Source organism: Heptranchias perlo, chromosome 1 (genome assembly GCF_035084215.1).
Source record: "Heptranchias perlo isolate sHepPer1 chromosome 1, sHepPer1.hap1, whole genome shotgun sequence".
In the NCBI taxonomy this organism is placed as follows: Eukaryota; Metazoa; Chordata; class Chondrichthyes; order Hexanchiformes; family Hexanchidae; genus Heptranchias; species Heptranchias perlo.
Genome location: NC_090325.1, coordinates 56485631 through 56608372, shown reverse-complemented (window position 1 = coordinate 56608372; position 122742 = coordinate 56485631). Strand labels below are relative to the sequence as shown.

Sequence of the window (122742 nt, the reverse complement as noted above, 5' to 3'; positions counted from 1 at the left end):
CATTTTGGGACTGAACGCTCAACTCACGCACAGTCTTAACCCCGACCATTTGAACGCGTCTTAGCTTGCCTGGAGGACCCCCACCAGCACTATTTAAAGGGACCATACAGGGTTTACAGATTAGTGGCTGGATTATTTCTTCCGGTTGCCAAGACATTGTAACTTCTATACTTGAATACTAGGACTAGGGGACATAGCCTAACATTTAGATCCAGGACGTGCAGGAGTGAAGTTAGGTCATGCTTCTACATGCAAAGGGTGTGAGAAGTTTGGAACACTTTTCTGCAAATGGCAGTTGATGCTAGCTCAATTGTGAATTCTAAATCTGAGATTGATAGATTTCTGGGAACCAAGGGTATTAAGGGATATGGGGCTAAGGCGGGTATATGGAGTTAGGTCACAGGTCCACCATGATCTCATTGAATGGTGGAACAGGCTTGAGGGCTAAATGCCACTGCCACTTGCTGCCTCCTGATATACACCACCTTCTCCGGCAAGAAAGCGGGACGTGTGTCTGGATGATGTGCCTGTCATGGTTGAATAGCTGCCAGTGTGTGTGGCCTGTGAGTTGTGGGTGGGCGGCTTGCAACAATGGTAATGTGTAAGGGTGAGAGGAAGCATCTGGTTGGAAGAGTTGAGTACTGATGGAGTTTGTTGGTATGTGGGTGATGGGGGTGCAGTTGGTAGGAGACGCCACTTGACAGTTGACCTCACTCATCTTGACCATTCATGTCAGAGCATTGAACTTCTTCCTGCATTGCATCAATGTTCATGATGCTGTGAGCCTGGCATTGACTTTGTCCCCTGCTGCCTCCCACTGCCTTTTGGATATATGTCTGGAGGGCCTCTTGCCCCCGCCCCCGCCCTGCGGATATAGGATGTCCCTCCTTCTGTCCACCTCTTGCACCAAAGTCTCTAGTGCATCAGCAGAGAACCTTGGTGCATGCACTCTCGCAGGCCTGGTATAAACTCAGATCGGCAGATTGGTGAGATCTGGCATGCAGATTGGAGGATGTGAGATTTAGTAGTGCGCAGCCTTTATGCAATGTTTTAACATAATTCATCAGTGTGTAAACGTAGGGATGGGTCCAGCATCTGTGTTTTACGTGTGCAATGTCTGATCTCTGTTCAGACTTCGTGCAGACAGTAGACTGTTATTTTCAGCAAATAACAGGTACCAGCTACCTTTAAGAGATTTCTAAGAATCATCCTCCTTTTAAGACATTGGGCTCCCTCTGCTGGTTGAAAGTGTGAATTGCATTGATTCCATGTGCTAGGCCCGGAAAGGAATGCTGATTTCAGGTTAATACTCAGGCCGGCCGAAACTTGCGTCCTGCCTGCACAGGGGCATTGGGTGCGGGGTAATAGCGCATCACGCTACCCGTGCCCAAAAATAGCCCTTATCCAATTTTTTTTCCCCTCAATGTCTCTATTTATAAAGCCAAGGATCCTGCATGCCGTTTTAACAGCCTTCTCAACTTGTCCTGTCACCTTCAAAGATTTGTGTATGTACAGCCCCAGGTCTCTCTGTTCCTGCACCCCCTTTAAAATTATACCATTTAGTTTATATTGCCTCTCTTCATTCTTCCTACCAAAATGTATTACTTCACACTTCTCAGCGTTAAATTTCATCTGCCATGTGTATGCTCATTTCACCAGTCCATGTTCTCCTGAAGTCTGTTGCTATCCTCCTCACTTTCTCCTACAATTCCGAGTTTAGTGTCACCTGCAAACTTTGAAAATATGCCCTGTATACCTGAGTCCAGATCATTAATATATATCAAGATGAGCAATGGTCCTAATACTGATCCCTGGGGAACACCACTGTATACTTCCCACCAGACTGAAAAACAACCGTTCACCACTGCTCTCTGCTTTCTGTCCCTTAGCCAATTTCATATCCACAAAGCCACTGCCCTTTTAATCCCATGGGCTAAATTTTTCTAACAAGTTTATTATGTGGTACTTTATCAAATGCTTTTTGAAAATCCACATACACAAAATCAACTGCACTACCCTCATCAACCTTCTCATTTACTTGATCAATTAACTCAATCAAGTTTTTTTTTATTCGTTCATGGGATGTGGGCGTTGCTCGCGAGGCCAGCATTTATCGCCCATCCCTAATTGCCCTTGAGAAGGTGGTGGTGAGCCGCCTTCTTGAACCGCTGCAGTCCGTGTGGTGAAGGTTCTCCCGCAGTGCTGTTAGGAAGGGAGTTCCAGGATTTTGACCCAGCGACAATGAAGGAACGGCGATATATTTCCAAGTCGGGATGGTGTGTGACTTGGAGGGGAACGTGCAGGTGGTGTTGTTCCCATGTGCCTGCTGCCCTTGTCCTTCTAGGTGGTAGAGGTCGCGGGTTTGTGAGGTGCTGTTGAAGAAGCCTTGGTGAGTTGCTGCAGTGCATCCTGTGGATGGTACACACTGCAGCCACTGTGCGCCGGTGGTGAAGGGAGTGAATGTTTAGGGTGGTGGATGGGGTGCCAATCAAGTGGGCTGCTTTGTCCTGGATGGTGTCGAGCTTCTTGAGTGTTGGAGCTTCACTCATCCAGGCAAGTGGAGAGTATTCCATCACACTCCTGATTTGTGCCTTGTAGATGGTGGAAAGGCTTTGGGGAGTCAGGAGGTGAGTCACTCGCTGCAGAATACCCAGCCTCTGACCTGCTCTTGTAGCCACAGTATTTATGTGGCTGCCCCAGTTAAGTTTCTGGTCAATGGTGACCCCCAGGATGTTGATGGAGGCGGATTCGGCGATGGTAATGCCGTTGAATTTCAAGGGGAGGTTGTTAGACTTTCTCTTGTTGGAGATGGTTATTGCCTGGCACTTGTCTGGCGTGAATGTTACTTGCCACTTATCAGCCCAAGCCTGGATGTTGTCCAGGTCTTGCTGCACGCGGGCATGGACTGCTTCTTTATCTGAGGAGTTGCGAATGGAACTGAACACTGTGCAATCATCAGCGAACATCCTCATTTCTGACCTTATGATGGAGGGAAGGTCATTGATGAAGCAGCTGAAGATGGTTGGGCCTAGGACACTGCTTTGAGGAACTTCTGCAGCAATGCCCTGGGGCTGAGATGATTGGCCTCCAACAACCACTACCATTTTCCTTCGTGCTAGGTATGACTCCAGTCACTGGAGAGTTTTCCCGCTGATTCCCATTGACTTCAATTTTATTAGGGCTCCTTGGTGCCACACTCGGTCAAATGCTGCCTTAATGTCAAGGGCAGTCACTCTCACCTCACCTCTGGAATTCAGCTCTTTTGTCCATGTTTGGACCAAGGCTGTAATGAGGTCTGGAGCCAAGTGGTCCTGGCGGAACCCAAACTGAGCATCGGTGAGCAGGTTATTGGTGAGTAAGTGCCGCTTGATAGCACTGTCGACGACACCTTCCATCACTTTGCTGATGATTGAGAGTTGGCTGATGGAGCGGTAATTGGCCGGATTGGATTTGTTCTGCTTTTTGTGGACAGGACATACCTGGGCAATTTTCCACATTGTCGGGTAGATGCCAGTATTGTAGCTGTACTGGAACAGTTTGGCTGGAGGCACGGCTAGTTCTGGAGCAAACACGAAGTCAAACACAATTTGCCTTTAATCAGTCTGTGCTGACTTTCATTTATTAATCCATATTTTTCCAAGTGCCAATTAATTTTGTCCCGGTTTATTGTCTCTAAAAGTGCCCCCACCACCGATGTTAGGCTGACTGGCCTGTAACTGTTGGGTTTATCCCTCTTCCCTTTTTTGAATAGATGTGGAGATGCCGGTGATGGACTGGGGTTGACAATTGTAAACAATTTTACAACACCAAGTTATAGTCCAGCAATTTTATTTTAAATTCACAAGCTTTCGGAGGCTTCCTCCTTCGTCAGGTGAACGATGTGACATCGTTCACCTGACGAAGGAGGAAGCCTCCGAAAGCTTGTGAATTTAAAATAAAATTGCTGGACTATAACTTGGTGTTGTAAAATTGTTTACTTTTTTGAATAGGGATGTAACATGTGCAATTCTCCAGTCCTCTGGCACCACTCCCGTATCTAAGGAAGATTGGAAGATTGTGGCCAGAGTCTCTGTAATTTCCACTCTTACTTTCCTCAGCAACCTAGGATGCATCCCATCCCGACAGGATTTTGAAAATCCATATACCCAACATTCACTGTATTTCCTTTACTACTTTTAAAGTTTTATCATTTAGTGTATATTTCCTCTCATTATTCTTTCCAAAATGTATCATATAGAATTACATAGAATCAGGCGCAGAAGCAGGCCATTCGGCCCAACAGGTCCATGCCGGTGTTTATGCTCCACGTGAGTCTCCTCCCACCCTTCCTCAGCTAACCCCATCAACATATCCTTCTATTCCTTTCTTCCTCACGTGTTTTTCTAGCTTCCCCTGAAATGCATCTATGCTAGTTGCCTCAACTATTCCTTGTGAATCGAGTTACACATTCTGACCACTCTCTGGTTAAAGAAGTTTCTCCTGAATTCCCTACTGAATTTATTAGTGACTATCTTATATTTATGGCTTCTTGTCCTGGTCTGCGAGTGGAAACATCTTCTCTATGTCTACCCTATCAAACCCTTTCATAATCTTAAAGACCACTATCAGATCACTCCTCAGTCTTATCTTTTCTAGAGAAAAGAGCCCCAACCTGTTCAATCTTTCCTGATAGGTATAACCTATTAGTTCTGATACCATCTTAGTAAATCTTTTGTGCACCTTCTCCAGTGCCTCAATATCCTTTTTATAATATGGAGACCAGAACTGTTCACAGTACTCCAAATGTTATCTAACCAAGTTCTATACAAGTTTAACATAACATCCCTGCTTTTCAATTCCAACCTGCTAGAAATGAACCCCAGTGCTTTGTTTACTTTTCTCATGGCCTTATTAACCTGCATCGTTACTTTTAATGATTTGTGTATCTGTACCTCCAGATCCCTCTGCTTCTCTACCCCATTTAGACTCTTATTTTCCAAGGAGTATGTGGCCTCACACTTATCTATCTTGAAATTCATTTGCTAGCTACACGCCCATTCTTCAAGTTTATTAATGTCTTCCTGTTATTTGTCACAGTTCTCCTCAGTATTAACTATACCCCCCCAATTTGGTGTCTTCTGCAAATGTTGAAATTGTACTTCTGATTCCCGTGTCCAAATCGTTTATGTAAATGGTGAACAACAGTGGTCCCAGCACTGATCCTCATGGAATATCACTTCCCATCTCTTGCCAGTCTGAATAGCTACCTTTAACTCCTACTCTCTGTTTTCTGTTTTGTAGCCAGCTTGCTATCCATTCTGCTACTTGTCTTTTGATTCCATATGCTCTGACCTTAGTCATGAGTCTACTATGCGGTACCTTATTGAAGGCCTTTTGAAAATCCAAATATATTACATCTACTGCATTACCCTTATTGACCCTCTCTGTTACTTCTTCAAAGAATTCAATAAGGCTGGTCAAGCATGACCTTTCCTTTGGAAATTCGTGCAATTTTTTATTATATTTTCGGTTTCTAGATGATTTCCTATTACATCTTTGAGTAAGGATTCCATTATCTTTCCGACCACCAACTTTGAGCTAATTGGTCGATAGTTTCCTGGACTTATTCTACCTTCTTTTTAAATATAGGAATCACATTGTCAGTCCTCTGGCCCGATTCCCTTTTCTAATGAATTTTTATATAGATGTAATAGTGCCTCTGCTATCTCCTCTCTAACTTTTTTTAATATGCATGGTTGCAATCCATCCGGACCAGGGGTTTTATCCTAACTTTGATTAGTTTATCAATTATCTCCCCCCTTTCTATCTTAAATGTCTTTATATCTTTTTCAATCTCTTCTTCTAATGTCATGCCCACCACGTTAGTCTCCCAGGTAAATACTGAGGCAAAGTAATTATTTAATTTTCCTGTCATTTCGCTGTCATTACCTGTGAGTTTATCGTGTGTATCCCTTAGTGGCCCTATCCCTATCTTGATTTTCCTTTTGTTATTTATGTGTCTGTAGAATACTTTACTCTTTCTTTCTATATTCCTTGATAATTTAATTTCGTTGTTTCTTTTTGCCTCCCTAATTGTTTTTTTGACTTCTTTCCTGACCTTTTCATTTTCCCTTTCGTCATCCTCTCCTCTGTTGTCTACGTACTTAGTGCATGTCTTTTTCTTTAATTTCAATTTTGCCCTTATTTCTTTATTCATCCATGGTGTGTCATTACTGGCTAGCTTTTTAGTGGGATGTATTTTTCTTGGACTCTATTGATCACCATTTTAAATGTTTCCTATTGCTGTTCTATTTCTTTGTCAGTACTTTTCCAGTTTATTTTCCCTAGTTCCTTTCTCATCCCCTTAAAATCAGCTTTTTTCCAATTTATTACCTCATATTTCTCAGCATTAAATTTCATCAAACATTTATCTGTACAGTCAACTAACCTGCCTATGTCCCCCTGAAGTTACTTATAGCCTTCTTCATAGTTAACCATGCTTCCTATTTTTTGTGGTGTCTGCAAATCGTGGCATTGTGTCCACCAAGTGCAGAGTATACATATATTACTGAGATCAACAATGGTCTCATTGACCCCTGGAGGACACCATTGTTTACATTCCTCCAATCTGAAATACATGCATTAACCACTACTCTCTGCTTTCTGTCCTTTAACCAATTTCATATCCATGCTGCCACCTACCCTTTAACACGTCATGCCTTAATTTTATCAAGCCTTCTGCGCAGCACTTTATCAAATGTTTTTTGAAAATCCACATACACAACATTCACCGTATTTCCATCATCAGTTTATTATTAACTCCTCAAAGAACTCTAGTAATTTTGTCAGACTTGCCTTTTACAAATCCATACTGGTTGTCCTTCATTTACCCATGTCCTTCGAAGTGAGATTGGAAGGTTGGGCTAAGAAATGGCAAATAAAGTCCAATGTCAGTGGGGGTGATTTTGACTTGTTACGCCTGGCCTTAACGGGGCAGTTAACAGCCTTAAAATGGGGTCGGTATCAGATATAACCGTTACCATTTTTAAGAAAGAGCTGGACAGGCATTTGCTGAGAAAATCAATTGAGGGTCATAGGTAATGAACTGTGTATTGTTTTAGAACTCTGGCACCAGCCAAATGGACCAAAGTGTTCTTTTCCAGTCCTGTAACTTCCCATGTTCCCTCCTCCAGGTGGATCCTGTCTCTGGATTTAGGCTGCAGTTATGTATTGCTGCAGCATGAGCATAAAGCGAAACCATTTCACACCAACATTAGAGTTGTGCTGTATATGGACCATAATGCAACAAAAATTGCAATGTACAATTTGGGCACCCCGTTATATGAGGGATACAAAATTAACGGGTAAGGTGTGGCATAGATGCACTAGGATGGTACTGTCATGCTTACTTGAACATATATTGACATTCCTTCATTGTTGCTAGGTCAAAATCCTGTAATTCTCTTCCTAATACCATTGTGGGTACATCAGTAGCACAAGAACTGCAGCAGTTCAAGGAAAAGACTCATCAGCACCTTTTCATAGCAACTACGTATGTCACCCACATCCCGAGAACAAATAAAAAAAAAGGGGTTATTTTATACTATGACTATGATACTATATTGGATAACTCTTTCAAAGAGTTGGCATAGGCATGATGGGCTGAATGGCCTCCTATGCTGTACCATACTATGACCATGACTATGACTACTATGGTTATGAAGAGAGACTTGAGAATTTGGGGCCTTTTTATTGTAGTTGAGAAGGTTATGGTGTGACCTGGTAGAGTTTTTCAAGGTTTTGAAGAGTTGTGATAGGGTAAATGGTGACAGCTAGTTTCCACTAGTTGGTAAGATGGTAGCAAGAGGGCAAACATTTAAGATTATCACAAAAAAAATAAAGGGGAGGTTAGAAAAAATATCTTTACATAGAGTGGTTTGAATTTTTATTTATTGATGCACTTTGCACCTCTATGATGGATTTTGCACAGAACACCCATTTCGAAAATATAGTCTTATTACAAACCTCGTTAAAACACTAAGATTATGTAAATTAATCTTACCACTTCTTGTAAGAATTGGTTTAATGCATTTGTAATGGAATCTTTATGAAACCAACAGTCTAAGGGATGATAAACTGTAGAGAGGTCAGCAGCCAGAGAGTTAATCATCTTAAGTTACTGTAACTGAAATGATGCCTCAAATATTCATACTCAACAATCTGTCTCCTATATCTAAGGTATCCAAGACAAAACTTACTCTGTGTTCCCAGTGGGGAAGCTACACTGGAAGGAAGCATAGGTTGGATTTAGATGCTAAGAGGCTTGGCTAGAGAGTCTAGAACTAGGTGGCATAGTCGCAGGATAAGGGGTCAGCCATTTAAGACTGAGATGAGGAGGAATTTCTTCACTCAGAGGGTTGTGAATCTTTTGAATTGGATGCTGAGTCATTGAGTATATTCAAGGCTGAGATAGATAGATTTTTAGACTCTAGGGGAATCAAGGGATACGGGGATCGGGCAGGAAAGTGGAGTTGAGGTTGAAGATCAGCCATGATCTGATTGAATGGCGGAGCAGGCTCAAGGGGCTGTATGGCCTACTGCTGCTCCTATTTCTTATGTTCTTAGGGCTACAACATTGTAGCTCCGATTCTCTGATTTGTGCTCTGTGTGTGTGCGACTCCCCATCGGGAAAGTGGAATTAACTCTAACAAGTTAACTTTATTGCTGTAAATTACCTGCAGATACATTTTTGGCATTTGAGAATGTTGTCCGTGCTGTGTAGTACTGATAAATAGACTGAATCATGTGAATGCACAATGTTATCTGACTACCCAGACATTGTGGAAATAAACATTGTTCTAATAAGGTCTCTAATCACCCGGAAAGTACAATTTGACTATTGTTTCCAGTAAAGGTATACATATAATCCACTTTTTGTGTTACAGAGATGATAGTGAAATTTGCTGCGAAACAATAAGTACAGTTTTACTCATAATTAAAGATATATTACAATTGTAACAAGGAATTTCAAAATATCAAGTTAACCAAATTATCATTTGTAATTGTAACAATCACCAGTAACAAGTACAAAACCATCATTAAATAAATGCAAAGAAAATGCCAATTAATGTGACAATGTAAGAAATGCTCAAATGAAAGTGTTCATTCTTCCAATATGTATGCTTTAGTTCAGCAATTGTTTTTCACTACTACACTTGTACCAGGATCAGCTTGGGCACTGACATTACTGAGAAAGACAAAAAGAGCATTATGTGCCATGATCGTTAAGCTGATAGCATAATAATGAGGCTTTGAGAGTATCAGCAATGAATTCCTTCCTGATGATTTACACAATGGGAGATAAGAGGGAGGAACAAAATAATTTGAAGCATCTTTTTGGTAAAACTAATTAAAATCTAGCAATTATAGTTCCTAATATATATCTGTTTGGTTGAATAAGTCTTTGAAAGTGATTGAAGTAGTTGAATTTTTCACTATGATTGGTCAGGTAACTTGAATTATTTAGTCAAACAATGTTCATGAAATCAATTTTAGAAGGGATTAGAAGGCTCAAGGTATTTGAAAGTTGAAAGTTAAAGATTGTAAAATTAGAAGGTAAAGTTGTTTTAGATCATAGTAGAAGTGGAGAATATAAAGTATATTTCAACAATTAATTCAACAGCATAAGCTTCAAAGCAAAAAAAAAAGATGTAACAGTTAACAGAGAAAATACAGTACGTGCAAGATTAGCTGAAGTCAAACAATGACCATCTGCAAATATAACCCAGAGGTGGAATCAAGGCAACACAGAGGGAGGCAGAACTACCCAATGCTGCAGCTAGCCTGCTACCCAAGGCAAGAGATTGTATGATGTTATGGTCACAGCACCTAAGGGGCAACCCTATCACTTAAGAACATAAGAACATAAGAAATAGGAGCAGGAGTAGGCCAATCGGCCCCTCGAGCCTGCTCCGCCATTCAATAAGATCATGGCTGATCTGATCCTAACCTCAAATCTAAAGAACACAAGAAGTAGGAGCAGGACCCGGCCACTCAGCCCCTGGGCCCGCTCCGCCACCCATAGGGCCTTGACCGATCCGAACTCAGCTTCATGTCCAATTTCCTGCCCGCTCCCCATAACCCCTAATTCCCTTTACTTCCAGGAAACTGTCTATTTCTGTTTTAAATTTATTTTTATTTAATGATGTAGCTTGAAGCCCATCAGTGATACATTGAATATAGACTGTGAATTTAACTTTGCTATTTCCATACTACAATGTACATTGCGTGTGACTTTGTTATACTGCAATTAAGTGAAACCCAGGTAATGCTGATATTATAATACACAGATTATGCTTATTGCTTTCCTTATTATGATTGAGATTGTTGACTGATATTAAGCTTCAGTTTTCTTTTGCTATAATCAATGATACAGAATCATGTGATGGTGCCAATCATATTATCATAGATGTAGCCAAATCAAATAATGTTAATAAGACATTTCTGTGTCTAACTCAGTCCTTGATGCATCTGAACAGTAAGAGTTACGTTGCACTTCACTCAGTGTGGAACTGTGACCCTGCTGTTGATAGGCCTGGTTTCAAAGAAAGCTAATTTAGACATCATATTCGAACCCTAGACATTAACAGTGAATTCTGATGTAATTTCTGAGTTATGTGTGTTAAAGGCAGGAAAGATCAGCGAGTATCATTCCATTAATTTAGGTTACGTATTGGGATTTTTCAATACAGTCAGATTGTAGCATTGTGGAGCATATAGCATTCATATTTCTACAAATTCACATCATAACATTATAAGTTTACATTTAATAAGTAGAAGTTGTATCAAAGGAAAGCATACAATATACAAAATATAAATCAAATAGCTTAGGTGAATGATATTGACCTATTAGTCATGGCAATATTTGTGTAGGACATAAGCAGTGTAATACAGTCAAAAATTCAAAACCGGTTAAACGCATCCAATCGTATTACACATGAATAAGACTAATAATTAGGCAAGAATAAAAAGTTTATAGTATTTATGTTTGTGTCTCTTTTACATAGAAAACTAATATCCTATTTTTGATGGTAGGGCTGCTTAAATTCTGAATTCACCTCATTTACACCAACAGCAGATTTCAAGCACTAGCACTGGAACAACTGTGCATGCACCTGATTTGAGCATAAACTGTTACATATGTACATACAAACATACGAATTAAGAGCAGGAGTAGGCCATTCGGCCCCTTGAGCCTGCTCTGCCATTTGATAAGATCAAGGCTGATCTAATTGTGACCTCAATTGTGAACTCCCTTCCCCATACAGCGGTGGAGGCAGGGTCATTGAATATTTTTAAGGCTGTGTTAGATAGGTTCCTGATTAACGAGGGAGTCAAAGGTTATAGTAAGTAGACAGGAAAGTAGGGTTGAGGTCGCAATCAGATCAGCCATGATCTTATCAAATGGCAGAGCAGGTTTGAGGGACTGAATGGCCTAGTCCTGCTCTTAATTCGTATGTATGTTCGTTTGTATGTTCGTTAAGTAACCCTACTTTCCCTTCTATCTACTATAACCTTTGACTCGTTTGTTAATCAGGAATCTATCTAACTCAGCCGTAAAAAAATTCAGTGACCCTGCCTCCACCGCTCTCTGGGGAAGGGAGTTCCACACGACCCTCTGAGAGAAAAAAATTCTCATCTCCATCTTAAATGGGAGACCCCTTATTTTTAAACTGTTATCCCTAGTTCTAGTCTCTCCCACAAGAGGAAACATCCTCTCAGCATCTACCCCTTACAGTCCCCTCAGGGTCTTGTTCAAAAAGACACAAATGCGTGGCAGTGGGCACGACTATGGGCTAATCACACGGCAATGAGATGGTGCGCTCTGCCCTACGACAGCGTGTGTGACTCAGAGTTTGTGTTTTCACGTTTTATGAATTGGTATATTGAAAATCAGTGTATGATTTAATTATTAATGTATAATTTATTACAGGTTCAGGTTTATGAACAAAAGTTTTTTTCCTCTAATTTTTCCTCCTTCCTCTCTTGAAGCCACTGACTTATCTTGAAGGTTGGCTCCATGCCTGACCACAGCCCTCTGATGTCTTATCCAATTGGCATTTTTTCATGTGTGAGCTCAGACAGTGAATGCTGGCAAACTATTTGACTATGGACAGCAACACAACCTATATCAAACCTATCCTCCCCAATATCCACAAAAGCAAATTTTTCCAGTGGTGGGCACTGGATAGAGATCAGGGGTGTAAATCCTGTCTGATTTTTCTTTCCTCACCTTGAGGCACTGAAGCCAACAGTCATGCCCTAACTGCTACTCTGGCTGAGATGAACTAACTAAGCACATACAAGGAATTGAACCTGGGAACTGCCAGGTTTGTGTGGCTCATTCCCACACCAGGGTTTGCATTTATCCACTGAGGCATTGGGGATGTTATTTAAAAAGTGGCTTTTTAAATTTATTGATGAGTTTTGAAACTTGGAGATGGATTTGGCATAGAACATAGAACAGGTATTGCAAAATACATTCTTAATAAAATCTTACTCTAAAAATACAGTTTGTGTCAGTTAATCATAACTTTTTATAACATATGGTTTAATGCAGTTGTAGTGGAATCTTCATAAAAGCAGTCAGCCCAGGGCGATTAAATATTGTGCAGAAGTCAGCAGTCAAAGAGTTAATAATTACATTAATAACGTAAATGAAATGGTGCCTCAGAAACTCAAAATCAACAATCAATCTTCATGTATCTAAAGTATCCAAAATACACTAGGTGTAATGCCTGGGACATTTGAACAGCCAACGGGTTAACTTTATTCCTGATACATTTTTGGCATCTGAGAATGTTATGGTGGTTATAGTGTGATATTTATTGGGGAATGCGCTGTGGTATTTATGGGGAATGTGCTGGGATATTATTGGGGGATGTGTTGTGTTATTTATGGAGGATGCGCTGTGCTATTTGTGGGGGATTGCTGTGATGTTTATGGATGTGCTTGTAATTTATGAGGTGGTGCTGTGATATTTATTGGGATTTGCTGCAGGTATATTTATGGACAACATGCTGGAACATTTATGGGGATTGTGCTATGTTATTTATGGAGAATGTGCTGTGATATTTGTGGGGGATTGTTGTGATGGTTATGGGGTGTTGGGATATTTATAAGTTTGTGTTGTGATATTTATGGGATGTGTGTTGCGATATTATGGTGGATGTGCTACATAATTTATTGGGGTTTGTACTGACATATTTATGGGGGATTTTCTGGGATACTTATGAAGGATATGCTGTAATAATTATTGGGATCTGTGCTGTGATATTTATGGAAGATATGCCGGGATATTTATGGGATCTGTGTAGGTTTAATTATTGGAGTTTGTGCTGATATTTATGGTGTATGTGCTGGGATATTTATGGGATCTGTGCAGGTTTAATTATTGGAGTTTGTGCTGATATTTATGGTGGATGTGCTGGGATATTTATGGGGATGTGCTGTGATATTTATGAGTATTAAGTATATGAGGGTATGCAGTAATATAATGGGGAATGTGGTCTGAATTTTGTAGCCATGATGTGGAGATGCCGGTGATGGACTGGGGTGGACAAATGTAAGGAATCTTACAACACCAGGTTATAGTCCAACAAATTTATTTTAAAATCACAAGCTTTCGGAGATTATCTCCTTCGTCAGATGATTGACGAAGGAGATAATCTCCGAAAGCTTGTGATTTTAAAATAAATTTGTTGGACTATAACCTGGTGTTGTAAGATTCCTTGAATTTTGTACAGAATGCGCTGGCATGTTTATTGGTCTTTGTGCTGTGATATTGAACGGCAGTGTGCTGTGATATTTTTGGGGTTGGCGCTGTGATATTTATGGAATTTGAACTGTGCTATTTATGGAGGAGGTGGTGGTGGTGAATGTGATGATATCTTTGGATGGCACAAGCTGTAATATTCCCCTTTACAGGCCTCCATGTAAATAACTTCAATAAAAATGAACAGATTTACGGCCAACTTTTGAAGCACATACTTCCAGTGGCAGCACATATCAGGGAATTACGGGCTCACTGATCATGGTTTTCCGTCCATTTATAGTAATTTTACCACACAGTAGGAGGCCATTAGGCCCATCACTCCTGTGCTGGCTCGCTGAAAGAGCTATCCACTTTGTTCTAATCCTCTCCCTTTCACCATACCTTTTTAAATTTTTATTTTCAAAATGTTTATCTATTTCCCTTTTAAAAGTTATTATTGATTCTGCTTCAACTATTATATCATAGAATCATAGAATAGAATGATTGCAGCACAGGAGTCCATTCGGCCCATCGAGCCCATGCCAGCTCTTTGTAAGAGCAATCCAGTTAGTCCCATTCCCTCACTCTTTCCCTGCAGCTCTGCAAATGTATTCCCTCCAAGTATTTATCCAATTCCTTTTTGAAAGCCACGACTGAATCTGCTTTCACCACTCTTTCAGGCAGCGTGTTCCAGATCATAACTACTCGCTGCTTAAAAACGTTGTTCCTCATGTCACCTTTCGTTCCTTTGTCAATTACCTTAAATCTGTGTCCTCTGGTTCTCGACCCTTCCGCCAATGGGAACAGTTTCTCTTTATTTACTTCATCTAAACCCGTCATGATTTTGAACACTTCCATCAAACCTCCTCTCAACCTCCTCTGCTGTAAGGAGCACAATCCCAGTTTCTCCAGTCTATCCACATAATTGAAGTCCCTCATCCCTGGAACCATTCTAGTAAATCTTTTCTGCACCCTCTCCAAGGCCTTCACATCCTTCCGAAAGTGCGATGCCCAGAATTGGACACAATACTCCAGTTGTGGCCGAACCAATGTTTTATGAAGGTTCATCATAACTTCCTTGCTTTTGTACTCTATGCCTCTATTTATAAAGCCCAGTATGCAGTAGGGATTTCTGATTGGGCAATCTATGTCCTGGTGATCTTTCATCCTTAAACCTTCTAACCTCCCCCTTCATTCTTTTGGTGATGATATTTATTTTAATGGATGGAAAATCCTGCACAATTTCCCGATATGTAAGCCCCCTCCACCAGCACGACAACCTTAGAAAATTGCCCCTAGTTAAGGCACAAATTATTAAATTTCGTCTGAACAGCACATCACAAATTATTTTTTATTGAGGCGCTAATGTAATAAACTACTTCTACAACACCAGTACCTTTAGCACCATATTAAATATATGTTATTCTGGCATATAAATCTCAAACTAAGAATAGGTGAGCAAGGCTATTCCCATTTGTAGCTCATCCTTCAATAGAGACAATCCAACCCTCGTCACAGCATCCAAGTGCCTCTTGAATCATTTCAAAGTTTCTGCCTCCACTACCCTACCCAGAAGACCATTCATATGCAGGAGAGTATTAATCACTCTTTGCATGAAGAAGTGCTTTCTGACATTAGTCCTAAAGTTGCCAATTACCAGTTTGTACGTCTGTCTCGTTGACATGCAGTTGTGGGTTAACTTGAAAATTAACCCGAAAACTGTTGCAAGTTTGTATATTTTTGATATTCAAAAATAAAAAACTTCTAACTTTTACTATTAACATGTCAGGTACTACTGAATGACAAGGTAAGCATTTTTACTATATTCACCCATAAATAGAGACATATATTTATGCACAGGTCCAAGCAAAGACTTTTCATTAAGATTTTTACACCATGTTCCTATTCATTCATATTGTTCATGTTTCTGCATTTCCTTATAAATCCTTCTGTTCTCCTCAGGGTAGGTCACTTTATTGAGTGGCAATTTATAAATGGCTTTGTTGTTACTGGTCATCAGCAGAAACATAGTTGTACAAAGGCAGAAAGGCCAAGTGCAGGCAGGTAATCCAACCTAGAAAATAACACAAAATGAAACAGTTACACAGCAACATCAGGCAGCAGCTTGCTGTTCCTTGACTGCCACCCTCAGTTGCTCCGCCTTACTTTTAATGGGTGTTTCACCCAATGGTGCTCCCTTCTTAAACTCGCTATTTGAATGCCCAGCTGTGACGAAAGATCATCGACCTGAAACACTGTTTCTCTCTCCTCAGATGCTGCCTGACCTGCTGAATATTTCCAGCATTTTCTGTTTTTATTACACAGCAACATCAGTTCAGTTCCAGCAAAAGCAGCTGACGTCCGTACATATTACAAATCAGCAGCCAATTTTGTGCATTGCCAAGTCCCCCAAAACGGCAGTGAGAGAAATGACCAGTTAATGCCTTTTGATGGTGTTGATTAAAGGGCAAATATTCATTAGGTCAACTCCCTGTAAAGTGCCATGGGATCTTTTATGTCCACTCGGACAGACAGCGGGCCTTGGTTTAACATCTGACCTTAAAGACAGAATTTCCGATAATGCAGCCCTCCTTCACATTCATGCTGCATTGGAATAGACTCACAAAACGGTGAGTGTGGACAGGCCACAGAGGTGGCTGTCTGACAGCTCTGCCAACTTCTAATATCTGGATGTCTTGGAATACAATTCCACCAGCAGGGATCCTCTAAATTTTCAGGGGCTGAACAGATTTGAGAACATTTTTGGTCTGGAGTCTGTGGAAGAAGTCGGGGAGGGAGGATCTGGAGGCATACTTCCCCCGCACAGCAAACATCCTCCTTTGCACAATAGTTACATGGCACACAATATATTGGAATCTTACCTCAATTAGAAGGCATTCCATCCTGAATTTTTGTAACACATTCTTTTCTCTTCCTCTTGAGTCTTCCCAAGATGAGGCAGCATTATCTGTTGGCTGGCAGCCAGGACCTGAGCACCTCACAGCAGGTCCCATCATACTATGGGCTCGATTTTGAAAGGGCGGCGGGATGGCAGCAGTGGAGGGGTCAATGGGCGTGTGTATAACCCGACTAATAAAATCTTACCATTTCCCACGCGAACGCGAGTTAATTGATGGCCCTTAACGTGGCTTCCGGGTTTGTCGCCTGAAAGCTGTGCAGTGGGCAGACTGCGCACCTACATGACAGGCTATCAGCTGGACGAGCTCTATTTAAAGGGCCATTGCTCCAAAGGCTTTTGCTGCAGCAAACACCAAAAAACACAATGGAGCAGCAAAGGGGCAAGGCTGCTCCAAGATTTAGCGATGCTTCACTGCAGCAGCAACTGGCCGGGGTGAGAAGGAGGGAAGTGTTTTACCCCACGAACGGAAGGAAGTTCCCTGCCTCTGCCACCAAGAAGGCCTGGCTCGAGGTGGCAGAGGAGGTCACCAGCAGCAGCAACATCTCCTGCACCTGGGTCCAGTGCAGGAAGCGCTTCAATGACCTAACTAGGTCAGAAAAAGTGAGTACACTTATTGATTCTCCTGCATTCCATGATCCATATCACCCCTCCCCCCAACTCATTCTGCACTGCCAAGACTACTCCATCACATCACTCCTCACGCCCACTTAAGGCTCATCCTCAACTTACCTGCACTTCCTCAGCACTTCCTCACCTCCCCATTAGTCACCCGATCACTATCACTCAACCCAATCCCCATCCAATGTGATAGCTCTGTCTCATATTCACCCTCGGATGCATCTCTTTCATGGTCAGCATTCATCAGTTGGCCACTTCACCATCACTCACTCACCAGGTGCCAACCCAACTAACTTTTACTATTCCCCTTCTAGGAAAAGAAAGCGCAAAATGCACACGAGAGGGCGAGGACCGGAGAGGGGCCACAACAAATATTGCCATCACAGACGTGGAAGAGGAGGCCCTGGAGATCAGCCGCACCCTCGAGTGCCTGTCGGTCAGGGACACCGAGACTGGCACCCCACAAACATCTGGTGACACAACTTTAACATTCATCACACACAATATGGATGTTAAAGTTGCTTGCCATGTTGAACAGGAAGTTCTGTGATGGAGAGAAGGCTAACCTCCGTTGAACTTCAAGCACGGCTCACAAATGTGTTCATTCAGGCCCTGACAACGGCCGTTCGGACTCAGGATGAACAACATTCTGCCCCCTTAAACAGGCTGACAGATATTTTAGAAGTAGCCTTCCAAAGCATCATACATGTCCTCCAAACTGTTGTCCACCAGGGTGGTGGGAGTGATGTGGGCCCGGCCCAGAAGAGGGATGATGGTGAAAGGGGACATGGAAGTGTGCAGGTGGTGCAGTCTTTGGAGGGGCCCTCACGGGCTCCAAAACCCAGAGGGCATAGGCCAAAAGGATCTAAGCAGTCAGGGCATGAACATGAGCAACCTGCCACTACCTCTGCTGCAGCCACAGGAGATGCACCATGTAGAAGTAGTAGGAATAGAAAGGCCAAGGTTTTGAGATCACAAAGGGGATGCACAAGGGCATCTGACAGACTGTCATGTTTTTCATTTATATTTGTTTTTTGTTATATTCACATTAAATGTTATCATTCTCACCACTACTGCCACGCCTTGCCCATTCTTGACTGGCTTTTGTGATAGCGCCCTTTCATGAGCTTCACCATGAACGACGACACTTGATGCCACCCATTGGGTCACTTTACGGTGGGTGTATGTGTAGTTGCAGGACTGTTTTGTGCAGGGAAGGATGGGGGGCTGGTGTGGGCGCTGCTCTTTCCAGGTGGTCTGAGGACTGGACTCTTGACATTTTTTGATGTTAGTAGAACCGTTCACATATCAGTAACTCCCTGGCCTCACGAGCAGCCAGGTGAGCCGCTGCTCTGGCCATGGGTTCATGCTCCTCCTCCACCTCCACCTCCACCTCCTCCTCAATTGGATGGCAGATGTGGATGGGGCCTCCTCAACCAGCACCCCTCTCTTTTGTGCCACATTGAGCAGGACACAACATACTACTATAATGCGTCCCATTCTGTCTGGTGCGTATTGAAGCACTCCCCCAGAATGATCAAGGCACTTAAATCGCATCTTGAGTGGCCCTATAGCATGCTCAATTGTAGACCTGGTGGCGATGTGGCTGTCGTTGTATCGACGCTGTTGCTCGGTGATGGGGTTCCTCAGAGGTGTCGTGAGCCACGTGTGCAGGGGGTATCCCTTGTCCCCGAGAAGCCAGGGTGTTTGTTGTGTGGAAGAGTCCTGGGACGTTGGATTCCCTCAGAATGAAGGAATCGTGGCAGCTGCCAGGGAATCTGGCGCACACGTGAAGGAATCTTTTACAGTGGTCACAAACGAGCTGTGCGCTGATGGAGTGATACTCCTTTCTGTTGATGAACAGTCTTGTCTCGTGTGGAGGAGCTCGTATTGCTATATGGGTGAAATCGATTACACCCTGTACCTGTGGGAAGCCAGCCACAGAGTGGAATTCCACTGCACTCTCCGTCTGGCTGAGGTAATCGACTTGGGGAAGTTGATGTATTGCGAGGCACTGTGAAACAAGCCGTCAGTGACCTGCCTAATGCACTTATGTGCAGATGACTTAGAGACCCGGCAATGTCCCCAGTGGCACCATGGAATGATCCAGAGGCAAAGAAGTTGAGGGCAGTGGTGACTTTAACAGTGATAGGTAATGAGATGCTCCCAGGCCCAGAGAGGTCCAAGTAGCTGAGCCTCAGTCTGTAGACCCTCTGGTGAGGGTAGTGCCTCCTGAGATGGCGCTCCCTCTGTTGTTGCCTTCTGTGCTCTTGTGCAAGTCCCTGTGGCGCAGCACTATGTTGTGGAGCTCCAAGTGGCAGAATTGCACGCTGTACCTGGCAAGGATGGTTGCTCGTCCTTGGATGTAGTGGCGAATGTAGCCATCGCGCCCCCCCCATCCTGATGGTGTCAGTTTGAGAGGGTCCAAAAAGTTGGTGAATATGCGTAAACAGAAGAATTCTGAGTGTAAACCAACAATTTTCATTCTAAACACAAAGACCTCCCAGCCAAAAGTTTGTCTGAGACACCTGAGTGCCCTGCTGCAATAACTTATCTTTTATCCCCATCTGTCAAAAAGGCATTTAAATGTCCAACTGACTGCTGCCTGAAACACTTCTCCTTGAACATGGAGTGTTTCCCACAACACGGGAAATACGCCGAGGCTGAATTAAAATCGCACCCCTGCCTCAATCTCCACAGAATGAATGACTTAAACAAGATCAATGATGTCAATAAGTGGTTTAACTATTGTCCTGCCGGCTTTAATTGCTGGCGGGACTTCCGGATTCGTGAAGCGTGGGCACACAGGTGGGTCTGTGGCAACCCCGGAAATCGCCGGCTTCCGAACCCGCTCGGGATTTTCCCAATTTTCGCAGCCCACCCGCCCCCAATGCACCCACAATTCCATTTTAAAATTGGCCCCTATGTGTTGCAAGCACCATCACAGCTAGGCATTCAAATAGCGAATTTAAGAAGGGAGGACCATTGGGTGATGCACCCATCAGAAATAAGGTGGAGCAACTGAAGGTGGCAATCAAGGAACAGCAAGCTCCAGGTATACAAAATGCTGAGAGGGATGGATGATATAGCAAGCTATTTAACGTGGACTGTGATTGCAGAACTGGCGGACAAAGGTTCAAACTTTAAAACCATCCAGTGAGATTAGAGTTTAGCAGATCTTTTCCCCACAAGCTAGTAGGAATGTGGAACAGAGTCCTGGCAAATGCAGTTGATGCAGTGTTGATTAACTCCTTCAAAAAAGAACCATGTAAATATCTGGTTGGGAATGAAATTGATGCTTATAAGGGTAAAAGTATAGATTGAGATGATTAAATAATCCATGAAACATAAATATACTGGGACCAGTGAGGATAATATGAGATTATCTGCAGAGGGTAGCAAGGCAGAATTGAATAGCAGAGACTGAACATGAATAAATATTCTGGAGTTTAGGTATACAGAACTATCTCTAAATTTTCTGTACAGCTCAACCTCAACAATCTGTTCAGGCTGTTAAAACACCACTATGATCAATAACTTCCTTAATCCACTCCACCAGCGATATCATCAATATCCAGTGATTCAACAAAAGTAATAATATATTAATAACAAAATTAACTGACATGACAGTAAAGATCAAACGCGTGTCAAAGTTTATCCTCGATTTTCTTTTAACTAGTAAGTTATTAAAATAGATCCTCAAAGTGGGCTCCATCCTTACACAATGTACTTTGATTTGCCACTGCATTTAAGAGAACAATATTTACATATGCATACAGGCAAAGTAAATTCCAATTTGTGGTTAGTTATTTTAATTTTTTTGACTGAAAATACTAGACTAAGATTAAAGTGAAAAAGTTAGCAAACAAATTATTAGCAGACAATAACTTGAATATGCATTTTGGAGCTAAAAACTAGGCATACAATTCAAAGGTGCTTAAGCACAGATCAATGTTATGGGAAACACTGCTTTTTTAAAGTGCATCAGAGTCTTCAACTTACCACAGACATCACGTTCATCAGCGCTTCTCCTAAGTAAGCACAGAAAATTGCTATTGGGGGAAATAGGAAAACATTGTTTCATAATTATGAGAGACGATAGCTAGTTTTTTATATTTGGAGTTAAATCATTGGATCCCATTAAAGATTTGTTCAATACCTAATAATCTTTATTTTGAAACAACTTATGATGCAGTTGATGCCTTCAAGGTAAGAAAAATCATGGTCAAAGTCTTGTGGCCCTAATCACATTGGCAATAAGGAAGCTGAATTATTGTAATTTTTAAGCTGACAACACAATTTAATAATTTGCTGCTAAACTAAAAATCAATTGGATACATTATTTTATATTGGGTACAAATCAGGCGACGACCATTCATGGTAAATCCTGTAATTAAAATGCCAAGATAATGATTTGATTTAATTCACTTGTGTAAAATCGCTATATAATTTGCAGTATAATTCTTCAGGTCCAATACATGGGTTATTAGCTACAAGAAACTGGCTGAGCGATGAGCTGTTTATCTTTACCAAACATTGTTAAAAAGTAGTCAGAGACTTTTTTAAACTAGCAAATCTCCTGTGGCTTTGTTATTGTGAGTTAGAAGATACACTGTTTTATAACAATAGCGATGTATCTGCCATGTAGGCAATAACATCAGGGTCACTGATTCATTGTGGCTCAATAAGTCAAATTTCATTTTTAAATGGTAGTCTGCGATTTTGGACTAATGTTATCAGGCTCGAATTCCACAACTCTGCCCACCATTCTGTGAAAGCCATAAATAATTGGACAGTCTCCCCTCATGTCCTCTCCAAGCTCATCTTGATTGAATTCCAACTAAACTGCTGACCACTCAACTTCCCTTCCAGGTCCCCATGCTAGCTGTGTTATAAATAGTTCCCCTCTGCTCAGGTACTGTTGCTCTCCATTTCAAAACTGCCGTCATAACCCCCTCCTCAAAAAAACCCACTCTCCAACACTCTGTGTTTGCAAACTACCGCTCCATCTCCAACCTCCTTTTCCTCTCTAAACTTCTTGAACGTGTTGTCATCCTCACATCCATGCTTATCTTTCTGACAAATCCAGGCTGATAGGAACAGGGCAGGCAGGTGATTAAATTAGTGGTAGAATACTTACTGCTGTGTTCCCGACACATTCCCGCCCTCCACCATCTTAACCGTGCACTTTTTTGAGTTGGCCAAGACCTTGTGAATACATGTCAATTGGGGTCCTATGATGCGAATTAGGACCGCAATGTCATTTTAACATAAAATTTCTGAAGTCCTGCCCATTGAATTTATTATTTTGATGAAAACCTTATTTTGAACATAGAAATTTAATTTGCTGAGAAAAAAATGATGATTTTTTTTTCTCAAAAGATTCAATTGGTTTATCAAAAGATCATGATAGCAAAACGTTTCCATGTGGTGCTTGTAGACCGGAAGTATGCACCACACACAAGACTTTTAGTAATATATAGATACTTACCGCACATTATTGCCAAGAGGTGAGTCTGCCAAGTCAGGGCATAGAACATTCCTCCCACTGCACTACAGGCAAGAACACAGTTGTAGCTCCATAATCCATCATAGATTTTCTTGAATGGTGAAGCCAGGGATAATCCTAAAAGACAAATCAATTAACAAAGTAAAATAAATAACTGCTCAGCCCCTTACTGGAAGCTATTTTCATTCTGCTTCTGTACAAGTATGTCTTTTGTATAATTACTATAGTAAAATAACAAGGCAATGGATATCTTATATTTCATATTCTACTTTGTCCTTTGTATGCATACACAAAGTTTAGAGTTTTAAGTATCTGACAGAAACTATAGTAAATATTTGGGCCTCGAAAATTTATTGGGCTTATTTCCCAATGCATGTGCCAGAATGTGCCGCCTGCGATACTGTCACTAACCCCAGTGAAGGACCAGGAGAAGTGGGCCATTGGTGATGCCAGGGCATATCTGTGGTGCACCCCCTGAAAAAATTGGAAACATTGGCAGTGGCTGGCTAGAGAAAAATTTGGAAGTCCCTGAAACTTCCGTACAGCCCTTTACCCAGAAATATTCTGGTCCTCTCATCTTTGGGGATCCAAGCCCTGATCCTGTTCTGTTCCCCAAGTAGGCCCCACTTTTGATCTTTTGGCTTGGGAAGCCTGGGGAGACCAGGTGTTCCTGCATTGATCAAACACTGTGACCTGACTTAATGCCTAGAAGTGGGAACTCCCAACTTAGGGAGTCCTTGCCCCTGGTTCTACCGCCTTACGATGATGCTTTATGGGGCAGGCGGAGGGAGGGTCCACCCCTACAGGCCATCCTAACATAAAAACATAAGAATTAGGAGCAGGAGTAGGCCATACGGCCCCTTAAGTCTGCTCCAACATTCAATAAGATCATGGCTGATCTTCTACTGGAACTCTTAGAATGATTAACTGGAGGAAGGCAAATTTCAGTAAGTTAAAAAGGGATCTTATCCAGGTGGATTGAAATCAAAAATTGGCAGGCAAAACTGTAATTGAACAATGGGAGGCCTTCAAGGAGGAGTTGGCTTTGGTACAGAGTAGATACATTCCTATGAGGGGGAAAGGAAGGGCATGCAAAGCTAGAACTCCCTGGATGACTAAAGATATAGAGATTAAAATGAAACTTAAAAAGGAGACTTATGACAAATGTAAGATTCATAATACAGTAGAGAGTACAGAAAGTACAGAGGAGATCTAAAAAAAGGAATAAGAGGGGCAAAGAGCGGCTTGGAGAATAGATTAGCGGCTAACATAAAAGGGAACCCAAAAGTCTTATATAAACATATAAATAGTAAAAGAGTTGTCAAAAGGATGGGACCGATTAGGGACATAGAAGGAGAGCTTCTTGTTGAGGCAGAGGGCATGGCTGAGGCACTAAACGAATACTTTGCATTCAGTAGAGAAGAGGATGCTGCTATTGTATCAGTAAAGGAGGTAGTAGTGATACTGGATAGGATAAAAACAGATAAAGAGGAGGCACTTAAAAGATTGGCAGTACTCAAAGTAGAAAAGTCACCCGGTCCAGATGGGATGCATCCTGGGTTACTGAGGGAAATAGGGTGGAAATAGTGGAGGCTCTGGTCACAATCTTCCACTCCTCCTATGATATGGGGGCGGTGCCAGAGAACTGGAGGATTGCAAATGTTACACTCATGTTCAAAAAAGGGGAGAGGGATGAAACCGACAATTACAGGCCAGTCAGCCTAACGTTGGTGGTGGGGAAACTTTTAGAGACAATAATCTGGGACATAATTAATTGGCACTTGCAAAAGTATGGGCTAATAAATGAAAGTCAGAACGGATTTGTTTTAAGGGCAAACCATGTTTGACTAACTTGATTGAGTTCTTTGATGAAGTAGCAGAGTGGGTTGAAGAGGGTTGTGTATATGGACTTTCAAAAGGCATTTGATAAAGTACCACATAGTAGACTTGTTAGCCAAAATTAAAGCCCATGGGATTAAAGGGACAATGGCAGCATGGATAGAAAATTGGCTAGGTGACAGAAAGCAGAGACTAGTGGTGATCGGCTGTTTTTCAGACAGGAGGGAAGTATGCAATGGTGTTCCCCAGGGGTCAGTATTGGGACCACTGTTCTTTTTTGATATATATTAACGACCTGGACTTGGGTGTGGAGGGTATAATTTCAAAGTTTGCAGATGACACAAAACTTGGAAATGTAGTGAACAATGTGGAGGATAGTAACAGACTTCAAGAGGACATAGACAGACTGGTGAAATGGGAAGAGACATGTCAGATGAAATTTAATGCAGAGAAGTGTGAAGTGATGCATTTTGGTAGGAAGAATGAGGAGAGGCAATATAAACTAAATGGTACAATTTTAAAGGGGCTGCAGGAACAGAGAGACCTGGAGGTGCACATACACAAATCTTTGAAGGTGGCAGGACAAGTTGAGAAGGCTGTTAAAAAAGCATATGGGAACTTGGGCTTTATCAAGAGGCATAGAGTACAAATGCAAGAAAGTTATGCTAAACCTTTATAAAACACTGGTTAAGCCTCAGCTGAAATATTGTGTTCAATTCTGGGCACCACACTTTAGGAAGGATGTCAAGGCCTTGGAGAGGGTGCAGAAGAGATTTACCAGAATGGTGCCAGGGATGAGGGACTTCAGTTACTTTTGACAGAGTAAATAAGGAGAAACTGTTTCCAGTCGCAGAAGGGTTGCTAACCAGAGGACACAGATTTAAGGTGATCGGCAAAAGAGCCAGAGGCGACATGAGGAAACATTTTTTTAAGCAGCGAGTTGTAACGATCTGGAATGCACTGCCTGAAAGGGCGGTGGAAGCAGCTTCAATAGTAACATTCAAAAGAGAATTGGATAAATACTTGAAGGGGAAAAATTTACAGGGCTATGGGGAAAGAGCAGGGGAATAGGTCTAGTTGGATAGCTTTTTCAAAGAGCCAGCACAGGCACGATGGGCTGAATGGCCTCCTCCTGTGCTGTACCTACTATCATAGTGTGAACTCCACTTTCCCACCCTATCCCAATATCCCTTGATTCCCTTAGTGTCCAAAAATCTATCGATCTCAGTTTTGAATATACTCAACGACGGATCATCCACAGGCCTCTGGGGAAGAGAATTCCAAAGATGCACAACCCCCATCTCATCATAAATGGCCGACTCCTTATCCTGAGACTATGACCCCTAGTTCTAGGCTTTCCCGCCAGGGGAAATAGCCTCTCAGCATCTACCCTATCCAGCCCTCCAAGAATTTTATATGTTTCAAAGAGATCCCCTCTCATTCTTCTAAACTCCAGAAAATATAGGTCCATTCTACTCAATCCTGAAAATATCGAGACAAGGCTGGGACTCATGTAGCTGGGTTGAGGCCAAGTTTGCAGCACTTTGACAGACTCCCAACTGCACTTACGGTGGTAGGAAGTTCGTGCTGGGTTTGGGTAGCGATTGTGGGATGGTGGGGGCACAGTACCCGAGAGAGGAGGAATGAGAGCTGGCGTAACCCTGTGACAGGAAGGGAAAGACACAGAGGAGAAGAGCCCAAGGGAAGAAAAAGGGCAGTAGAAGTCATAGGTCTGGAGTGGCAGCTAAAATATGCTGGCGAATGGATAGAGGAAATTCAGGTTATATAAGCAGGCAAGGTTTAGGAGAGTCGTGTCCTGGTCGAAAACAGAAAACAGAGCGGAGACAATATGAGAGAGTTCAAAGTTGAAGTCTGAGGATCTGTGGTGGGATGAGGTTGACTTGTAGACAGGATGGAGTTAGCTACTGCCTATTGCAGATGATAAATAAATGAATGCGTTCTCCTCACATGCCAGTTATATAAATAAATAATTATTTGCACGCAACTGCTGTTGTTGCATAAATAAACCATCCCTTGAATATAGTTACATGGGGGTAATTTTGACTTTGTGCGATAGTGTAAAATGAGTGATAGCGAATCGGCAGCCCATTTTACATCTCTCGATATTTATTTCCATTGAAGTCAATTGCTGCCTATTCGCTATCACCCATTTTACACTATTGCACTGAGTTAAAATCTACTGCATTGTTTTTCCTATCAAAACCATCTCAAAACTTACGTTTATTATTTAGATTGTTTTGATATTTTTATTGATCAAAACAAATTCATAGTTATCTCTTGGCTCTCAGTTCTGTCATTCATCATGCTCTGTGAATGGCAAGTCTTACAGCCAATCATAAAAATACCCCTAGCTCCAAAATGCACTGCCTCTCTAATATAACATTTAGTCAACCAGAAATTTTAATAAAGAACTTTTAAATAATGATTCAAGAAGTGGGGTGCTACAGATTTACATCTGGAAAATTATAGGATTTTATCACAACAGCAGATCTGATTTATATGCTCTAAAATGCATTATAACATCATGTCACTTCTTCACAGTATATAATTATGTTGTAGTTACTAATTGGCTTGTCCCAGTGAAATCTGAATTGTTTCTTTTACAAGATAATTTTAATGGAGCAAAACTCATCCATAAAAAAATAAATAAACTGCAAGTCAATTAGTTTCCAATAAACAGGGAACTGTGAAGTCTGCATGAACCTACGTTAATAAAAATCACACTGTCTCAGGAACAAATCCCATGGTGATGATGAATTTAACATACTCACAATGATGATGTGTATGCTTTGGCTGCCATCCCACAAGGTACAGGCACTGGCTATAGCATTACTAGCATGATTAGTCTAGTTTGATCTAGACAAATCTTGTGATTATGTGTCAGCCTGGCTCAGTGGTTTCAATGTCAGAAGGTATTCAAGTTCCACTCCAGGACCTCAGCACATAATTTTGGCTGGCACTTCAGTGCAGAACTGAAGGAGTGTTGTATTGTTGGATGAGATGTTAAACCCAGGTCCCACCCGCTTGTTCAAGTGGATATAATAAATCACATGGCACTATCTGAAGAAAAGCAGGGCGTTCTCCTGGTGTCGGGTTAACACTCACCCCTCAACCAAAAATAGATTATTTGGTCATTCATCTCATTTGTTGTTCGTGGACACTTGCTATGTGCAAATTGGTTGACATTTTTGTCTACAAAACAATTGATTGCATTTAATAAAAAGTAATTCATCAGCTTTGAAGTGCTTTAGAACATTTTGAGGATGCTTTGTATTTGAGTGCAATCAAAGAAATAAATAAAATGTTGCAACTGGAAGGGTCAAGAACCAGAGGACATAGATTTAAGGTGATTGGCAAAAAAATCCAAAGGTGACATGAGGAAAACCTTTTTACACAGCGAGTGGTTAGGATCTGGAATGCACTGCTCGAGGGGGTGGTGGAGGCAGATTCAATCATGGCCTTCAAAAGGGAACTGGATAAGTACTTGAAAGGAAAAAAATTACAGGGCTACGGGGATAAGGAGGGGGAGTGGGACTAGCTGGATTGCTCTTGCATAGAGCCGGCATGGACTTGACAGGCCAAATGGCCTCCTTCTGTGCTGTAACCTTTCTATGATTCTATGATTCTAATTTCAACCAATCATATTGTTGGATTTTTTTTTGAAGTGGTTCCAGCTGTCATTTTTATTTGTGACCGAGCTGAACAAACAGCGATATAAATAATATTTAGAAGATAACAAACCGATAAAAAAAATATAATTCCTGTAAAATCATTAAAGTTACCTTATATGGTATTCCATATTGTTACACTACTGTTTCTTTCTAGAGGTCTAACGATGACTCTGGGGCTTGGGACTCATTTTTTCACCTTGTTTTCACCTTTATTTCTTCCACTGACCTTTGTTATCCATTTCTTTAAGTAGAGCCCTACACTGGGCACCTTATTGAATGCTCCAGACCCACAGCAATGTGGTTGATTCTTAATTGCCCTCTGAAATGGCCGAGCAAGCCACTCAGTTGTACAATCTCGCTAAAAAAAGTCATAATAAGAATAAAACCGGATGGACCACCCGGCATCGGAACAAAAGGCACCAGACACGACAAAGGCAAATCAAGCCCAGTCGAGCCTGCAAAGATGTGACCAGTGGAGTCCCGAAGGGATCTGTCTTGGGGCCTCAATTATTCACAATATTTATTAATGACTTAGATGAAGGCATAGAAAGTCTCATATCTAAATTTGCTGATGACACAAAGATTGGTGGCATTGTAAGCAGTGTAGATGAAAACATAAAATTACAAGGGGATATTGATAGATTAGGTGAATGGGCAAAACTGTGGCAAATGGAATTCAATGTAGACAAATGTGAAGTCATCCACTTTGGATCAAAAAAGGATAGAACAGGTACTTTCTAAATGGTAAAAAGTTAAAAACAGTGGATGTCCAAAGGGACTTAGGGGTTCAGGTACATAAATCATTGAAGTGTCATGAACAGGTGCAGAAAATAATCAATAAGGCTAATGGAATGCTGGCCTTTATATCTAGAGGACTGGAGTACAAGGGGGCAGAAGTTATGCTGCAGCTGTACAAAACCCTGGTTAGTCCGCACCTGGAGTACTGTGAGCAGTTCCAGGTACCTCACCTTCGGAAGAACATATTGGCCTTGGAGGGAGTGCAGCGTAGGTTTACTAAAATGATACCCGGACTTCAAGGGTTAAGTTACGTGGAGAGATTACACAAATTGGGGTTGTATTCTCTGGAGTTTCGAAGGTTAAGGGGTGATCTGATCGAAGTTTATAAGATATTAAGGGGAACAGATAGGGTGGATAGAAATAAACTATTTCCGCTGGTTGGGGATTCTAGGAGCAGGGGGCACAGTCTAAAAATTAGAGCCAGACCTTTCAGGAGTGAGATTAGAAAACATTTCTACACACAAAGGGTGGTAGAAGTTTGGAACTCTCTTCCACAAACAGCAATTAATACTAGCTCAATTGCTAAATTTAAATGTGAGATAGATAGCTTTTGGGCAACCAAAGGTATTAAGGGATATGGGCCAAAGGCAGGTATATGGAGTTAGATCACAGATCAGCCATGATCTTATCAAATGGCAGAGTAGGCACGAGGGGCTGAATGGCCTACTCCTGTCCCTGTGTTCCTATGTCCTCCTCACTAACATCTGGGACTTGTGCCAAAATTGGGAGAGCTGTCACACAGACTAGTCAAGCAACAGCCTGACATAGCCATACTCACAGAATCATACCTTTCAGCCAACGTCCCAGACTCTTCCATCACTATCCCTGGGTATGTCCTGTCCCACCGGCAGGACAGACTGACCAGAGGTGGCAGTAAAGTGATATACAGTCAGGAGGGAGTGGTCCTGGGAGTCCTCAACATTGACTCCAGACCCCATGAAATCTCATGGCATCAGGTCAAACATGGGCAAGGAAATCTCCTGCTGATTACCACCTACCGCCCGCCCACAGCTGATGAATCAGTCCTCCTTCATGTTGAACACCACTTGGAGGAAGCACTGAAGTTAGCAAGGGCACAGAATGTACTCTGAGTGGGGGACTTCAATGTTCATCACCAAGAGTGGCTCGGTAGCACCATTACTGACTGAGCTGGCCGAGTCCTGAAGGATATAGCCACCAGACTGGGCCTGCGGCAGGTGGTGAGTGAACCAACACAAGGGAAAAACTTCCTTGACCTCGTCCTCACCAATCTACCTGTCGCAAATGCATCTGTCCATGACAGTATTGGTAGGAGTGACCACTGCACAGTCCTCATGGAGATGAAGTCCCGTCTTCGCACTGAGGACACCATCCAACGTGTTGTGTGGCACTATCACCGTGCGAAATGGGATAGATTCAGAACAGATCTAGCAGCTCAAAACTGGGCATCCATGAGGCGCTGTGGGCCACCAGCAGAATCAGAATTGTACTCCAGCACAATCTGTAACCTCATGGGCTGGCATATTCCTCACTCTACCATTACCGACATGCCAGGGGAGCAACCCTGGTTCAATGAGGAGTGTAGAAGAGCATGCCAGGAGCAGCACCAGGCGTACTTAAAAATGAAGTGCCAACCTGGTGAAGCTACAACTCAGGACTACATACATGCTAAACAGCAGAAGCAACATGCTATAGACAGAGATAAGTGATTCCACAACCAGCGGAACAAATCAAAGCTCTGCAATCCAGCCACACCCAGTCATGAATGGTGGTGGACAATTAAACAACTAACGGGAGGAGGAGGCTCTATAAACATCCCCATCCTCAATGATGGTGGAGTCCAGCACGTGAGTGCAAAAGACAAGGCTGAAGCATTTGCAACCATCTTCAGCCAGAAGTGCTGAGTGGATGATCCATCTCAGCCACTTCCCGATATCCCCACCATCACAGAAGCCAGTCTTCAGCCAATTCGATTCACTCCACGTGATATCAAGAAACAGCTGAGTGTACTGGCTATAGCAAATGCTATGGGCCCCGACAACATCCTAGCTGTAGTGCTGAAGCCTTGTGCTCCAGAACTAGCTGCGCCTCTAGCCAAGCTGTTCCAGTACAGCTACAACACTGGCATCTACCAGACAATGTGGAAAATTGCCCAGGTATGTCCTGTCCACAAAAAGCAGGACAAATCCAATCCGGCCAATTACCGCCACATCAGTCTACTCTCAATCATCAGCAAAGTGATGGAAGGTGTCATCGACAGTGCTATCAAGCGGCACTTACTTACCAATAACCTGCTCACCGATGCTCAGTTTGGGTTCCGCCAGGACCACTCAGCTCCAGACCTCTTCACAGCCTTGGTCCAATCATGGACAAAAGAGCTGAATTCCAGAGATGAGGTGAGAGTTACTGCCCCTGATATCAAGGCAGCATTTGACCGAGTGTGGCACCAAGGAGCCCTCGTAAAATTGAAGTCAATGGGAATCAGGGGGAAAACTCTCCAGTGGCTGGAGTCATACCTAGCACAAAGGAAGATGGTAGTGGTTGTTGGAGGCCAATCATCTCAGTCCCAGGACATTGCTGCAGGAGTTCCTCAGGGCAGTGTCCTAGGCCCAACCATCTTCAGCTGCTTCATCAATGACCTTCCCTCCATCATAAGGTCAGAAATGGGGATGTTCGCTGATGATTGCACAGTGTTCAGTTCCATTCGCAACCCCTCAGATAATGAAGCAGTCCGTGCACGCATGCAGCAAGACCTGGACAACATCCAGGCTTGGGCTCATAAGTGGCAAGTAAAATTTGCGCCAGATAAGTGCCAGGCAATGACCATCTCCAACAAGAAAGAGTCTAACCACCTCCCTTTGACGTTCAACGGCATTACCATCGCCGAATCCCCCACCATCAACATTCTGGAGGTCACCATTGACCAGAAACTTAACTGGACCAGCCATATAAAGAGCAAGTCAGAGGCTGGGTATTCTGCAGCGAATGACTCACCTCCTGACTCCCCAAAGCCTTTCCACCATCTACAAGGCACAAGTCAGAAGTGTGATGGAATACTCTCCACTTGCCTGGATGAGTGCAGCTCCAACAACACTCAAGAAGCTTGACACCATCCAGGACAAAGTAGCCCACAGTGGCTGCAGTGTGTACCATCCACAGGATGCACTGCAGCAGCTCGCCAAGGCTTCTTCGACAGCACCTCCCAAACCCACGACCTCTACCACCGAGAAGGACCAGAGTAGCAGGCACATGGGAACAACACCACCTGCGTGTTCCCCTCCAAGTCACACACCATCCCGACTTGGAAATATATCGCCGTTCCTTCATTGTCGCTGGGTAAAAATCCTGGAACTCCCTTCCTAACAGCACTGTGGGAGAACCTTCTCCACACGGACTGCAGTGGTTCAAGAAGGCGGCTCACCATCACCTTCTCAAGGGCAATTAGGGATGGGCAATAAATGCCGGCCTTGCCAGCGACGCCCACATCCCATGAACGAATAAAAAAAAATGCTTGCCAGTATTATTTTTAAAAATTTGTAACTTTGATTTTCTCCTTGTCTGTGTTTTTCCTGTCATTGTTCTCATCTGCATACCATTTTCCGATTTGTTTTCCTGTCGCACTTTTAAATCAGTCCTTTCGGTGTATGTGCACTCGCAAAAAACATGGCTTACGACGGAACGGAATGACACAGCAAATAGAAGAGACAAGGCATAATATAAGAGCTAGCAAAAGAAAAAACTTGCAAGTGGCAAGAACTGAAACAGAGAACCTTATGTACAACATATATTCACAGAAAATGGATAATGTAACACCCTTATTTAAAAAGGGTAGTAGACAGAAGGCTGGAAATTATAGACTAGTTAGCCTAACATCTGTGGTGGGTAAAATTTTGGAGTCTATTATTAAGGAGACAGTCGCAGAACATTTGGACAAACATAATTTAATAGGACAAAGTCAGCATGGCTTTACGAAGGGGAAGTCATGTCTGACAAATTTGCTTGAGTTCTTTGAGGACATAACGTAGAGGGTGGATAAAGGGGAAGCAGTGGACGTAGTGTATTTAGACTTCCAGAAGGCATTCGAGAAGGTGCCACATAAAAGATTATTGCTCAAGATAAAGAATCACTGGATTGGGGGTAATATTCTGGCATGGGTGGAGGATTGGTTATCTAACAGGAAGCAGAGAGTTGGTATAAATGGTTCATTCTCGGGCTGGCAACCAGTAGCCAGTGGTGTTCCGCAGGGGTCGGTGCTGGGTCCCCAACTCTTTACGATCTATATTAACGATTTGGAGGAGGGGACCGAGTGCAACATATCGAAGTTTGCAGATGATACAAAGATGGGAGGGAAAGTAGAGAGTGAGGAGGACATAAAAAACCTGCAGGGGGATATAGACAGGCTGGGTGAGTGGGCGGAGATTTGGCAGATGAAATACAATATTGGAAAATGTGAGGTTATGCACTTTGGCAGGAAAAACCAGAGAGCAAGTTATTTTCTTGATGGCAAGAGACTGGAAAGTACTGCAGTACAAAGGGATCTGGGGGTCCTAGTGCAAGAAAATCAAAACATTAGTATGCAGGTGCAGCAGGTGATCAAGAAGGCCAATGGAATGTTGGCGTTTATCGCTAGGGGGATAGAATATAAAAACAGGGAGGTATTGCTGCAGTTATATAAGGTATTGGTGAGACCGCACCTGGAATACTGCATACAGTTTTGGTCTCCATACTTAAGAAAAGACATACTTGCTCTCGAGGTAGTACAAAGAAGGTTCACTTGGTTAATTCCGGGGATGAGGGGGCGGACATATGAGGAGAGGTTGAGTAGATTGGGACTCTACTCATTGGAGTTCAGAAGAATGAGAGGCGATCTTATTGAAACATATAAGATTGTGAAGGGGCTTGATTGGGTGGATGCGGTGAGGATGTTCCCAAGGTTGGGTGAAACTAGAACTAGGGGGCATAATCTTAGAATAAGGGGCTGCTCTTTCAAAACTGAGATGAGGAGAAACTTCTTCACTCGGAGGGTAGTAGGTCTGTGGAATTTGCTGCCCCAGGAAGCTGTGGAAGCTACATCATTGAATAAATTCAAAGCAGAAATAGACAGTTTCCTAGAAGTGAAGGGAATTAGGGGTTACGGGGAGCGGGCAGGAAATTGGACATGAATTTAGATTTGAGGTTAGGATCAGATCAGCCATGATCTTAGTAAATGGCGGAGCAGGCTCGAAGGGCCGATTGGCCTACTCCTGCTCCCATTTCTTATGTTCTTATGTTCTTATACAGAGACAAGACACACATTGGAGTGCTATGAGAAATCTACTAGTGTATGTCTAGAATAATAATTATTATCAATAACTGAGATTAAGTTATTTATTTTTAATTTCCAGTCTGTGATATAGAATGTAAGTTATGTGATGAATGACAGATTTCTTCTGTGAGATGTAGCAAGTTGACATGAACTGGGTCTCTAACATAAAGAAAATTAACCTGCATTGAGAGGACCATAAAGTTACAAATCTTTCTCACTTTAACAGACTAGTTCTACTACACATTTTCCATTGATACAAAGGAAGTGATGGAGGGAAGAAAATTGTACGGAGTACTAGGGGAGGGGGGTGAAGGTCTACTGCCATGTGTACTGGAGAGAGAGAGGGATAAATGAAGAGCAGTACTCACCCTTGCTACTCTACTGAGGTCACTGAAGCACTTCATGCACTGTAACCATGTCCTGGGGGTGACACTCTGCAATCTCTCAATCTCTCTCCATGGAGGAGAACTGCTTGGGAACAGGAGTTCCCTTCTCATCCTCATCCAGAAGCACATTCAGGGATGCTTCTAAGAACCTTGGCATCTGCCTCCTACTCATTTCAGAGAAAATTCTTCTTCCACCATCTTGCAAACAAGAGAATGCCACCTCGCTTTAAGAGGGACATTCCCGCTTTCAATAAAGCTCTGACTGACCCGTCAGATAGAGAGCCCTGGAAGTGGGTGGTCTTCCAATCAGGTCTGCCAATTCAATGGGAAACCAGCCAGTCACATTATAGTGAGGCCCGAGAGTTAAAATACCCTGGGCCTATTCTCAGCAGCAGTGAGTGAGTTTTAAACTTACCTTGCTACTGACTTGCCCAAAACCGTCTGGAGTTAAAATGGGGCCAATGATTCAGGCAGGAACAAAGGAACATTAGGAAAAGGAGTAGGCCATTCAGCCCCTCGACCCTGCTTCGCCATTGAATTAGATCATGGCTGATCTGCACCTTAACTTCATTTCCCCGTCTTTGCTCCATACCCTTATCTAACAAAAATCTATCCATATTTTGAAAGCTCCAATTGTTCCAGCATCCACTGTCATTTGTGAATGTTCCAGATTTCTACTATTCATTCTGTGAAAAATGCTTCCTGGTTTTGCTCCTGAATGGCCTTGCTCTAATTTTAAGTTATGTCCTCTTGTTTTTGCTTCCCCCACCAGTGGAAATAGTTTCTCCGTATCTACCCTATCCTTTTAACATCTTAAACATCTTGATGTGAGCTTGTTTGACTAAAAAGCAGTGCAGAGCTGGCACTGTAACTTGGCTCTGCTAGCACCAATTGCTCAAACTGACAATGATAATATAATCATACAATAACATCATACATTATTAATTTAAGATTATGTTCAAAGTGTCACAACATCATGACTGTGGATTGACTCGTTGATGTGGAACTGTGGATTTATAAATATCTGACGTCTCACCTAAGAAATCTATCATCATCACACTTAAATGACCTCTGTTCAATGTTTTGCAGTCTGGAACTGGCTGAATTCTATGCCCCATAAGGAAAGTGTGAACTCATTTCTAATCTAAAATTAGATGTAGAAACTAATTAAACTCTTTTTGTGTTTCCACAACTAAAGCTTCATACTCCTGGCAGCTAGAAGGAAAGGGTTTATCTCATCCAGTTCTTATCTCAAAGATTTGTCAGAATGTGAACTAATCAGAACTCTCCTCTTTAAAAAAAATCAAGCATCAGAGAACAGCTTCTGCCACTGTGTGAAAAAAAAACACTTATAAAATACAACCTGCAATAGACAATATCAACTGAGGGTTTCAAAAGTACATTACAACCATTCCAGTGCCTGTTCAGGTTTCAGCAATAACTGGGTGAGGTGGTATCAATGCTCCTCGAAACTGAATCTAAAACAAAGTGCTCTGTAACTGGTAGTAATAGCAAGCTTGTATAAGTAGGATGAAATTTACTACGTAATGGCTCCAACTTTTAATTGTATTGAGCCGTGAAAATGCAACTTGTCTTCCAATGTGTGCACATAATTAATGGAGTTTGTAAGATAGGGAATTGAAATATCTGTGACTAGTGTGTAGGACTATAATTGATTGCAATACATAAAGTGTATAGTTTAATATTTTGTGCAATAAGCTCCAAGGAAAAGCAGATGAAATTTTACATATTTTATGTTCGATGCAGTCAGATGGGTGGAAGTAATAAGAAGCAGTAAATTAAGGCATACAGCAAGAGATGGGACACAGTGTATGATGGAGCACAAAGTAGTGCTCAATGAGAAAATAGAGGGAGGTGGAAAAAGAAATCTAACATCTGATCAGAAGGTGAAGCTGTTCTTTTTATCAGCTTTATTAAAAGACCAACATTTGCACTACCCTTTGTGTCTCAAAGCACTTCACTTAGAATCAATTACTTGGAAATTGAATGAATATTATGTAGGCAATTGCAGCAGTTATTTTTCATTCAGCAATGAGGTGAAGCAATCAGCTAATATGTTCTAAATAGCATTGGTTGAGAGTGGAATGTTGGCTAGGACACTGGGAGAACTCCTGCTCTTCAACTAGTGCAAACACCAGTTCCCACTGCTCCGGAGTGTCACTCTAGCATTTCAGCTAAATTCCTTGACTGTGGCTTGAATCTTCAACCATCTAACTCAGAGGCAAGAGTGCTATCAGCTAAGCCATGCTAAAACACAGGCTGAAGTGCTAACTTTGATGTGAACAAAATAGAAAATAGAAACTTTGAGGATTTAGAAATACAATATAAAAAGATAAAATCGGAAAACACATGGAAAAGAAAATAGGAAATCTACTGAAATATGCTACATGGAATAAAGAACTGTCTTTCATGAAATATAAAGTCAAAGGAAAGCAAAAAACAATCTGAGATGTTATTGATGTTGCTCAGTGAGTACATTTCATCTCAAAACTGCTTGCTACATAAATTTTCTATATTTTACAAAATCCAACCAGAAGTCTCCTCTGACATTTTATGATTTAAGGATGTACTCGCCAACAAGTTATATAATCTGCTCTTCCATTCAATGGATGATCTTCGACCTCAACTCCACTTTCCCGCCCGATCCCCATATCCCTTGATTCCCTTCGAGTCCAAAAATCTATCGATCTCAGTCTTAAATATATTCAACGACTGAACATCCACAGCCCTCTGGGGTAGAGCATTCCAAATATTCACATCCCTCTGAGTCCTAAATGTACTCATCTCAGTCCTAAATGTCCGACCCATTATCCTGAGACTATGTCCCCTAGTTCTAGATTATCCAGCCAGGAGAAACATCCTATAAGCATCTACACTGTCGAGCCCTCTTAGAATCTTATATGTTCCAATTAGATCACCTCTCATTCTTCTAAACTCCAGAGAGTATAGGCCCATTCTACTCAATTTTTCCTCATTGGACAACCCTCTCATCCCAGGTATCAATCTAGTGAACCTTTGTTGCACTGCCTCTAAGGCAAGTATATTCTTCCTTGGGTAAGGAGACCAAAATTGTACACAATACTCCAGGTGTGGTCTCACCAAAGCCCTGTACAATTGTAGCAAGACTTCTTTACTGTTGTACTCCAACCCCCTTGCAATAAAGGCCAACATACCATTTGCCTTCCTAATTGCTTGCTGTATCTGCATGTTAACTTTCTGTGTTTCATGTACAAGGACACCCAAATCCCTCTGAACACCAACATTTAATAGTTCCTCAACATTTAAAAAATATTCAGTTTTTCTATTTTTTTCTACCAAAGTGAATAACCTCACATTTCCCCACATTATAATCCATCTGCCACCTTCTTGCATACTCACTTAACCTGTCATTATCCCTTTTCAGACTCTTTGTGTCCTCCTCACAGCTTACTTTCACACCTAGCTTTGTATCGTCAGCAAACTTGGATACATTACACTCGGTACCTTCATCTAAGTCATTAGATTGATTCCTGGGATGAGAGAGTTGTCCTATGAGGAGAGGTTGAATAGAATGGGCATATACTCTCTGGAGTTTAGAAGAATGAGAGGTGATCTCATTGAAACATGTAAGGTTCTGAGAGGGCTTGACAGGGTAGACGCTGAGAGGCTGTTTCCCCTGGCTAGAGAGTCTAGAACTAGGGGGCATAGTCTCAGGATAAGGGGTCGTACATTTAGGACTGAGGAGGAATTTCTTCACTCAGAGGGTTGTGAATCTTTGGAATTCTCTACCCCAGAGGGCTGTGGATGCTCAGTCGTTGAGTATATTCAAGAATGAGATTAAAAGATTTTTGTACACTAACGGAATCAAGTGATATGGGGATTGGGCAGGAGGTGAAGTTGAGGTTGAAGATCAGCCATGATCTTATTGAATGACGGAACAGGCTCGAGGGGATGTATGGCCTACTGCTGCTCCTATTTCTTATCTTCTTATGTGCAGTCGATAATGGTGGAGCGCCGGAAGTGGGCGATGCAGAAGAACCCGGATTTGAACAAATGCAGAATTCTCAAAGGGTTGAGAGCAACACAGCAAAAGCACAAAACAAGAGGGTTGTGGAATGGGCAATGTACTCTATACGGGTAGCTTTAAACTTGTAGCTTAAACTTGTAGTTTTGCCTAAAATGCACTCACCAATAGGCCCAGGTGAGCTTAAGCAGTGGAAAGAGGAGATTGGGTGGAAATGTGCAAAGAATGTCATAATGGATGGCCATGGATAGAGTTGCAAAGGAGAGATCAATTAAAGAGCTGCCAGCCCAAGAGCCAACTTGAGAGTCCACATTTACAAATTAAAGACAACAAAAGAAATAGGAAATGCAGGAGGAACTTTTCTACTAAAAGGGTGGTAAATATGAGGTGGCATGCGTGGTGGAACAAGAAACCTTAATGGGTTTCAAGAAGAACTAGACAGGTTTGTGTCAATAAATGTGATTCAGGGTTATTAGAACTTCACTGTGAATAGGTGGGCTAGATGGACCAAAGGCCTAAACCTGCCTGAAACTGTTAATATAGGCCCAATTTTAGGTCCGGCCAGTTTTCGGTAGGTGCGCTGTAGTGTGAATTAGAAACTCACCCGCTGCTCCAGAAATGAGGCCTGGGATATTTTAACTGAAGGGCCTCATTTAAATCCTACTGTCTGACTTCCCATCTATTCCAGACGAGAAGTCGACGGGAAGCAGCAGAGAATTGCATGGCCCAGAGGTCGCCTGACCAGAACAGGATCGGCTGCCAGGGCTGTCCCGCAGAGATCTCACTATTGGAGGTTGGGGGGGTAGGGGGGGGGGGGGGTTGAGTCCATGGCAGGAGAGGCCTATGCTTTCACTCTTGATCCTCCTGGCCCCATAAGGAAAGTTAATAAAAAGATTCTAAAAAAACCTTATCTTTTTGGGCCTCTTCTGGCCCTGATCCCCTTCCCCACAATCTTCACCTAGCAGGAAATGCATTACAGCTTCCCATTTAGGCTGCTGAGTTAAAATTGCAGTCAGGTCCCGATGACATCATCGGGACCGATTATGCATATCAAAAAAAGGACCCCACCAGCTTTGGACAGGTGTCTTTGCTGCCTACTCAGCTAAGCAGATTAAAATCGAGAAACGCCAGCTCCTGGCATCTCCTGGGCAGGTTAGAAACCTGCATGATTTTAACTGCCCACCTGTCTGGTTTCCCCTGGATGGGAGGGGTTAAAATCAACCCCTATGTTGCGATGTTACTAAGACTTTTCTTTGTTGAGATACTGGCAGCTGTGCTAGATTGACCAAGACAATTCTCATTTTTCTATCAAAACCAAAGGCCCTTCAATATACTTTATGCCACAGACACTGTTTCCAGAATCTTCTGTATGAACAGGGATATAATCTTACCTGCCAGTATACCAAGACAGGATCCAATTGCAGCATGCAGACATATGACTGGAGATGAGATAACTAATGCAACAAGGAAAATGCCACCAGTCCAGGGATTGTCGCAGCCATATACCTGTCCAACTCCCACTGGGATAGCTCTCAGAAGCTGAATAAAAATTAAGCAGTAAGTCATTATTTGATTTGTGTAAACTTAAAAGTTCAAAGGTCGTGGAAGCTGCTGACATGAAACCACAACAGTGGTTTATGGGTTTCATTTACCACTTCCAGAACTAAACAATTTTCCCCTATGGCACTGTTTTACTGTATAGTTTACCTCAGAATTGTCTTTGTTTCGATCCCTTCACATTTCTTTAGCTTCCTTTATTTTTTTTTTGTAATTTGTTTGACTTGAAGCTTCCTCTCTCAAAGTCCATCAGAGTCTTTGCCATTTCTCTCACAGTTTGTCTCTGATTACACTCACTCGCTCTGAAGTCACTCGGGAGAGATGTAAAATGGGCTGCCGACTTGCTACCACCCGTTTTACACATTTGCACAAAGTCAAGATCTACCCCAAGGTGTACAGATAAGGCCTCTGCTGCCACTTCCTAGAGCCTACAAGCACTTTCCACATGGTGGCTCTGGAAAGTGGTTGTACATTGAGCAGACAGGCGGGAAATCCTCAGGGACCTTACCCCATCCCCATCACCATTGTATGCAGGGAAAGAGTGGCCAATGGCAGTCCCAGTAGGGGCGGGAAGGAAAATCCCAATCAGGTTGGTGGTGCAGCAGTAGGCTTCAATGGCCAAAGTTTCCCTCATTCCCCGGCACCATCCTGCCTGAAATTGTGCAGAATCATGGATGAGAATTCCCCCCTATAAGTCCAGTTAACCTGGTTAGTGATGCAAGTTTGATTCACCCCTTTCTAGGGTTGGTAGACTGGTGACAGTAATAAAGTTAATGTACGTGTGGCTGGGAGAGGAAGATGTACACATTGAGTGCTCCTGTATCATCTGAAACCCAAAGCGTACTGTCATGTTTTGGTATATTTTGGACATTTTTCGACAGAAATGTTTTGGAAAAAAGTAGTTATCTTTAAATATTGGGATAAATTTTGGGGTGGTAATTTGATGAATTGGATTGTCTGCCCATTGTAGAATTTACCTGGTTTTCCTTCTATTGGCGTTGATGGAATCGTCCAGGTCATAAGTTGATACTATTGTTACACCCTCTAGTTATGCTATCATATAAATAGTTATAAGGCAGTGCGAGTCAATTCCCATAAAAATAAGACACTTAGTCTGCATACAGTCATTGATGCCATTGAACCTGAGAAGGTATCTACATCAGACCTGTATTAGTAACATATTCATAGAGTAACACACCAGTTGCAAATGAGGCAGCATTTCAATGTCACTTCACAATCTAGAGTGAATGTTATTATACTGCTCTTGCACTACAACAGCAGCACAAAGTAACCTTACTGGGAGTAACATAAATGATTAACATAGAGTGGAAACCTAGACATTATACTGGTTTCTAGTAACTGAAGAGATCACCCAGTGTTACAGAAATGCTGTCCCAACCAGGCAGATGGTGCACCACAAGCAATGTTACAGCCTTGAAATAATGATGCATTTAATCTAAATATTTTGAGATGGGAGCTAGAGGTGAAGTACTGTAACCGAAGGAATAGTACAGTGAAAAAGTTTTAGCCTGTGAGAAAAATATCAACATACTTCAGACATGGATTAATAACTTTCACTTACTGTATTTAAACAGCACAATCATAATACAGACTAACATTAAAATCTCAAATTATGTCATGTAAACATAGAAGAGGATTTAAAATTAAACAGTTTTGCATATTTTGCTGCCACTATCTAATGCTGCTGAACTAGTTTATGTACTTTTCCTGAAAGCAATTAATGATTCCACAATGATAGATAAGATTCTGCAGTGTAATTTTACTTACCATTGGAACACTGAGATCTGGCCATGTTATGTTTAGTGGTGCAGTCATGGGTTGAATAAGAACCTGGGGAAAGTGTTGGTTGTTGTATCCTGTTGCAGCCATATACACACATACAGCAATATTAAAAGGCAGTGTGAAAACAGGCAGATCCCATCTTTCCATCACAGAGGCCAAGGCACTTGAAAGCACAGGGCTGTAAAAAGAAATTATTTTCAATGCAAATATAAGCTGCCTACCAGGTTCATTTGTGAAATAAGTGCTTTCTTTTTAAAGTTGGGAAACAGAAGATTCTTTGGAGATTCTTCATTCTGAGCATGTTCCTCTGCACACAACAACAACTTGCATTTATGCAGCACCTTTAACATAGTAAAATGCCCTAAGGCGCTTCACAGGAGCGTTATCAAATAAAAATTTGACACCGAGCCACAAAAAGAGTTATTGGGACAGGAGACCAAAAGCTTGGTTAATGAAGTAGGTTTTAAGGAGTGTCTTAAAGGAGGAGAGAGAAGTAGAGAGGTTAAGGGATAGAATTCCAGAACTTGGGGCCTAGGAAGCTGAAAGCACAGCCGCCAATGATGGGGCAATGGAAATCAGGGCTGTGCAAGAGGCCAGAATTGGAGTAGCACAGAGATCTCAGAGGGTTGTAGAGATGGAGGAGGTTACAGAGATAGGGAGGGGCGAGGTGATGGAGGGATTTGAAAACAAGGATGAGAATTTTAAATTCGAGGCGTTGCCAGATGGGGGGCCAATGTCGTTCAGCGAGTAAAGGGCTGATGGGTGAATGGGACTTGGTGCGAGTTAGGAATCGGGCAGCAGAGTCTTGGATGAGTTGAAGTTTATAGAGGGTGGAAGGTAGGAGGCCGGCCAAGAGAGCATTGGAATAGTCGAGTCTGGAGATAACAAAGGCATGGATGAGGGTTTCAGCAGCCGATGGGCTGGTGCAGGGGCGGAGACGGGTGATATTACAGAGGTGGAAGTAGGCGGTCTTGGTGATGGAACGGATATGGGGTTGGAAGCTCAGCTCAGAGTCAAGTGGGATGCTGAGGTCGCGAAAAGTCTGGTTCAGCCTCAGACAGTGCACAGAGAGGGGGATGGAGTCCAGTGGCTAGAGAACAAAGATTGTGGCAGGGACCGAAGATAATGGCTTCGGCCTTCCCAAAATTTCTGCTGATCTAATACTGGATGTCGGACAAACAGTGTGACAAATCACAGGCAGTGGAGGAGTCGAGAGAGGTGGTGGTGAGGTGTCATAGAATCATACAATGGTTACAGCACGGAAGGAAGCCATTCAGCCCATCGAGTCCGTGCCGGCTCTTCGCAAGAGCAATCTATCTAGTCCCGCTCCTCCGCCCTTTCTCCGTAGCCCTGCAAAATTTTTTCCTTCAAGTACTTATCCAATTCCATTTTGAAAGCCATGATTGAATCTGTTTCCACCATCCTTTCAGGCAGTGCATTCCAGATCATAATCACTCACTGTGTAAAAAAGCTTTTCCTCATGTCACCTTTGGTTCTTTTGCCAATCACCTTCTTGATCCTTCCGCCAATGGGAAGAGTTTCTCTCTATCTACTCTGCCTAGACCCTTCATGATTTTGAACACTTCTAGCAAATCTCCTCGCAACCTTCTCTGCTCTAAGGAGAACAAACCCAGCTTCTCCAGTCTATCCATGTAACTGAAGTCCTTCATCCCTGGAATCATTCTAGTAAAACTCTTCTGCACCCTCTCTAAGGCCTTCACATCCTTCCTAAAGTGCAGTGCCCAGAATTGGACCCAATACTCCAGTTGTAGCCGAACCAGTGTTTTATAAAGGTTCATCATAACCTCCTTACTTTTGTTCTCTTTGCCTCTATTTATAAAGCCCAGGATCCCATATGCTTTTTTAACCGCTTTCTCAACCAGGTAGAGCTGGGTGTCATCAGCGTACACGTGGAATCTGACGTGTTTTCGAATGATGTCGCTGAGGGACAGCATGCAGATGAGAAATAGGAGGGGGGTCAAGGATAGATCCTTGGGGGACTCCAGAGGTAACGGTGCAGGAGTGGGAAGAGAACCCATTGAAGGAGATTATCTGGCTACGACTGGAATCGTATTAAAATATTAATGCTATTAATAATAAGAATGTGTCAACCATCAGTGGTAGATAAAACTTAGGAACCATCATTTCCTGAGGCAAACAAACTGCAAAAGTAGTTTATGACAAAAACCTCTGGTGTGATCTTAGGACCCCCCTCAGCCACCCTCCAAATAATACAGAATGGAACAACAATCGATGTGTGAACTTACTGCTCTCTGTGCAGAGATAGGACGTGATCACTTTCAAAGGGAAGAAATTATGGGCATTTTTATATTCCAGATATCATGCTCAGACCAGGACCTGTATAGAGTCATGACACCCACATTTCTCTCTGTGCAGGGATAACAGAACACATATTGCAGAGCTCCAATGTATTCAAACACATTTTTGTGTAGGTAGGAGCAATTGCTCCCTGATAACATTAAAAATATTAAAATTTAAATTTTAAAACAAGGCTTTACTCTGGTTTTACTGCTTGCACTAAATTGACAATTTCTCCAAGAGATGCCACAGGCTGACAGGTGTGGGAAATGATTGAGTAGGAAGTGATCTGCTGAGGTTCCATTTGCTGGGGTAGAGGGAGATTAACTCAGCATCTAGCTGTGCTATGCCTGATCTGGGTGTGCTTGAAGCTGACACTGCATGGCCCAAATGGAAAGATCTCGACTTCTCAGCATTAACATCCTCTCATTTTGATGAGCATAAAATTCACCAAAACAAAAGTCACAATAATGTTTGGTGCCAGTAGTGCTTTGCTCTTAGCAGCCAGAAACTATAACAGGTGATGTTCCCTGTGTCCGGAGCCATGTACACATTTATATTACAGGCAATTCAATCCATTCAGTTCCCAAGGCCCACAATTTCCAAATATCATAGAATCATAGAATGATACAGCACAGAGGGGGCCATTTGGCCCATCGTGTCTGTGCTGGCTCTTTGAAAGAGCTATCCAATTAGTTCCACTTCCCTGCTCTTTCCCTATAGCCCTGCAAATTTTTCCCCTTCAAGTATTTATCCAATTCCCTTTTGAAAGTTATTACTGAATCTGCTTCCACCACCCGGCGTTTGCAACTATCTTCAGCCAGAAGTGCCGAGTGGATGATCCATCTCGGCCTCCTCCCGATATCCCCACCATCACAGAAGCCAGTCTTCAGCCAATTCGATTCACTCCACGTGATATCAAGAAACGGCTGAGTGCACTGGATACAGCAAAGGCCATGGGCCCTGACAACATCCCGGCTGTAGTGCTGAAGACTTGTGCTCCAGAACTAGCTGCGCCTCTAGCCAAGCTGTTCCAGTACAGCTACAACACTGGCATCTACCCGACAATGTGGAAAATTGCCCAGGTATGTCCTGTCCACAAAAAGCAGGACAAATCCAATCCGGCCAATTACCGCCCCATCAGTCTACTCTCCATCATCAGCAAAGTGATGGAAGGTGTCGTTGACAGTGCTATCAAGCGGCACTTACTCACCAATAACCTGCTCACCGATGCTCAGTTTGGGTTCCTCCAGGACCACTCGGCGCCAGACCTCATTACAGCCTTGGTCCAAACATGGACAAAAGAGCTGAATTCCAGAGGTGAGGTGAGAGTGACTGCCCTTGACATCAAGGCAGCATTTGACCGAGTGTGGCACCAAGGAGCCCTCGTAAAATTGAAGTCAATGGGAATCAGGGGGAAAACTCTCCAGTGGCTGGAGTCATACATAGCACAAAGGAAGATGGTAGTGGTTGTTGGAGGCCAATCATCTAAGCCCCAGGGCATTGCTGCAGGAGTTCCTCAGGGCAGTGTCCTAGGCCCAACCATCTTCAGCTGCTTCATCAATGACCTTCCCTCCATCATAAGGTCAGAAATGGGGATGTTCGCTGATGATTGCACAGTGTTCAGTTCCATTCGCAACCCCTCAGATAATGAAGCAGTCCGAGCCCGCATGCAGCAAGACCTGGACAACATCCAGGCTTGGGCTGATAAGTGGCAAGTAACATTCGCGCCAGACAAGTGCCAGGCAATGACCATCTCCAACAAGACAGAATCTAACCACCTCCCCTTGACATTCAACGGCATTACCATCGCCAAATCCCCCACCATCAACATCCTGGGGGTCACCATTGACCAGAAACTTAACTGGACCAGCCATATAAATATTGTGGCTACAAGAGCAGGTCAGAGGCTGGGTATTCTGCGGTGAGTGACTCACCTTCTAACTCCCCAAAGCCTTTCCACCGTCTACAAGGCACAAGTCAGGAGTGTGATGGAATACTCTCCACTTGCCTGGATGAGTGCAGCTCCAACAACACTCAAGAAGCTCGACACCATCCAGGACAAAGCAGCCTGCTTGATTGGCACCCCATCCACCACACTAAACATTCACTCCCTTCACCACTAGTGCACTGTGGCTGCAGTGTGTACCATCCACAGGATGCACTGCAGCAACTCACCAAGGCTTCTTCGACAGCACCTCCCAAACCCGCGACCTCTACCACCTAGAAGGACAAGAGCAGCAGGCACATGGGAACAACATCACCTGCATGTTCCCCTCCAAGTCACAAACCATCCCGACTTGGAAATATATCGCCGTTCCTTCATCGTCGCTGGGTCAAAATCCTGGAACTCCCTTCCTAACAGCACTGTGGGAGAACCGTCATCACACGGACTGCAGCGGTTCAAGGCGGCGGCTCACCACCACCTTCTCAAGGGCAATTAGGGATGGGCAATAAATGCCGGCCTCGCCAGCGACGCCCACATCCCATGAACGAATAATTAAAAAAAACCCTTTCAGGCAGCGCATTCCAGATCATAACAATTCGCTGCATTAAAAAAAATTCTACTCATCTCGCCTCTGGTTCTTTTGCCAATTATCTTAAATCTGTGTCCTCTGTTTACCGACCTGTCTGCCAGTGGAAACAGTTTATCCTTATTTACTCTATTGAAACCGTTCATGATTTTGAACACTTCTATTAAATCTCCCCTTAACCTTCTCTGATCTAAGGAAAACAACCCCAGCTTCTCTAGTCTCTCTATGTCATTTAAGTCCTGCAACCCTGGTAGCATTCTAGTAAATCTCCTCTGCATCCTCTCTAAGGCCTTGACATCCTTCCTAAAGTGTAGTGCCCAGAATTGGACACAATACTCTGGCTGGGGCCTAACCAGTGTTTTATAAAGATTTACGCTAACTTACTTGCTTTTGCACTCTTTTGTACTAATGGAAAAGGAGGGGGTGTAGCCCTAATAATAAAGGAGGACATAAGGACAGTGGTGAGAAAGGATCTTGGCTCGGAAGATCAGAAAGTAGAATCAGTATAGGTGGAAATAAGAAATAACAAGGGGCAGAAAACACTGGTGGGAGTAGTCTACAGGCCTCCTAATAGTAGCTATACCATTGGACAGAGTATTAATCATGAAATAATAGGAACTTGTAATAAAGGTAATGCACTAATTGTGGGTGACTTTAATCCTCATATAGACTGGACAAATCAAATTGGCAAAGGTAGTCTGGAGGATGAGTTCATGGAATGCATTCAGGTCAATTTCCTAGAACAATACGTTATGGAACCAACCAGGTAACAGGCTATTTTAGATTATGTATTGGGTAATGAGACAGGGTTAATTAGTAATCTCACGCTAAAGGATCCTATTGGGAAGAGTGATCATAATATGATAGAATTTCACATTGAGTTTGAGAGTAATGTACTTAAGTCAGAAACTAGAGTCTTAAATTTAAATAAAGCCAATTGCATAGGTATGAGGAGTGAGTTGGCTAATCTGGGAAATTAGATTAAAGGGTATGACGGTAGATAAGCAAAGGCAAACATTTAAAGAAATATTTCAATATTCTCAATGAATATACATTCCATTGAGAAATGAAAACTTCACAGGAAAAGTGATTCATCCATGGCTAACTAAAGAAGTTAAGAATAGTATTAGATTAAAAGAAGAGGCCTATAGTGTTGCCAAGAAGAGTAGTAAGCCTGAGGATTGGGAGAGTTTTAGAAACCAGCAAAGGACTACCAAAAAATTGATAAAAAGGGAAAAATTAGAATATGAATGTGAACTAGCAAGAAATAAAAAAACGGATTGTAAGAGCTTCTGTCAGTATGTAAAAAGAGAGTAGCAAAAGTAAATATTGGTCCCTTAGAGACTGAGATGAGACAGGAGAAATTATAATGGGGAATAAGGAAATGGCAGAGAAGTTAAACAAATATTTTGTATCTATCTTCAAAGTAGAAGCATACCAGAAATAGTGGGGAATCAAGGGTCTAATGAGAGTGAGGAACTTAAAGTGATTAATATCAGTTAATTAATATCAGTAGAGAAAAAGCACTTAAGAAACTAATGGGACTAAAAGCGATAAATCCCCTGGACCTGATGGCCTACATCCGAGGATTCTAAAAGAGGTGCGTAGCAGAGATAGTGGATGCATTGATTGTGATCTTCCAAAATTCCCTAGATTCTAGAATGGTCCCAGCGGATTGGAAGGTAGCAAATGTGACCCCGCTATTCAAGAAAGGAGGAAGACAGGGAACTACAGGCCAGTTAGCCTGACATCAGTATCGGGAAAATGCTGGAATCCATTATTAAGGATGTGGTCACAGGGCACTTAGAACATCATAATATGATTAGGCAGAGTCAACGTGCTTTCATGAAAGGGAAATTGTGTTTGGCAAATCTATTAGAGTTTTTTGAGGGTGTAACTAGCAGGGTAGATAAAGGGGAACCAGTGGATGTAGTATATTTGGATTTTCAAAAGGCATTCAATAAGGCGTCACATAAAAGGTTGTTACGCAAGATAAGGGCTCATGGGATTGGGGGTAACATATTAGCATGGATAGAGGATTGGTTAATGGCAGAAAATAGAGAGTAGGAATAAAGGGGTCATTTTCAGGTTGGCAGGCTGTAACTAGTGGGGTGCCGCAAGGATTGGTGCTTGGGCCTCAGCTATTTACAATTTATATCAATGACTTAGATGAAGGGACCGAGCGTAATGTATTCATGTTTGCTTAAAATACAAAGCTAGGTGGGAAAGTAAGGTGAGGTGGACATAAAGAGTCTGCAAGGGGATATAGACAGATTAAGTGAGTGGGCAAAAAGGTGGCAGATGGGAATATAGTGTGAGGAAATGTGAAGTTATTCACTTTGGTAGGGTGAATAGAAAAACAGAAGATTTTTTAAATGGTGAGAAACTATTAAATGTTGGTGTTCAGAGAGATTTGGGTGTCCTCGTACAAGAAACAAAAAATTAGCATGCAGATACAGCAAGCAATTAGGAAGGCAAATGGCATGTTGGCCTTTATTGCAAAGGGGTTGGAGTATAAGAGGAAGGAAGTCTCACTACAATTGTACAGGGCTTTGGTGAGACCTCACCTGGACTGCTCTGTACAGTTTTAGTCTCCTTATCTAAGGAAGAATATACTAGTTTTAGAGGCAGTGCAATGAAGGTTCACTAGATTAATTCCTGGGATGAGAGGACTGTCCTAAGAGGAGAGGTTGAGTAGAATGGGCCTATACTCTGAGGAGTTTAGAAGAATATCAGGTGATCTCATTGAACCATATAAGATTCTGAGGGGGCTTGACAGGGTAGGTGCTGAGAGGTGGTTTCCCCGGCTGGAGAGTCTAGAACTATGGGGCATAGTCGCAGGATAGGGGGTAGGCCATTTAAGATTGAGATGAGGAGGAATTTCTTCACTCAGGGGGTTGTGAATCTTTGGAATTCTCTATCGCAGAGGGCTGTGGATGCTGAGTCGTTGAACATGTTCAAGGCTGAGATCGATAGATTTTTGGATTCTAGGGGAATCAAGGGATATGGGGATAGGGCAGGAAAGTGGAGTTGAGGTCGATGATCAGCCATAATCTTCTTGAATGGCAGAGCAGGCCTTATGGCCTACTCCTGCTCCTATTTCTTATGTCTCTATTTTAAAGCCAAGGATCCCATATGCTTTTTTTAACAGCTTTCTCAACTTGTCCTGCCACCTTCAAAGATTTGTGTATGTGCACCCCCAGGTCTCTCTGTTCCTGTATCCCCCTTAAATTTGTACCATTTAGTTTATATTGCCTCCCCTCATTCTTCCTACCAAAATGTATCACTTCACACTTCTCTGTGTTAAATTGCATCTGCCATGTGTCTGCCCATTTCACCAATCTGTCTATGTCCTCGTGAAGTCTGTTACTATCCTCCTCACTGTTAACTACATTTCTGAGTTTCGTGTCATCTGCAAACTTTGAAATTATGCCCTTTATACCAAAGGCAAAGTCATTAATATATATCAAAAAGAGCAGTGGTCCTAATACTGAACCTTGGGGAACACCACTGTATACTTTTCTCCAGTCCCTAAAACAACTGTTCAACACTAGTCTCCGCTCTCTGTCCCTTAGCTAATTTCGTATCCATGCTGCCTCTGCCCCTTTAATGCTATGGGCTTCAATTTTGCTAATAAGTCTATTGTGTGTTGCTTTATCAAACGCCTTTTGAAAGTCCACATACACATCAGCCGCACTACCCTCATCAATTCTCTCCATTACTTCATCAAAGAACTCAATCAAATTAGTCAAACACGATTTTCCTTTAAGAAATTTGTGCTGGCTGTCATTTATTAACTCATATTTTTTCTAAGTGTCAATTAATTTTGTCTCAGATTATTGTCTCTAAAAGTTTCCCCATCACTGACTTTAGGCTGACTGGCTGGATTTATCCATTTCTCCTTTAAAAAAAATTCACTCCTTCTTTGGCTGCTCCAGGGGCCGCTGGCCATGGTATTGTTTTTATAAAATACTAACCTGAGCCTCCTGTGGCCTTGATCCTTGCTGCTGCCAGCTTGCAGAGTGGAGACTGTGCGGGCCTTAGTCGGGCCCATGGTTGAAATGGTATGTGCGTCCCGATGAAGTAATCGGGATGTGACACTGATCTTGCGGGGGTGACAGATTCCCCACCAATTCTGACTCCTGGCCATCAGCAGTCACTTCGTTCCCGCCGACTTTGGGCAGGTGTCAGATTTGGGACATGCAAATAAGGCCCAGTAGTTAAAATCTCCAGGGCCCCACGCTCCGGGGGGAGGGCAGATGGTTTGCTGTCCACTTTGGCCCCCGCATCCTTGATTCCCGTCCTGAGTTAAATTCAGTCCTAAAGATTCTTCAAACGTTGCTCAGTGTCATTCAAAGAAAACCTGTACAGCCATGTGTCTAATAGGATCCAAGGTGAGACACATTAAGGACAGGGTAGGTCATCTCTTCAAGCTAGAAAGAAGCATGATATTTGCTCATGTTGGAATAAAGGATACACACAATAGGTGATATGACATATTAAGGAAGAAGGGAAGAACTTACGTTTGTACAGCATCTTTCATATCCTCAGGACATCTCAAAGTGCTTCACAGCCAATAAATTACAGTTTAACTGTAATCACTGTTGTTTTGTAGACAAGTGTCTACAAAAGGCCTTCGATAAGGTACTACATAGTACATTCATGAGTAAGGTCAGAGCATGTGCAGTCAGGGGACAAGTAGCAGAATGGATAGCAAGCTGGCTACAAAACGGAAAAGAGAGTAGGATTAAAGGTAGTTACTCAGACTGGCAAAAGGTGGGAATTGGTGTTCCACTAGGAACGGTGCTGTGACCACTGGTGTTCATCATTTACATAAATGATTTGGACTCGGGAATCAGAAGTACAATTTCAAAATTTGCGGACAACAAATTGCGGGTGTAGTTAATACTGAGGAGGACTGCGCCAAAATATAGGAAGACATTAGTAAACTTGCAGAATGGACGTGTAATTGACAAATTAATTTCAATGTAGATAAGTGTGAGGTGGTACATTTTGGTAGGAAGAATAAGGAGGCCACATACTGCTCGGAAAATAAGAGTCTAAATGGGGTACAGGAGCAGAGGGATCTGGGGGTACAGATACACAAATCATTAAAAGTAGCGACACAGGTTAATAAGGCCATAAAAAAGGCAAACCAAGTACTGGGGTTCATTTCCAGAAGGATAGAATTGAAAAGCAAAGAAGTTATGTTAAACTTGTATAGAACCTTGGTTGGATCACTCTAGTTCTGGTCTCCATATTATAAAAAGGATATAGAGGCACTGGAGAAGGTACAAAAAAGATTTACTAGGATGATAACCAGAACTGAGAGGTTATACCTATCAGGAAAGGTTGAACATGCTGGGGCTCTTTTCTCTAGAAAAGGGAAGACTGAGGGGTGACCTGATAGAGGTCTTTAAGATTATGAACGGGTTTGATAGGGTAGACATAGAGTAGACGTTTCCACTTGCGGGGCAGACCAGGACTAGGGGCCATAAAAATAAGATAGTCACTAATAAATCAAATAGGAATTCAGGGGAAACTTCTTTACCCAGAGAGTGGTTAGAATGTGGAACTCACTACCACAAGGAGTAGTTGAGGCGACTAGGATAGATGCATTTAAAGGTAAGCTAAATAAACACATGAGGGAGAAAGGAATAGAAGGATTTGTTGATAGGGTTAGTTGAAGGAGGGTGGGAGGAGGCTCGTGTGGAGCATAACCATCGACTTGGACCTGTTGGGCCGAATGGCCTGTTTTTGTGCTGTACATTCTATGTAATTCTATGTAAATGTGGTAGCCAAATTGGATACCGGAAGGTCCCACAGATAGCAACGAGATACATGATCAGTCAATTTGTGTTGGAGATGTTGACTAAAGCATAAATGTTGATCAAAACTCTATGAGAACTCCCCAGCTCTTTGAATGGTGCAAAAGAATCCCCAGTCAGACCAGGCCTCGGTTTAATGTCTCATGCAAAAGTCAACACCTCCTAAAATATAGCACTGCAGTATCAGCCTAGATTATATGTTCAAGTCTCTGGAGTGGGGCTTGAACCCACAACCTTCTGACTCAATGTTACCACTGGGTCAAGCTGACACATAAAGGAAAAAACTGAAATACAAGAAAATAGTTTGGAGATTGCTTGCAAAGTGTGTTACCTGGGATACTTGCAGTGATGGTGTAAAACAATGGGGTTGAATTTCCACGGGGATTCTCCCGATTGTTCACCGTAACTTCGGCAGAAACCCTGGAGAAACGGCATAACCAGTTGTTTATGCTGTTGATCTGGGGTTTCAGCCAAAATTAACGTGGACAATCGGGAGAACCCCCATGGAAAATACTCGTGACTGTTTTTTATACTTGTCTATGTGGGGTTTCCCCTGAAAATATTGACACAGTACCACTCCCTCAATTTCTACCCAAAGGAAAATGATGCCATCGTTGAAGATTATTTTTTAATATACAACAATAGAAACAACTTGTTAGTAAATAATGGGTAGAAGAGACAGGTCCCAAAGTTTGAAGGTTATGAGTGCAATGAGCAGCTTGCCTAAAAGAGATAGTTAAAATAACACGATTGGTATTAATATCATATATCTAGGTAAAAACATTTTGGGGTTTAATTCCCCCTGTGCACTCTTTTAACAGAGTTGTTAATACATTTATTTTGAATGGGTTTTGGACTACTAAATTAAAGGACAGAGGAAGTTGAGACAAACCCCTTAAGCACGACACTAAAAATAATAGAGAACATTAAATACCTAGAAGATTAGAAGAAAAACTTGGGTGGGGGGGGGGAAGATAAGTCAAAACAATTTGAGAAGAGATTTTATACATCTCAATTCATGGAGAAAATAGGGATTAGTAATGGAAAAAATGAAAAAAACTTGAGTGATTAAATTTTTAATAAACCAATTAGACCAGATGGAATGCTTTTGAAGAAAACTTGACAAAATGAAGGCAGCAGAAGGAAGAACTATGGTTGAAATGTGTTGTTGCTCATTAAATACAGGAAAAACACCAGAGGATTAGAAAATATTTTTTTTAAAGAAGGTCAGATACATAATCCTGTGAATTATAAGTCAGCTAGCATGACATGGAAAAACACTGAAGTCAATTACAAAGGAAGCAATTCAAGCATATTGAGCAAGAATAAAGGGAATAACCCCAAGCCAACATGGGGATTATGAAAGGTAGGTCATGCCTAACAAATTTATTGCTAAGGCATTAGTTCTTCTGGAAAATCCAGACTGATGCTACACTATAAAGCCACATTACGCATACAAGGAGCTCACCAATAGATCCAAACAGTGGAAATGTATTTTAAACATTCCAAATGTTCTTTCTGTCACTAACTTTGTGCTTTATTAGCCTTACTGTAGCTACGCTCTGCAGGACTTTGTGGGCTGTGTAATGGAGTTATCAGCGATGACATAACCATGATCTCTTAGAATCCATCCATTCAGTCTGTCATATCTCTTGAACATTCTGGGCAGAGTGGAATGGGACAGAGTGAAGGAGTCAAGTGTTGACCCTGAGTAGTTGGCATATACATGGGTTATGACATTTTGTTCATTACAAACCACCTGCATGCTCATATTTTTCCACAGTAATAACACATCCATAATGAATAATCACACAATGACTAAATCATCAGTTATGCCAATTATTAAGAGTCAGACTAAAATAAGCCAAACTACAAAATTGTTTTTTTTCTATTTACATAGACATGTGTAGATGTACCTACTTCTTCATATGTATAGCTGACTGAACTCGTAACCATAGAGATACTTTAACCTTTTGTGATGGTGTAGTCAACTGTACATATGTCAGCTCTTTTCTAGAGTAATCTGAAACTAATTCCACTGTCCTATTTATCTCTTCCCTTAAAAGATGCAATATCCTCAACCTCAACTCTGGCAAAGCATTCCAGGCTCTGATAATTCTGTGCACAAAGAAATTTCTCCTAACCTCTCTTTTCTTAAATCTCTTAATGCCAATTTTAAGTTAATGACTTCTCGTCATTGATCAACCAGAGAAAATAGTTATTCCTATTCACCCCATCAAAACTCTTCATAATTTTAAAACATCTCCTTAGTCTTCTCTGTTCCAGTGGAAATAGTCCCAAGACTCATGTCTCTCCTTGAATCTATAATTTCTCATCCCTAATATTAATGGTTATGGGATAAAGCCTTTATTGAGTAGCTATCTGTTGCTCTTCAACTTCAGAGATGCAGAAGTACTAAGAAGCACTCATCAACAGTGCACCTGTGACCTCTTGATATGTAACAAGAAAATGAGGTCTTATGGTGTGGGGGGAGAAATAGGAAGATGGATTAAAAATTGACTAAGAGACTATAAACATTAAATGTAGAAAGAACCAATGGTGTTCAGCAATGGGGTGATCTTCACATCTACTGGTAATGCAGTTACAACGAAGAAGGTGATTCCAGGACTACTTGCAACTGATCAATATAGCCCCTACTTTCCTCATGGACTCCTGCTTTAACTCTGGAACCCACCAGAAATCAGCAAGGTCCTGCTGTTTCCAGGGGCCTTGTAAGAGACAGAGCTTCCACTGCTTCTTACAAGGCAAATCAGGTTGGGTTGGCAGACATGGGGACTCCTTACTTCCCCGGCTCAGTTCGGATTCGACGTCGGACTGGAGGTTGATATGCAAGTGAGATGAGGCGTTCCTACCCCCAAATGGGCAGCAGTGGACCCCATCGGGAGTGGGGTCCAAGCCAGAGAAGCATCCTGGACTTTTGAAAAAAAGGCAATTATATTTTTATATTAAATAAGTTTGGATTTGTCCTTTTGAATGGGGTACAGATTCACAAATCATTAGAAGTAGCAACACAGGTTAACGACGCCATAAAAAAGGCAAACAAAGCACTGGGGATTATTTTTAGAGGAATAGAATTGAAAAGCATCGAAGTTATGTCAAATTTCTATAGAACCTTGATTAGACCACACTTGGAGTACTGTGCACAGTTCTGGTCTCCATGTTACAAAAAGTATATAGATGCACTGGAGAAGGTGCAAAAAAATTTACAAGGGTGATACCAAAACTGAGGGATTCTAACTATCAGGAAAGACTGAACAGGCTAGGGATTTTTTCACTATAAAAGAGAATTCTGAGGGGTGACCTAACAGGTCTTTAAAATTATGAAGGGGTCTGATAGGGTAGATGTAGAGAAGATGTTTCCATTTGTGGGGGAGTCCAAAACTATGGGTCATAAATATAAGATAGTCACTAATAAACCCAATAAGGAATTCAGGAGAAACTTCTTTATCCAGAGAGCGATTAGAATGTGGAATTTGCTACCACATGGAGTACTTCAGGCAAATAGCATAGATGCATTTAAGGGGAAGCTAGATAAGTACACGAGGGAGAAAGGAATAGGAGTTTATGCTGATAGGGTTAGATGAAGGAGGGTAGGAGGAGGCTCGTGTGGAGCATCAACACCCGCATAGACCAGTTGGACTGGTAGAACTTACAGCACAGAAACAGTCAATGTACAACGAATGGAGGGTGGACCCATTGGGTCTGGGGGCTGAGGCCTGGATAACCCTCATTCCCCAAAAGGCCTGTGCACAGTACTCCAAATACTAATTAAGTGCCCTCCCACCGTCTCTACAAACTCCAGTGGGGTCAGCACTGGAGAGCACCAGTGGAAACAACCAATGTAACAGCCAGGATTGTAGCCCATAAATGTCGCGGCTTAAGTCACTGCTAAGGCAAAAATGATGTACACGTGGGTTGCAAAATTCCTTGGAGGTTTGCTGCTATCACTTTATCCGGAGGCTGATGGAACCCATAGGAAAATGGCAGAGATCCAGTTTCTAAGAGTTTCTTGGTTTGCCACATAAGCTAGGTGTTCCCAATCCTGGGGCTGACAAGAGACCCAATGGCCCCGATATTTGCGGGAGGGCGGGGAGTGATCGGGGGCGCGTTTCTGCGGCCGTGAAAACCCAGAAATACCGGGACGGCAGAGTTCCTGCCAATTTTAATGAGAGGACCTCCTTAGAATTTTTTTACTCCGTTTCCCGCCCGGCAGCAGGCCAGATTGAGAGGCTGGTCAGCTGCCTGGCAGGAAAGCCTGCTGTAGAAGACATCAGCCGGTGACCGCTGGTGACGATCCCCGCAATCGAGAAAATCGGGGGTTGGTGGGGCTCGTACTGCGGCAGCGAGGAGGGAGGGAGGGAGGGAAGAGATTGTGGGAGGGAGCAATCAAGATCGTGGGGGGAGGTCGGCAGATCGCGGGGGGGAGGTCGGCAGATCGCGGGGGGGAGGTCGGCAGATCGCGGGGGGGGAGGTCGGCAGATCGCGGGGGGGGGAGGTCGGCAGATCGCGGGGGGGGAGGTCGGCAGATCGCGGGGGGGCGGGTCGGCAGATCGCGGGGGGCGGGTCGGCAGATCGCGGGGGGGGGGGGGGTCGCAGCAGAAGGGCCGGGTGGAAGCACTCCTGCTCCTTCTGGCCCCCATGCAGTTTTGGAAAAGCACTTACCTGCTGGATCCGGCAGTTCCCGCCTCCCTTCAGCTGCCGGGTTTCCTGAGCCATGGAAAACCCGGCCCACAGCCGTTAAATTCAAATGGGTGCCAAAATCTGAGGAACACAGCTCATTTAAATATTAAAATCACTGACCTGCCTCTCCAGAGCAGGTTACTCGGCTGCCCCCAAACCTGCTGCGGTAAAACCAGAATGAAGACACATTCGTGGCAGGATTCACATTTTAAACGCTAATTCCCAATGTTTCTGTGACGGCTGCTTCACCAAGTGAGTGGAGGTGTGCCACCAAGGGTGTATATGGGCCCCACCAGTGAGCTCCAGGCCAGGCATATTTTATGTTCTATTTTGCCAGATCAGCCGAGGGGAACACAGCTTGGTTTCAAGGGGCTTGGCTAACTAGGGGTAGGCAAATGGTATAGTTTCTGTTGGTTGTAGAAGTTTGGAACTCTCTTCCGCAAACGGCAATTGATACTAGCTCAATTGCTAAATTTAAATCTGAGATAGATAGCTTTTTGGCAACCAAAGGTATTAAGGGATATGGGCCAAAGGCAGGTATATGGAGTTAGATCACAGATCAGCCTTGATCTTATCAAATGGCGCAGCAGGCACGAGGGGCTGAATGGCCTACTCCTGTTCCTATGTTCCTATGTATGAGGCAGACAGGTGGGTGCCAGTCATGCCCAAAGTGTCGCAGGCACCCATCTACCCCATGCTATTGAGGTGCCCTCCCAATGATCCTGCAAACTCTGGAGGACACCACCAGGCGCAATTTGGTACAACTACTGGGATAGTGTCCCATGGATTTTCGGCCCCTTGGTACTTCTCGTAATGTACTGGGTTGTATTAACAAAGGGTTAGAATGTAAATCACAAGAGGCAAAGCTAGATTTTTATTGATAAATTCTCTTAAAACATAATGATTCACTCCCCAGATCTTCATTCTCTTTGGATCTACTGGAGAGTTTCTATCAAGTGAGACATTGCTGCAACTCATTCATGTGGCAAACTGCACCTGTCAGTTCAAATAATATTGTAGCGTACTTCAACTGTGACATCGCGTGCATGGATTAAGCTGGGACTTTGTGTGAAAAATTGTAGGTTACAAACAGAGGAAATTTTGGGATTAGAAAAAGGTAATTTTGGTAAATGAACCTCCCTCTTTTTTGTTCATTGCAGCCCTTCTCACCATATTTCTCTATCTTTGGATACAAATCTAGCTGTCTGTTGAATTCACTGACACTATTTGTTTGAATGACATTCTCTGTAACTTATCCCATATATTTATTACCCTTTCGGTGTCAGCGTTGCCTCAGTAGTAGCACTCTCGCCTCCGAGTTCAAGTCCCACTCCATAGACTTGAGCACAAAATCTAGTCTGACTCTTCAGTGAAGAACTGACGGAGTGTTGCACTGTTGGAAGTGCTGTCTTTCGAATGAGATGTTAAACCGAGGCCCCGTCTGACCTCTCAGGTAGATATGAAAGATCCGATGGCACTATTTCCAAGAAGAGCAGTGGAGTATTCCCCGGCGCCCTGGCCAATATTTATCCCTCAACCAACGTTACTAAAAAATAGATTATCTGGTCATTGCTGTTTGAGGGATCTTGCTGTGCGCAAATTGGCTGCCACATTTCCTCCACTGCAACAGTGAGGCATTTCAAAAATACTTCATTGGCTGTAAAGCGCTTTGGAACATCCTGAGGTTGTGAAAGCTATTATATAAATGCAAGTCATTGAGGCGAATAGCATAGGTGCTTTTAAAGGGAAGCTAGATAAGTACATGAGGGAGAAAGGAATAGAAGGATATGTTGATAGGGTGAGATGAAGTAAATAGAATGGGAGGAGGCTCGTGAGGAGCATAAACACCAACCGAATGGCCTGTTTCTCTGCTGTAAATTCTATGTAAGTGCTTTCTTTCTTTGAGTGAAATTGATTTCCCCAAATTTATTCCTAATTTTCAAATGATGTCACCCTGAGTTTGAATTATTAATCGGTATGTACAATAGGGGTGATCAGTGGAAACCGGGTAGGTGGGCAGTTAAAATCTACTGTGGGAGTCAACTGCTGATGTTCCACACTGATCCCGTAGGCCATGATTTTAACGTGCAGGTGAGAGGGACACCCACTGAAAACCAGTGGGGTCCTTCCGTAAATATGCAAATTGGGCTTCGATTAGGATTCAGGCCGTGATGACAAAATCATATTTTAACTATGAACCTGAGCAGGAAGAGCAGTTGGGGCCAGAAGAGGATCAAAAAGGTAAGTCTTTTAAATTTAAAAAAAAACTTTTCTGTTCTTCCAAGCCCCACAAGGAAAATTGAGACAACCCCTGTTTTGGGCTTCCTCCTCCGATTGACTTAACTGAGTGCCAGGAACCGTTCCTTTGATCCTAAGCAGCTCGATGCTTCCACCTTCGGCGGGAGACTGGCCGGGGGCAAGCAGATGAGGCCTGGGAGTTACAATCGCCCAATAAATAGGCTGCCGAGGTCAGGATGGTTTGCTACACGTCTTGGCCCCCACCCACCTGATTTCCACTCTGAGCTAAAATGTGGGACTAATTTGCCTGGATCAACTTTATCAATCCCCTTAAAGATTTTGGTCATCTTGAAGTTTCCCCTCTTCCAACAACAACTGGACAAATCCAAATTTATTAACCTATTCTCACAACTTAGATTCCTCAGATCTCCTCAGACCTGGGGGAAGACTTTTGGTTTGGCACCGAACTGGCAAAATATAGGTGATGCGTCTGCGGTGTCCTCCCAGTGTGGCAGTCGGGAGGCCCGAACAATTTGTTGGCAAGATACGGGCACCGAATGATTCCCAGGGCAGAAAATTGATCAGCTGTAGCAAGTAGCCGTTCGGCAGCGAGGGGGGGGGTGGGTGGGGTAGCCAATGCCGAGTGGAAGTGGGGGGGAGGGGAGGGAGAATGGGAGCTGGAAGAATGGGCTGGAAGATTCTCGTGGGGCCCGGGGCAGCACTCTTGTTTCTCCTGGCCCCACAAGAACCTTAAAGACAAACGCTCAAAAAACGTACCTTTTTGGAGAAGCCACCAGTAAGGGTCTTTAAGGATCGTTGGTTAAGCCTCTCGACGCGTGGATGAAATGGGACTGACATGCGCCATGCATGTTCAGCCCATTTCTCTTTGAAAGTTGCAGTAGGGGGGTCATACAATGGGCTTAGGACTCTGACTGCGTAGCTAAATAGCCTCCCGCCTGTTTTGGGTAGGAGTGATCAAAAGTTGAGTCAGGGACAAATGGGTGCATAAGGTCCCTACCAGACTTTAAACTGCCATTCGTCTGTTTTGCAGGTGAGAAACATGTGACGACCAGTTGAAAATCTTTCATTGGTGCCTTATGCTACACCTTCTTAAGGCCATTGGGATTAATTTTCCTGGCCCACCCCCAGCTCAATTTGGTGGGCTGGGCCATTAACACGACCTGGTTGCATCTCGGTGCAGGGCCATCTCTGTCAAGTGCCAGGAAAAGAGGAATACAGTTGCTGGACTGCCTACCAGCGTCAGATCGTTCTGGCTGCTAGTGGAGAACAGCAGGTAATAGGCCCCAAGGCCTGACGATCTGGTGGGTCACCGTCAAAAACGATGTCCATTTACCTTTAAAGTCCTCTTCAGTTTGTTGCCGGGCCCTTTCAGACTCTCTGATCTGATGAGGGTCTTGGTGCAAGAGTGACTGACAGCTTCTTGGGGCACCCCTTCATGTGGGAGCCTCTGGGATGCAATGGAGGGAAAATAAGGCAGGAAGACCAGAAACATCCCCCTTCCTGATCATTTAAATAAGTAAGTTGGGTCTGCACCCACTGTAGAAGAAGGCCCTGATCCACCCCTTAGTAGTCCCAGAAATTTTCAGTCAACGTAAAGTGCTTGAAGCAAAAGTCAAGTAAAACGAGCCCATAATATCCTTGTGTTACGGTGACCAATTCTGCACATTGTACTCCAAATGGGCTCTAACTAGTACTAACAATAACAATATCAGCTCTTTTCATTTGTACTCTGTGGGGACATGGAAACTATTAGTTTGGGAGTTTCCTCCCTTGACCATGCCTCCCTGAAAAAGGTGACCATGACTGGGTGGACAGAGGGTCCAGCAAATCAGGGTTTTGGCTTAATTTCTGGCTCTTCCACCTCACTCCTTTTGGACATACAGCAGTTGTGTGCCAGGAGGGCTGTGGATTTTCAGCCCCTTTGAGTTCTTAACCACTTTGAATTCTCAATTCATGCAACTTTAAAAACATGTATATTTATTAATAAGCAGTAACACAGAACAATTAATTAAGATATTTTAGTTTCAAATACTGGAAGATATACGAATGCTGAATATAGATTATGTGCTTCAACTATTCGGAATGTAAAAATAGATTGTTCCACATACCACACTATTGACATGACAATCACAGGTAGGAGCAGCCACCAATACCAATCTCCTTTGTTAGAAAACACAGCCATCAGAAGGCCGACCAAGATGCCATTGTAACCATGAAGTCCTGCTGCAATTTCAGATCTGAAAAGAATACAGCAACATAATTTATGCTAACATTTCGTAACCCAACAATTTTCTAACTATAATAAAAACAGGAAATGCTGGAAATACTCAGCAAGTCAGGCAGCATCTGTGGAGAAAGAAACAGAGTTAACATTTCAGGTCAATGACCCTTCGTCAGAACTGGAAGAAGTTGAAGATTAAGTAGTTTTTAAGCAAGTACAGAGCCAGGGAAAGTGCAGGGGGAGGGGGAAGGGGAGGGGAGGGGAGGAAAGAACAAAAGGGAAGGTCTCTGATAGGGGTGGAGGGCAGGAGTGATTAAATGACAAAAGAGATGATGGTGCAAGGCAAGGAGGGTGGCCTAAAGGAGCTGTAAATGGCCACAGCAGAACCATTACCAGCACCTGATGACTGAAAAAATGGGAGCAGTGGTTATGATCTGAAATTATTGAAATCAGTGTTGAGTCCAGAAGGTTGTAAAGTGCCTAAACGAAAGATGAGGTGCTGTTCCTCGAGCTTCCATTGAGCTTCACTGGAACAGTGTAAAAGGTCGAGGACAGAGAGGTCAGAGTGGGAGTGGGAATTAAAATGGCAAGCGACCGGCAGGTCAGGGTCACGCTTGCGGACTGAGCGGAGGTGTTCAGCAAAGCAATCACCCAATCTGCGTTTGGTCTCCCCATTGTAGTGGAGACCACATCGTGAGCAGTGAATACAGTATACTAAATTGAAACCGCTGTTTCACCTGGAAGGAGTGTTTGGGGCCCGGGACGGTGGGAAGGGAGGAGGTGAAAGGGCAGGTGTTACATCTCCTGCGCTTGCACGGGAAAGTGCTGTGGGGAGGAAAGAGTGTGTTGGGGGTGATGGAAGAGTGGACCAGGGTGTCCCGGAGGGAGCAGTCCCTTCGGAATGCTGAAAGGAGAGGGGAGGGGAAGATGTGTTTGGTGGTGGGATCGCTGGAGGTGGCGGAAATGGTGGAGGATCATACATTGAATGTGGAGGCTGGTGGGGTGGAAGGTGAGGACAAGGGGGACCCTACCATGGTTCTGGGAGGGAGGAGAAGGGGTGAGGGCAGAAATGCGGGAAATAAGACAGACACGGTTGAAGACCCTGTCAACTACGTGGAGGGGAATCCTCAGTTGAGGAAAAAGGAGGATATATCGGAAGCACTGGTGAGGAAGGTGGCATCGTCAGATCAGATGCGACAGAGACAGAGATACTGGGAGAAGGGAATAGAGTCCTTACAGGAAGTGGGGTGGGAGGAAGCTAATTATGTTTAACTATGTTTCCTAACTATGTTTCAGGAAAGCAATTAATCTTTTTATTAGATTTTTAGGGTGATTGCTTCATCCCAATGAGTCAGGGCACTGATGCAGGAACAGGCTGTACTAGAGGAAGTTTGGCCTTCTAGTCAGTGGAATCATATTCAAATCATAGCAGTTGGCCATAAATAATTATGGTCCACCGTCTGCTGGAAACCTAATTGAGAGTGTATAGAGAACTCTTTTTAAGATCCAATGAAAATTCAAAACAGTGCCTCATTCCACATATGATTATCTTTTGCAGAAAATTGCTCAATAAGCTGTCAAAATAAAACAATCTGGACGAAACCATGAGGGTTAAATTTGATAACTCCCAAATCCGGGAGCGGGGGTCATGTTGCGTGATTAACCTGCGCCCGGTCGTTGAGATGCAGGCAGCACGTGAGATTCGTGCTGCCTGGTCATTTACCTTAAAACTGTGAGAAGCCAGGCCTAGTTGCGCTGTTAAGTGGCTGCTCACCAGCAGGGGGGGGGCCCAATATCGCGCGACTGGCTAGCACTACGTAAAGGCAGCCTGCACCCCTTATTTGCAAAATATAAGATACGGGTCCGCATGGAGTCTGAACGGAGATCAGACATCGCACACGTAAAACTCAGATGCAGGTCCTGTCCCTGTGTTTAAAAACTGTTGAGTTATGTTGAGACGTTGAATAAAGGTTGCACACTACTAAATCCCACATCCTCCAATCTGCACACCAGACCACACCAATCTGCCGATTTGAGTTTGTACCAGGCCTGCAAGAGAGCGTGCACCAAGGTTCTCTGATGATGCACCAGAGGCCTTGGTGCAAGAGGTGGACAGAAGGAGGGGCATCCTGTATCTGCAGGAGGCATGAGGCCCTCCAGACATCTGCTTAAGAGGCAGTGGGAGGCAGTAGGGGACAAAGTCAATGCCAGGCGCATAGCACCATGAACATGGATGCAGTGCAGGAAGAAGTTCAATGCTTTGACACGAGTGGTCAAGGTGAGTGAGGTCAAGTGGCATCTTCTACCAACTACACCACTAGCCGCATCCACTGCTCCACGCACTACACCACCCATCATCCACATACCAACAAACTCTTTCAATCAATACTCAACTCTTCCAATCAGATGCTTCCTCTCACCCTCACACAGTACCATTGTTGCAAGCTGCACACCCAAAACTCACAGGTCACACACAATGGCAGCTATTCAACCATGACAGGCACATCACCCAAACATCCTGCAGGACACTCACCAACACACGTCCCACTTTCTTGCAGGCGAAGGTGGCATATTGCAGGAGGCAGCAAGTGACAGTGGCTCCATGGAACATGAACCTGCTGTCTTCTCTCAGGATGACAACATTCCTATCCCACCCCTGCCACTCTACCAGTGCCCTTGCTGTTGCCTGTCAGCTAGCCAGTCTGTCTACACCCTGTAGAGTATTGAAACTTTATTATAGGACAATAGGAACAGGAGTAGGCCATTTAGCCCCTGGAGCCTGTTCCACCATTCAATGAGATCATGGTTAATCTGTGACCTAACTCCATATACCCACCTTAGCCCTTTATCCCTTTATACCTTTGGTCATCAAAAATCTATCAATCTCAGATTTAAAAATTAACAACTGAGCTAGCATCAACTGCCATTTGCAGAAGAGTGTTCCAAACTTCTACCACCCTTTGCTTGTAGAAGCTTTTCCTCCTGCAAGTCCTGGCTCTAATTTTTAGGCTATGTCCCCTAGTCCCAGTATTCAAGTATAGGAACCGGCATCTCCACATCAAGTATAGGAGACCTCCAAAAACAGGTACAAATGCATCAGCAGCCAGAAGCAATAATCCAGCAACGAACCTGTAAATCCTGCATCATCCCTTTAAATACCCCTTGTGGAGGGTCCTTCATGCTGTTTACAACCTGTTCAACTGTGCGAGGTTAAGACAGTGTGTTGGCTGGAACGTTGAGTTCCAAAATCGTATTTGTCCCTTCAGCGCTGCACACTGATCTACCGCATATTCTCCCAACTTTATATGCTGCCGGCGTTAGTTATCTGTGTGTGTGCAAACACTTTTACCAAGATGGTGTCCGGTGCACGTTACGCTAGAAGTGTGTGCGCGCATTCCGGATGCCATTTTGGAGGCAACAAAAGGGGCACTATGCGGCCCAATTTACAGCCCCATGCTTCTTAATATTGCAAAAATTAAAAGCTGGGGATTCAGCTTCCTCTGAATATTTATGTAAATGTTCACTTTTCCTGTTCAAGCCACACTTCCTTACTTCACAAACTAGGTTACACAATAATAGTTTAACAACTTGCACTTTTATGGTCCCTTTAACATAATGAAATATCGCAAGGTACTTTAAAGAGGGTATTGTGAGGGACCCAAGCAGCAAGATGGAGATAATGAGGGTAAGTGGCCAAAAGTATGTTTGAAGGGGTAAATTTTAATGAGGCTTTTGAAGGCTGACAGGGAGGTAAAGTAGTATAGTGATATCGTACTTGACTAGCCACCCCATATGTTGTGAGTTTAAATCCTACCACGGTAAGCTGTGAAACTGAATTCAATAAAGCTGGTAATTTGTGGGCTACTACCAGAACAAAATAACTATGAAAGCTGCCCTTTTGTTAAAAAAAAGCCCAACTGTTTTCATTCATGTCTTTCAGGGAAATGAAACTGCCACCACTACCTGGTCTGGCTTATATGCGATTCTCAATAACCTTTAAGTGGCTTAGTAAAACATTCAGTTGTACAAAACAATCATTATGAAGCACCATCACCGCAAAGACTACTGTGGATTAAGGTCAATTCTTGGTCTCCTCCGATTCCTCGTCTATATGCTGCCCCTCAGCGGCATCATCTGAAGATATGACGCTAAGTTCCACACATATGCTGATGACACTCTACCACTCCACCACCTCTCTTGACTCCTCCACTGCCTCTATGTTATCAGGCTCCTTGTCTGACGTCCAATCCTGGATCCGCAATTTCCTCCAATTATATATTGTGAAGACCGAAGCCATTGTCTTCGGCCCCTACCACAAACTCCATTCCCTTGCCACTGATTTTATCCCCCCCACCTCCCCACCCCCACCCTGGCCATTGTTTCAGGCTGAACCAGAGTGTTTGCAACCCAAGCTAAATGAGTGCTCCTGCTGGCCCAACAAGAAAACCTTGGGCCTCTGCCCCGGACTTCCCCACTGCCCCCCCTCACTCCTCTAGCTGCAATTGGCCTGGATGCCCCTCCTACCTGACTTACTTTGCTGGGGACTATTCCCTTGGATCAACAGTGGCATCTAGCTCCCGGCACTGGCCATATCATCACTCCTGCCGGTTTTGTGTGGAACACAGATCTGCTGCCTCCAATACTTCAGAAACTCCAACTTATCCTTTCCATAATAATTATGTTTGCCCACCACTTCTGTCATCACCAATCTACACTGGCACCCTGTCCCCCAAAGTTTTAAATTTAAATTCCTCATTCTCCTCTTAAATTTCTCTATGGTTTTGCCCCACCCCATCTCTGCAATCTTCTCCAGCCGTGTATCCATCCCCAGAGTCCTCTAACTCCAGTCTTTTGTGTGACCCACCCTCTCTTTGCCTTACCTTTGGTGGCTGTGCCTTCAGCTGCCGAGGTCACATTCTCTGGAATTCTCTCCTTAAACCCCTCCCCCTCTCTACCTCCTCTCCTCCTTTAAGACCCTCCTTAAAGCCTATTTCAACTTTTACTCACTCCCTTAATCTCTCCTTCTTTAGCTCAGTGTTGATTTTCCTCACACCTTTGTGAAATACTTTGGGATGTTTTTCTATGTTAAAGGCACTACAATAAATGCAAGTTGTTGTTGTTCATGGACCTTCTGAATAGAGTTCGTGGGACTAAAATACGTCAGTAGGTGGGAACATTTCAGCAATCTTCCAGAGTGACTCGATATTGTTCTCAATTGTCAAATTTATCATTTAATAAAACTACAAAATATAGCCTTCATGATTTTAGAATGAGAAATATTAGGGATTAGATTTTCCCATGGCCACTGATGACTATGTTAATAGGCTAAACACTACCTCCCAATATAAACACCAGTCCAATATATAAAGTGGATTATTGTGGAATTATATAGTGTACAAACATTAAAAGCATTTCAATGCCTTTTTAAAAAACAATGTTAAAAATCCAATGTGTATTACCACAGCACATTTACCTGTTCTGACTGAGCAAAAGTGCGGCCAGAGTTGAGAACACTGTTCCCACGAAGCCATTCAGTGCCCACCATGGATTCTGCACAATCAGCCCGGCCAAAATAATAAGCCCGCTCAATGAATTGTTGACAAACATCACCTGAGCAGTTCCACGCAAGATCCAGTCAATAAATTGAAAGATGATGTTCTGCTCTGCAATGTTTTTAGAAAAAAAATATAGAGCATCCATTATGTGTGTTTCTAATGCAGCACAGTAAACATCTGTTACATTCACTTTTGTGCACATAAACAACCTATATACCAATGCTTCAAGTATAATGTTAAATTGCAATCCAAAATGGGCATGTTTGCTACTATTTGAAAGCATTGCAAATTGGAAGTAAACAAAACCAACCTGGTGGTTTCATTTTTAGTATAGACTAAATACGGAGACCCAGAGTTTCTGCTAGATTCCGTTGGCTTTTTCAGCGCAATCCGGCGGAATCAGCGCAAAACATTGTGGAATTTCGAATTATGCCGGGCCTAATTTGCATCCAGCGTAATTCGAGTTTCCGCGATCTTTTGCACTGGCTATAAAAAAAATTGCTGAAACTAGCCCCATCCTCAAAACTGACCACGCCCCCGCCCCCCCCCCCCCCGCTCAAAAACGAGGATGGTGAGTTTCTGTCAATTGCGCCCGCCGAGGGTTTTAAAATTAAGCTGGTTTTCTTAGGCACGAGGGCACTAGTAGGCACGGTTTAAACATTTTTAAATAGTAAAAAATATAATTTTACTAAAAAAACTGACTAATGTACACCAATAAAAGGAGGAAATGCTTCAATATGGTTTTATTGAATCATTTTCAGTGAGTTTACATCAGGCAGTCGACTGGACACCTTTATTAAAAATCCTTATTTTCTGTGATCGACCCATTTTCAGCTGTATTAATAAAACTGCACCAGGTTACCAATCCTAAATACATCTCTTAAATGCATCAATGAATATTTTTAATTGCAAAAAAAACGATTATCCTATGTTAAGCTGCCAAATTGTGCTGATTCATGGCAGATTTTACGTTTGTGATTATGTTAATGCATTTTAGCGGAAACTTAGTGTAACTTGGCATAAAATGCGTCAGCGCAAATTTTGGCCGCAATTTGCACCCAAATGCCGATTGCCCAAAGTGGAAACCCGAGGCCACAGCTCCCATCATTTGAAGTGATTGCTATTGTGAATTTTGCCACTGAGCAGTCAAAATAAAATGGGTGCTGCCAAACCCTCCTGCTCCTCCTTGTAGAATCATAGAATGGTTACAACTCGGAAAGAGGTCTTCGGTCTGTCAAGTCTGTGCCAGCTCTCTGCAAGAGCAATCCAGCTAGTCGCATTACCCCGCCCTTTCCCCGTAGGCCTGCAAATTTTTTCCCTTCAAGTACTTATCCAATTCCCTTTTGAAAGCCATGATTGAATCTGCTTCCACCATCCCCTCAGTCAGTGCATTCCAGATCACAACCATTCACTGTGTAAAAAAGTTTTTTCTCATATCGCCTTTGGTTCTTTTGCCAATCACCTTGAATCTATGTCCTCTGGTTCTTGACCTTTCTGCCAACGGGAACAGTTTCTCTCTATCTACTCTGACTAGACCCTTCATGATTTTGAATACCTCTATCAGATCTCCTCTCAACTTTCTCTGCTCTGAGGAGAACAACCCCAGCTTCTCCAATCTATCCATGTAACTGAAGTCCCTCATCCCTGGAATCATTCTAGTAAATCTCTTCTGCACCCTCTCTAAAGCCTTCACATCCTTCTTAAAGTTGGTGCCCAGAACTGAACACAATACTCCAGTTGTGGCCGAACCAGTGTTTTATAAAGGTTCATCATAACCTCCTTGCTTTTGTACCCTGTGCCTCTATTTATAAAGCTCAGGGTCCCGTATGCTTTCTGAACCGCTTTCTCAACCCGCTCTGCCACCTTCAACGATTTGTGCACACATACCCCCAGATATCTCTGTTGCTGCACCCCTTCAGTTTATATTGCCTCTCCTTGTTCTTCCTACCAAAATATATCACTTCACACTTTTCTGCGTTGAATTTCATCTGCCACATGTCTGCCCATTCCACCAGCCTGTCTATGTCCTCTTGAAGTCTATTACTATCCTCCACACTGTTTACTACCCTTCCAAGTTTTGTGTCATCTGCAAATTTTGAAATTGTGCCCTGTACACCCAAGTCCAAGTCATTAATATATATCAAAAAAAGCAATGGTCCCAGTATCGACCCCTGGAGAACACCACTGTCTACTTCCCTCCAGTCCGAAAAACAACCGTTCACCACTACTCTCTGTTTCCTGTCACTTAGCCAATTTCGCATCCATGCTGCCACTGCCCCCTTCTTCACTCCATGGGCTTCAACTTTGATGACAAGCCTATTATGTGGCACCTTATCAAATGCCTTTTGGAAGTCCATATACACAACATCATTGCCCTCATCAACCCTCTCTGTTAACTCATCGAAAAACTCAATCAAGTTAGTTAAACACGATTTGCCTTTAACAAATCCGTGCTGGCTTTCCTTAATTAATCCACACTTGTCCAAATGACTGTTAATTTTGTCCCGGATTATTGTTTCTAAAAGTTTTCCCACTACCAAGGTTAAACTGACTGGCCTGTAGTTGCTGGGTTTATCCTTACACTCTTTTTTGAACAAGGGTGTAACAGTTGCATTTCTCCAGTCCTCTGGCACCACCCCCATATCTAAGGATGACAGGAAGATTGTAGCCAGTACCTCCGCAATTTCCACCCTTACTTCCCTCAGTAACCTAGGATGCATCCCATCCTGACCGGGTGACTTATCTACTTTAAGTACAGCTGGCCTTTCTAGTACCTCCTCTTTATCATTTTTTAGCCGATCCAGTTTCTCAACTACCTCTTCACCTACTGTGACTTTGGCAGTATCTTCTTCCTTGGTAAAGACAGATACAAAATACTCATTTACTACCTCAGCCATCCCCTCTGCCTCCATGCATTGATCTCCTTTTTGGTCCCTAATCGGTTCCAACCTGCCTTTTACTACCCATTTGCATGCCTACAGAAGACTTTTGGATTCCCTTTTATGTTAGCCGCCAGTCTATTCTCATACTCCCTCTTTACCCCTCTTATTTCCTTTTTCGCTCCCCCTCTGAACTTTCTATATTCAGCCTGGTTCTCATATTATCAACCTGACATCTGTCATAAGCCCCTTTTTTCTGCTTCATCTTACTCTCTATCTCTTTTGTCATCCAGGGAGCTCTGGTTTTAGTTGCCCGAACTTTCTCCATCAAGGGAATGTATCTAGACCTGTACCCGAACCATCACCTCTTTAAAGGCTGCCCATTGTTCAATTACAGTTTTGCCTTCCAATCTTTGATTCCAATTTACCCGGGCCAGATCCGTTCTTATCCCACTGAAATTGGCCCTCCTCCAATTGAGTATTTTTACTTTAGAGTGGTCGTTTTTCTTTTCTATAGCTAATCTAAACCTTATGATACTATGATCGCTGCTCCCTAAATGTTCCCCCACTGACATTTGCTCCACCTCATTTCCCAGAACCAGATCCAGCAATGCCTGCTTCCTCATTGGGTTGGAAATGTACTGGTCAAAAACATTCTCCTGAACACACTTCAAAAATTCCCTCCCCTCTTTGCCCTTTACACTATTACTATCCCAGTCCATATTAGGATAGCTGAAGTCCCCCATTATCACTACTCTATGGTTCTTGCACATCTCTGCAATTTCCCTGCAAATTTGCTCCTCGATATCCTTCCCACTAATTGGTGGCCGAAAGAATACCCCCAGTGGTGTAATGGCACCTCTATTGTTTCTTAACTCAAACCGAATGGATTCTGTCCTTGACCCCTCCAGGACATCCTCTCTCTCCAGCACTGCAATATTCTCCTTAATCAATACAGCCACCTCCCCCCGTCCTTTCTTTCCTTCCCTATCTTTCCTGAACACCTTGTATCCAGGAATATTTAGTACCTAATCCTGCCCTTTTTGAGCCAGGTCTCCGTTATCGGCACAACATCATATTCCCATGTAGCTAATTGAGCCTGCAGCTCACCAACCTTGTTTACTACGCTTCCTGTCTTTACACACATGCACTGTAAACCTATCTTAGACCTTCTTGTCTCTTAGTCTGATCCCATCTAATACCGTACTATTTCTTGCTCTAGTGCTATCTGTCTCTCCCAATCCTTTGTGCACCTGGTTTCTCCTTTCCAATGCTATATCCTGGTGCCCAAACCCCTGCAAAATTAGTTTAAACCCTTCCCCACAGAACTAGTGAACCTCTCTGCAAGGACATTGGTTCCAGCTCTGTTGAGGTGCAACCCATCTGGCCTGTACAGGTCCCACCTTCCCCAGAAGTGGTCCCAATGCCCCAGGAAGATAAAGCCCTCCCTCCTGCACCAACTCTCCGGCCAAGCACTTAAAAAACATTCATTTTATTTTAACGGGATTTTAATATGATGAGTCTTCTCCTCCAGCCATATTAAAATAAAGTGGATTGTTTAAAAACCTTTGAAGGGTTTTGAGTTTTTTGATGCCTGCTCTTAAGGAGGACTAAGTAAGGCCTGTGGAGCAGGTTTCTTTTTTAAATCCCTCATGAGATGTGGGCGTCACTGGCAAGGCTAGCATTTATTGCCCATCCCTAATTGCCCTTAAGAAGGTGGTGGTGAGCCGCCTTCTTGAACCGCTGCAGTCCGTCAGTGCTGTTAGGTGGTGGTGAGCCGCCTTCTTGAACCGCTGCAGTCCGTCAGTGCTGTTAGGTAGGGAGTTCCAGGATTTTGACCCAGCGACGATGAAGGAACGGCAATATATTTCCAAGTCGGGATGCTGTGTGACTTGGAGGGGAACGTGCAGGTGGTGTTGTTCCCATGTGCCTGCTGCCCTTGTCCTTCTAGATGGTACAGGTCATGGGTATGGGAGGTGCTGTTGAAGAAGCCTTGTCGAGTTGCTGCAGTGAATCCTGTGGATGGTACACACTGCAGGCACGATGCGCCGGTGGTGAAGGGAGTGAATGTGTAGGGTGGTGGATGTGGTGCCAATCAAGTGGGCTGCTTTGTCCTGGATGGTGTCGAACTTCTTGAGTGTTGTTGGAGCTGCACTCATCAAGGCAAGTGGAGAGTATTCCATCACACTGCTGACTTGTGCCTTGTAGAAGGTGGAAAGGTTTTGAGGAGTCAGGAGGTGAGTCACTCGGCGCAGAATACCCAGCCTCTGACCTGCTCTTGTAGCCACAGTAATTATATGGCTGGTCCAGTTAAGTTTCTGGTCAATGGGAACCATCAGGATGTTGACTGTGGGGGATTCGGTAATGCCATTGAATGTCAAGGGGAGGTGGTTAGATTTTCTCTTGTTGGAGATGGTCATTGCCTGGCACTTGTCTGGTGCGAATGTTACTTGCCACTTATCAGCCCAAGCCTGGATGTTGTCCAGGTCTTGCTGCACGCGGGCACAGACTGCTTCATTATCTGAGAGATTGCGAATGGAACTGAACACTGTGCAATCATCAGCGAACATCCCCATTTCTGACCTTATGATAGAGTGAAGTTCATTGATGAAGCAGCTGAAGATGGTTGGGCCTAGGACACTGCCCAGAGGAACAGCTGCAGCAATGTCCTGGGGCTGAGATGATTGGCCTCCAACAACCACTACCATCTTCCTTTGTGCTTGGTACGACTCCAGCTACTGGAGAGTTTTCTCCCTGATTCCCATTGACTTCAATATTACTAGGGCTCCTTGGTGCCACACTCGGTCAAATGCTGCCTTGATGTCAAGGGCAGTCACTCTCACCTCACCTCTGAAATTCAGCTCTATTGTCTATGTTTTGACTAAGGCTGTAATGAGGTCAGGAGCCGAGTTGTCCATAAGATTATAAGAGATAGGAGCAGGAGTAGGCCCTTCGGCCCCTCGAGCCTGCTCCGCCATTTAATGAGATCATTGTTGATCTGATTTTTACCTCAACTCCACTTTCATGCCCTTTCCCCATATCCTTTGACTCCCTTGCTGATCAAAATTTTGTCTAACTCAGCCTTGAATGTATTCAATGACTCAGCCTCCACAGCTTTTTGGGGTAAAGAATTCCAAAGAATCATGACCCTCTGGGAGAAGAAATTCCTCCTCATTTCCGTCTTAAACGGGCGACCCCTTTTTCTGAGACTATGCCCCCTAGTTTTAGATTCCCCCATGAGGGGTAACATCCTCTCAGCATCTACCCTAGCGAGTCCCCTCAGAATCTTGCATGTTTCAATAAGATCTCCTCTCATTCTTCGAAACACCAATGAGTATAGACCCAACATGTTCAATCTTTCCTCATAAGACAACCCTTCCATACCCGGGATTAACCGAGTGAACCTTCTCTGAACTGCCTCCAATGCAAGTATATCCTTCCTTAAATAAGGGCACCAGAACAGTACTCCAGGTGTGGTCTCACCAGCACCCTTTACAGTTGTAGCATAACTTCCCTACTTTTATACTCCATCCCCCTAGAAATAAAGGCCAATATTCCGTTTGCCTTCCGGATTACCTGCTGCACCTGTATGTTGACTTTTTGTGTTTCATGTACGAGGACACCCAGATCCCTCTGGACCGCAGCATTCTGTACTATTTCTCCATTCAAATAATATTTTGCTTTTTTAATTTTCCTCCCAAAGTGGATGACTTCACATTTTCCCACATTATATTCCATCTGCCAAATTTTTACCCATTTGCTTAACCTGTCAATATCCCTTTGCAGACACTTTGTGTCTTCATCACAACTTGCTTTTCCACCTATCTCTGTATCATCAGCAAATTTGGCCACAAGACACTCTGTTCCTTCATCCAAGTCATTGATATATATTGTAAATAGTTGAGGCCCAGCACTGATCCCTGCAGCACCCCACCAGTTACAGATTGCCATTTTGAAAATTACCCTTTTATCCCAACTGTTTGTTTTCTGTTAGTTAGCCAATCCTCTATCCATGCCAGTAAAAATACCCCCAACACCATGAGCTCTTATCTTGTGCAGTAATCTTTTATGTAGCACTTTTTTGAATGGCTTTTGGAAATCCAAATATACTGCATCCATTGGTTCCCCTTTATCCATCCTGCCCGTTACTTCCTCAAAGAACTCTAATAAATTTGTCAGACATGATTTCCCCGTCAGAAAACCATGTTGACTCTCCTTGATTGTATTATGAGTCTCCAAATGTCCTGCTACTACTTCCTTAATAATGGATTCTAGCATTTTCCCAATGACAGATGTTATGCTAACTGGTCTATAGTTACCTGCTTTCTGTCTCACTCCCTTCTTGAATAGGGGTGTTACGTTTGCGGTTTTCCAATCCGCTGGGACCTTTCCAGAATCTAGTGAATTCTGGAAGATTACAACCAATGCATCCACTATCTCTGTAGCCACTTTCTTTAAGACCCTCGGATGCAAGTCATCAGGTCCACGGGATTTGTCAGCTTTTAGACCCATTAGTTTACCTAGTACTTTTTCTCTACTGATAGTGATTGTTTTTAGTTGCTCCCTCCCCTTTGCCCCTTGATTATCTACTATTATTTGTATTTTATTAATATCTTCTACTGTGAAGACAGATGCAAAATATCTGTTCAATTCCTCTGCCATTTCCTTGTTTTCCATTATTATTTCCCCAGTCTCATCCTCTAAGGGACCAATGTTTACTTTAGCTACCCTCTTCCTTTTTATATACTTGTAGAAGCTTTTACTGTCAGTTTTTATATTTCTTGCTAGTTTACACTCATAATTTATTTTCTCCCTCTTTATTATTCTTTTAGTCATCCTTTGCTGGTTTTTAAAGTTTTCCCAATCTTCAGGCTTACCAGTAATCTTTGCCATGTTGTACGCTTTTTCTTTTAACCTGATACCATCCTTGACTTCCTTAGTTAGCCATGGTTGGTTCACCCTTTTTGTGGAGTCTTTCCTACTCACAGGGATGTATTTTTGTTGCGAGTCATAAAATATCTTTTTAAATGTTTGCCACTGCTTATCCGCCATCATACCATCTAATCTGTTTACCCAGTCCACTTTAGCCAATTCTGCCCTCATTCCTTTATACTTGCCCTTACTTAGGTTTAATACAGTAGTTTCAGACCCAAGATCCTCGCTCTCAAACTGGATGTGAAATTCTATCATGTTATGATCACTGCTTCCCAGGGATCCTTTACTTTGAGATCATTAACTAATCCTGTTTTGTTACCCATTACCAGATCCAAAATGGCCTGTTCCCTGGTTGGTTCCCCGACGTATTGGTCTAAGAAACAGTCCCTAATACACTCTATGAACTCCTCCTCAGGATTATTTTTGCCAATTTGATTTGTCCAATCTATGTGAAAGTTAAAATCGCCCATGATTATTGCATTACCTTTTTTACATGCCCCCCTTATTTCCTGATTTATATTTTGCCCTACAGTGTAGTTACTGTTAGAGGGCCTATCAACTACTGCCACCAGTGATTTCTTTCCCTTGCTATTTCTTACCTCCACCCAAATTGATTTGACATCTTGATCTTCTGAGCCATGATAATTTCTCACTATTATACAAATTTCATCCTTTATTAACAGAGCTACCCCACCACCTTTACCTTTTTTCCTATCCTTCCGAATTGTTAAATAACCCTGAATATTTAGCTCCCAACCTTGGTCACCTTGCAACCAAGTCTCTGTAATGGCCACGAAATCATACTCATTTGTTTCTATTTGTGCTGTCAATTCATCTATCTTATTACAAAAGCTGCGTGCATTCAGATAAAGAACCTTTAATTTTGTCTTTTTACCATTCTTTCCTATCCCGGGCCCATTTACTGGTGCACTCTTATGTTAGTACACTCTGTCCCTTCCTGACACACTCTGTTTATCATTACCCCCATCACTTTCCTGTACTACTTCCTTGTCTTTTCTCTTTATTAATCTAAACTCTGCCCCACCTGATCCCCCCCCCCCCCTCCATTTAGTTTAAAGCCTTCTCTACCGCCCTAGTTATTCGGTTTGCCAGAACACTGGTCCCAGTATGGTTCAGGTGAAGCCCGTCCCAACGGAACAGCTCTCTCTTTCCCCAGTACTGGTGCCAGAGCCCCATGAATCAAAACCCACTTCTCCCACACCAATCTTTGAGCCACGCATTCATCTCTCTGATCTGATTGATCCTGTGCCAATTTGCTCGTGGCTCAGGTAATAATCTGGAGATTATCACCTTTGTGGTTCTGCTTTATAATTTAGTCCCTAGCTGCTCAAACTCCCTCAGCAGAACCTCTTTCTTAATCCTACCTATGTCATTGATACCTACGTGGACCATGACAACTGGATCCTCCCCCTCCCACTCCAAATTTTTCTCCAGCCCTGAGGAGATGTCTTTAACCCTGGCACCGGGTAGGCAACACAGCCTTCAGGACTCTCGCTCTTGGCTGCAGAGAACAGTGTCTATCCCTCTAAGTGTACTGTCGCCTACTACAACCACATTCCTTTTTACTCCCCCCACTTGAATGGCCCCCTGAACCACGGCGTCGTGGCCTGTTTGCTCATCCTCCCTGCAGTCCCTGCACTTGTCCACAAGGGCTGCAAGAACCTCATATCTGTTGGACAAGTGCAGAGGCTGAGGCTCCTGCAATGCTACCTCCTGGATCCCCGTACCTGCCTCATTCGCAGTTACACCCTCCTGTCCCTGACCATGTACCAATTCTACAGTATTTAGTCTAAGGGGCGTGACTGCCTCCTGGCGGAACCCAAACTGAGCATCGGTGAGCAGGTTATTGGTGAGTAAGTGCCGCTTGATAGCACTGTCGGCGACACTGTCAGGACAACGCTCGACCATGATCCATGAGATGTATAAAGGAATGGTCCTGAAACCTTAGATTAGCAGGGTGAATACTTGGTAAAATAGCATAATGGGTAAAGCATTCACAGCAAATGAAGGATAACTCATGTGCAGCCAATGCAATCAATAGAAAATTACAGGTGGAATTTGGGATCAATAGCCTACCAAGGAATGGATCATTTGTAATGAAACATCAATTGAGCAAAGGCTAATGGGCCATAATTGTTAGCTTGACCAAGATCAAAAAGCATCATGGACTTGTTTACAGCTTAACCTGCTTTGGGAAGGTAGCCTCACTGGAACTTGCTGTACTGTTCAAGGACACTTACTCATTTCACGACAGCGAAAGATAAGGGAAAAAAATAACAAAGGACAGCTGCGAGAAACTGTGAGAAATTGGAAAAAAACACCAGCCTATTCTTCCCAGCAACAGACAGGAAGGAAAGGTATAAATCATGCAGGGCTGCAGTAATTTTCAGATTACAAGCAGCATTCACGAAGAAGAATTAACCCTTTCAACTCTCCAAGAACAAGGACCTGATCACCTTTGATTCAGAGTTGTGCTTCCCAGGATAATGTTGTATAGCTTTGTTACCTGAAAAAACGGTCATGTCTTCATGTCAATAACAATTATGTAGAGTATTTAAAACCTCTCTAGAGTCTCGGTTGATTCTTGACCTTTCGGGCCCACTAAAAGAGAACACCCTACACCTGTGTACGCAGCAACACGGTGTACATGGATGATGGTGAGAAAAAAGCCCAAATCAATGTGAGTACTACGAAAACCATTGAGAAGGAGGGTGGATCCATCGAGAATCAGTGAACTGCTGGAAGCTGGGGTGCAGTGTCCTGGTGGTTGCCTTATGTTTACATTACTGCCGTAATTCTATTTCTTCTTTCCTGTGAAATGGGATTGCTTCACAAATAGGAGATGGTGACTGAATACTTTAGTGTAGACTTTCAACTTGATTTCAGTGGACATGAAAATCGGGTGGTCTTACAATGGGCAGCTGACCCGCAACGCCAGTTTTATGCCCGACGGCAAGTTGAAAATCTATCCCTTTGTCTCTTATTTTGTATTTCCAGTGGGCTTTGACCATGCTTTGGAATTCAGCATCACCAAAGCTACAGGAGGGTTTCCAGTTAGTCTGACTCACTCTAACTTAAGCAGGAACCTCATTATTTCTGCTCTGTCCGTTTTAAAGCTGAAAAGCCAAATATTCGGAACTAACAATTAAAAGAGTAACTTGTAATCACTGAAAACTACGGTGAAACCTACTGGTAATGATCACCTTTGGAACTGATGTCAGCCTGTCTGTACAAGCCACTGTGCTTTAACCTTTTGCTAGGAAAAGGTCTGTCCTTGGTTGCAACACATTTCAGGCACGTAACTGTTAGTTGAACACCTAGAAAGCACTGTCTTGAGAGAGTAACATATTAACCTATGAATACAGTGTAGTGTATTTAGTTGTATTGACCGAGCCCTTTTAGAACTTCAAATAGGAATATAAAATATATACATTGTATTAAACCTGGTGTGGGGTTATCAGTGTTATTTTGCTGATATTGATTCATTGGTCTGAATCCCGAGATGAATGATATCCTTATCCTGTTATTTTAGTTAACAGATAGGAATTTGGAAATGTTGTGCCAAAGAATATATTACTCATTCAATAGATCAAATCCAGGGTTGTCCTAATTACACTTAAGTAAAAGCTGAAAATGCTGGCAATATACTGCAGGACGTCCAGCATCTGAAAAGCGATAAGTCAGATTAATGTCTCAGATAGAGACCCTTTGTCAGCACGCAGTGCAAACTTAATATATACATACTATAAATTACATTTTTAAAACTTTGTTTTGCTATTGTTCTTCACTTTTCTTCCTTCCTCCTTTCCCGATGGTGTTGACTCCTTCTGCCACAAGCACTGATCACTCTCCAATAGCTCACCCTGGTAGCCATTCTTCATTTGTGAGTGTCGACAGTGAATGTTGGCATGCTAATGATCTGTGGGGACATCATGGCTGAGCCTGACTCTATCTATGCAACTGACTCCTTTCAAGCTGCTTTAGGAGACACCTGTCAGATCAGCTGGTGTGCAGCATACTATGAAAGTACAGGTACCTTGTTTACCACCGTAGAAAGCAACCATCAACAGAAGAGGGCTGTGCATTTTGTTCAGGGTGCCTAGGTTCTCAGTAGTGCATCACTAGACCTCATGTGCCATATGGGCTCCTTTCACCAATGCTATAGGTTTTATAAATAGAAAGGGATTCCATTCAGTCAATGAACAGCTTATACATGACCATGTGCATCACAACAGGAATGTGGATGTCAGGTACCTTGGAGGCTGCCACAATGCAGTGATCCTCCAGTAGTTGACAGTGCCATTATTTAATGGAATATCACAACTAGGTAGATGAAACCTGAAGGACTAGTGATATCCTCTTGAAACATGGCACAATATTGCTAGCTCCATTTGAGGGCAGCTCCGAAGTGACTCTTTGATCAAGACTTTCTTGCTCCTTTGCTGCTGCCTCTTCATTGCTCATCCTCACTCATGCTCTCTGCTCCATCTTCAAAGTCTGAATCTAATTCTCCCAGAATGGATGTGTCATGCTAGTGCCTGCTACATGTGGAGTGAGTGAAACTGTGCAGTAAGGTGGTAGGCTCTGCTTCTTGTGGGGCAGTTGCTGTAGGCTCCTATAGAAATAGAAAAGGAACAAATATTACAACACAATCATTAACACACTTTTTGTAACAAATTGATTTGTTAATACATGGTGTGACATGATGCTGGGGCGTATGATAAGTTAGTGAATGACAAAGTATCTGATGGTGTGAAAAATTAGGGGCAGGTAAAATAAGCATCAATGACTAGTACTAGCCTACAGATGCACAAAACGCTCTTGCATGATCCTCGCTGACTGCCTGCACACATGCTGGCCTCACTATTTTATGGATCATTTCTTTGAATTTAGGGGCTTCAGGTTGGGTGGCCCATTTTTAGGGGCTTCTTTTTTCTTGAATTCAAAAATAACATGAGGTGCTGTGAAATTGAAGAACTCTGACATAGCAATGGATGTAGCTACCCTATCTCCAAAAACACACCTAATGCAATTGGTTATAGCATGCAATTTGCTGTTAGTGGAAATATTTGTTGGCCTATGTCTGGGAACAGCAACCCTTTTGAAGGCTAAGGAAAGGTAGGTAAAGCAATAAAGGGAGGGCCTATTATAAGGAGAAGACCACCCAGGAGAAGACACATTTCAATTTTCTCTGGGGTCTCCGCTGAAGAGCTTGACGCAAATGGGCACTGGATGTCTGGAGCTCTGCTCGGTGCGCTAGCCCAATTATGGAAGGACACCTAATTTGAATTGAATCTGCATCCTTGATGAGCCATGCACACATCAATTTTTACCCCACTCATTGCCTCATTGTAATAAAATCTAACTCTTGACCTTTACCTGTTCATCCACAACCCCCTTGTATTGATGAGGTTCTCTTGTCTTTTTTCCTACATCTGAGGGATTTCCATTATTTTCTGTTTTTACTTCAGTTCAGAAATATGTACAGTTCCAAAAAGATCTGTTCCTTTTCCATCCTCCATTTCTCAAGAAATGTCCAAAGCTGTTCCTCTCCTTTTTCTAGGATAGTCTATAGATTCGTTCTACCCTTTCTGCAGAAAGTCTGGTGTCATCCCTCCATTCCCTACTTCAGGGAGCTGTGTGTCTCTTCTCCCTGCCTTCTCTCCTGAAAAGTCTGTGACCCTAACTCCATGTCCTCTCTAGACCAAAAAGAACTGAACCTACCAGATCAGCTCATTAATGGGATATGGAAAGGTAGGCTTGTCATTCAGGGATGGAATGTTTCTTACATGGCTCCACATAAGCTAAAAGCTGATGGCCTAATCGCTATGATGGCTCTAGCTGGATAAGCAGCAGGAACCTTACTCGTGCTCTGTGTTGGTAAGCTGCATGGTATAAGCTGGTTAAACAGCATATGCATATTTGGGGCTTCCTAGCCTTCACTCTCGGCAACCTGTGCCTATATTATACAGGGTTACATAAATAGGATCTGCCCTTATCTGGAGAGTGTGCACTCCATATTAGGGCAAATGGAAACACTATTGAAGTGAATTTCTCAGTTGTTTGGTTTGGAGCCCTTTAAGCATGATGATGATGGATTTCCTCATGTCCACAAGCTATTCAAACAAAAAGTGAGCAGCTGCATTAATGACATGACTTCATGAAGCACAACAGTCCATTTAGTTTAGCATGCACCATGAGCAGCAGGGGCAAACACAGTTGACCCACTTTCTCTAAGTACAGAGAATACTGATGCATCCACACTGTCACTCATAGACCTCCTCATAATCCATGGCCATAATTAAATAGGAAAGGATTCCACTCCTCCTTCAATATGGAGATGGTTTGTGACCAGCTGCTGAAAATCATGCACAAGTTGTTATGATCTGGAATGCTTTGCCTGAAAGGGTGGTGGAAGCAGATTCAATAATAACTTTTAAAAGGGAATTGGATAAATACTCGAATGGGAAAGTTTTGCAGGGCTATGTGGAAAGAGGAGGGGAGTGAATCTATTTGGATAGCTTTTTCAAAGAAACGGCACAGGTACGATGGGCTGAATGGCCATCTTCTGTGCTGTGTTATTCTATGATTCTACATCAACGCACCTTCATGAGAAACAATGCAAGATTTATCTTGAGGCAGTTTAATGTGATCAAATTGTTTAAGTGGGCAGATTAATTGAAAGGATGGCTCCTGTGAGATAGGGTTGTACGCTCAAGGCAGCTGAGTGGGAAAAGGACCTGGGACGGGGGGGGGGGGGGGCGGGTTATGGTTGATGAATAGTTAAGGACAATGAGCAGTGTCACAAGGCTGTTGCAAAAATGAATCATGTATTTCAACATCTTGCATTTATATAGCACCTTTAAGGTAGCAAATAATCCCAAGGTGCATTACAGTCAGGATCAGAAATAAATGGATACCGAGCCAAAGGATATATTAGGAGGGGTGATCAAAAGCTTGGTCAAAGACGTAGGTTTTAAGGATAAAGATAATGTTTGCAATTACTTAAGCTATCAGAATGAAATATATGAATACAATATAAAGCTTGCAGAATTTATACGTTACCTTAATGGCTGGCTGTCTACAAGTCATGAAGATACTTTTTCCTTTGTCCTTTGGATTTCTGCATCAGTGTTGATATGCTTAGTAATCCACATCCAGGCAGCCTGGTTATTAGGCTAATGTCTGGTCCTGAAAAAGTTATCTTGTTTGTCGTGCACGCTGCCGAAGTGACGGTGCGATCTTGGTCAGAAAACCACGGTTTTCAAATGTTAAGAGAATCTATTGTCAGTGCATTCTGATTTCCTCACGACCGGTTCAGAAATGTCTAAGCAGCTCTGTAGCGATTTAGTTTTTACCTATATTGCCTAACTGAATTTTGAAAATTTATAACATTTCTTTAATGTTATATTCAACATTTTATCTCAACGATGAGCCAGCAGGGCAGAAACCAGGCTGGTTGCCACTATAATATGAAGTGCAAATCAGTTATGCAGAAAACGTAATGTAGCTGGTCCATCACAAACGTGGCAGCATCCATGCTGCTTATGTATGTAAGTTTCTGTGGTTTTGAAACAATGGGAAGCTCCCATTGTTTCAAATGAGACCTGGGTGTCCTTATGCAGTTTTGGTCTCCTTATGTGAGGAAGGATATCCTTGCCATGGAGGGAGTGCAACGAAGGTTTACCAGACTGATTCCTGGGATGGCAGGACTGACGTATGAAGAGAGATTGGGTCGACTAGGCCTATATTCATTAGAGTTTAGAAGAATGAGAGGTGATATCATCGAAACATATAAAATTCTAACAGGACTAGATAGACTAGATGCAGGGAAGATGTTCCCGATGGCTGGGGAGTCCAGAGCAGGGGTCACAGTCTCAGGATATGGGGTATGCCATTAAGAACCGAGATGAGGAGAAATTTCTTCACTCAGAGGGTGGTGAACCTGTGGAATTCTCTACCACAGAAGGCAGCGGAGGCCAAGTCATTAAATATATTCAAGAAGGAGATAGATATATTTCTTAATGCTAAAGGGATGAAGGGATAGGGGGAAAAAGCAGGAACAGGGTACTGAGTTAGACGATCAGCCTTGGTCATTTTGAATGGTCGAGCAGGCCCGAAGGGCTGAATGGCCTACTCCTGCTCCTATTTTCGATGTTTCTATGTTTCTATAGGTCAATTATTTGAAATGGTCATAGTCATTGACCAGCATTTTTGGCTATCAACAAAGATTGTTTTCATTCAATGTTAATAGATACTCTGGGTTAATTAAACAATGACTGATACATTGTTTGCTGTTTGCCCACCATTCCAAAGATAGACAGGGGTAGATCTTGACTTTGTGTGATAGTGTAAAACAGGTGATCGGGAGTCGGCAGCCAGTTTTGCATCTCTCCCGATTTTTATTTCCATTGTGAAGTCAAGGGAAATAAAAATCGGGAGAACTGTGAGCAGTTCTGGGCCCCGCACCTTCGGAAGGACATATTGGCCTTGGAGGGAGTGCAGCGTAGGTTTACTAGAATGATACCCGGACTTCAAGGGTTGAGTTACGAGGAGAGATTACACAAATTGGGGTTGTATTCTCTAGAGTTTCGAAGGTTAAGGGGTGATCTGATCGAAGTTTAAGATATTAAGGGGAACAGATAGGGTGGATAGAGAGAAACTATTTCTGCTGGTTGGGGATTTTAGGAGTAGGGGGCACAGTCTAAAAATTAGAGCCAGACCTTTCAGGAGCGAGATTAGAAAACATTTCTACACACAAAGGGTGGTAGAAGTTTGGAACTCTCTTCCGCAAACGGCAATTGATTCTAGCTCAATTGCTAAATTTAAATCTGAGATAGATAGCTTTTTGGCAACCAAAGGTATTAAGGGATATGGGCCAAAGGCAGGTATATGGAGTTAGATCACAGATCAGCCATGATCTTATCAAATGGCGGAGCAGGCACGAGGGGCTGAATGGCCTACTCCTGTTCCTATGTTCCTATGTTCCTTCCTATGTTCCTAGACCCTTCAATCTGGAAACCATCTGTTTCTTGCCAATCTGTCCCTACCCTTCATAATTTTAAACACCTCTACCTAATTACTCTGTAATCTTTACTGTTCAAAATGAAGACAGCTCCAAATTCCAAATCTTTCTTTGTTTTTATACTTCCTCATACCAGGCAGCAACCTAGTGAGTCTCTGCTGTACCCTTTCTATTGCCTTAACATCCTTCCTATAGTGTGCAAACAGTATTCCACTTGGCATCTTACTAAGGATTTTATATAGATTCTCCATTAGATTTTGACTTTTAGATTTTGTACTTTTTGCCATAAAACCCAGTACTCCATTAGCTTTTGTTATGGCCTTATCCACTTCAGGTGTTGCTTTAAGGTCTTGTGAACCCGCAACCCCAAGTTCTTCTGTTCTTCCGCATCACCCAGTTTTTCCCCATTCAAAGCATAATTACCTTTTTTTTTAACCAAAACGTAGCACCTCACATTTACTGACATTGAATTCCATCTGCCGCTTTTTTCGCACCTTCCACCATCTTACCAATAACCACTTGCAATTTCCTTTAGTCCTCAGAATTATTTACTACGTTTCCTATTGTAGTATTGCCTGCAAAAAGGTGCACTCTGGATTGTAGGGGACTTTAGCTTATGGGAGTGACTGGTGGTGCTGAACCCGAGAGAATATCAAGCACAAGCCCCGAAAGCTGTTACAAGCTCATTAACTGCAAAGTGTGAAAATGAGCATCAGCACAGGTTGGTCAGTGTATGAGGAGTGAATATCAAATTCAGGTGGCACAAATAAGACCAATGTTTCATTGATTGCTGATAGAAACAGAAATAAGTGAAATTTAATCATTCTTTCTAAAGGTAGAAGATATGGCTGCTAATCAGTTCCTACTATTTTAACTGGGAGATTATTCCAAATATTTATCACCGATTCAATGAAAAGAATTGAGGGTAATTTTCTGAGTAGACACTGGTAGAAGGGTATCTCACCCACTTGGAAAATTAGCTCCCTGAAAATTCATGGAGGCACAATTCCAGAAGATACAGCAGGATGTAGTCTGCTGTGAAACTCCTCTGCTGACCTCACCAAGGTTTGCGTGATCAGGGAGCTGACATGGTATACCACCCTGCTGACAAAGACCCCGGAACACAGGCGGAAAATGTCCAACCAGCAGTGGCAGCAGGAACTCCCCTTGTAGGAAGAGCCTGCTCTCAGCCCTGCCCCTTCTGCAGGTTCTGCCCTCAAATAACGCCAGTGGAAACTCACACATAAAGGCATGGCCTAGCGCATCCAGGTATTAGTGAAGTTTCCAGCTGTTCCAGTAGATTAATGTAGTAAAACGTCACAAGGCGCGTCATAAGAGCATTATCAGACAAAATTGGACAAAACTTGGAAAAGTTAATGAGCAGTTCCAAAAAAGCTGATGCGTCCCCAAAAAAGCTGACAACTCAAACAATATTGCCCAGCAGTGGCTGCTATGCCCAGGCAGAAAACTCCTCTGTACTTTCCACTTCTTTCATTGCTGTGTTGATACCTCAAAATGTTTCTCTTTGTTAAACTCACTTACTATAGGTCTTGGGACTAAAATGATATTCCATTTTATGGTGCAATGTTGCTCGAATGCAACATTAATAACCTTGACGCATATAAATCAGCTTCCTTCCTCACCTTTTGTTAATGCTCATTAATACATTTCTCGCAAACTAGGAATAATCTAGCATTTCACTCTTTGTTAATCGTCCCGAGCGATTTATTTCACACGAGTAGTGCTGTTCAAATACCACGTTATAACACAGTGAAATAGTTCATTCGTACTTTGTCCCCTTGATATTACATACTTTTTACACATATCTTTATTTTTTGCTAAAATTAACAAAGACAGAAAACTCAGCCAAGTAGTTTCTTACCTTTGAGCCAATCACCAAACTTTCTAGTTTTATCAGTGTAGTGTACAATACTTTCACAATAATTGAAGACATTCTTGGAGTTATCTTGTTTGATGGCTGTGTTCCCTTCTATATATGCTGCTGCCTTTTGCTGCATGAATAAATTTGTGTCCAGCTAAAAATGGAGTTAATTCAGAAGATTTGTTAAAAAAAAATCTTTAAAATTACAATCAGTAAACAAAGGACAACTATCATACATGCCACAAAACTTAGAAAAGCTGACATGCAGCTTCAAAAAAGATGACACAGCCGCAAAAAAGCTGACAACCCAACTGAAAAATAACCTCAATTACAACCTATGACCAAGGGCACTGCTTCAAGGCAACTGAATAAGTACATTTATTTTTATTACATTCAATTTCAGGATTTTTATTGGTATTTTGTGATCACGTTTCACAATTCAATTTATCTTTCTGTGAAAACTGAGACCCAGTGGTCTCATACAAAAAGAATTAGTTACAATGAAAGTGCAGTGGGACGTGAACTTGTCAAGGCTTTTTTTTCATTCATTCATGGGATGTTGGCGTCACTGGCAAGGCCAGTATTTATTGCCCTGGAGAAGGTGGTGGTGAGCCGCCTTCTTGAATCGCTGCAGTCCGTGTGGTGAAGGTTCTCCCACGGTGCTGTTAGGTAGGGAGTTCCAGGATTTTGATCCAGCAACAATGAAGGAACAGCGATATATTTTCAAGTAGGGATGGTGTGTGACTTGGAGGGGAATGTGCAGGTGGTAATGTTCCCATGCACCCGCTGCCCTTGTCCTTCTAGGTGGTAGAGGTCGTGGGTTTGGGAGGTGCTGTCGAAGAAGCCTTGGCGCGTTGCTGCAATGCATCCTGTGGATGGTACACACTGCAGCCACGATGCGCCGGTGGTGAAGGGAGTGAATGTTTAGGGTGGTGGATGGGGTACCAATAAAGTGGGCTGCTTTGTCCTGGATGGTGTTGAGTATCTTGAGTGTTGTTGGAGCTGCACTCATCCAGGCAAGTGGAGAGTATTCCATCACACTCCAGACTTGTGCCTTTTAGATGGTGGAAAGGCTTTGGGGAGTCAGGAGGTGAGTCACTCGTCGCAGAATACCCGGCCTCTAACCTGCTCTCGTAACCACAGTATTTATATGGCTGGTCCAGTTAAGTTTCTGGTCAGTGGTGATCCCCAGGATGTTGATGGTGGGGGATTCGGCGATGGTAATGCCATTGAATGTCAAACGGAGTTGTTTACACTCTCTCTTGTTGGAGATGGTCATTGCCTGGCAGTTGTCTGGCGCGAATGTTACTTGCCACTTATCAGCTCAAGCCCGGAAGTTATCCAGTTCTTGCTGCATGTGGGTACGGACTGCTTCATTATCTGAGGGGTTGCAAATGGAACTGATCACTGTGCAATCATGAGCGAACATCCCCATTTCTGACCTTATTTATGATGGAGGGAAGGTCATTGATGAAGTAGCTGAAGATGGTTGGGCCTAGGACAGTGCCCTGAGGAACTCTTGCAGCAATGTCAAGGCTAAAGCTGCAGCTGTAACCAATATTCCATCAGTTGTATTGTATTAGGGGGAAAAAACTCCTGAAGTACACAAAAGTGTAAGTTTTATAGTGATGGATTTAGAAAATTTTAAATGTAAGTAATAAAGTCTGAGGATACAAAATTTATCTTCTAGGGAGGGTATGGGGGCATGTCCTTCTGGAAATTTTGATTTTTTGATGCTTTTTTGGTGCACATTCCAGCATTTTGAATAGTACATAATTTTTTCCATTCCCTGCTTTTAATGTTCTTTTGCTGTGCTTTTTCTTTTCCACATTCATTTATTTTTTCTCATCCTGCTGTTGAAATTCATCCCAATTGTGCATCATTACCACTTGCTATGCCTATGTGCTTACATAATCCCATTATTTTGACCCATGAGCAATGTTATGGGACTCGCACTGATTAAATTACAAAACTCAATACAAGCCAAAATGGTGTCTGTGTTGAGACAAAGAAATATACGGAATAAAATGTGCTCCATTGTGTTATGAGAAAAATGCCATTGAGTTAATATGTGTTTTGACTAAGCTTTGAATCACATAACCTGGGCCACATTCACTAAGCTTTCATCTTTAAAATGAAACTGTCATTTTTATTTTCAGTGCTAAATCATTCCAATTTTAATCTCTTTGTTTCTGTATACTTTTTATGCAACCTCATATTTTCAATAAAATAAATTGATTTTGTGTCACTTCTCTTCTACTTCTTTTGTAAATCACTGTACATACTATGACTAAATACTTATTCACCAAGACATTTAATTTGAAGTTGAGTAATATGTGCTGGTAATGTAAACCACTGTAATGCAGATACTAGAAATGTTACATTCTCAGTTCATTACAGAATGCAGTTTGTGTGGTAATAATATATTTATATTATACATTTAAAAAGCCAGATATTTAGTTTTGAAATTATTAGAAGAAAACCAAAATATGTATTTATATGCAACTTTCGGCAGTTTTTTCTTCCTGAGCTGACAGGTAGTGGGGAAAATGCTAGTCTGTGAACGTATGAGCGCCTACTCTGGACAGGCCATTCATTATCTTTCCCTTGCAACCGTGTGAGTAGATTGGAGCATTCAGAAACAGCTATCTTGGCAACGTGCAGTGTGGCAGAAACTGTACCTGTTGCAGCATGGACCATTTTAAAAAATGTTACACTAATTTGTCACATTTTTATTAATTTGGGGGAAGAAGAATTGTAGCAAAGAATGGGTAGCTCACATTGTAGGTATTACCAGGTGCCCTATTTTTCTTTATGTATATACTGAGATATTCTAACTGAGGAGATTTGAAAAGACAGATGGGGCATTTGTGCTCTGAGTGGTTAATTGCCACACTGAGCACTCCATACTTAGAATGCTCTTCAGTCTTAGCTGGCAATAGAGACTGGCTGATTTGTGAATAGTTTTCACTTGTGAATAGTAATTCTCATCCTTGTGTTCAAATCCCTCCATGGCCTTGCCCCTCCCTATCTCTGTAACCTCCTCCAGCCCGACAACCCTCTGAGATCTCTGCGCTCTTCCAATTCTGGCCTCTTGTCCATCCCCTATTTCCATCAACCCACCATTGGCAGCCGTGCCTTCAGCTGCCTAGGCCCTAAGTTCTGGATTTCCCCTAGTCACCTGTCTTTATGTGGCTTGGTGTCAAATTTTTGTTTGATACTGCTCATGTGAAGCGCTTTGGGACGTTTTACTATGTTAAAGGCGCTATATAATTGGAAGTTGTTGCTGTTGTTGTGTACTCTCTCCTTTAGCATCAGGCTAATGCACAGTTGTGTAATATGCCAGCACCTGCTTAGAGTGTGGACTTTTTTGGAGTAGATAAAATCAAGTGGGGATATTAGGTTGTTGTAGTTGTCAAAAAAAAACTCTAACTTTTGATTGTGTCACTGGCCTGTTTGGTGGGAGTTTATGATTCAGGTGCCTGTTGGATTGTAGTGTGATGCAATTGTCCAAAAATATATTGGTCTGCAACAGATTGCAGCTTCTCCCCACCCCACCCATTAACCCTAGTAAATCCATTTTTATTGCTATCCTAGCAATTTGCCATGTCATACATAGAATTACATGGAAAGTACAGCACAGAAACAGGCCATTCGGCCCAACAGGTCTATGCTGGTGTTTATGCTCCCCTCGTGCCTCCTCCCTCCCTACTTTATCTAACCCTATCAGCATATCCTTCAATTCCTTTCCCCCTCATGTGTATATCCAGCTTCCCCTTAAATGCACCTATGCTAGTCGCCTCAACTATTCCTTGTGGTAGTGAGTTCCACATTCTAACCACTCTACTTATGCTAACTAATTATTCTGGCTTTTTCTCATGGCTCGTAATTGGATGTATATAAACTGGTCTATTAATTCTTAGATTCCAAGAACCCTAACCATGCAGACCACATAAGGTGAGCAACGTATCAGTCAACATCTAGTATAATATTCAAATGACGTCACATATATACTGAATTATTGTATTCATTAGACTGCCACTCACTAGAGTTAGAATTAATTTGAAGTACTTGTTTTATGAATGTATGATGAAGAAATACACGTTGACAGCTCCTAATTTCACAGAGGCAGACTCCTGTCCATCCAGACTGCTAACCTGCTGCCTCTTTAAACCTGACTGCCGTTTGGTAAAGGACGTGCGCACATGCGGAGAAGGGCCAAATTACGAACTTAATAGAGCGGGAGTGAGTTGGAGCCCGAAAGGGTTTTAAAGAGAAGGCGTCTGCACAGCAGCGAAATAACCGGTGGTTGGTAAGAACAGATTTCTTTAAATGTTCGCCATTGCTTATCCACCGTCATATCTTTTAATCTAATTCCCCAATCAACCTAAGCCAACTCGCACCCTCACACCTGTTCATAGAATCATAGAAAATTTACAGCACAGAAGGAGGCCAAAAATGAGCCACCCAGCTTAATCCCATTTTCCAACACTTGGTCCATAGCCTTGTTGGTCATGGCACCAGGTGCACATCTAGATACTTTTTAAATGAGTTGAGGGTTTCTGCCTCAACCACCCTCTCTGGCAGTGAGTTCCAGACCCTGACCACCCTCTGGATGAATTTTTTTTTCCTCAGCTCCCCTCTAATCCTTCTACCAACCACTTTAAATCTATACCCCCTGGTTATTGACCTCTCTACTAAGCAATTGGCTTTGTATAAATTTAAGACCTTATGAACTATTCAAGGCCACATCTTTATTTTAATTATGAACATTGATTTATTCATGCACAAAGACACACTTAAATAAGAAACATAATATAAACATAATACATTTAAAAAATGCAAATATAACAGAAAACGACATATACCTGAACCAGCTGTGAATCAGACATCGAAGGTCTTCTCTTCCTCGGTTGAACACCGAAAGTGAACTGATGGATTTGCTGTTATGCAGAATGAGAGCTTGGTGTGAAATTCTTCATCAGACTGTAGTTAATACTGGAATGTTTGCGGAGTATTTACATTTGATTAACGAGGAGTCGTATCAACCCACATGACCCTGCATTCAACCAATTGGGAGATACTTGAAACCCGTAGAACGAAAATGATCAAGAGGGTTGGGGAGGCGGAGAGTTTAATATTTACAGCTCGATGGCTATTTGTTGTAAGAATGACATTTGTATTAGACTGGTCTCCTGCAATAGTGAGAAATATGCAATCTGGTCAGTTTAAAATTATGCAACACTAGAACAGTTTGAAGAAGGGGAATGATAATTCTACCAGAGATTCATTTGCATGACGAGAAATCAGTGAAGCTTAGGAAATCGCAGGTGCAGAAGGTTTTTTCCCACCTCATAAATCACGGAAATTCGATGTGGCAATGCTAATGGACAAGAAAGCCTCTTTGAAAAGTAGGACAATGCATTATTGTAATGGCAACGCTTGGCTTGTGCAGTTATCCTTGTGAACATTTATCCTCCAAATAATAATCGAACGCAATTCTTGAAGGAAGCTTCTTTCGAAACAAGAGAATATCCAAAGTGTCCTCTGAAATTTAGTGGTCACTTTGATATTTTTCAAGTGCTAGATTCTCGTGGAAAGTGGGGCCAAAATAATTTCAAGAGCAGTAAAATGTACTTCTCCCTCACTCGAAGGCCTACAATCCTTCCTCTCCATCGCTCCAGAAAGACCTGCACCTGTATCTCTCTCTTCCTGCCCTTTTCCCAGAATGATCTATAGCCCTATTCCATCTTTACAGATATATCTGCAAAGCATATTATTGGAGATGTGTTTGGTCACTTGGAGAGTGGAGTAGTTATAAGAAAATCCCAGCATAGCTTTTGGAAATAGAGGTCCTGTCTCATTAACTTATTAAAATCTTTGAAGAAGTGACAATGTTGCTGGATGATCGTAACAATAACAACTTCGATTTATAAAGCGCCATTAATGTAGCAAAACGTCCCAAGGTGCCTCACAGGAGCGTTATCAAACAAAATTTGGCACCAAGCCACAAAGGAGATATTAGGACAGGTGACCAAAAGGTTGGTCAAAGAGGTAGGTTTTAAGGAACATCTTAAAGGAGGAAGGTAGAGAGGCAGAGAGGTTTAGGGAGGGAATTCCAGAGTGTACGACCTAGGCAGCTGAAGGCACGGCTGCCAATGGTGGAGCGATTAAAATCGGGGATGCGCAAGAGGCAAGAATTGGAGGAGCGCAGAGATCTTGGAGGATTGTAGGGCTGGAGGAGGTGACAGAGATAGGGAGTGGCGAGGCTATGGAGGGATTTGAAAACAAGGATGAGAATTTTAAAATCGAGGCGGTCCCGGACCGGGAGCCAATGTAAGTTAGCAAGCACAGGGGTGATGGGAGAACAGGACTTGGTGCGAGTTAGAATACGGGCAGCAGAGTTTTGGATGAGCTCAAGTTTATGGAGGGTGGATGATGGGAGGCCGGCCAGGAGAGCATTGGAATAGTTGAGTCTAGAGGTAACAAAGGCATGGATCAGGGTTTCAGCAGCAGATGAGCTGAGGCAGGGGCACAGACGGGCGATGCTATGGAAGTGGAAGTAGGCGGTCTTGGTGATGGAGTAGATATGTAACCCAATAGATATTGTATATCTTGATTTTCAGAAAGCTTTTGGTGAAGTATTGCATCGAAGGTTATTAAGTGTGGCATTCGTGGGCAGATGGACAGTGAATTGGCTGCGTTCTCGTAGGCTGAGGATAGCTATTAATGGTAGTAGCTCTGCATGAGGTCCGATCAGAGCAGCGGGAGCGTCCCATAAAAAGATGGGATTTCGGAGCGCCGAGAACAGCTGAGAGGAGCAGATCAGAGCAGAGGGAGCGTCCCATAAAAAGATGGGATTTCGGAGCACCGAGAACAGCTGAGAGGAGCGGATCAGAGCAGAGGGAGCGTCCCATAAAAAGATGGGATTTCGGAGCACCGAGAACAGCTGAGAGGAGCGGATCAGAGGGAGCTGCGACGAAGTTCAAAGTGACGTCAGGAATCAGAAAGGGACGCGACACAGGGGAGGCACCTGATTGGTAAGTAGGTTCTGGTAAGTATTTCTACTATTCTACAGTAACTAAAGTAAAAAGAAAGGGAAGGTCTGCGGGTCTTATAGCAATTAGTGTTTTTTAGTGAATCAAGGTCCCTGGTGTAGTTAACATTCTCTAGATTAAGAGTAATTTAAAGGAGTAAACTCCTTAAAGGGAGTAACTAATGAGCTTAATCTAAGGCAAGTCATGGCAGCAGAGCTTGCACCCGTGCTATGCTCCTTCTGCACTATGTGGGAAGTCATGGACACTACAGGTGTCCCTGGTGACCATGTGTGCAGGAAGTGTGTCCAGCTGCAGCTACTGACTAACTGCATTTCGGAACTGGAGCTGTGGGTGGATTCACTGTGGAGTATCCGCGATGCTGAGATGATCGTGGATAGCACGTTCAGTGAGGTGGTCACACCGCAGGTAAAGGTTACGCAGGCAGAAAGGAAATGGGTGACTGCCAGGCAGAGTAAAAGGACTAGGCAGGTAGAGCAGGAGTCCCCTGGAGCCATCTCCCTCTCAAACAGATATACCGCTTTGAATACTGTTGGGGGAGATGGCTTATCAGGGGAAAGCAGCAAGAGCCAAGTTCGTGGCACCACGGGTGGCTCTGCTGCACAGGAGGGGAGGAATAAGAGTGGCAGGGCTATAGTGATAGGAGATTCAATTGTAAGGGGAACAGATAGGCGTTTCTGCGGCCGCAAACGTGACTCCAGGATGGTATGTTGCCTCCCTGGTGCTGGGGTCAAGGATGCCACGGAGCGGCTGCAGGGCATTTTGGAGGGGGAGGGTGAACAGCCAGTAGTCGTGGTCCATATCGGTACCGATGACATAGGTTAAAAAAAGGGATGAGTTCCTGCAAGGTGAATTTAAGGAGTTAGGAGATAAATTAAAAAGCAGGACCTCAAAGGTAGTGATCTCAGGATTACTACCAGTGCCAAGTGCTAGTGAGTATAGGGACAGGAGAATAGACCAGATGAATGCGTGGCTGCAGGGATGGTGTAGGAGGGAGGGATTTAGATTCCTGGGACATTGGGACCTGTACAAGGGGGACGGGTTACACCCGAGCAGGATTGGGACCAATGTCCTCGTGGGGGTGTTTGCTAGCGCTGTTGGGGAAGGTTTAAACTAGCATGGCAGGGGGATGGGAACCTGAGCAGGGAGACAGAGGAGGGGGAAACAAGGATAGAAACAGAAGACAGAAAGGGAAGAAGCAATAGTGGAAGGCAGAGAAAACAAGGGCGAGAAACAAAGAGGGCCATGATGCAAAATAAAACTAAGATGACTAGCAATCTTAAAAAGACATGTTTAAAGGCATTGTGTCTTAATGCGCGGAGCATTCGCAATAAGATAGATGAATTAACAGCGCAGATAGATATTAACGGTTATGATATAGTTGTGATTACAGAGACATGGCTGCAGGGTGACCAAGGATGGGAACTGAACATCCAGGGGTATTCAATATTTAGGAAGGACAGGCAAAAAGGGAAAGGAGGTGGGGTAGTGTTGTTAGTAAAGGAGGAAATCAATGCAATTGTGAGGAAGGATATTGGCTCGGAAAATCACGATGTGGAATCTGTATGGGTGGAGCTAAGAAACACCAAGGGGCAGAAAACGTTGGTGGGGGTTGTCTATAGGCCCCCAAACAGTAGTGGAGATGTAGGGGAGGGCATTAAACAGGAAATTAGAGATACATGCAAGAAGGTGCAACTATAATCATGGTTGATTTTAATATACATATAGATTGGTCAAACCAAAGTAGCAATAATACTGTGGGGGGGGGGGATTCCTGGAGTGTGTACATGATGGTTTTCTAAACCAATACGTTGAGAAACCAACTAGAGAAGACGCAATCCTAGACTGGGTATTGTGCAATGAGAAAGGATTAATTAACAATCTTGTTGTGCGGGGTCCCTTAGGGAAGAGCGACCATAACATGATAGAATTCCTCATTAAGATGGAGAATGAAGTAGTTGAATCCAAAACTAGGGCCTTGAATCTAAATAAAGGAAATTATGAAAGTATGAGGTGCGAGTTGGCTATGATAGATTGGGGAACATTACTAAAAGGGATGACGGTGGATAGGCAATGGCTAATATTTAAAGGACGTGTGCAGGAATTACAACAATTATTCATCCCTGTCTGGTGCACAAATAAAACAGGAAAGGTGGCTCAACTGTGGCTTACAAAAGAAATTAGGGATAGTATTAGATCCAAAGAGGAGACATATAAAATTGCCAGAAAAAGCAGCAAGCCTGAGGATTGGGAGCAGTTCAGAATTCAGCAAAGGAGGACAAAGAGATTGATTAAGAGGGGTAAAATAGAGTATGAGAGTAAACTAGCAGGGAACATAAAAACTGACTGTAAAAGCTTCTATAAATATGACAAGAGAAAAAGATTAGTGAAGACAAATGTAGGTCCCTTACAGTCAGAAATGGGGGAAATCATAATGGGGAACAAAGAAATGGCAGAACAATTAAACACATACTTTGGTTCTGTCTTCACAAAGGAGGACACAAATAACCTCCCAGAAATATTAGGGAACCAAGGGTCTAGTGAGAGGGAGGAACTGAAGGAAATCAGTATGAATAAAAAAATAGTGCTAGGGAAATTAATGGGGCTAAAGGCTGACAAATCCCCAGGACCTGATAATCTACATCCCAGAGTACTAAAGGACATGGCCCTGAAAATAGTGGATGCATTGGTGGTCATCTTCCAAAATTCTATAGACTCTGGAACAGTTCCTACAGATTAGAGGGTGGCAAATGTAACCCCACTATTTAAAAAAGGAGGGAGAGAAAAAACAGGGAAATACAGACCAGTTAGCCTAACATCAGTAGTGGGGAAAATGCTAGAGTCTATTATAAAGGATGTGATAACAGAACACTTGGAAGGCATTAACGGGATTGGACAAAGTCAGCATGGGTTTATGAAAGGGAAATGATGCTTAACAAATCTACTGGAGTTTTTTGAGAAGGTAACTAGTAGAATAGATAGGGGAGAACCAGTGGATGTGGTGTATTTGGATTTTCAGAAGGCTTTTGATAAGGTCCCACACAAGAGGTTAGTGTGCAAAATTAAAGCACATGGGATTGGGGGGATTATACTGGCATGGATTGAGAATTGGTTGACAGACAGGAAACAGAAAGTAGGAATAAACGGGTCTTTTTCCGGGTGGCAGGCAATGTCGAGTGGGGTACTGCAGGGATCAGTGCTTGGGCCCCAGCTATTCACAATATATATCAATGATTTGGATGAGGGAACTGAATGCAACATTTCCAAGTTTGCAGACGACACAAAGCTGGGGTGGAATGTGAGCTGTGAGGAGGATGCAAAGAGGCTCCAATATGATTTAGACAAGTTGGGTGAGTGGGCAAGAACATGGCAGATGCAGTATAGCGAGGATAAATGTGAGGTTATCCACTTTGGTTGTAAAATCAGAAAGACAGATTATTATCTGAATGGTGATAGATTGGGAAAAGGGGAGGTGCAACGAGACCTGGGTGTCCTTGTACACTAGTCGCTGAAAGTGAGCATTCAGGTGCAGCAAGCAGTTAGGAAGGCGAATGGTATGTTGGCCTTCATTGCAAGAGGATTTGAGTACAGGAGCAGGGATGTCTTACTGCAGTTATACAGGGCCTTGGTGAGACCACATCTGGAATATTGGACATCATTTTAGCACCCGTTATCGGGTGCGTTCCTGGCGGGGGGCCCCCGAAAATCGGGAAATCCCGGAGCGGGACCGGAGCCCGCCTCGAACCCGCGCACTTCCGGGTTCCCCACTGACGCGCCGGCGTGCGCGCGCAGCCCCTGCTGGTGGGAATCCCGCAGGCAATTAAAGCCAGCAGGGTTCCACTTGACAGTATTTACTTTGCTTGTTCAGGTCATTAACTGACCTGATTAAGGGATTATGTGAGGAGGGGTGGGATTTTAAAGCAAACTGGGACTGTTTCCCATCCTGGAGGAAACACTCCCAGTTCAAATGGACCTGTTGCAGCTGTCAGCCTGTGGCAGCTGCAATCGTCCATTTGACAGGTGGGGTGGGGGGGGAGACCCTCAGGAGGCCACTCTGTCACTTGGGACAAAGTTTGGCCTCCACCACCCTCCTCCTGACAATCAAAGTCACCAACCTGCACACTTACCCCGGGGTCCAGAGACACGTACCTACCTTGCGGACCCCCTCAGATGTACATCTTCCGGATGGGGGCCGCTGTAGCTGCAGTCATGACCTCCTCGGAGGGTGAACAGCCTCACCAGCCTCGCCATCCACGCTGTCCACCTCTGACACGTGGAGCTCCACAACAGAGCGCTGTGACACATCCACCTGTACAGCGGGAGGGAGGGCTACCGCAGAGAGAGATGCGTCGCAGAGGGCACTACCCTCGCCACAGGGTCCACAGACCGAGGCTCAGCCTCCTGGACCTCTCTGAGCAGCAGTGTACATGAAGGCTCAGAGTCACTCGACATGTAGTCGTGGACATCTGCAGCCTCCTTCATGCCAAGCTGCTCCTGGCTGGCCCGAGCACCATCTTCTTACCTGTCGCTGTCAAAGTCACCACTGCCCTCAACAACTTCTCCTCCGCATCCTTCCAGGGTGCAACCGGGGACATTGCCGACGTCTCTCAGCCGTCTGCACAAAAGAGCCCTGCAAATACACCTGCACCCACTCTGCAGTGACACAATGGGTGTCATCAGGTGTGGGTCTTCATAGTGATCCTCAGGAAAGGGCATTATTGCAGAAACCAGACAAGATTCGCGAAGACCTGGCAGTAGTGGTGCCAATATAATATGGGATGTGAGTTGGTCAGAAATTAAATATAAGTAACAACCATGACAAACCCTCAAGCACCCTTGTGCATCCCCTTCATGCTCACGACATGTTTGCCTTACGCTGCCTACTGCACATATGTGATGCATGCCCTGTGGCTGCAGCACGGGTAGTGGCAGGTTGAGTGAGGCTGACCGTGAAAGAGATGCACGAGAGGGTGAGTGTGAGATAGAGCCATGAGATTGTATGAGGATTGGGTTGAGTGGTAGTGGCGGGATGAGTACTGGCGAGGTGAGTAAGTGCAGGTAAGATGAGGATGAGGTTTGAGTGGGTATGAGGGGTGATGTGACAGAGTAGTGTTGGCAGTGCAGAAGGAGATGTGGGGTGGGGGCGGTGATGTGGCAGACGGAGTGTAGGGGAATGAGTAAGTATACTCATTTTGGCTGACCTACTTAGGTCATTGGAGCACCTCCTGCATTGTATGCAGGTGGGCGATATGTTGGTGGTGCAGGTGTCCTCCTCTGCCACCTCGAGCCAGGCCTTCCTGGTGGCAGAGGCAGGCCGCTTCCCCCCGCCCGCCGGGGGGGAAGATCTCTGTCCTCCCCCTCCTCCTCACCCCATGTATTGATACTTGGAGTGAGGCATCATTAAACTGGGAGCAGCCTTCCCCCTGGGCTGCTCCATGCTGTAATTTTTTCTCTTTGTTGCAGCATCTGTCAGTGGAGGACTGCCCCTTTAAATAGAGCTCCTCCAGCTGACAGACCTTACTGCGCATGCGCAGCCCGCCCGACGCACAGATCAGCAGTGGGGAACCCGGAGGAGCAGGTAAGTGGATCCAATTGGGCTACGATCGCGCGGGGAGCTGACTGATTTCGCCGGGCGCGTTACCCACGTGCCCGATAGCCCCCCCGCCGAGAACCCGCAGCCCTTGTAACATCGGGCCCATTGTGTGCAGTTTTGGTCTCTTTATCTGAGGAAGGATGTCCTTGCCATGGAGGGAGTGCAACGAAGGTTTACCAGACTGATTCCTGGGAAGGCAGGACTGACATATGAGGAGAGATTGGGTCGACTCAGCCTGTATTCACTCGAATTTCGAAGAATGAGAGGTGATCTCATCGAAACATATAAAATTCTAACAGGACTAGACAGACTAGATGCAGGGAGGATGTTCCCGATGGCTGGGGAGTCCAGAACCAGGAGTCACAGTCTCAGGATACGGGGTATGCCATTTAGAACCGAGATGAGGAGAAATTTCTTCACTCAGAGGGTGGTGAACCTGTGGAATTCTCTACCACAGAAAGCAGTGGAGGCCAAGTCATTAGATGTATTCAAGAAGGAGATAGATATATTTCTTAATGCTAAAAGGATCAAGGGATATGGGGAAAAAGCAGGAACAGGGTACTGAGTTAGACGATCAGCCAGGATCATTTTGAATGGCGGAGCGGGCCTAAAGGGCCGAATGGCCTACTCCTGCTCCTATTTTCTATGTTTCTATGTTTCTATCATTAGTGGAGTCTTGCGGTGACCCACGTTGACACTATTGTCCTTCAACATCTTTATTAATGTTTTGGCCGAAGGTATTAAGGGACCATTTCTCAAGTTTCTGGCTGACACTAACGTGTGTGTAAGTTTGAAATGTAGATGAAATAAATAGGTTGTACGTTGATCCATGGACATTGGGGGAATAGGCCCATGTATGGCAGATGTTATTCAATCTGGATAAATACAGTGTGATGCATTTCGGTCTATATAATTTCAGGCCTGTCTTTACCTTGCAAGGTTGCCCACTAAAGGTTGCAGAGCAGGAGGGGGCCTTTGGGCGTGTCATATTAATGTGACATTGAAGGTCGTGTTTGACATTGGTACGATGTCTTTGACAAATCTTTTAGAGTTTTTTGAGGGTATAACTAGCAGGGTAGATAAGGGGGAACCAGTGGATGTAATATATTTGGATTTTCAAAAGGCATTCGATAAGGTGCCACGCAAGAGGTTGTTACACAAGATTAGGGCTCATGGGATTGGGGGTAATAGCTTTGCATGGATTGAGGATTGGTTAATGGACAGAAAACCGAGAGTGGGAATGAACGGGTCATTTTCGGGTTGGCAGGTTGTAACTAGTGGGGTGCCGCAAGGATCAGTGCTTGGGCCTCAGCTGTTTACAATATATATCAATGACTTAGATGAGGAGACCGAGTGTAATGTATCCAAGTTTGCTGATGACACAAAGCTAGGTGGGAAAGTAAGCTCTGAGGAGGATGCAAAGAGTCTGCAAAGGGATATCGACAATTAAGCGAGTCGGCGAGACGGTGGCAGATGGAGTATAATCCGGGGAAATGTGAAATTGTCCACTTTGGTAGGAAGAATAGAAAAACAGAATATTTTTTAAAAGGTGAGAGACTAAGAAATGTTGGTCGTCAGAGGGATTTGGATGTCCTTGTACGTGAATCACAGAAAGTTAACATGCAGGTACAACGAGCAATTAGGAAGGCAAATAGTAAGTTAGTCTTTATTGCAAGGGGGTTGGAGTATAAGAGTAAGGAAGTCTTACTGCAATTATATAGGGCTCTGATGAGACCTGGAGTACTGTGTACAGTTTTGGTCTCCTTATCTAAGGAAGAACATACTTGCCTTAGAGGGGGTGCAATGAAGGTTCACTAGATTGATTCCTGGGATGAGAGGGTTGTCCTATGAGGAGAGATTGAATAGAATGGGCCTATATTCTCTAGGTTTCGAAGAATGCGACGTGATCTCATTGAAATATATAAAATTCTTAGAGGGCTTGACAGGGTGGATGCTGAGAGGCTGTTTCCCCTGGCTGGAGAGTTTAGAACTAGGTGTCACAGTCTCAAGATTATGGGTCGGCTATTTAGGACCGAGATGAGGAAAATTTCTTCACTCAGAGGGTCATGAAATTCTTTGGATTCTCTACCCCAAAGGGCTGTGGATATTCAGTCATTGAGTATATTCAGGACTGAGATCGATGGATATTTGGACGCTAAGGGAATCAGGTGATATGGGGATCTCGTGGGAAAGTGGAGTTAAGGTAAAAGATCAGCCATCAGGCTCGAGGGGCCATATGGCCTACTCCTGCTCCTATTTCTTATGTTCTTATGCCCAGAACCATACTGTGCAGGTGAAATGGTTATTTGAGCTAGATTGGGATGGGAGAACTCAGAGGCATGAGTGTAAGATACAAAAGCAAGTTAGTTTAAATGCCAGGAAGTATCTCTTTACATAGAGAACCATTAACCTCTGGAACAGTTTATCAAAATGTGCAGAAAGTATGGATTCACTGCAGTCCTTCTAAAGGCAACTGATAGATGAGGACATTCCCAGTTATAAGTTTGGTAAGGGGTAACTGTAATTACTGATATCAGGAGTGAGGGAGCATGGAGTAGCAGCTATTGACAGATTCTGGTTTCGACAGAGTCTATAATTGGGAATTTGGTGAGTGGGGGGATTTTTAAGTGAGGGAGCATGGAGTAGCAGCTATCAACGGAGTCTGGTTTCGACAGAGTTTATAATTGGGAATTTGGTGAGCGAGGGGATTCGGTGCAGTAAGGGGTGAGGTGCATTTGATTAGTCAGCGGAGAGGAGCGTACCGAGAGCGGAGAGGAGCATTCCAAAAGCGGAGAATAGCATACTGAGAGCGAAGAGGATCATACAAAGAGCGGAGAGGGGCGTTCCGAGAGCGGAGAGGGGCGTTCCGAGAGCGGAGAGGGGCGTTCCGAGAGCGGAGAGGGGCGTTCCGAGAGCGGAGAGGGGCGTTCCGAGAGCGGAGAGGGGCGTTCCGAGAGCGGAGAGGGGCGTTCCGAGAGCGGAGAGGAGCGTTCCGAGAGCGGAGAGGGGCGTTCCGAGAGCGGAGAGGGGCGTTCCGAGAGCGGAGAGGGGCGTTCCGAGAGCGGAGAGGAGCGTTCCCAGAGCGGAGAGGGGCGTTCCGAGAGCGGAGAGGAGCGTACCGAGAGCGGAGAGGGGCGTACCGAGAGCGGAGAGGGGCGTTCCGAGAGCGGAGAGGGGCGTTCCGAGAGCGGAGAGGGGCGTTCCGAGAGCGGAGAGGGGCGTTCCGAGAGCGGAGAGGGGCGTTCCGAGAGCGGAGAGGGGCGTTCCGAGAGCGGAGAGGGGCGTTCCGAGAGCGGAGAGGGGCGTTCCGAGAGCGGAGAGGGGCGTTCCGAGAGCGGAGAGGGGCGTTCCGAGAGCGGAGAGGGGCGTTCCGAGAGCGGAGAGGGGCGTTCCGAGAGCGGAGAGGGGCGTTCCGAGAGCGGAGAGGGGCGTTCCGAGAGCGGAGAGGGGCGTTCCGAGAGCGGAGAGGGGCGTTCCGAGAGCGGAGAGGGGCGTTCCGAGAGCGGAGAGGGGCGTTCCGAGAGCGGAGAGGGGCGTTCCGAGAGCGGAGAGGGGCGTTCCGAGAGCGGAGAGGGGCGTTCCGAGAGCGGAGAGGGGCGTTCCGAGAGCGGAGAGGGGCGTTCCGAGAGCGGAGAGGGGCGTTCCGAGAGCGGAGAGGGGCGTTCCGAGAGCGGAGAGGGGCGTTCCGAGAGCGGAGAGGGGCGTTCCGAGAGCGGAGAGGGGCGTACCGAGAGCGGAGAGGGGCGTTCCGAGAGCGGAGAGGGGCGTTCCGAGAGCGGAGAGGGGCGTTCCGAGAGCGGAGAGGGGCGTTCCGAGAGCGGAGAGGGGCGTTCCGAGAGCGGAGAGGGGCGTTCCGAGAGCGGAGAGGGGCGTTCCGAGAGCGGAGAGGGGCGTACCGAGAGCGGAGAGGGGCGTTCCGAGAGCGGAGAGGGGCGTACCGAGAGTGGGTCACAGCAACAACAAAACAAAACTGCAGTGTGACGTCACAGGTAAAGCAAGTAGGTGGTTGGTGGTGAGTATCTCTTCCGTTTTCTTCTTTCTTAGGACTGTGGGCTAGGTAACATATAGCATGAAACTAAATTAAAAAAAAACTAAACTTAATTTAATAAATTAAACAAGACCAGTGCTTGGTTCAACCTAAAAATAATTTGATTGGCATTGTAGTAATGAATTAAATAAATAAAATAGTTATGACAGGGCAGGAGATGTGTTGCAGCTGCAATATGTGGGAGTTACTGGACCGTTTTGTCCAGGGCGACTACATCTGCGGTAAGTGTCTGCAGCTCGAGGAACTTCGGCTCCGAGTTGAGGAGCTGGAGACCGAGCTGCAGACATTGCGATGCATCAGGGAGGGAGAAAGTTACCTGGACACTTTGATCCAGAAGGCAGTCACGCCCCTCAGACTAAATACTGTAGAATTGGCACATGGTCACGTACAGGAGGGTGTGACTGCGAGTGAGGCAGGTACAGGGAACTAGGAGATAGCATTGTAGGAGCCTCAGCCTCTGCACTTGTCCAATAGACACGAGGTTCTTGCAGCCCTTGTGGATGAGTGCAGGGACTGCAGGGAGGATGAGCAAACTGGCCACGGCACCGTGGTTCAGGGGGCCATTCAAGTGGGGGGGAGTAAAAAGGAATGTGGTTGTAGTAGGTGACAGTAGAGTTAGAGGGATAGATACTGTTCTCTGTAGCCAGGGGCATGAGTCCTGAAGGCTATGTTGCCAGGGTTAAGGACATCTCCTCAGGGTTGGAGAGAAACTTGGAGTTGGAGGGGGAGGATCTAGTTGTCGTGGTCCACGTAGGTATCAACGACATAGGTAGGATTAAGAAAGAGGTTCTGCTGAGGGAGTTTGAGCAGCTTGGGACTAAATTAAAAAGCAGAACCACAAAGGTGATAATCTCCAGATTATTACCTGAGCCATGAGCAAATTGGCACAGGGTAAATCAGATCAGAGAGATGAATGCGTGGCTCAAAGATTGGTGTGGGAGAAGTGGGTTTGATTCATGGGGCACTGGCAGCAGTACTGGGGAAAGAGGGAGCTGTTCCACTGGGACGGACTACACCTGAATCATGCTGGCAAACTGAATAACTAGGGCGGTAGAGAAGGCTTTAAACTAAATAGAGGGGGGGGGATCAGGTGGGGCAGAGTTTAGATTAATAAAGAGAAAAGACAAGGAAGTAGTACAGGAAAGTGATGGAGGTAATGATAAAGAGAGTGTGTCAGGAAGGGACAGAGTGTACAAACATAAGAGTGCACTAGCAAATGGGGCTGGGATAGGAAAGAATGGTAAAAAAAACAAAATTAAAGGTTCTTCATCTGAATGCGCGCAACATTCGTAATGAGAGAGATGAATTGACGGCACAAATAGAAACAAATGGGTATGATCTTGAGGCCATTACAGAGACGTGGTTGCAAGGTGACCAAGGTTGGGAGCTAAATATTCAGGATTATTTAACATTTCGGAAGGATAGGAAATTAGGTAAAGGTGGTGGGGTAGCTCTGTTAATAAAGGATGAAATTGGTATAATAGTGAGAAATGATCTTGGCTGAGAAGATCAAGATGTTGAATCAATTTGGGCGGAGGTAAGAAATAGCAAGGGAAAGAAATCACTGGTGGGAGTAGTTTATAGGCCCTCGAACAGTAGCTACACTGTAGGGCAAAATATAAATCAGGAAATAAGGGGGGCTTGTAAAAAAGGTAACGCAATAATCATGGGCGATTTTAACTTTCACATAGATTGGACAAATCAAATTGGCAAAAATAGCCCCGAGGAGGAGTTCATAGAGTGTATTAGGGACTGTTTCTTAGACCAATACGTCGGGGAACCAACCAGGGAACAGGTTACCAATGGGTAACAAAACAGGATTAGTTAATGATCTCAAAGTAAAGGATCCCTTGGGAAGCAGTGATCATAACATGATAGAATTTCACATCCAGTTTGAGAGTGAGGATCTTCGGTCTGAAACTACTGTATTAAACTTAAGTAAGGGCAATTATAAAGGAATGAGGGCAGAATTGGCTAAAGTGGACTGGGTAAACAGATTAGATGGTATGATGGCGGATAAGCAGTGGCAAACATTTAAAAAGATATTTTATGACTCGCAACAAAAATACATCCCTGTGAGGAGGAAAGACTCCACAAAAAGGGTGAACCAACCATGGCTAACTAAGGAAGTCAAGGATGGTATCAGGTTAAAAGAAAAAGCATACAACATGGCAAAGATTACTGGTAAGCCCGAAGATTGGGAAAACTTTAAAATCCAGCAAAGGATGACTAAAAGAATAATAAAGAGGGAGAAAATAAATTATGCAGAAATAAAGGGAGAAAGTAAACTAGCAAGAAATATGAAAACTAACAGTAAAAGCTTCTACAAGTATATAAAAAGGAAGAGGGTAGCTAAAGTAAACATTGGTCCCTTAGAGGATGGGCCTGGGGAAATAATAATGGAAAACAAGGAGCTGACAGAGGAATTGAACAAATATTTTGCATCTGTCTTCACAGTAGAAGATATTAATAACATACCAATAATAGTAGAAAATCAAGGGGCAAAGTGGAAGGAGGAACTAAAAACAATCACTATCAGTAGAGAAAAAGTACTAGGTAAACTAATGGGTCTAAAGGCTGACAAATCCCCCGGTCCTGATGGCTTGCATCCGAGGGTCTTAAAGAAAGTGGCTACAGAGATAGTGGATGCATTGGTTGTAATCTTCCAGAATTCACTAGATTCTGGAAAGGTTCCAGCAGATTGGAAAACTGGAAACGTAACACCCCTATTCAAGAAGGGAGTGAGACAGAAAGCAGGTAACTATAGACCAGTTAGCCTAACATCTGTCATTGGGAAAATGCTAGAATCTATTATTAAGGAAGTAGTAGTAGGACATTTGGAGACTCATATTACAATCAAGGAGAGTCAACATGGTTTTCTGAAGGGGAAATCATGTCTGACAAATTTATTAGAGTTCTTTGAGGAAGTAACGGGCAGGGTGGATAAAGGGGAAGCAATGGATGCAGTATATTTAGATTTCCAAAAGGCATTCTATAAGGTGCTTCATAAAATATTACTGCATAAGATAAGAGCTCATGGTGTTGGGGGTAATATACTGGCATGGATAGATTGGCTAACTAACAGAAAACAAAGAGTCGGGATAAAAGGGTCATTTTCAAAATGGCAATCTGTAACTAGTGGGGTGCTGCAGGGATCAGTGCTGGGGCCTCAACTATTTACAATATATATCAATGACTTGGATGAAGGAACAGAGTGTCTTGTGGCCAAATTTGCTGATGATACAAAGATAGGTGGAAAAGCAAGTTGCGATGAGGACACAAAGTGTCTGCAAAGGGATATTGATAGGTTAAGCGAATGGGCAAAAATTTGGCAGATGGAATATAATGTGGGAAAATGTGAAGTCATCCACTTTGGGAGGAAAAATAAAAAAGCAAAATATTATTTGAATGGAGAAATACTACAAAATGCTGCGGTACAGAGGGATCTGTGTATCCTTGTACATGAAACACAAAAAGTCAACATACAGGTGCAGCAGGTAATCCGGAAGGCAAACGGAATATTGGCCTTTATTTCTAGGGGGATGGAGTATAAAAGCAGGGAAGTAATGCTACAACTGTACAGGGTGCTGGTGAGACCACACCTGGTGTACTGAGTACAGTTCTGCAGCCCTTATTTAAGGAAGGACATACTTGCATTGGAGGCAGTTCAGAGAAGGTTCACTAGCTGATTCCGGGTATGGAAGGGTTGTCTTATGAGGAAAGATTGAACAGGTTGGGTCTATACTCATTTGAGTTTGGAAGAATGAGAGGAGATCTTATTGAAACATGCAAGATTCTGAGGGGACTCGATAGGGTAGATGTTGAGAAGATGTTACCCCCCATGGGGGAATCTAAAACTAGGGGGCATAGTCTCAGAATAAGGGGTTGCCTGTTTAAGACGGAAATGAGGAGGAATTTCTTCTCCCAGAGGGTCGTGAATCTTTGGAATTCTTTACCCCAAAAGGCCGTGGAGGCTGAGTCTTTGAATACATTCAAGGCTGAGTTAGACAAATTTTTGATCAGCAAGGGAGTCAAAGGATATGGGGAAAAGGCGGGAAAGTGGAGTTGAGGTAAAAATCAGATCTGCCATGATTTCATTAAATGGCGGAGCAGGCTCAAGGGGCCGAATGGCCTACTCCTGCTCCTATCTCTTATGGTCTTATGCACCACTTGGCTCTTGACCTCATTACATCCTTAGTCCAAACATGGACAAAAGAGCTGAATTTCAGAGGTGTGGCCAAATTTGCTGATGATACAAAGATAGATGGAAAAGCAAGTTGTGATGAGGACACAAAGTGTCTGCAAAGGAATATTGACAGGTTAAGCGAATGGGCAAAAATTTGGCAGATGGAATATAATGTGGGAAAATGTGAAGTCATCCACTTTGGGAGGAAAAATAAAAAAGCAAAATATTATTTGAATGGAGAAATAGTACAAAATGCTGCGGTCCAGAGGGATCTGGGTGTCCTCGTACATGAAACACAAAAAGTCAACATACATATGCGGCGGGTAATCCGGAAGGCAAACGGAATATTGGCCTTTATTTCTAGGGGGATGGAGTATAAAAGCAGGGAAGTCATGCTACAGCTGTACAGGGTGCTGGTGAGACCACACCTGGAGTACTGCGCACAGTTCTGGTGCCCTTATTTAAGGACATACTTGCATTGGAGGCAGTTCAGAGAAGGTTCACTCGGTTGATTCCGGGTATGGAAGGGTTGTCTTATGAGGAAAGAGTGAACAGGTTGGGTCTATACTAATTGGAGTTCAGAAGAATGAGAGGAGATCTTATTGAAACATGCAAGATTCTGAGGGGACTCGATAGGGTAGATGCTGAGAGGATGTTACCCCTCATGAGGGAATCTAAAACTAGGGGGCATAGTCTCAGAATAAGTGATCGCCGATTTAAGATGGAAACAAAGAGGAATTTCTTCTCCCAAAGGGTCGTGAATCTTTGGAATTCTTCACCCCAAAAAGCTGTGGAGGCTGAGTCATTGAATACATTCAAGGCTGAATTAGACAAAATTTTGATCACCAAGTTATAGTCCAGCAATTTTATTTTAAATTCACAAGCTTTCGGAGACTTCCTCCTTCCTCAGGTAAATGTTCAGGAGCTCCTTGAAGCCTACGCATTTATACATATAGAACAATACATGGTGTTTACAGACTGCCCCTGCAACTGCCCGTTGCCAAGGCAATCACCGTGTTCAGACAGAGAGGTGTCACCTGCAGAACCCCCGAATACACATTCAACAAAAAAACAAACAGGGAAAAAAAACAGAGAAGGAAAAAACAGAGAGAGGCAGAAACATCCGGAAGGCATAGAAAGCCAGCAAATGACCCATTATATTAAAAACAGATAACATTTGTTCGCTGGTGGGGTAACGTGTAGCGTGACATGAACCCAAGATCCCGGTTGAGGCCGTCCTCATGGGTGCGGAACTTGGCTATCAATTTCTGCTCGACGATTTTGCGTTGTCGTGTGTCTCGAAGGCCGCCTTGGAGTACGCTTACCCGAAGGTCGGTGGATGAATGTCCATGACTGCTGAAGTGTTCCCCGACTGGGAGGGAACCCTCCTGTTTGGCGATTGTTGCGCGGTGTCCGTTCATCCGTTGTCGCAGCGTCTGCATGGTCTCGCCAATGCACCATGCTCTGGGGCATCCTTTCCTGCAACGTATGAGGTAGACAACGTTGGCCGAGTCACAGGAGTATGAACCATGCACCTGGTGGGTGGTGTCCTCTCGTGTGATGGTGGTATCTGTGTCGATGATCTGGCATGTCTTGCAGAGGTTACCGTGGCAGGGTTGTGTGGCGTCGTGGATGCTGTTCTCTTGAAAGCTAGGTAATTTGCTGCGAACGATGGTCTGTTTGAGGTTGGGTGGCTGTTTAAAGGCGAGTAGTGGAGGTGTGGGGATGGCCATAGCGAGGTGTTTGTCCTCATTGATGACATGTTGAAGGCTGCGGAGAACATGGCGTAGTTTCTCCGCTCCGGGGAAGTACTGGACGACAAAGGGTACTCTGTTGGTTGCGTCCCGTGTTAGTCTCCTGAGGAGGTCTATGCGATTTTTTGCTGTGGCCCGTCGGAACTGTCGATCGATGAGTCGAGCGTCATATCCCGTTCTTACTAGGGCGTCTTTCAGCGTCTGTAGGTGTCCATCGTGTTCCTCCTCGTCTGAGCAGACCCTGTGTATTCGCAGGGCCTGTCCATAGGGGATGGCCTCTTTGACGTGGTTAGGGTGGAAGCTGGAAAAGTGGAGCATCGTGAGGTTGTCCGTGGGCTTGCGGTAGAGTGAGGTGCTGAGGTGCCCGTCTTTGATGGAGATTCGTGTGTCCAAGAAAGAAACTGATTCTGAGGAGTAGTCCATGGTGAGCTTGATGGTGGGATGGAACTTGTTGATGTTATCGTGTAGTCTCTTTAGTGATTCCTTGCCGTGGGTCCATAGAAAGAAAATGTCGTCGATGTTTCTGGTGTATAGTGTTGGTTGGAGGTCTTGTGCAGTGAAGAAGTCCTGCTCGAACTTGTGCATGAAAATGTTGGCGTATTGGGGTGCGAATTTGGTCCCCATGGCTGTTCCGTGTGTTTGGGTAAAGAACTGGTTATCGAAGTCTATTGTCAATTTATCCGACCACACCCTTCAACCAGACGAAATCGAAGTTCTCAGCCGAGGGCTCAATTTCTGCAGGTGACACCTCTCTGTCTGAACACGGTGATTGCCTTGGCAACGGGCAGTTGCAGGGGCAGTCTGTAAACACCATGTATTGTTCTATATGTATAAATGCGTAGGCTTCAAGGAGCTCCTGAACATTTACCTGAGGAAGGAGGAAGTCTCCGAAAGCTTGTGAATTTAAAATAAAATTGCTGGACTATAACTTGGTGTTGTAAAATTGTTTACAATTGTCAACCCCAGTCCATCACCGGCATCTCCACATCAAAATTTTGATCAGCAAGGGAGTCAAAGGATATGGGGAAAGGGCAGGAAATTGGAGTTGAGGTAAAAATCCGATCAGCCATGATCTCATTAAATGGCGGAGCAGGCTCGAGGGGCCGAATGGCCTACTCCTGCTCTTATGGTCAGTTCTGCAATCATCTGTGGCTTGCTTGATTGCCTTTGAGGATTGGAGAGGGATTTCCTAGAATGTTTTCCTAAATTGGCCTAAGGTTTTTTTTCTCTTTATTGTTTGCCTCTCCCAGGAGATTGTGTGATGGGGAGATTGGTTGGTTATTTTGATGGTGCGTATAGGCTGCACCATGTCAGGATCAGATGGGCTTGATGAATCAGTTGTTTTTTTTCTGTCCTTCATTTGTTTTATTTCTCCCTCCTCCCCATCCCCCCCCCCCAACACGCACAATCTAACCCAAGGAGAATAACCTCTGACCAAAGTTTACATAAGGTTCTGAGCTGATCCAATGCATAAAAATGCCAATTCCTAAGACTTGATTAAGTGCTCCTTACTTCAGTCCTTTTGTATTTCTTTTATTCCTTGTTCTTTGACCTTTTTCAACTCAGGACGAAAACAGGTACAATATTTTCTGAGACCCTATACACCAAGTTGGGGAGACATTTCAAGCACTAGACATTTTATTATCCAATTCTCATTTGCTATATTACTGGGCAATCCCGTCTGAAATTGGATTACCAGGAAAACAGAGTTGGAGGCAACCCTAATCTAGGTAGGTTTTAAGTGTAAAAGTATTTATGATTTCGTTTTCTTGCAATGGCAAATTTTGAGATGCAAGGATGTCTAGCTTTAATTATAGTTAACTGATTAATTACAAGAAATAATGGTGTAGATTTTCAACTTGTACCCCGGACTTAAAACTGTTGTTGCAGATTGGCCGCCCATTATAGAAACAGCCCGATTTTCATTTCCATTGAAATCTATGAAGGTTTTGTTAACGAGCGGCTGATCCACAACACCAGCTTTACACCTGGCCGGCAAATTGAAAATCTACCCCAGTGCCTCTGAAGTAAATTCTTCCTCAATTCACTGTTTAGGACCAAGTGTTGCTGAGATGCCTATTCTATTGAAAATAAATTGGTAACATTTAGTCCCTTACCTTTGATCATTTTATTTTCAGCACAACTGGCAACAAGGAAATAGTTGGAAACTGTACAAAAAAGACACTTAGTTACTGAATGATTGTTATCAAAAAACTGCAATGCAGCAAGGATTCCACATTTAACCTTCTTGGCTACTTCTGTTTTCTCTTTTCCATTAGTTTTGTTCTGTATAATTTCTGATCTTCATTGCTAGTTTTCATGATTTTTGTTTTTTTTCCATCAGTGGGATTTATGTTCAAACCTTTCATTTTCAAGCCAATTGTTATTTTATTTTACTTAGCAACAGTGTTACCCCCATTGTTGTTACTCACTATTGCGCAGCATTTCTCTAGATATTTGGATCACATTTTTTAATGTTTGCATAAAATTTGATCCTGGCAAAATCTGGGCTGTGCATGCCTGTTGCAGATGAACCTCAGCTTGGTAGCGTGTGGTGGAGGGACGGACGGTGCCCAATTTTGTGATGGAGCTCCCTCCCCCTAATTTGAATCGACAATTGGCCTGTAGCACACTTGACTGAGGAGCACAAAACCTGATCAGGCAGCTGCCATTTAAGGGCTGATGCTCACCATAAAAGGTGAAGTGTGTTGGTGGCAGAAATATGGATTCATTGTTCACAATAGCACAGCAGAGACATGTGAGCAACACTGCTTCTGTTGATGCAGAAAAGTTCGAGGTGCTGCTGCAGGAAGTACAGTAAAGGCAGGGCTGACCTATTTGAAGGCTACCTTCCATTAAAAGCACAGGTGGAGGGAGGTCATTGACTGAGTCAATGCAGTCATTCAGCACCCTCGTACTTGGCTGCAAATGAAGAATACATTCACTGGTATTGGACAAGGTGAGGGCAAGTGTGCTTCTCACTTTTGCACACATTTCTTGTGGGGCCCATGATGCATGGCATGAGCTCCTGTACCCCAGTGGGAGATACCATTTGAAGCATTGTACACAACCATTGCCTTTTTGCATGCACCTGTTCATTGTGCATAAGCTGCACTCCTTTTTTGAAGGTAGAGGTGGCAGCTGAGGAACAGCAAACAGATGCTGATGCTCCTCTGCTTTTCGTGGGTTTCTCATTGGGGGTCAGCAGCCATGGATGCAGAAGATAGCTCTGCTCTCCTAAATATCACCCATCCAATGTTTCCTTTCCTTGAAATGGAATGCTGCACAATGAAAGCATCACAGCTGCTTCCTGGATGTGCAGAATGATGGTTTCTGAGGTCAGATACCACCTGAATATTAAGTGATTGTAAATCCTTTCTCTTCCTGTAGGTCATGGGTTTGATAAGAGCTGTGATGCCCACATGGGTACCATGTGTGAATCTTTGGCCTCAGGGAAACCCTGTCACCCAGTGAAAGCGATGCTGCCGATCTAGTTGATTCCTCCTTTCCCCTTGAAAAGTGATACATTTATTTGCATGGAGGGTTTAAGCTTACACAGACTGGTTGGACTGACTGGCCTGTTTCTGTGCCTTAACTTCTATGTATTTCAATGTATCATGCACTGTAAACAGCTTGGTGCGGCACATGTTCCCTGGGAGAGCTTGGAAGGTTCGGGAAGCATGAAAACTTTATTCTGTGGTAACATTCACTTCTACATGGGTAGTCTCTAATCCAAATATTGTGTGCAAGTCATTGTGCAGCAGATGATACCACAGTGAAATGGAGGCAGTGAAGACTTATCTTGTTTATCTAGACATATGTGTAAGGATCTATGAATGCAGATCCTGGGGTAATGACAGGTGTGGCCAAAACACTTTGGTGAATGTGGCATCTGCATTTATTGTTCTCTATGATCTTCGCTTTTTCATAAGGAATACCCGTCTTACCTCTGTATAGTGCATGTCAAAGCCAGCAGTAAACTAGAATAATGAAGCAAAGTATTTTTTTTTTATCGTTCACGGGATGTGGGCGTCGCTGGCAAGGCCGGCATTTATTGCCCATCCCTAATTGCCCTCGAGAAGGTGGTGGTGAGCCGCCTTCTTGAACCGCTGCAGTCCGTGTGGTGACGGTTCTCCCACAATGCTGTTAGGAAGGGAGTTCCAGGATTTTGACCCAGCGACAATGAAGGAACGGCGATATATTTCCAAGTCGGGATGGTGTGACTTGGAGGGGAACGTGCAGGTGGTGTTGTTCCCATGCGCCTGCTGCCCTTGTCCTTCTAGGTGGTAGAGGTCGCGGGTTTGGGAGGTGCTGTCGAAGAAGCCTTGGCGAGTTGCTGCAGTGCATCCTGTGGATGGTGCACACTGCAGCCACAGTGCGCCGGTGGTGAAGGGAGTGAATGTTTAGGGTGGTGGATGGGGTGCCAATCAAGCGGGCTGCTTTATCTTGGATGGTGTCGAGCTTCTTGAGTGTTGTTGGAGCTGCACTCATCCAGGCAAGTGGAGAGTATTCCATCACACTCCTGACTTGTGCCTTGTAGATGGTGGAAAGGCTTTGGGGAGTCAGGAGGTGAGTCACTCGCCGCAGAATACCCAGCCTCTGACCTGCTCTCATAGCCACAGTATTTATATGGCTGGTCCAGTTAAGTTTCTGGTCAATGGTGACCCCCAGGATGTTGATGGTGGGGGATTCGGCGATGGTAATGCCGTTGAATGTCAAGGGGAGGTGGTTAGACTCTCTCTTGTTGGAGATGGTCATTGCCTGGCACTTATCTGGCGCGAATGTTACTTGCCACTTATCAGCCCAAGCCTGGATGTTGTCCAGGTCTTGCTGCACGCGGGCACAGACTGCTTCATTATCTGAGGGGTTGCGAATGGAACTGAAAACTGTGCAGTCATCAGCGAACATCCCCATTTCTGACCTTATGATGGAGGGATGGTCATTGATGAAGCAGCTGAAGATGGTTGGGCCAAGGACACTGCCCTGAGGAACTCCTGCAGCAATGCCCTGGGGCTGAGATGACTGGCCTCCAACAACCACTACCATCTTCCTTTGTGCCAGGTATGACTCCAGCCACTGGAGAGTTTTCCCCCTGATTCCCATTGACTTCAATTTTACGAGGGCTCCTTGGTGCCACACTCGGTCAAATGCTGCCTTGATGTCAAGGGCAGTCACTCTCACCTCACCTCTGGAATTCAGCTCTTTTGTCCATGTTTGGACCAAGGCTGCAATGAGGTCTGGAGCCGAGTGGTCCTGGCGGAACCCAAACTGAGCATCGGTGAGCAGGTTATTGGTGAGTAAGTGCCGCTTGATAGCACTGTCGATGACACCTTCCATCACTTTGCTGATGATTGAGAGTAGACTGATGGGGCGGTAATTGGCCGGATTGGATTTGTCCTGCTTTTTGTGGACAGGACATACCTGGGCAATTTTCCACATTGTCGGGTGGGTGCCAGTGTTGTTGGTGTACTGGAACAGCTTGGCTAGAGGCGCAGCTAGTTCTGGAGCACAAGTCTTCAGCACTACAGCTGGGATGTTGTCGGGGCCCATAGCCTTTGCTGTATCCAGTGCACTCAGCCGTTTCTTGATATCACGTGGAGTGAATCGAATTGGCCGAAGACTGGCTTCCGTGATGGTGGGGATATCATGGAGGAAAAGAAGCAACATTGGAGGACTGGCCAGCAATACAAACTAATGCATGGTGTAAAATCAGCAAAACGTACATAAAAGTGCTCCCACCCCAAAAATAATGAAGAATGTACTTTTAGTGGCTCAATCCTCAAACTCCCTCATGCCTGTTTTTTTTATAGGCAAGGCTTGTGCTGTGGGCAGAGCTCCCCCCAAGGACACACAATTTGGTGTGGCAGCCTTTATAATGGCATTTAAATATTAAAATGAAGTCATAGGTACCAGTAGAACAACTGTGTGCAGTTTTGGTCTCCTTACCTAAGGAAGGTTATACTTGCCTTAGAGGCAGTGCAACGAAGGTTCACTAGATTGATTCCTGGGATGAGAGGGTTGTCTTATGAGGAAAAATTGAGTAGAATGGGCCTATTTCCAGAAGGCTTTTGACAAGGTGTTACATCAAAGGCTACTACACAAAAAAGAGTTCATGGTGTAGGGGGCAACATATTAGCATGGATAAAGGATTGGTTAGCTAACAGGAAACAGAGAGTAGGCATAAATGGGTCATTTTCAGGTTGGCAAGATGTAACGAGTGGAGTGCCACAGGGATCAGTGCTTGGGCCTCAACTATTTACAATCTATATCAATGACTTGGATGAAGGGACTAAATGTGTGGTTGCTAAATTTGCTGATGACACAAAGGTAGGTCGGTAAGTAAGGTGTGAAGAGGACATAAGGAGTCTGCAAAGGGATATAGATCGGTTAAGCAAGTGGTCAAAAATTTGGCAGAAGGAGTATAATGTGGGAAAATGTGAACTTGTACACTTTGGCTGGAGGAATAGAAAAGCAGTATATTATTTAAATGCAGAACTCAAAGGTACAGAGGGATCTGGGTGTTCTAGTACATGAATCACAAAAAGTTAGTATGCAGGTACAGCAAATGATTAGGAAGGCAAATTGAATTATGTCATTTTTCGCAAGGGGAACGGAATATAAAAGTAAAGATGTTTTGCTACAGTTGTACAGGGCATTGGTGAGACCACATCTAGAATACTGTGTGCAGTTTATTAAGAAAGTACATAATTGCTTTGGAGGCGGTTCAGAGAAGGTTCACTCGACTGAATCCTGGGATGAGGGGGCTATCTTATGAGAAAAGGTTGGACAAGTTGGGCCTGTACACACTGGAGTATAGAAGAATGAAAGGTGATCTTATTGAAACATTTAAGATCCTGAGGGGACTAGAAGGGGTAGATGCTGAGGGGATGTTTCCCCTAGTGAGAGAGACTAGAACTAGGGATCACAGTTTAAAAATAAGGGGTCTCCCATTTAAGACGGAGATGAGGAGAAATTTTCTCTCTCTGAGGATCGTGAGTCTGTGGAACTCCCTTCCCAGAGAGCGGTGGAGTCAGGGTCATGGAATATTTTTAAGGCTGAGTTAGATAGATTTCTGATCAACAAGGGAGTCAAAGGTTATAGTAGGTAGATGGGAAGATAGGGTTGAGGTCACAATCAGATCAGCCATGATCTTATCGAATGGCAGAACAGGCTTCAGGGGCCGAATGGCCTACTCCTGCTCTTAATTCGTATGTTCGTATACTCTCTGGGGTTTAGAAGAATAAGAGGTGATCTCATTGAAACATATATGATTCTAAGAGGGCTTGACAGGGTAGATGCTGAGAAGATGTTTCCCCTGTCTGGAGAGTCTAGAAATAGGGGACGTAGTCTCAGGATAAGGGGTTGGACATTTAGGACTGAGATGAGGAGGAATTTCTTCACTCAGAGGGTCGTGAATATTTGGAATGCTCTACCCCAGAGGGCTGTGGATGCTCAGTCGTTGAGCATATTCAAGACTGAGATTGATAGATTTTTGACCTCTAAGGGAATTTACCTGAGGAAGGAGGAAGCCTCCGAAAGCTTGTGAATTTAAAATAAAATTGCTGGACTATAACTTGGTGTTGTAAAATTGTTTACAACTCTGTCTATAGTTCTTGTTTATTTAACAAATCCTGTGCTTGGTGGGGTTACTTTGTACACAATCAAGCAGTTTCATTTGCTCTTAAAAGAAAGAACTTACATTGATATAATGGCCGAGAAATTGCATCTCATGGCGAGTGCCGTGAATTGGATTTTTTACCTCACCCTTCAGATCGGACTACTTTTGCGCCTCAAATTGCTGGAAATGTGAATTGATAACGGCATGGCAATGTCAACACTGCATATGGGACCTTGTGAACATCAGGTACAATGGTCTATCTCCTTTACCAATTAAATTTAAGGATAAAGAAAGAAACCGAGCAAGTGACGGAGAAGGAAATAGGGTGAATTAAGGTCAAATTAGATACAGAAAGGGAAATTTGAGAAGCCAATTGTGGTGCACCTGCAATTTTGCTATTGCGTTACAATCTTTCTGTGGTCAGACACACCTACCTTTCTGTTTATGTGGACGTGCGTAGCATCTGTTTTCTTGTTAATCCTGTCATCCGGTGAAAGGTTCATGTATTGGAACATAGGAACAAGAGTATGCCATTCACCTTTTCGAGATGTTCTATTAGATCATGACTGGTCTGTACCTCAACTCCATTTACCTGCCTTTGCTTCATATCCCTTGATACCCTTACCTAACAAAAATCTATCAATCTCAGTCTTTAAAATTTCAATTGACCCAGCAACTACAGCCATTTGGGGGAGAGAATTCCAGATTTCCACTACCACAGAAAGGGATGTGTAGGTCTGAGTCTTATGCTGGAACACCGCAGAAGACTACAGGCAGCCAAAATGAAATTGGCCTTCTTATAAGGAGTCTATTTCTGACCTTCCTTCATTTTTAAGCTAGGCCTATTGGCTTTAGTTCCAAGTGGCTTTTAAGAGATGCATTCTACCACCGCCCCCCCCCCCTCCAATGAACATCCAAGATCTGCCCATACTGCCCAATTTTACTGACACAGGGACTGCAGTATTTATTTACATTCCATGACCCTGACCTGACCCTGGATATTCTACTGTGGTCAGGAGTGCAGGTCACCAGCTGATCGCAATTGTTACTCAGCCGCAATTATTATGATAGATTGGGATCCAGAAATTTTGTCCCCTTAGCATCCATCATTTGCTTGATGCAACTATGAACTGCCGACTGGCAGGCCTGGCGGATGTTACTGCAGTGGTGTGGAAGGGTTCAGGATCAGAGAGGCTTAGTGCTGTGGTAATCTTCATAACTACAGGAAGTGCTGAGCCTGTAGAAGCATTTGTTTCGCAAGTCAGCCTTGAACAGATAGCATAAATCTGTGATAACCTCTCCATTGAAATAAAGGCAGCAAAGATATAGGTCTCTGTATCTTGTTGGTCCCTTTCCAAAACCAAGCTCTCTTGCTACATCAGGATCATCCATGAGAGCAGGAACAATTTCAAACTCCTCTTCTCCACGAAAAGCATTTCCTCCAATCGCCTTCCATTGCGGCCACCTTCATCATTTACATGAGGATGCACCCTCTAATCTCACCTTAGACATCAAATATGTGGAGCTCATTGTGTCCAAAATTAAGAGTATCCTATCTGACCTATTTGCTTCCTCTGACCTCTCTCCTTCCCAGCTCTCCTCCAGCTACATCCCCCCAACTTACTGTCTCTCCTCCATTCCCCCCCACCATAACTAAATTGATATCTTCCATGAAGCCCACCATCTATTCCCCGATCCCCGTCCAACTTCCTCTTCTGAGCCCTATAATATCCCCTTCATTTATATGCTACCCCTTCCTGTTATCTGAAAGCATGGGATCAGCTTTCACTTGTATGTTAATGACACTCAGCTTCACCTTGCACCTCTTCCACTGACCCCATGGCTGTTGCCACCATTTCCAACTGCCTTATCTACAGTAAGACCTGGCTGAGCCAAAATTTCCTCCAACTTAAGGTCAGCAAAACCAAAACCATCCCGTTCATCTCCCACTAACACCTTTTTGCTTCTGGCAGCATCTCCCTCTTCATCTCAGGTTTAACCCGGAGGTGCAGAATTTTGTTTGTAGTGTTGAACCTCAACAATTTTACCCACAACCGATCTGTAACCAACACCACTTTCTTTCACCTCCATAACTTCGTCCATCTCTGCCCCTACCTCTCCTCCTCCACTGCCAAAAATACTAATCCATGCTTTTATCACGTCTCTTTGCTGGCATCCCCACTTCTCCCCAATTTGTGGGGAAGTGAGGGTTCCCGTAATTCTTAGAGTAGGAGGTGCAGCAGGAGTTTGTGAGTAGGAGCAGAAAGAGGTGGAGTGAAGCATGGAGCAGTGATTGTAGGAGAGTAAAGCGAAGCAGGGGAGGGTTGTGAGTAGTGGGGCTGCAGGTGTAAGCAGAGAGTAGTTGAGCTGGGAGTTAGGATTCTTATCTTGACAACCCTGGTGAGGTCATTAAACTTCTTTTGGTATTGCATCCAGGTCCTGGGAGTTACACTCCTGATATTGACCTCCTGAGTCAGCTCTTCCCACTGTTGACACATAAGTTGCCTGGTGGGCTTTCTGGCCACCCAGGAGGAACACGGTGTTTCTTCTCCTGCCATCCGCCTGAACAAGAGCCTCCATGGCTGCATTTGAGGATTGGGAAACCTATTTGCAACTCTTCCAGCCATGTTGCCCAGTTTTAAGCCTTTCTCCCTGTCTGCAGTTGCAGTGCATCTCCCCTTTAAGAAGCTGCCTTTAAATGGTGTCAGTGTCACCCAATTTTATTTTTGCCTCCCCCCTCCCTCCCAACAGGTGCACAGCCAATAAGCAGCACGGGTAGCGCTGACTGCACGCCTGTCTCAGTATACTGAGCTGTCAGCATGAATTTCTCTTGGATCCTGGACCACGTGAACAGGTGTGTGCAGAGCTTGCCCCATCCCCCGGGGCCCGTTTTCAGGCGCAGTTGAATTTCTAGGTCATTGGCTTTGGTCTTCCCAGTCTTCATTTGGAGCAGATTTTGGATCAACAATAATTTAATGTCAGACAGATAATCTGACAGTACAGACATGGTTATGGGATTAAGGGAAGTGAAAAGGTAGAATTGGGAGTCATCAGCAGATATGCAGAAAATGTATGCCTAGAAAATGGGCAGGCTGTTTGTTGGTTCTGAGGTTTTACTCAGTGGGTTAGGAGCTGGGTGGGACTTCCGATTTTTCCAGTTAAAAATGCGTCGGAGTCCTGTATACATCATAGGAACCTGATTTGCATGTATTCATGAGGTGCCTAGCTCGCTTTTTTCAAACTCAATCCCTCTCAAAACTGCTTTGACTATTGCCCTCTTTAAAACCTTACCCTTGATCTGTCCAAAACTCTGCAACTATTGCCCCATCTCTAACCTTGTTTTCTTGATAAGTTTCTGGAACTTGCCACTGCTTCTGAGCTCCACCTCAGCTCACCTCTCCCACAACTTCCTTTTTGAATTCTTTCCACCTTACAGCACCAAGAACACCTTGATCAAATGATGTGGAGATGCCGGTGATGGACTGGGGTTGACAATTGTAAACAATTTTACAACATCAAGTTATAGTCCAGCAATTTTATTTGAAATTCACAAGCTTTCGGAGGCTTCCTCCTTCCTCAGGTGAATGTGGAAATGAAATCCTCGAACCCTTCGCATTTATAAATCACAGAACAATACTTGGTGATTACAGACAGTGTTTTCAACTGCCCGTTGCCAAGGCAATCAGTGTGCAGACAGACAGGTGTTACCTACAGATCCCCCGAATATACAAACCACCAAAAAAAGAGAGAGGCAGAAACATCGAAAAGACAGCAAATGACCCGTTGTATTAAAAACAGATAACATTTGTTCGCTGGTGTAGCGTGACATGAACCCAAGATCCCGGTTGAGGCCGTCCTCATGGGTGCGGAACTTGGCTATCAATTTCTGCTCGACGATTTTGCGTTGTCGTGTGTCTCGAAGGCCGCCTTGGAGTATGCTTACCCGAAGTTCGGTGGCTGAATGTCCTTGACTGCTGAAGTGTTCCCCGACTGGGAGGGAACCCTCCTGTCTGGCGATTGTTGTGCGGTGTCCGTTCATCCGTTGTCGCAGTGTCTGCATGGTCTCGCCAATGTACCATGCTCTGGGGCATCCTTTCCTGCAACGTATGAGGTAGACAACGTTGGCCGAGGCACAGGAGTATGAACCATGTACCTGGTGGGTGGTGTCCTCTCGTGTGATGGTGGTATCTGTGTCGATGATCTGGCATGTCTTGCAGAGGTTGCCGTGGCAGGGTTGTGTGGTATCGTGGACGCTGTTCTCCTGAAAGCTAGGTAATTTGCTGCGAACGATGGTCTGTTTGAGGTTGGGTGGCTGTTTGAAGGCGAGTAGTGGAGGTGTGGGGATGGCCATAGCGAGGTGTTCGTCGTCATTGATGACATGTTGAAGGCTGCGGAGAACATGGCGTAGTTTCTCCGCTCCAGGGAAGTATTGGACGACAAAGGGTACTCTGTTGGTTGCGTCCTGTGTTGGTCTCCTGAGGAGGTCTATGCGATTTTTCGCTGTAGCCCGTCGGAACTGTCGATCGATGAGTCGAGCTTCATATCCCGTTCTTACTAGGGCGTCTTTCAGCGTCTGTAGGTGTCCATCGCGTTCCTCCTCGTCTGAGCAGACCCTGTGTATTCGCAGGGCCTGTCCATAGGGGATGGCCTCTTTGACGTGGTTAGGGTGGAAGCTGGAAAAGTGGAGCATTGTGAGGTTGTCTGTGGGCTTGCGGTAGAGTGAGGTGCTGAGGTGCCCGTCTTTGATGGAGATTCGTGTGTCCAAGAAAGAAACTGATTCTGAGGAGTAGTCCATGGTGAGCTTAATGGCGGGATGGAACTTGTTGATGTTATCGTGTAGTCTCTTTAGTGATTCCTCGCCGTGGGTCCATAGAAAGAAAATGTTGTCGATGTTTCTGGTGTATAGTGTTGGTTGGAGGTCTTGTGCAGTGAAGAAGTCCTGCTCGAACTTGTGCATGAAAATGTTGGCGTATTGGGGTGCGAATTTGGTCCCCATGGCTGTTCCGTGTGTTTGGGTAAAGAACTGGTTATCGAAGGTGAAGACATTGTGATCCAGGATGAAGCGGATGAGTTGTAGGATGGCGTCTGGAGGTTGGCTGTTGTTGGTGTTGAGTATTGATGCTGTCGCAGCGATGCCGTCATCGTGGGGGATACTGGTGTAGAGTGCCGAGACGTCCATCGTGGTGAGAAGTGTTCCTGGTTCAACTGGTCCATGGGTGCTGAGTTTTTGTAGGAAGTCTGTAGTGTCGTGACAGAAGCTGGGAGTTCCCTGTACGATGAGTTTCAGGATGCCCTCGATGTATCCAGAGAGGTTCTCACACAGGGTTCTGTTGCCTGATACGATAGACTACTCACCATGGACTACTCCTCAGAATCAGTTTCCTTCTTGGACACACGAATCTCCATCAAAGACGGGCACCCCAGCACCTCACTCTACCGCAAGCCCACAGACAACCTCACGATGCTCCACTTTTCCAGCTTCCACCCTAACCACGTCAAAGAGGCCATCCCCTATGGACAGGCCCTGCGAATACACAGGGTCTGCTCAGACGCGGAGGAACGCGATGGACACCTACAGACGCTGAAAGACGCCCTAGTAAGAACGGGATATGATGCTCGACTCATCGATCGACAGTTCCGACGGGCTACAGCGAAAAATCGCATAGACCTCCTCAGGAGACCAACACGGGACGCAACCAACAGAGTACCCTTTGTCGTCCAATACTTCCCCGGAGCGGTGAAACTACGCCATGTTCTCCGCAGCCTTCAACATGTCATCAATGACGACGAACACCTCGCTATGGCCATCCCCACACCTCCACTACTCGCCTTCAAACATCCACCTAACCTCAAACAGACCATCGTTCGCAGCAAATTACCTAGCTTTCAGGAGAACAGCGTCCACGACACCACACAACCCTGCCACGGCAACCTCTGCAAGATATGCCAGATCATCGACACAGATACCACCATCACACGAGAGGACACCACCCACCAGGTACATGGTTCATACTCCTGTGACTCGGCCAACGTTGTCTACCTCATACGTTGCAGGAAAGGATGCCCCAGAGCATGGTACATTGGCGAGACCATGCAGACACTGCGAC

At 43.9% G+C, this 122742-nt stretch overlaps 1 protein-coding gene across 1 annotated transcript; it reads right to left on the bottom strand.

Annotated features, from left to right (window-relative positions):
- Positions 1-13744: 13744 nt before the first annotated feature.
- On the bottom strand, positions 13745-91355 carry LOC137322263 (urea transporter 2-like). The gene is made up of 9 exons (XM_067985335.1): positions 91250-91355; positions 86382-86535; positions 67558-67747; positions 61972-62100; positions 42208-42400; positions 40254-40401; positions 22822-22956; positions 21333-21382; positions 13745-15866 (listed from the first exon to the last, which is right to left on the bottom strand). The coding sequence occupies exons 1-9, from the start codon at positions 91271-91273 to the stop codon at positions 15699-15701; spliced, it is 1191 nt and encodes a 396-aa protein (XP_067841436.1). The 5' UTR covers positions 91274-91355; the 3' UTR covers positions 13745-15698.
- Between the last annotated feature and the right edge of the window lie 31387 nt (positions 91356-122742).

Excerpts from the sequence above, each read along its gene's own strand:
- LOC137322263 (XM_067985335.1), bottom strand. The coding sequence starts at position 91,273 with ATGTCTGATTCACAGCTGGTTCAG. Across the intron at positions 67,748-86,381 it reads GTTTGGTGATTGGCTCAAAG|AGCAGAACATCATCTTTCAA; the intron begins GTAAGAAACTAC and ends AAAACATTGCAG. Across the intron at positions 15,867-21,332 it reads TGATGAACGTGATGTCTGTG|GTTGGATTACCTGCCTGCAC; the intron begins GTAAGTTGAAGA and ends GTTATTTTCTAG.